Raw genomic sequence first — 134,227 nt, 5'->3', positions numbered from 1 at the left:
CCAGTGATCCGTTGGGATACTCTCCAGGTTGCATCCTGGGGTTCGTCATGCTTTGACACCTGTTTGACCGCTCCTCCTCGACCTTTGATACCTCTCCTGACTGCCCCTTTAGCGCTGCTGCTCCACTATCAGGACTACATAGATATCTTCTTGAAGGAGGAGGCTGAGCTCCTTCCGGAGCACTGACCTTTTGACGGTGCTATCAACTTGATCCTGGGTACCACGCCGCCACGAGGAGGGGTGTACCCATTGTCACTCCCAGAGAAGCGAGCCATGTCCGCATATATCCGAGAGAACCTGGACCAAGGGTTCATTAGGCCGTCCAACTCCCCGGCCGGAGCCGGGTTCTTCTTTGTAGCAAAGAAGGACGGGTCTCTGCGACCCTGTGTAAATTATCGCGGTCTGAACAATATTACACGATGCGACCGATACCCGCTACTGGATTGACTACAAGGAGCCAAGGTGTTCACGAAGTTGAACCTCCATGGGGCGTAAAACCTGGTGAGGATTTGGCCAGGCAATGAATGGAAGACTGCATTCAACACGAGGGATGACTACTACGAATACCTGGTCATGCCCTTCGGCCTCTGCAATGCTCCTGCGGTTTTCCAGAAACTCATGAACGAGGTACTAAGGGACATGCTACATACGTCCATCATCGTCTACCTGGACGATGTGCTGATATACTCGAAGGACCTGGACATGCACCGCAGAGATGTCCGCAGGGTACTGCAGAAGCTTCGGGATAATTGGCTCTTTGCCAAAATGGAGAAGTGTCAATTTGAGCAAGAGTCCTTACCCTTTCTCGGGTATATTGTGTCCTCCAAGGGTTTCCATATGGACCCTGAGAAAGTGACGGCCATCAAGGATTGGCCTAAACCTGTGGGGGTCAAGGCGCTTCAACGCTTCCTTGGCTTCAACAATTTCTACCGACAATTTCTACCTCGCTACTCCAGGATGGTGGCTCCGCTTACAGCCCTCACCAAGAAGGGGGCCGATGCTAGAAACTGGCCTGCAGAGGTGCTACTAGCATTCCAAGAGCTGAAGACAGCCTTCCTTCAGGACAGATGTCTCCATCACCCCGACCCCCAACATCAGTTCATTGTGGAAGTTGACGCCTCCGACACGGCGGTCAGAGCCGTCCTGAGTCAAATAGCCAGCAACGGCAGATCCCTGCTGTGTTCCTACTTTTCCCGGAAATTCTCACCTGCAGAAAAAAATTATGGCAAGGGAGACAAGGAACTTCTGGCCATCAAAATGGCCTTCGAGGAATGGCGCCAGTGGTTGGAGAGAGCCCAGCACCCAGTGATCGTTTATACGGATCACAAGAACCTAGAATGTCTATGCCACGCCCAGCGTCTCAACCCCCGTCAGACTCGGTGGTCCCTCTTTTTTAGCTGCTTTGACTTCCTCCTCTGCTACAGGCCAGCAGCCAAAAACATCCAGGCAGATGCCCTTTCCTGTACGGCGGAGATGGAGGACACCCCTAATCCACCACAATACATACTCGACCTGGCCGAGGTGCTCCTCATGGCATCCGATGTGGTTCCTATGGGGAAGACGGTAGTACCAGTTCGCCTCCAGAAGAAGGTACTATTTTGGGCCATGTCTCCCTGACCACAGGTCTCCCAGAGGTAGCTAGAACCCAGGAATTACTTTCTGAGTTCTACTGGTGGCCAGTTTAAGAAGGACGTCCGGCTCTATGTCAGCTCCTGCCCGACCTGTGCTCAACAGAAGACTCCTACCGGCTGCCCCTGGGGGCTTCTTCAGTCACTGCCTATCCCCACCGAGCCGTGGACCCACTTATCCATGGACTTCATTGTCAATCTGCCCTCTTCAGAAGGAAAGGCGGTGATCTGGGTTACGATTGACAGGTTCTCCAAGATGGCCCACTTTGTTCCCCTCGCTAAGTTGCCCAAGCACCTGAACTTGTGAACCTGTTTACCCACCACATCTTTCACCTTTATGGACTTCCCCGACACATCGCCTCAGATCGGGGCTCTCAATTCACAGCGAAATATTGGAGGGCGCTTTGTAAAAGGTTTGGGGTCCAGCTAGACTTCACGACCGCCTTCCACCCTCAAGCTAACGGCCAAGTGGAACGCACGAACCGGACATTGAAGGCTTTCCTCCGGTCCTTTGTGGGAGATTTGCAAAATGATTAGGTGTCCCTGCTCCCGTGGACGGAGTTCTTGTACAACCACCACAAACACTCTGCCACCGGCAGTTCTCCCTTCTATATGGTATATGGGAAACGGCTTTGACCTCCCTTGCCCTTGGTGATGGTAGTACCATCTCCAGCCATACAACTCACGGCCCAACAATTACATCATCTCTGGAGATCCACCTGGGAGAAACTTCAACGCACTGTGGTTATCGCGAAGCAGTATGCAGACCGCCTATGACTTCCAGCCCTGTCATTTCTCCCCGGGGATAAGGTGTGGCTAAGCACCAAACACCTTCGCTTGCGGCTTCCCTCAATGCGCCTGGCCCCAAGGTACATTGGTCCGTTCTCTGTCATGGAATGAGTGAGGGCAGTTTCCTACCGCCTACGCCTCCCGCCTACGCTCAGGGTACACAATGCCTTCCACGTTTCGCTGCTGAAGCCACTGGTTCTGTCCATCTTCCATAGGAAGGCCCCTGCACTGGCCATACCTGAGGCACACGTGGATACGATTTACCAAGTCAAAGAGGTACTAGATGTGCGATTCCACCTCAGACGTTGGGAGTACCTCCTCTCTTGGAAGGGTTATGGTCCGGAGGAGAATTCCTGGGAGCCAGCCTCCAACATCCTGGACAAAGCCCTCCTCCACCAGTTCCATAAGGATCATCCAGCTAAACCCAAGCCCCCGGGAAGGGGACATAGGGGGAGGGGTACAGTTACAGTCCCGGGCCGTGCCACAGGATCTCCTCTTACCTCGCGGCCAGCCCGGGCCGCTGGAAGCCTCCTTCGGCCGCCTAGGCCCAAATTACCTCCTGCCGCAGCGTTCCCTCTGCGAGGGAGACGCCGCCGATCCTCTGTCGCTGGCCCCACCCCCTAAGCGCATGCGTGCAGGGGGCTCCAGATTTAAAGGGGCAGTGCGGGAACTGAAGAACAGCCTAGTGATGACGTCAGACGCTGCAGGGTTATTTAAACCCTGCAGCTGCCTCAATGCCTTGCCTTGCAACGAGGTTCACTCTGTTAGAGTTTCTAGTTGCTGCATTTGGATCCCTGATCGTCTTCAGCTTCTGACTTCTGGCTTCCGACCCTGCTTCGTCCACTGACTCTGGCTTCAGCTCTGGCCCTGGCTTTGTCTTCGGCATCTGTCTCCCGGCTTCCGACCTTGGCTCGTCCCTGGACTCCAGCTTCAGCCCTCTCCTCTTCCACAGGTATCCTGTTCTTCACTCGCCTGGAGGTTTCGCCTAAGCCCCAGTGGCTCAGGTCCTCACGGGCTCCTCCCAGGGGGGCCACGGGCTTCCGAGGGTGAAGTCTCTTCAGACCTCCTGGGCTCAGCCGCTTCGCTGGACTACCTCTTCGGGCTTCTCTTCTGGTCCTCAGTCGCAGAGGATCGCATTTATGTCCAAGAGGCCCGGATCCTTAGGGCTCCTCCTGGGGGGACCTCGGGCTTCCAGTGGTGAAGCCTTCTCAGGACAACCTCTTCAGCGCCGCCTCCCAGCTGCGACGTCCACTCTGGACTTCCCACAGTGCAACATCATCTGTCTCAGCTGGCCCAAGAGTCCACATTCCTAACACATGTCTCCAGCACATGCAACAGGTAGCATGAAGTAGGATGGTTTACTGAGGGTGTGAAGGCCATGGAGGGGAGAAATGTAGATGGGGCAGTTGGGTGGGATTTTTTGGAGGTTTTTTGCATATCAGGACACTGTATTTAAATTTTTCCAACAATTGGTATTGCATTTTATGTTCCATTTCTTAGAAAAGGTCTTCAAAGTTTAAAATGAATTCTGCAGCATCTTGAAGAACTCCAGAAGTCTTACAAAGTCCAAAACCATTCTGAATGCTCCTATTCCTCCATAAAATAATACATTTCCACTGCAGCACAAAGTAAAATGCGATTATTGAATGGTTAACAAAATAATCATTCAGAGGGGATAGGAGACATTACTTTGCATTTAAATGCTTTTCTTTCTTTTTCATGCTATTGGTGTCACTGTCTTTTTATAGTGTATAAGCTGGAGTTTGCTGCTCCTGCTCTCACTCTTCCTGCCTTTCTCACTTTTCCTGCTTTTATACAACCTGTATCCATCATCTGCTGCTCTTGCTCTCACTCTCCTGCCTGCTCTCCTCTGCTGCTCCTACTCTTACCCTGCCAGTATCCATCTTCTGCTGCTCTTGCTTTCATTCTGCTGCCTGCTCTCTTCTGCTGCTCCTATTCTTACCCTCCTGGTATCCATCATCTGCTGCTCTTGCTCTCACTCTGCTGCCTGCTCGCCTCTGCTGCTCCTACTCTTACCCTGCCGGTATCCATCATCTGCTGCTCTTGCTCTCACTCTGCTGCCTGCTCTACTCTGCTGCTCCTACTCTTACTCTGCCAGTATCCATCTTCTGTTGCTCTTGCTCTCACTCTGCTGCCTGCTCTCCTCTGCTGCTCCTACTCTTCCCCTGCCTGTATCCACCATCTGCTGCTCTTGCTCTCACTCTGCTGCCTGCTCTCCTCTGCTGCTCTTGCTCTTGCTCTTACCCTGCCTGCCTCTCTCAAAAAAAGGTTTGGATTAGTTCTTGCAGGAGAAGTCCATTAACTGCTATTAATCAAGTTTACTTAGCTAATAGCCACTGCTATTAATTGCATCAGTAGCATGGGATCTTATTGGTGTTTGGGTACTTGCCAGGTTCTTGTGACCTGGTTTGGCCTCTGTTAGAAACAGGATGCTGGGCTTGATGGACCCTTGGTCTCACCCCTCATGGCAAATCTTATGTTATTATGTTCTCTTCTGCTGTTCCTGCTGTTACCCTGCCTGCTAGTTTCTGTTCTACCTTTTCATATTGCTTGGCCAGTTCGAGTGACCTCTGTTACTGTGACCCTGCTGCAGGTGGGAGTTCTTTGCTTTGAAGGCCACGGAACAGAACTCAGAGGAACTCCAGCAAACAGAAAAGAGAATGAATAGCTGCAGTTTGCGGACCCGGAGTATCATAACTGACATCACTTCCCAGCAGAAGGAACCTGAAGAGAAGCGATGGCCACAGCGCCTGTCATCACGTCACATCAGTCTTTATGCCTTGTCTGCTCCATCGATAAGCAGTGAATTATCACATCTTATGCTTGGCAAGACATGATGCAATCGAGGAAAGTCTAAGCCGGGAAACTGGCTCGTGAATAAGTTACCAGCAATTTAAAGCTATGAATTATAAATACCAGAAAACCAGGAAGCTACAGCAGCACTACCAGTCCCTCCGACTGTAAGCATGCATTTCCTGGGAGGCAACAAGGTTGCATTAGGCCTGCTAGTGCCTAGGGCAGAAATGAATGCATGGAGCCACACCCTTGCTCCCTTACCCAAGATCCTCTTCTGCTTTCCTTCGGTACTGTATTCTGAATCTGATCCAAAGTAACAGCCAAGCAACATATTAAATTACCTAGAAGTCCTGCGGTAGTAATGCAGGCAGAAGAATGAGAAAAGCCGTAGAAATGCGTGTGAAGATACAGGATGGAGGTAGCTGTATGATCCAACTGTAGGAAACATAAGAAGTAGGGATGTGAATCGTTTTTCAACGATTAAAATTATCGTCCGATAATGTTTATATCGTCTTAAATCGTTATAGAACACGATACAATAGAAATTCTAACGATTTATCGTTAAAAATCGTTAAATCGTGTTAGTGCGCACTAACTCGAGTTAGTGCGCACTAACTCCCCGTTAGTGCGCACTAACTCGATTTAGTGCGCACTAACTGAAAATGATACAAATAAACACTTTCCAGGTCACTGAAGGTCAGTTAGGAATGAATATGTGTTCCTATTGGCTGGCTGCCCTCTTATCTATTGATGTTACCAAGGTTACCACTGAGGTGATGGTTGGGGGGATGGGAAATGGAACTGGAAACTAACGAACACCAACAGAAAATGAAACAAAGTGTTCACACTTCCCAGGTCAGTAAAGGTCACTTAGGAATGAATATGTATGTATGTATTCCTATTGGCTGGCTGTGCTCTTATCTATTGATGTTACCAAGGCTAATACTGAGGTAATGGTTGGGGGGATGTGAAATGGAAACAGTTGGAAGCTTGACAAAAAAAGTAATGTAATGATCAGCACTCACGTGACTAGAACTTGTTTGTTTATTATTTTTGTTAGCAGGCACCTGAAATGCTAGTGCATGTTGAATTTGCCAATCACTGTGCATTTTAGAAAGGTGGTCCTGGCTGGAACTGTACACAGTTCAAATATATGTAATTGATTGTTGGTAAGTGTATTTTTTAAGTAGCCACACTGGCACAAGTATGTTTACTTATCCTCCTACTTAACTCACTAGCTCAGCTTTGTAAGAAGGGCTTCTCTGCTTGTGTGTTGTTTTTGTTTGGTGTGAGGAGAGCAGAAACATCAGATCTTTATTCAATCTACTACAGTCATCTCTTACAGTGCCCTATCCCTATTAATACCAGGAGTGTTGTGATCTTCCTGCACACAGTGCCCTAACCCTGATACCAGTCTGAGACAGCTCCCTCCCTGCATTACTAGTGAGAGGCTGGCTTCACAGACAGGGGGGAGCTGCCTGACCCTCACTCCTGACTTCCCCCATGTCCCAGCTAGTGAATGGTGTGTGGGTGAGGGGGGGGGGAGGATGGTGAAGTCTGAGACAGCTCCCTCCCTGCATTACTAGTGAGAGGCTGGCTTCACAGACAGGGGGGAGCTGCCTGACCCTCACTCCTGACTTCCCCCATGTCCCAGCTAGTGAATGGTGTGTGGGTGAGGGGGGGGGAGGATGGTGAAGTCTGAGACAGCTCCCTCCCTGCATTACTAGTGAGAGGCTGGCTTCACAGACAGGGGGGAGCTGCCTGACCTTCACTCCTCCGGGGTATTGTGATCTTCCTGCACACAGTGCCCTATCCCTGATACCAGGGGTGTTGTGATCTTCCTGCATGCAGTGCCCTATCCCTATTAATACCAGGAGTGTTGTGATCTTCCTGCATGCAGTGCCCTATCCCTATTAATACCAGGAGTGTTGTGATCTTCCTGCATGCAGTGCCCTATCCCTGATACCGGGATGTGTGCAAGAAGATCACAACACCCCCGGTATCAGGAATAGGGCACTGTGTGCAGGAAGATCACAACACCCCCAGTATCAGGAATAGGGCACTGTGTGCAGGAAGATCACAACACCCCCAGTATCAGGAATAGGGCACTGTGTGCAGGAAGATCACAACACCCCTGGTATTAGGGATAGGGCACTGTGTGCAGGAAGATCACAACACTCCTGGTATTAATAGGGATAGGGCACTGTGTGCAGGAAGATCACAATACCCCTGGTATCAGGGTTAGGGCACAAGTTCTAGTCACATTGACTGATCACATTACTTGTTTTGTCAAGCTACCAACTGTTTCCATTTCCCATCCCCCATATACTGTCAGTAGGAAACTTGGTAACATGAATAAATAAGAGGGCAGCCAATAGGAATACATATTCATTCCTAAACTGACCTTAACTGACCTGAAAAGTGTCAAATTGTATCATTTTCAGTTAGTGCGCACTAACTCCCAGTTAGTGCGCACTAACTCCCGTTAGTGCGCACTAACTCGAGTTAGTGCGCACTAATCGGAAAAAACGATTTTTAACGATTTTTTAACTAAAAAATCGTGCCTAAGACGATTTTCTTGCCCTGCCACACGATTTCTATCGTTAAGACGATATGGAAAACGATTCACATCCCTAATAAGAAGGGTAAAATCGCAGAAAATCATGCCGTTCAGAGATATTGTTTAAACCAGTGGAATCATTGCAGCTTCAGCTCTTGAAAGCTTGGGAGTAGACCAAAAGTTTGGAGGTGGGGGACAAATGTTTTAGGCAGAATTAGTGCTTTTCTTCTGTTAAGTTGTACTGCTTAGCAAGAAGCCCAAGGCATAATGCCAAGGTACAGCAACCAATCATAGCATAAAGTAGAAAAAGTAGTAGCCGAATATAAAAATATAAATAAATAAAATTTAACAGTTTATGCTTTTATGGCAAAATAACCATTTGTATGGGTATAGCTGCTGGACCCCTAGCATTAACCCTTAGACTATGGGGGGGGGGGGGGGGGGTGTTGGGGTTCTATTTTCATCCATGGCTGAGTGCGAGTTGAGCGCCCGCTCTCCTGATGCGCACCCAGGCACCTCTCCTCGGCGCACGATTTTGTATTCAAATTATTTATTATTATTATTTTATTTATTTCTTTTGTATACCGACATTCGATCGAGATATCACATCGGTTTCCAGATAACAGGTTGAATAGGGCGAGAACTGCCCTATTTTTACATTGTAACAAGATAACAATTAAATTAATTTAAACAATAAAATAAAATACCATAAGAAACATTGCAACAGTTGTATATATAAATGTGAGTATAGAGTTGTGGCATATAGCCTATTTACAAAATGTACAAATTAGGCTGTGTCCCTAGCGCCTCCTTATTAGTGGGAGTGGTAGCTGTCAGTGGGTCCGACAACCAACGCTTAATTTTACCAGCGATGGTTTTCAAACCTGCTGACAGCCAAGCTCACCATTCTGTAACGGCCTATTAGCTGGCCGGTTAGGTCTGAGCTGAACCTAGCCAGCTGAATGTCTGGCTGTAAAAACTCCCTAAATCTAGCTGGTTAAAATCTAGCTAGATAGGTGTAGGACACTCACATTTGTTCCTAAAGTTTGCTGGTTCTCTGCAAAAGGTGGCTAATCAGCTAAATAAAAATAGCCAGCTAAGAACAGTTAGCCAAGTAAAAACAGCTATCTAAATACAGCCAGCAAGTAAAAGAAACCTAGCAGGCTCTAATTAGTGTTGCTATTGGCATGCTCAACATTATTCAGCTAAACTTAGCTGGCTCGGGCTGAAAATGAGCTCTAGCTGGTTTAAAGTCCTTTCCATGCCCCAGACTAAGCTTCTGAACCCACCCATTTTATTTTTGGCTAGCTTTATCCACCTAGTGACTATAGAAAGCTAAACCTAGCCTCTCAGCCCTGATCTATCTTCAAAGGCTTTGACTTAGCTGGTCAAGTCCTTACTTAGCCGGCGAGATCCATTGAAAATGGTCCCCTAATGGGAAGGGAAATGGCTGTAAAATCAATAAGTATGCACAAGGAAAGAAGGAATGGTGGAGAGCAACTCGCTGGAAAAGGTAAGAAAGGCCCATCCAAACAACAGCCTCCAGTCATTTGGAACAAGACCTGACAACCAGAGGGACAAAGACTGCCAGAGAAGAGAAGGAGACCAATTCTGACTTTGGGGCAGTGCTGTGGATGGTGAGAAACTAGGATCATTATGACTGTATGACAGAACATTTGCCCCCCCCCCCCCCTCCCCCCCTCCTGTCTTTTGCTATCGATACTTTAAAAAGATGAGTTTCATTTATACTAAGGATATGTCACTGACTGCAATGATGGATTTAGGATTTTGGTGCCCCCCCCCCCCCAAATGTTGGACAACAGGGAGTAGACAGTCTAAGGCACAGTCCCCCCCCCCCTAGTTTCCTGTGGCAGCTCAGGGATAGATCCTGTGGCAAAATTTAAAAATTATGCAGCAAATTGGCAAACATTTCCCTCTTTTACATTACATACTAACATTTATTTTATTTTTATTGGGTGAAGAAAAGTGATCTCACATACCAGTATAGGGAGGAGATCTTTGGAATGGGAAGAGGGAAGTGTAGGGAGATATCCCATGTTCTACCACTGAAAGCACCAAATATGAATCATAATAGCCAAGAAATATGCAGATCAGTGTGCTAACATGCCATAAAACTGTCACAGCTAAGAAAAGAAACTTTGCCTAGATGAGAACTTTAAACTGAAGGATGTTTATCAAGATCTGCCTGTTTGTAAGAGTCTGTGTAAATAAAACCAAGGCAGAGAGACAATGCAGCCACTTAAGCTCATAAGCAGGAGTCACGGACTGACCAAGAGAACTCCAAAGGTCAGAAGGATCCCCACCCTTTGATGAAGGGGGGAAGTCTGAGACAGAGACACAATGCTGACTCTGGCATACAGCTTGACATATGTGGCAGGCCCCCCCCCCCCCCAAAAGAAAAATGGGGAGAGGGAAAAGATCTTCAATGCAGTAAAGATCCTCCACCCACAACATGATTATGCATGAGCTTATGCATATTTATTAGCTGGAAAGTATAAAACAGAGGGTAAATAATTTAAGGGGAGAAAAAAGAGAGCCTGAAGCAGACCAGCACCCCCTGCTATTGAGGAGGGAAAAGACTAGGTATGGCCAATAGACTGGGGAGAGGAGACCAGAGAGAGGAGGTGCCCTGCTCAGGGCAGAGACTGACACAGAGTCTGAGGTGGTGAAAGGCCGAGAGCATCCTCAAACAGCTCGGCAAGTACCAGACCCAGAAGCAAGCCTCCTTCCTGGACCACCCACCAGCTCTATGAGTTCCAAGCCCAGGAAGCAAACCTTCTCCTCTGCCCACATTCTCCAGACTTGGTCTGACCCAGCATGGCAATTTCTTATGTTCTTATGTTCTTATGGCATGTTTGTAACCACCCATGGTACATAACTTTCTTAGGAAAAATTGGTGCTTAGTTGCCAAGATGTTAGAGACAGGAATTGTTATTTTCTAAATACTAAATCCTGCCAAGTCTGATAAATAAAAGTTTATTTCTGAGAAAGTTTGTCTTTTTCCTGAACTTAGGATTGTGAAGTGGGAGGGTAACTGGAAGTGTCCTGAAACAGACAGGTCCCTGCACCCCTAAACTTACTTACAGAAGGGAGAAGGATCAAGAATGGGGTGAGGAAAAAGGGGGAGTAGTGTGAAAAGGAAAAAGGATAGAGTTGGGGAGGATGAGAGATGGAGAAGATTAGGAATCTGGGATGGGGAAGAAGAGGGTTCTTGGATTGAGGATGGGGAGGAGGGAGGAGGGAGTAGAAAGGGTTAAGGAATGGGTTCCAGGATCTGAGGAGAAGGAAGAGATAGGAAGTCCCAGGATCTGGGGGATAGAATCCAGGATCAAAGGAAGGAGGATTTGAACTGCAGTGGGTGTGGAAGAGAGGAGGGAGGTGTCCCTACCATGCTGTGGTCCTGCACCTCCTTACATCACCTTTCTAACATCCTACCCATAATAACACACACACTGGGCACCAATCCCTTTCTTCTCACACATACAAACACAATCTCCCCTCTCAAACACAGACATATGCCCTCCTGCTGATTCCCCCATCCCCCAGCCTCATTTTCAACCCTCTAACGATCTCTACCTGGCCTCTCCTAATTTATTTATTTATATTCCACTTTTCGCAGCGCTTCAAAGTGGATTACACTCAGGTACTGTAGGTATTTCCCTATCCCCAAAGGGCTTACAATCTAAGGGCCTCATTTTCTAAAGTATCGCAGGCCTGCGATACTTTAGGAAATGAGGGGTGGGGGGGCCGAAACGGGGGGCGGGCCTGCACTAGCCGGCAGTGATCGCATCGTCGCGGTGCGATCACTGCCGGTTTCGCACCCAATAGCGCCACCATAGGAGGTGTAGCTATTGGGAGCGAAATAAGACGCGAAAAGGGCCTTACCTTTTCGCTGTCCGCGGCGTCCGTGCAGAGTCGGCCCAGTGACGCCCCGACTCCTCCTCTTCCGGGGCCGACTCCGCCCCCATCCTGGTATTGCATGCGATAAGGGACTTTTCACGTGCGAAAGGTCCCTTATCACGTGCGAGCCGCTTAGAAAATGAGGCCCTAAGTTTGTACCTGAGGCAATGGAGGGTAAAGTGACTTGCCCAAGGTCACAAGGATCAACAGCGGGACTTGAACCCTGGTCTCCTGGTTCTAACCACTTCCACTCCCCAAAATGATCCCCCCTTGCTCTGTCTGCTGCAGGCTCTTCTGTTCCTTGCATGCTGCCTACAGGGAAGAGGCTGGATCAGGAAACAAAGGATTGTTCTCTGCTTTGTGAGATTCAGCACAACTGAAAGGCAGCAAATCTTCAGCCAGACTGCTGCCCCCGAGTTCTGCTGCCCAAGGCACAGACCTATAAATCTAGACCTGACCGATTATGTAGAATGAAGAGCTGTTATTTACTCCCAGTAACCTCATGTGCTCTCATAAGGATTAACCATTGTTTGAATCAGTTAGATTATGGTTGATAGCAAGTAGTGTAATGCTACGACTAATATAAGACCATAAGAAATACCATATTGGTCAAAGATACATCAAGCCCAGCATCCTGTCTCTGAGAATAGCCAGTCCAGATCACAAGTATCAGTAGGATCCCAAAGAATAGATCCAGTCCTTCTTGTTTATAACCATGGATAACTAGTGGCTTTCTCATGCTGTCTGCATGGCTAATAGTGGTTTAGTGACTTTTCCTCCAGGAACTTCTCTAAACCCTTTTTAAACCCAGCTATGCTACTCATTTCACTACATCTTCTGGCAATAGATTCCACAGTTCAATTCTGCAGTGAGTGAAAAAAAAATGTTTTCCAATTTGTTTTAAAAGTGCTACCTATTAACTTCATGTTGTGGAGGTGGACCCTTAGCCTGAGGTGGAGTTGGCATGGGTCCCCACTGTCAGGAGGTGGAGCAGAACGCGAAGCGGAGGCCGACTGGAGCTTCGCCAATACCAGCCCTCGTTCCCCGCAGGTTGAGCCCTTGCGTACCAGGGCTGGCTGGTCTTAGGCGGGCCTCCGCATGGTTGATCCCATGGAGGGTGTTTGAGGCAAGGAGCCAGGAAGCAGTGGAGACACAGGGTCCAACGAAGCTGGGCACAAGACAGGGCCTGGATCCAGAAGCCCGGACAGGCTAAAACAGGCTAAGAGTCAGGAGCATGTTAAGTCCGGGCTTGTAAGTAAGCAAGAGCCTAAGAAAAGCCAATTCCAAGTAGTCAGCTGGAGGCAGAGTCAGGTTCAAGCTGGAGTCAGGGCAGGTGGCTGGAGACAAGGTCAGTTTCAAGCTGAAGTCAGAGCAGAGACAAGGTCAGGTTCAAGCAAGGGTCCAAGCCACGGAATCCGTCCAAAGCGTAGTCAGGAACAAGTGAGGGTCAAAGCCAGGGAATCTGTCCAAATCGTGGTCAGGAACAAGTGAGGGGCAAAGCCAGGGAATCTGTCCAAAGCATAGTCAGGAAACAAGAAGATGGAACTGAAGCACAAGGCTTGGAACAAGAACACAAGACTGGTACTAGGTCAGGTACAGGAACAGGAATAGGAACACAAACGAGCAGCAACCAAGCACACGACTGGAAGCGTGGAGACCTGTTGCCAAGGCAAAGACCAAATGGCAGAGCCTGCCTTAAGTAGCAAGGCCAGGAGACGTCATCATCCGGGGCCGCAGGAAGATTTCCCGCCGCTGCCCCTTTAAAGTCAGGAAAGGTGCACGTGGGGAGACTCGACTGGGATCGGAGGAGGCTGCAGAGCTGCCGGAGAACCAGGGAGCCTAGCAGGAGTGCGAGCTGCCAAAGAGGAAGGGTCAGGTCCGAGACCTGGGCATCGGGGGTGAGTAGAGCCAGTCGCGGGCCTGCAGCAGCCAGGAAACGCAACAGTACCCCCCCCCCCTTTATGCCCCCCTCTTGGAGGTCTGGGTTTGCCCGGATGGGCTTGGTGGAACCCCTGAAGAAGCCCTTTATCCAAGATGTTACAAGCTGGTTCCCAAGAATTTTCTTCAGAGCCATACCTCTCCCAAGAGAGGAGATACTCCTAATGGAGGCCTCTCCTCCGGACGTCCAAGACTTCTTGAACTCGGTAGATTGTGTCTGTCTCCGAGATGACTTGAGAAGGTACTGGAGCCTTACGGGAACTCCAAGAGAGCACTAGAGGCTTGAGTAGCGAGACATGGAAAAAATTGTGTACTCCCAGCATAGGTGGCAGACGGAGCTTGTAGGTCACTGGGCCAATATGTCGAGTAACCGGGAAAGGCCCGATATATCTGGAAGTGAACCGTTGGGAGAGGAGCTTCAAACAAATATCGTGGGTGCTCAGCCATACTTTGTCACCAGGTTGGAATTCAGGAGCAGGTCTGCGAAGAGCGTCCAAAGATTTTTTGGCACATGCGGCCGCTTGGCATAACCGTTGGTTAGTGCGCATCCATAAGGCTTGAAGGGTGTCCGCAGTTGCCTGGGCTGCTGGAGAAGGCACTGAAAGGAAAATCGGCAAAGGAGGCCAAGGCTGTCTGCTGTACACCAGAGAAAAAGGGGAGACTCCCGTGGCTGCAGCAATGTGAGAATTATGAGAAAATTCAGCCCACAGAAGTAGTTGGGTCCAGTTGTCTTGCTGGTCGTTGGAGTCAGCACGGAGAAAGCACTTGAGGGAGCGGTTCATCTGCTTGGCTTGGCCGTTGGCATGGGGATGGTAGGCAGTGGTCAGGCTGATGGAGATTCCAAACTTTCTGCAGAGCGCCAGTAGCAGCAACAAACTGAGGCCCCCTATCTGAGGCGATGTCTGTAGGCAATCCATGGAGTTGGAAAACATGGAGAAAGAACAGACGTGCAAGTTCAAGCACTGAGGCAAGGTGGGAAGTGGCACAAAATGAGCCATCTTGGAGAACCTGTCCATGATCACCCAGATGACAGTGTTTCCTATTGACATTGTAAGGTCTACCACAAAATCGGTGGACAAATGAGTCCAGGGTTCTTCAGGGGCAGGTAGAGACTGCAGCAGGCCCCACAGTCGGCCCACCGGAGGCTTTTGTTGGGCACACGTAGGACAAGAGTCTACATAAGCACGTGTATCAGAGGACATGGTGGCCCACCAATAGTAGCGCTCTAAGAGGGACAAGGTCCGGGCACATCCAGAATGGCCAGCTACTCTAGAATAGTGTGCCCACTGTAGCACTTTTTCATGAAGCCTGTGGGGCACCACAGTTTTCCTTGCAGGTATGGTCACGGTGGCGGACAAAGAAATACTGCCAGGATCAATGATGTGGCGAGGCTCTTCTTGGGAAACTTCGGGTTCAAAGGAATGAGATAAGGCATCAGCCCGGAGATTCTTCTCAGAAGGACGGTATCGAAGGTCAAAGTTAAATCGGGTGAAGAATAACGCTCAGCGGGCCTGGCAAGCATTTAAACGCTGGGCATGCCAGAGATGCTCAAGATTCTTGTGGTCTGTGAAAATTGTAAACCGATGTTGGGCGCCCTCCAGCCAGGGGTGCCATTCCTTGAAGGCAAGTTTAATTGCAAGGAGTTCTCGATCCCCGATGCTATAATTTCACTCCGCAGGGGAGAACTTGTGGGAATAGAAGGAGCAAGGATGCAGAACCCCTTTTGGGGCAGTTTGGATCCAGGTGACACAGACAGGGTCCAGACAAGAAGGCGTCTTTTAGAGCTTGGAAGGCCGCAATCGCCTCTGGGGTCCAATTTTTTGTATCTCTATCCTTACGGGTAGGGGCTGTGAGAGGTGCAGCAACCAGAGAGTAATTGGCTATGAAGTGGCGATAATAGTTGGTAAAACCAAGGAACCGCTGGAGTGCTCGAAGGCCCGTAGGTTGGGGCCAGTCTTGGATGCCTCATAGCTTATTGGGGTCCATGAAGAAGCCATGTCGGGAAATGATCTAACCCAGGAAGGGTAAGCTCTGCTTCTCAAACAAGCACTTATCTAGCTTGGCAAATAGGTGATTCTCCCGAAGGCACTGCAGCACGTGCGGACATCCAAACGATAGGTAGCAAGATCCTTGGAAAAAATAAGGATGTCATCTAGGTAGGTGACGAACTTCACATAGAGGAGGTCCTGAAAGATTTTGTTGATCATGCGTTGGAACACCGCAGGGGCATTACAAAGGCCAAATGGCATCACAAGATATTTGTAATGTCCATTCCTGGTGTTAAATGCTGTCTTCCAGACATCTTTGGGACAGATACAAACTAAGTTGTACGTCTAGCTTGGTAAAGATGTCGCCCCTTGGAGGCTACCGAACAACTCATTAATCAAAGGCAGAGGGTACTTATCCTTGCAAGGGATGGCATTCAAGCCGCGATAGTCTATGCATGGTCGTAGTGACCCATCCTTCTTGGTAACAAAGAAGAAGCCTGCACTGGCAGGCGATGTGGAGGGACGAATAAAGCCTTTAGCCAAGTTTTCACTGATATAGTCTGACATAGCTCGGGTCTCTGGTACAGACAAAGGGTAGGTTCTGCCCCTAACGGGTGTGGTACCTGGCAATAGATCAATGGGGCAGTCAAACTCATGGTGTGTTGGAAGGATATCAGCCTTCTGTTTCGAGAACACATCCCCAAAGTCAGCATATGGCGCAGGAAGGCCTGAGACAGTAACTGCTAGCGGGATCACAGAAGGCAGTTCTACTCTCCTGAGGCAAGTGCGATGACAAGCAGAATTCCATTTGGCAAGTTATAGGGTCTCCCAATCAAAGTGGGGTGAGTGGCGCTGAAGCCATGGTAACCCTAACATTACTGGATGGATGGAGTTATCCAGGATGAAGAATTCTACCGCCGGCTCCTGAATCGATCAAAACCAAGGTGGGGAAGGAACAAGAGTTCCAAGTCAAGGTAGCCAGTAGTGTTAGCTGGGGGGCCAGAGAGGTAGCACCCAAGTACAGGACCCCTACTGAACTTAGGCCAGAGAGTTTCCCGTATGGACAGGACATGACAACAGGCAGTGTCCTGCAGCTCCGCAGTACAAGCACAGACCCGAATGCCTCCGCCTGAGACGCTCCTCGGGAGTGAGGCATCCTCGTCCCAACTGCATGGGTTCTTCAAGCTTAGAAGACGGTGGTACTCCGCTGGATGCGGGGCTTGCCTCAGGTGGAGAGCGAGAATGTTCAGCAATGGGGCACTAGGGTACCCGGGCCTCCCATGGCGCTCTTGGAGGCGATGGTCTATGCAACCGACAAGGTCGATGAGGTCCTTGAGAGAGGAGGGTAATTCGCGGGCTGCAAGTTCATCTTTGAGTTGAAGCAACAGGACATCTAGGTAAATGGCTCAGAGGCAATCCTCCTGCCAGCCCAACTCCTTAGCGAGGGTCTGGAATTCTATATATTCATTGAGTGCTCGGTGACCTTGCCGCAAATATAGATGATTCGAACTAGCCGTAGCCTCCTCCCTGGATCATCAAAGGTCTGACAAAAGGTAGTCACAAAGCGAGATAGTTCCTGAAGAAGAAAGTCCGCATGCTCCCATAAGGGAGATGCCCATGTTAACACCTTGCCCTCTAGGCATGAAAAGATGAAGGTTACCTTCGTGAGTCGTCCTGGAATACGGAAGGCTGCAGAGCAAACTGCATGTAGCATTGATTGATGAAGCCTCTGCGGAGCTTGGGATCCCCATTGAAACGGGGTGGAGCGGGCAGGGCGAGCAGAGCTCTGGCTGAGGTAGCCGGTGCCTGAGAACTGAGTGGTGCGGTCGTAGAAGCCGCAGAACCAGCATGAGATTTCAAACGAGCATTGAGGCATTCAATGGAGGTAGCCAATGCCTCCAAGAACCGCTGCTGTTCCTGGATCTTCAAGGCCAGGCCCGGAATGGCCTGGAGGGCAGATGGCTCCACCAAGTCCATGGCCTTGGCAATCTGTTGCAGAGGTGGAACCTTAGCCCGAGGTGGAGTTGGCGCTACCTGTGGGGAAGTCCCCACGGATCCCAACCATTGGGAGGAGAAGCAGAACAGGGAGGCCAACTAGAGCTTCGCCAATACCAGTCCTCATTCCCTGCAGGTTAAGCCCTTGGGTACTGGGGCTGGCTGGTCTTGGGTGGGCCTCTGTGTGATTAATCCCGAGGAGGGTGTTTGAGGCAAGAAGCCAGGAAGCAGCGGTGATACAGGGACCAACAAAGCTGGACACAAGACAAGGCCTGGATCCAGAAGCCTGGACAGGCTAAAGCAGGAACACGTTAAGTCCGAGCTTGTAAGTAGGCAAAATCCTAAGAAAGGCCAAGTCCAAGTAGTCAGTTGGTGGCAGAGTCAGGTTCAAGCTGGAGTCAGGGCAGGCGACTGGAGACAAGGTCAGGTTCAAGCAAGGGTCCAAGCCAGGGAATCCGTCCAAAGCGTGGTCAGGAACAAGCGAGGGTCAAAGCCTGGGAATCCATCCAAAGCGTAGTGAGGAAACAAGAAGCTGGAACTGAAGCACAAGGACTGGAACAGGAATACAAGACTGGAACTAGGTCACGTACAGGAACAGGAACACAAACGAGCAGCAACTAAGTGCACGACTGGAAGCGTGGACACCTGTTGCCAAAGCAAAGGCCGAATGGTGGAGCCTGCCTTAAGTAGCAAGGCCCGGAGACATCCTCATCTGGGGATGTGGGAAGGTTTCCCGCTGCGGCCCCTTTAAAGTCAGGAAAGGCGCGCGCATGCCTAAGTCAAACAGACTGGAATTAGGTGATGGCAGCGTCTCCCCTCGACGCACATGGGGAGACCCAAATGGGACCAGAGGAGGCCGCAGAGGTGCCGGAGGAACCCAGGAGCGTAGCAGGAGCACGAGCGAGTAGGCAACTGCCTCCTGCTGCCAAAGAAGAAGGACCAGATCTGGGACCTAGGCGTCGGGGATGAGTAGAGCCAGTCGCGGGCCTGCCACGACTGCAACACTTCATAGAGTTTACCTTCTTCCTAGCTCTTTGGAAAGGGTAAATAACTTCACTATTTACCCATTCCACATCACTCATGATTTTATAGACCTTTATCTTATCTCTTCTCCAAATTGAAGTGCATTAACCTGTTTAGCTTTTCCACATGGGGACTCATTCCCTTTCTTTTATCATTTTGGTCACCTTCCTCTGTACCTTTTCTAGTTTCCCTATATCTTTTATGACATGGGCAACCAGGACTGCACATAATAGTCAAGGTGGCAGTTGCACCATGGATTGATACAGAGTCATTAGAATATCTTCTGTTTTATTTTCCATTCCTTTCCTAATCATATCTAACATTCTACTTACATTCTACTAAACCTGACCTGAGTGTTAGGCATGCAGATTCTTTCACCAAACATCCCCACTTCTTCCCACCCAACCTCCACAGTAAAAGAGGGCTTGTACTATGATTATGGAGCAAGATGTCACTGCAGGCTCGGTTAGAAGTGGATTATGTGTCTTTTAAGAAATTAGTAAAGACATGGGTGTTTTTAAAAGCATTTCATGGAATGATTTGGATTGGGGAGGGGGAGGGGAAACTATTGACTGATACTGATATTGATTTGTAATTGTATGTGTGTTTGTGTAATCTTGTGGTGTGTTGTTTATGAAGTTTTAGGTAGTGTAATTTTAACTGTTTATTGGATTGTAGTTTTAATTGTTTATTTATTGTACTCCACTGGAATCACTTGTTTGGTAGAGTGGGATATAAATATAACAAGTAAATAAATCCACTCAATCCTTCTCCTTCCCCCCTGATTGTCTCAGAAAGTTGACCACCCCCCCATCCATTCCCACCTGCGTTGCTCTCCTTAGCCCTGAAGTAGCCAAAAGGCCCCCTCTTCCTGAGCCCCTCCTTTTGAATCTGTGCTTTTGATTTCAAAGGGTTCCAGTCTTCGCCAGCAGGAGGGTCACGAAAGCCCCCATCTTGACACTATGGCTTACTGCTGGCACTTTAGTATTTCAAAAGGTTGTGAAATCCCTGTTGGGAACTAAGGATTTAAGGCAATGGTCACAATAATTATTACTTTTGCAAACTATCTAGCAGAGAAAAAAAGGCAGGCAATTCTTTCACTTCATAGCTTTCATCTTTCCCCCACTTTTTTCTCCCTTCTCTCTCACCTCATGCCTGTCCTCTATTTCCTTTCATGCTTTCTCTCCCTCTCCCCCATCTCGCTCCTCCTCCTGTGATTAAAAGATAAGAAACAAAGAGGAGGACTAAATGGTCAGATTTCCCGGTGGTGGCGAGTGGCAAATAGTGGAGTGCCCCAGGGATCTGTAAGACCAGTGCTGTTTAACATATCCATAAAGTACCTGGAAAAAGGAGCGAGTGAGGAGATTACATTTACAAATTACGAAAAAATTATTCAAAGCTGTTGAAACATGAGCAGATTGTGAGGATTTACAGGTCACAGAAACAGAACATGACCACAGATAAAGAGCATAGAGCCCAGTCAGTCTGTCCATCCACTTCTCCTCCTCAACTTTCTAGTCCCTTCCTCTCTCTCAGAGATCCTCTGTGCTTGGCCCATGTTTTCTTGAATTCTGATACTGTCCTTGTCTCCACAGCCTTCACAGGGAGGCTGCTCCCTGCATCCACCATCCTTAAATTACTCCTCGATCTACCCCCTTTGGTCATCATCCCATAACCCCTCATTTCAGAGCTTCTTTTTCATTGATAGAGCTCCACCTCCTTTATTACTTGGATACATTTAAAATGTCTCCATCGTATGTCCCTTTTCCTCCAGGCTTCTGAAGTTTAGATCTTGAAGTCTGTCCATATATGCTTTATGATGAAGAGCCCTGGCACTAACCGATATGGAGACTGTGCAATGTGTCCATTAATTGCTAAGGGTAATAACATTGAATTGCCATCTGGTCATAATTTCATCCAAAGATTTTATATGTATGCGTATATGATTAAGTGTCTATGTAACCAATATTATGTTGGTAAAATGAAATACATGATTAGAATTTGTCTCACTGAACATAAAAGCTGTACACGCATGCAGGACCAAGAGGCACTATTAGTGAGCCATTTTATGCCATACTGACATTCATTTCAGTACATTAGGTGGACAATTGTTGATCAAATTAAGTCAGATTGGTATGGTGATAATAGAGAAAAGATGCTGTACCAACACGAACAAGAATGGATTCTTTGTATGTAATCCCATAGGACTTAATACAGAATTGGATTGGAACATTTTCCCTTCAGATGTCAGAACTGGACATGTACTCTAGATCATGCAAGCTTAATAATGATAACCATATGAGATATTAGTAATATTAAAATGGCACTTAGGAATAATTTAATTGGAAGAAAAAGAATGTCCAGTCAGAGAATGCAATGGTTAATATGAGTCAAAATGATTAGTTGAAATCTGTTTTTAAACCCCACCATTTGTGCTTTCAGTTTGCATTGAAAAGAAAAAAAAAAAGGAGTCATCCATGTTTAAGAGATATGAGTGGCAGTTCATGAGAGAAAATATCATGGCCCTGAAGCAGAGGCATCACACCTCCAAACTTGATTTCATGACAAGCTGTTAGCGGAAAAGATTAGGGAAGTATTTTTTTCTCTCTTTTAAGATTTTATTTGCAGATAAAAAGTTCAAGAAAAGAAGTGTATATGGGGGACCTAAGATTATAAAACAATGATGCGTGAAAGGCAAAGCAATGCCTATTGTCATTAGCTTGATGGTCCTTTTATAAAATGTAAAAGAAAATGTATAAGTACATTGAATGCTCATTTGTTGTATTTACTCTATTAACCATCCTGGCACTACACAACATTCCATACAACTAAATAGTAGCAGATTTAAATCAAAATTAAAAAAAAAAATTCAGTCTTCAAACAATTAAGCTATGGAATTTATTGCTAGAGAATGTGGTCAAGGCAAGTAATAAAGCTGAACTGAACAAAGGTTTAGACAAGTTCCTGAAGGACAGGTCCATAAACAGTTATTAGCCAGATAGACTTGGGTGTCTCCACTTCATACTTTGGGAGTAAAGAACAGGGAATGGACTTTCCCATAGGATCTGCTGGGTTCTTCCAAATGACCCGCTGGCCACTGCTGGAGGCAGAATCCTGGGCTATTGGTCAGTCTCAGCATGGCGCCTTGCGTCCATCTAGCCCAGTATCTTGTCTCCAACAACAGGAGGCAGTGAATTGTTAGAATAAAATTAATATCATACTAACATAATATTACATATGATATACAATCAAGACTTGGACAAGAAATGGACATATTGCAGCAGAAGAAATGTGGTTAGCTAGACAATGAGGAGAACTTTTTAACTGTAAGGGTGGCTGAACCTGTAAGCCAAGTACTGGTACACGCTACCTAGGGAGGTGATAGAATCTCCTTCATTGGAGAATGTTTAGAGCAGACTAGCTAAAATGTGGGCCTGAGATAAACTAGGTACAGTGGATACTTCCTGGAAGCAGGGAGATGAACTAGATGAGCTCTTGAAGCCCCCTCCAGTCCTATTTTTTTTAGAATTTTATTATTCTGTAACTACTCTAATGTGCAAGTGACAGGTATCTCTCCAAATAATGGGAGTCACAATAAGAACGTGGATATCACCATGAAATAACAATTTATTCACAGCAAACCTGGAGAAGTGATCAGACCTAGGACGGGTTAAAGGAGATATGTTTGAAAAAGACCGAGGGGCAGTTTGAAAGCAGTCTTCAAATACACTGAGGAATTTACAATAAGGACTGTGATCCGTTCTCCATTTCCACTAAGGCAAAGACAAGAAGTAATATTTTATTAGTTATTTATTTACAGTAGTTAATTAAATTTGTTTACTTGTTCTAACCTTACAGCCCAGAGCAAGTTACAAAAAAACATATAATCACCAAAAAAGAATTGTGTGCTAAAATACAATAAAACATGTGCTTAAATTGCTGCAGGGTGGAAGAAGGGGTGTTAGGTTAGACATTAGGCTGAACTTTAGAACTATATGGGTAGTTAACCACTGGAACAAGCCACTTAGCGAAGGGATCAAATCTTCAACATCTTACAAATGAAACATTCAGCAGGAGTCCTGTGTGGGCATTGCAGGTCCAAGGTCTCATTCTGAAGGAGGGACCTATGGTTTTTCAAAGGCTCATGCTCTGTTATGTCTCTGGATTATTCTTATTTTGGTTCAATAAAAGGCATCGCAGCCTTCCAGGATACTTCTTTACCAGTGGAAGGGACATGGTTAAATTCCAGCACAGGTTGCACAGTTTGCATGGAAAGAATCTACGGGCTCACAAGAAACCTGCACCCTGTTCTGCCGTAAGCATCTCTCCTTAAGGTAATTGTACCGTCCTTTGGATGCAAGCTATATATAAGCCTTTAATAATAATTGAAGACTGACTCACGACCTGTTGGCACTAGGCAAATCCTATCAGTGAATCAGGAGGCTGACAGATCTGGCAATAGTATTTTTCTCAGGCGGTATTTCCTGTTCTGAAGCTCCATCTGGACATTTGCTAATCTATACTGCCACCAAGTGGCACAAACCCTTCTGGTGGGATATTTGCTGCTGGGAAAGTCATAAGCATCCAGTGAGCTGCAATCTGTCACTACATATTTTCAGAGGAGAGGATGCTCTAGGTCACAGTGTGAGGCCCCATGGAGCAGCACCAGGAAATATTTCTTCTTGGATAGGGGCTGGATACATGGAACAGCCTCCCAGAGTGGGGTGGTGGAGAAAGAAACAGTAACAAAATAAAAACAAAACAAAACATGGGATATGTACAAAGGATTCCAGATTGTGAAAAAGTGCCAAAAATTGACTTAAGGTAAAGAAATTGGACAGACCAGATGGACTTTAAGGTACTTATCTGTCATCATGTTCAATGTTTCTATTCACGGCACAGTGAATAATACTGCATCAACTGTGCCTCTCACTTGGGTTTATCACTGTAAGAAGGAGACTCTGCTGTAGGAAAGGATAGTGAACTAATGGGTTGCAGGATCTGAGGCAACATGGTTTTACCAGAGGGGAAGGTCATGTCAAACCAATCTAATTGATTGTTTCAATTGGGTGACTAGAGAATTAGATCAAGGATGAGCACTTGATATGATTTATCTGGAATTCAGCAAATATTTTGATACAATCCCACATAGAAGGCTCATGAAAAGCTGAGGAGTGGGTCCCAGGATAGTGGAATGGATTACAAATTGGCTGACTGACAGACATCAGTGAGTAATGGTAAAAGGAACCTACTCTGAGGAGAGAAGAGTCATAAATGGAGTTCTTCAAGGATTCATTTTGGGGCCGGTTCTGTTCAATATCTTTGTGAGTGATTTTGCAGAAGGGTTAGAAGGAAAAGTCATCGGTTTGTGGATGACACTAAGATCTGAAACAGAGTGGACATGCCTGAAGAAGAAGAGAGAATGAGATGTGGTTGAAGGTTTGGCAGCTAGGATTCAATGCCATAAAGAACAGAGTTATGCATTTGGTGGTGCAAAGGAACCGTATTTGATGGGGGAGAAAGATTGATGTGCATGGACAGGGAAAAAAAAACCTCAAGGTGATAGTGTCTGATGATCTGAAGGCAGCAAAGCAATGTGGCAAGGTGGTGGTTGAGGTCAGAGGGATGCTGAGCTGCATAGAAAGGGGAATAACCAGCAGGAAAAAAGGAGATGATAATGCCCCTGTACAGGTAAGGCCTTAAGGCCTCACCTGGAGCACTCTGTTCAGTTCTGGAAGCTGTATCTTAAAAAGGATAGAGAAAGGATAGAAATGGTCCAGAGAAGGGCAACCAGAATGGTGTGGGGTCTGCATGAGATGAGACTGAAGGACCTAAATATGAATACCCGGGAGGAGAGATGTAACAGACTTTTAAATATCTGAACAGCATTAACGATGCACAAGAATCAAACCTTTTCCAATGGAAAGAAAGCTGTAGAACCCCCTAGGTCTTGTTCTGAAACTCCAAGGGGGTAGGATTCAGGAACAATATCAGGAAATATTTCTTCACAGAAAGGGTGGTGGATGCATGGAATGCCCTCCTGGAAGACGTTGTTGAAGACAAGAAGAGTAATGGAATCCAAAAGGGCATACGATAAACACAAGGACAGAAATGAAGAAATGGGGAAACCTATGTAACATTTCTGCCTGGGGCAACCTGCACGGAGCAGCAGTTACAGCCCTTAACAGAAGGCATGGGGTAACATGCATGGAGCGGCAGTTGCTACCCTAAACAACTTGTTCGGCAGACAGGGATGGATCACTTGGGTTTTCTTCTGCCGTTGTTTACTAATGTGTTTGTGGCTTTGAAGCGTAGTAGGTCTGCCATGTTCAGGCCTCAGGAGGAGAGGTCCTATAATGACTGTGCTTTGCTCTATGCAAAGAAGGGGGTCAGTGCCCCACAAGCAATAAACCAGAAATTTCTGTGCAAATATAAAGAGCCGATACCTGAAGATACTGGTGGAACATGCCTTACCTCCAGAACTCAGGACCGAGGTGCCTGGGGACTTGAATATGGAACACTACGGATAAGGTGCACAGGGAGTCTGGGCCTCATCAACACACTCTCTGCTCACGCCAGCGAGTCTCAGATGCTGAGTTCTATGTTATGTGTTGTTCCTGACAATGGCAGGGTGTTTGGGGGTGCAGGTGAGCGAGCAGAAGAAGAAAGCACCTGCATTTTTAGTGGGAGTCTGGCAGATGTTTTTGAAGACCTCTCTCCCAAAAGAAGGTTTGCCCTGCACGAGCAGTGTCCATAAACTTGTAAGATGGAGCGGGCACAAAGGCTGAATTCCATCTTCCAGACAGAGAACTATTTAGTGAGGACTAAGAAAAGAGAAACTGAAAGAGAACATTTTTCTGTCTCTTGTTTATTATGCTAAAATCAGGGATTGCATTAGCACTTACAGTGTAAAACTGGATATTTTGGTCATCCTGTTGAAGAAGCTTAGCTGCTTATTATTTTTTTTTTGCCTTCAATCACGGTATCACAGAGTGACTTTACTATAAATAATGAATAACTCACATTTTTGTAAACAATCTCACCAGTCTTCTATATCAAACATCATTAAAAAAAAAAAAAACAAAACATAAACAGCACCACATTTTCTTAAAAAACTCTTTTTTTTTTCTATTTCGAGACTTCATTCCTTCCTACTTGTCAGCATCATCTCTTGTTGGGGATTCCTGGACAGTCTTCTTCCTGGATCCTTTCTCACAGATCACACATTGAAGTGCTCTCCCTTGGCCAGGAAGGTGGACTAAGCCTTCTCACAGAGATAATCCAATGCTGCTTTTAGCCAAACCAATAATTTTACCATAAAAGCTGTGCTCATGGGCTTTGAGAGTCACTTCGGTGGCACTCCCAACCGTGCCCAGTGCAAACAGCAAGAGCCAAGGCCAGGAACGGACCCTGATCACTACAGCACTGACCCAGTCTGAAAGTTCTGTCTTTTTAAGGCTGCGGTGATCTGTTGAAACCTTCATTCTTGCAGCTCTAGCTCTGTTTCAAAGTAGCCTCCCCGATCTCTGCCAAGCCAGGTCAGACAATGCTGTGCCTAACTCCAGGCTCACTGCTCTCCGTGGGCATAATGAGAGGCGTGGCGGGGGGGCGGTTCATACGACAGCAGATGCAATGCAAGCAGTCGGCCACGTTGTGCGTGAAGAGCCGCCGGCAAGGGTGGAAGTACTGGTAGAAGAGGAGCATGAAAAAGATGGCCAGGCAGTATCCCACCAGCAGCTGCACCACCAGCAGTGGAGCACAAAAGTATTCAAACACATCTGTCTTGAAAAAGTGCCAAAAGATAATGAGGGCTGCATTCTCCAGCAGCCGCACGCAGTAGTGTATGCTCAGTCGCCCCCAGTTCTGTGCCTTGTCAATCAGGTCCCGGTCAGCCAGGTCCACCTGCACGGCTGACCAGCAGAACATGTTGATGCCAGCATAAAGGAAGGTGACCATGCACAGCACCACTATGGTGCCCACACGGCTGAAGTTTTTATCCACGTTCTCTGGTAGAGGGGCTTTGCTTCTCCAGAACTGGACCCAGGGCAGGAAGAAGAGGACCAGTAAGTTGACTAGAACGATGGGCACAATCCAAACCTTGAGGGCGCTGCAGAAGAGCACTAGCACAGTGACCCGTGTGGCAATCTCCAGGCATCGCCACAGCACAATGCAGACAAATGCCAGTGGGCGCAACTGAACCTTATAGTCGTCATACTTGATCTGGATGGCCAGGATGTTGCACACCAGGGCCCCATAAGTGACAGATGCCAGGGATATGCCCATGAGAACGGCTGTAAAGTGACACAGAGGGAAAAACATATTAAAATGTCATGCAAGGTTGCAATGGGTAAAAATACAATAAAAGATTTTCCAGCTACATTTCCATCACCAACCTGGAAGGTTTCCAGCCACTGGCAAGAGCCGCTTAATACCATAGTGACTGAAAAGAGTCATGCCACTTGCACTGGTACTGCTTGCAGCACAGAACCGCAGGCACTGGAAAGATCCAGTGCACTCTCACTGCCACCACCAGCAACCCCAGTAAAACAGCGACTGGGAGGAATGAGACTGCTGCCCATTTCACCACCAGCCCCACGATTAATGGAAGAGCTCTTGGCTTTGCCACCATTATGGCTATCAGCCCTAATACCCAGGAACAAGACTCAGTCCCAAATTTTAAACAATTCTACATTGAGAACTTCCATACATGCCCTCGTTTAGTTCCCATGACAGAAAAATCAACGCAACAGAGAAACTATGGCTAAGGTAATTTGGCATTGATATAATGGCACAGAGATGTCTCATGAGCACCCTCAAAGAAAGGCTGCAAAAAACTGTGAAAAAATGGCATTATTCATCAGCTTTACATTAAAAACATTGGATAAGCATTAAAGTGTGTGAAGATATCTTCCCTTGATTTGCTCTGCAAGAGATCTATATATCTATACATGTTTTTGTCTCTTCCCCTTTCAATAGCAATATCTCCATTGGCATCAAATCCCTCCTGGTGCTCAGCATTTAAAGTTAATCCCACAATAACAGACAGCCCGGCAGCTCAACAACAAAGGACACTGGTAGCAATCCCCTGCTGCCTAATGACAGAGAGGGAGGGAGGAGACCCGCCTCTGGGGTTGGCAGAGAACAAAATGAAAAGGATTTCACCTGTTTCTTATTCCCACTCATAGATTGTTTTAAACAACTCCTGAGAAACTTCTTATTTCCGCAGAAGACGACAGGCACGCTTTGTGGATTTCTCTCTTGATTTTGTCTCATTATGTAGAAGGAGAGCAGGACAAGCACAGCACTGGAGGTGTTGGCAAGAGTACGGCGGCTGTGCTCCACCATGATGTAGCAGAAAACCTTTGGTCCCCAGAGACAAGCACAGGTGACACGGCAGTAGTGATGCAAGGTGATTCACTGAGGAGGGAGACGATATGATGAAGCATGACTGGTGGGGCCAGGGGTGGGGGCTGTGATAAGAGTATGACTGGTGTAAGGGGGTGCAGAGTGGAAATGTGGATCATGGATGAATGATTGTGATAATGTGTGACTGGTGGGAGAGGGGCTGTGATGGAGCATGACGGGGGGGGGGGGGGGTTTACTGTGGTGAAATGTGGCTTATGGGAGAAGGGCTGTCATGGAGTTAGAGTAGTTTAAGCATTGTCTCAAAAGAGGAGCTGAAGAAGCTCTCTGCTGCTAGCTGTCTATTACAGGACTTGCTGAAGGTCACACACTGAATGACAGAGACTGGAATTTCACCAATCGTCTCCAAACTCAGCCAGGTCTGGATTTTGGGGTTAACAAAAAGATGCTTCTTAGAATATTCATTGCAGATATTCTTTTCTATTCTATTTAATTTTTAATATATTACCATTTTCCCTAACAGGGGACCTGAAGCAGTTTGCATCCAAGTACCAATAAAAAATCCTGGAAACCAGACCTTATTGAGAGCATGGGATCTGCATTCGTTTCAAACGTATTTAAAAACGCGATGAATAAGGGCAATTTGTTTCATTCGGGGGGCCCCGAGCCACGGGGCCCCCCGAATGAAACAAACCTTATTTGTTGCATTCGTTTGAAATTAATGCATCGGGAAGTTTAAGTCAAAGTAGGGGGCCGCGGCCTAGGCCCAAGAGCGACTTGGTGTCTCTTATCTGATCCGTTGGGGGTATCCAATGGCAAGGCTGGGCCTCGGGTCTCGAAGTCTAGGCTAGGCCAGAGCCTGGACCCAGGCCGATGTCGCGACCCAGCCCAGAGGCTGGGTCCCGATATCTGGGTCACAGCCTAGGCCAGAGATCTATATTATGGATGGGCTGAGCAGCAGGAGGGATTTGATACAGATGGAGATACTGATACTGAAACAGAGAGACACATAAAAATGTAGATATATAGATCTCTTGCAGATCTCCGGCAGATATACAGCAATTGTACAGTAATGCTTTACATCAAAATGGCGCTGTCTACTGGCAACCCCAGCAGACAGCGTCAGAAGAAAGAAGAGGATGACAAGGGAGAGGCAGCGAGACCTGGGCTCCGGGCCTGACCCAAGGCTGAGGCGTCGGGACCCCGGCCTCCAAGCCAGGCCCCAGGCATTAGGCCTAGGACAAGTGTTGGGACCCGGCCTTTGGGCTAGGTTGCAGTGTCGAGGCTGAATCCAGGCCTAGGCCCTGGTGTTGGGACCCAAACTCCAGGCTGGGTTGTGGCGTCAGGCTTGGGTCTGAGCTCCAGCCTAGGCTGAGGCCCAGGCGTCTGGACCTGGCCTCTTGTCCTGGGCCTTGGTTTGGCTGCAGCGTTAGCCTTGAGTAGGCCGAGAGCATGGAAGATTGCTGCAACCTAGGCCTACACAAGGCCAAGGCTTTGACTTGCACCTGGGCCTCCACTTACCATCCAGACCGGGTAAGTGGAGGCTGGGGGTATCCTGGTCCCAGTATTTTTCTGAGTGGGCGGGAGCCCCTCTTTTCGAGTTCTGGCCTTTCTTGGGGGGAGTTATTATGGTTTGATTTGTTTTTTTCTCACGAATTAAAGGAATCAAGCAATCCACGAACCAAAATTTGTGGGAAAAATATCTCCCGAAAATGAACTGAAAACAAAAATGAATATTTTTTCCCTGCACATCCCTGTTAAGAGTTTCAAGGGTCAAGTTTTGGAACTAATGCTAGTAAGCCAGAAAGATAGCCCCCACCAATCAACTCGTCTGGTGTTTTTCTCACACTCACCTCTTGTAACGGTGATGTATTTTTCCAACACACTAACATACAGCTGCAAGGTAAGCTGAGGGGTGGAGCCCAGAAAAGCCTGGATAACAGCTGTGCGTTTGAAGGCATTGCGGTGCGTAGCCAGCTTGCGGGCCGAGTGGCCAATTTCCTGCTCGATCTCCTCCTCATATCCACGCTTTAATTTCTTCTTGCGAGAGATGCTGACATATGGTTCCTCCTGCCTCCCGATCTGGAAGTACACCACCAACGCCTCAACACACCTGCAAGCACAAAATATGTACTGCTCAGCCATGTGTAATGCCTCCTCCACTGGTTACACCTTGGGCTTTATTTGTGGTTTTCTCGGTATCCTTTTTGCATAGGCCCTAATGCTTTGATGCTCTACAGTTCATGAGTGATTGTTGTGCTTTCACTGGGTTTCTTCTGGCGTTCATTGTTGCAGCAGAGCTGCTCACCCCTCCTATACACAGACCCAACTTCTCTATCCATATTGAGTCACCAATTTCTCTACATATACTAAGGTATCCTCCAGGCCTGCAATGCAAGGTCCTCCACACATCATTCGTTGCCTCCCACCACTGGAACATATTCCATGTTTCACAGCCCAAAGGTGAACCCAGAAAATTTGTCCTGAGCTGAGTGGCCTCAATGTGTCTGGCTTACAAGGCTGCTGTGAGTAAGGCTGTGCCCACATTTCCATTATAACCTCTACTTCACAGAAGTTCACTTGTGGCATTAAACTTCCATCTTGATTTTTACAAGTTTCACACACGACCAACTATGTTAAATTTATTAAATATAAGTTTACACTGTGTGCAGTGTTGTTATAGTACAGAAAGAGGTCATTCAGTGTAGATGGCATCCAAAATACTTTTTCATGAAATCAGGGCCTTATTCAACAAACAATTTTTCCATAGGCACAGAATGAGAAAAAGTTCTTTTGAAATAAAACTGTACAACTCCTAGAATGGATCTGAAAATTATTAAATTGTGTGTGACTTGGTTAACTTGAAATCTTAACTGCTGTCTAGCAATCTGGTCCAGATTTTCTATTGGTCTTATAGCTAGGTCTAACAATAAGAAGCAAATTATAAAAAATAGCTTAAAGTGGCACAGACTGTGGCTGAAATGCTAGCTGTAGGATAACCCATGTATTAAGATCAGAACATGAACTAGACCACATGTTCTTTAGATATATGTCACCCAGGGGTTACAAGAGTTATTTATTTATTTTATTTCTCCAGTGTTTCATGGTGGATTATATTCAGGTACTGTAGGTATCGTCCTATTCCCAGAGGGTTTACAATCTAACAGGCCGATATTGTAAAGTGCGCTCAGCTGAGTACACTTTTTTTTAATTAGTTTTTATTTATCAATTATATAATTATTACAAGCATCCACTTGTGTTAGAATATCCTACTGCACAAATTATGGCAACAATAATTACAGAATATTCATTAGTGAAAACATAGTATAATTCTGTACTTGTAGGCAACTTCATGGAATGCCCCCTAGTCCTTCTATTATTCGAAAGTGTAAATAACCGATTCACATCTACTCGTTCAAGACCTCTCATGATCTTAAAGACCTCTATCATATCCCCTCTCAGCCGTCTCTTCTCCAAGCTGAACAGCCCTAGCCTCTTCAGCCTTTCCTCATAGGAGAGCTGTTCCATCCCCTTTATCATTTTGGTTGCCCTTCTCTGTACCTTCTCCATCGCAACTATATCTTTTTTGAGATGCGGCGACCAGAATTGTACACAGTATTCAAGGTGCGGTCTCACCATGGAGCGATATAGAGGCATTATGACATTTTCCGTTTTATTAACCATTCCCTTCCTAATAATTCCTAACATTCTGTTTGCTTTTTTGACTGCTGCAGCACACTGAGCCGACGATTTCAATGTGTTATCCACTATGATGCCTAGATCTTTTTCCTGGGTGGTAGTCCTAATATGGAACCTAACATCGTGTAACTACAGCAAGGGTTATTTTTCCCTATATGCAACACCTTGCACTTGTCCACATTAAATTTCATCTGCCATTTGGATGCCCAATCTTCCAGTCTTGCAAGGTCCTCCTGTAATGTATCACAATCTGCTTGTGATTTAACTACTCTGAATAATTTTGTATCATCTGCAAATTTGATAACCTCACTCGTCGTATTCCTTTCCAGATCACATATATATATTGAAAAGTACGGGTCCAAGTACAGATCCCTGAGGCACGCCACTGTTTACCCTTTTCCACTGAGAAAATTGACCATTTAATCCTACTCTCTGTTTCCTATCTTTTAACCAGTTTGTAATCCACGAAAAGACATCGCCTCCTATCCCATGACTTTTTAGTTTTCTTAGAAGCCTCTCATGAGGGACTTTGTCAAACGCCTTCTGAAAATCCAAATACACTACATCTACCGGTTCACCTTTAACCACATTTTTATTAACCCCTTCAAAAAAATGAAGCAGATTTGTTAGGCAAGACTTCCCTTGGGTAAATCCATGTTGACTCTTATTCATTCAAATCCAGCTCCAATATAATGGAAACTACCACAGGTCTCTCAGTACCAGAACTGCAGCGCTGCTTACGCAATTAATAAAGTCTTAAATTCAGAGTGCTGGGTAGGAGGAGGAATAGCCTAGTGGTTAGAGCAGTGGGCTACAAACCAGAAGACCAGGGTTCAAGTCCTGTTGTTGCACTTTGTGACCTTGGGCAAGTCGCTTTACCCTCCGTTGTAAGCCCCATTGGGATAAGGAAATATCTACAATACCTGAATGTAAACCAATGTGATATCTCAGATTAAATGTTGGTATATAAAAAATAATAGTGATCTTAGTTTATGTAGCAACTCTGAGGAGAAATATTATTGTATCTGAGTCCCAAATGTCTTCACTTTTTCCTGGACAATACACAATCTGGTACCTCCTCACTCTTTCACTTGATCAGCAACCTGGTGAACTTCTTTCAGGTAGAAAATTGTCAATTGATGCTCACTTCCAGCTCTATAGCTTGTAGATCTTAGTCACATTTATATACAGTTTTCCTTCTTTGCTTGGCTAGGCTGGGTCTAAAAATCTGTGTTCCCAGCAGTTCTTTTGCTTTTAAAACTGTCACTCTTCATTGCTTTAACCTTTACTTTTCACTTTCCCTTATTCCAAATTTTTAAAACAGTCGCTTCATGCTCTCACCAAACACTTATCAGTGTCCCATACGGATCCCTCTGTGGCTGCAAACGGCAGCCTCTCCAGGAGCAAGCTCAACACATCTCTGCATCTGAGCTGTGTCCATGAGGATCTCTCTTTTTACTTTCTAGAGAGATCAATACAGCTAGCAAAGAGTCCCAGATGTAAAACCATTCATCCTCTCCCATGTTATCACTGTCCAGCTTCCCCATAGCATGGCACAGGTGCCAGCCACCTGTAGCAAATTCAGATTGCTTTCCAAAATAACGGTGCTGCCCAGAGATCCCAGGGGCTTGTCACTTTACCTCCTTAATGATAACCCTCCACTGGTTTTCTCACCTCCAAAAGACCATGAAGAAAGGCAGTAATTGATCACTGTGCTTTGTAGGGCAAAACCAGGACCATATCCCTGTTGAATCTGGAGTGCTGTCCGAGGGACTTGTCTGGACACCAAAACCTTACAAAACCACCCTGGCACAGATTAGGGGACATGTATGGAGCACCCAATTACCATTTCTGCCTAAAACAAGGAGTTTAAAATCCTTTTCCAGGAGCTACTCCATTGCAGGTTTCCATGTCTCCCCCAGCAGTCTCCACTTGCATGTCCCAAGTACTGCTGGGCCAGCCCAAAACTCCATGCATGACCCAGTGCATCCTTGGCAGTTAGGATCAAAGGGAATTTTTTTACTCAGAAGACTTTCTTAAATGACAGCAGCCTCCCTGCTCTGGAATCTTATCTTCCCTCCCTGCTGGGCTGCTAATTTACTAAACAGAAACACTGGATAGCTCTCTTACACTGACACTGGAGCTGTCCACACTAGCAGGCCGATACAGTAAGGAGCGGTAGGAAGAGGCGCGTTACGGCCGGGCGCACCTGCATTTGCAGCGTTAGGCCTGCGCAATCCATTTTACTGTATAGAGCGCTATACAGCGCCTATACAGTATCCTGGGTGCGCTGGTACCTGTCATTTCAAATGACGTTTGAAATGACAGGTACCAGGGGGGATTGCAAGTCCTCTCCCGAAGCAAGGCAACGTGAAAATTAAAACAAAAGTAAATAAAGTGTAATAAGAGTAATAAAAGTAAACTTTACTGCATGTGAATTTTCTTTGAACAGTCCTCTCTCTCTCCTCCCGAGGCGCATACTGCGGCTCCCCTGCCTCCCGGGGGCAGCCGGCGGCGAAAGCGGCAGGTGAAAGCGTAAGGGCGAAAGTGAATGAATGCATGCCCGTACGCGGCGGGCATGCATTCATTCACTCACCTTCGCTGGCGGGCGTGCATTCATCCAGCAGAGGGAGCCGGCGGCGAAAGCGGCTTCCAGCAGCCCCCGTCGGCAGTGAATGAATGCGCGCCTGTGCGTGCAATTTGGGAGCTCAAGACGTGACGTCACAACGTTTGACGTCAGCGTTCGCTAATGCACTGCCTTGAGCGCCCAAATTGCACAAACAGGCGTGCATTCATTCACCTTCGCCGGCGGGGGCAGGGGAGCCAAAGCAGCTTCCAGCAGCCCCTGCCGGCGAAGGTGAATGAATGCAATTTGGGCGCTCAAGGCAGTGCATTAGGGAACGCCGACGTCACACGTCATGATGTCATGCCTTGAGCTCCAAAATTGCACGCACAGGCGCGCATTCATTCACCTTCGCCGGCGGGGGCTGCTGAAAGCTGCTTTCGCCGCCGGCTCCCTCCGCCGGATGGATGAATGCACGCCTGCCGGCGAAGGTGAGTGAATGAATGCATGCCCGCCGGCTCTCGCCGCATACGGGCATGCATTCATTCACTTTCGCCCGTACGCTTTTGCCCGCATGCTTTTGCCCGCCCGCCCGTACGCTTTCGCCCGCTGCTTTCGCCGCCGGCTGCCCCCGGAGGCAGGGGAGCCGCAGTGCGCGCCTCGGGAGGAGGGGAGAGAGGACTGTTCAAAGAAAATACACATGCAGTAAGTTTACTTTTATTATACTTTATTTACTTTTGTTTTAATGACATGTCGAGCCGATTTTTGCCCTGCGCCTTGCTTCGGGAGGGGGGGATTTTGACCGGAGCCTGCCTATTGCTGTCACACCACACTAACGCCAGGGTAAGGGTCCCGAGGAGTGAGGGGGTCGTTTGCCCATGAAATTTTGTCTCTCTGACCTGACGCTCCACACTAACGCAGGGGTAAGGGTAGTCGGTAAGTTAGCAGGTTAAACGCGCGGCAAAACTACAGGTTAAAAAGGAGATAATCGGGGCGCACATTACTGTATGGGAGGGAACAGCTAATCGGAGCGTTTACATCTCATATACTTGCTGTGGGCGGAAAGGGTTACCGGTTGATTTAAAGAAGCGGTAAGGATGAGTTTAAAGGGGTAGTGAATCGCGGGTTGGACTTATGCGGCCAAATTGTGAGTTAGAAGCGGGTTAGAAACAGGGTAATCGCGGCCGTGCTTTACTGTATCGGCCTGTAGGAAAGTATCTTTTTCTCTGCATGTAATGTAGTAAATCCAATAAACTATATCCTCCCCTTTCCTTTGCTGTCTGAATCAGGGACTGCCTCTTTTTCTATCCCCTCTTCCCCTGTCCTTTTCTGGCTGGCTGAGTGCATGTTTGTCTCTCTTCCTCTCCTCCATTCAGCAGCTGCCACCTATACAATCCTGCATGGCATTTCCCATTCAGATTCACAGATTTACAGTGTCATTGAATGCTGCTTATGGCTGCAAGCCAGAGACCTGCCCATTTCGCTCACTCCTCCTCCTGCTCCCATTCCAGCATATCCTGCCTGAGCAGCCCTGCTGGAAGCACAGGGAGCCGCCCTCCTTTGCTGCTATTTATGCTGGTAATAAAAAGAGCATCCCTGCTTCCTTATCCTTAGATTACAGTGTGGCATCCTGAAATTGCCCCACTCCTTTTACATTAATACAGAAAGAGAGGAGAGAAACAAAGAGAGAGGTTTCCTCCCTTTTCAGCAGAGTAGGTGTCTTTGTGCCATTTCAGGCTCATTCCTCTGATAAAATCTTTTATTGCATGGACACCAGGCATGTGCTATCATTTTAAAAAGCCACATGAAAACATCAACAATATTCCAGCATTTTGTGTTGTTTCCTATTCAAAATGACAGAAAAATCTAACAGAATTTACTTTTGGGACATTATCAAGTTTTAGCACATGCAAAAACATTTCAGCATGTGTGTGATTTAGTGATTTGGCATGTGCATGCTTTAGGAGAGGAGGAGTAGCCTAGTGGTTAAAGCAGTGGGCTGTGACCCAGGAACAGGGCCAGCGCATCCCGTTAGGTTAACTAGGTGGTCGCCTAGGGTGCCAACCATTAGGGGGTGGCGAAGAACAGCCATGTGGGGCTGTGAGTAAGGCCTTGGCAGGCTGCAAGTGGCGCCCATCCTGCTTGCAGCCCACAGAAGCATAGAATCAACTGGCTGCAAGCAGTGCCCATCCTGCTCAAGGCTGAGAAAAGCAGACACTTGGTGGGCCATGAGTGGTGTCTCAGTTGATGAGGCTGGGGCTAGGACGGAGGGGGCAGGTGCAAGGCAGAAGGTTCACCTAGGGTGCCTAAAATCCTTGCACAGGCCCTGCTCAGGGAAGCCAGGGTTCAAATTCCATCACTTCTCTTTTTGACCTTGGTCAATTCACTTTACCCTCAATTGCTACAAGGAACATGCCTAAGGCCTAATTTATTAAGCATTTCCCCCATAGATGGAGAAAAAGCCTTAGTAAATCAGGCCCTTAAATTGTAAGCCCTCTGGGGTCAAGGAAATACCTCCTGTACCTGAATGCAATATGCTCTGAAGTGCAAGGAAATGGAATAAAAAATAGATTGCAAAAAAGTATGCATATTGTACAAAAGTATGTGCACTTTGAAACAAAACAAATGAACTAAATGATATACACAGAAAAAGAAAATGAGAGAGAGACAGAGAGAGACAGACCAGCTATAAGGTGCTTATAGTAGTTAGGTATTTATACCTCTATATGAGGCCCACCCAGTAACTCGAGGTGAGGTTTAGGTAGTAGTGTAGGGGTTAGGGGCCACTTTGACATTCAGAGTGAGACATAGAAACAGAACAGTGCTCTCTTGTGAAAATTTGATGTCATTTGGAGTGAGGAAAGTCACACAAAGATGAGATTTGTACAGTGTTCTCTCAACCTAGCTTGATGGACATCAAATCTTCACAAGAGTGCACTGTAGGCCAGATTGACAAACTAAAGAGTGGCAAATCACCTGGACCGGATGGTATGCATCCTAGGGTTCTGAAGGAACTCAAAAATGAAATTTCTGATCTATTAGTTAAAATTTGTAACCTATCATTAAAATCATCCATTGTACCTGAAGACTGGAGGGTGGCCAATGTAACCCCAATATTTAAAAAAGGCTCCAGGGGCGATCCAGCTAACTATAGACCAGTGAGCCTGACTTCAGTGCCGGGAAAAATAGTGGAAAGTATTCTCAAGATCAAAATCGTAGGGCATATAGAAAGACATGATTTAATGGCACACAGTCATCATGGATTTACCCAAGGGAAGTCTTGCCTAACAAATCTGCTTCATTTTTTTGAAGGGGTTAATAAACATGTGGATAAAGGTGAACCGGTAGATGTAGTGTATTTGGATTTTCAGAAGGCGTTTGACAAAGTCCCTCATGAGAGGCTTCTACGAAAACCCTTGGTCTGACCCAGCATGGCAATTTCTTATGTTCTTATACATCTCATTCTGAATGTCAAAGTGGCCCCTAACCCCTACACTAATACCTAAACCTCACCTCGAGTTACTAGGTGGGCCTTATATAGAGGTATAAATACCTAACTACTATACAGCTAGTCTCTCTCTCTCTCTCTCTCTCCATTTAAACACTATAATTCATTGCTAATACTAACGTTCACATTGTTTTTTCTGTTACACAACTGCTAAGAAAAATGTATATTTTTTGTAAACCATTATGATGGCTCTACCAAATGACGGCATATAAAACTCAAATAAATAAATAATGCCTTTCATGCAAACTGGATTGCCATGTGCTTTTCGCACAGCTGTCTCTTCCAAAAGGACTAGGCAGAAACAATGTTTTTATGAAGGTTATCCAGTTACAGCTGGGTAAACCAAGGCACAAAAAGATAAGGAGGCCACCCCACTAAGCTACAAACAGCTTTGCAAACATGTTTATGTGCCTTACAACAGCATCTAGCCTGCAGACATTTTAACGCCCACTATTTGCCATTTTAAACTGTGTAATTTTCTGTTTGCAAAGCCGGACCCAAACTCTTCCCTAAATTGCCAATGAGCTGGAATATCATGCAAATCAGCTCATTAACAATTCAGCAGCAGTAAAACTGCATGGGAACATTTTATTAAAAAAAACAAAACAAACATTTTTTGTGAAACTTAACTGGTTAATTTTTTTGGCGATGAAGTCTGGTTTTACATGAACTTTAATGCAAAAAATTTTAGCCTGTGAACTGATGTGAAGGCGTAACTTGTAAGAAAGGTATTGGGGGGGGGGGGGTTTCGGGCTGGGGGCGGGACAAGTAGGGGAAGGGAGGGGAAGGTGGAGGGGGGGAACAGGGAAAGCCAGCTGGTCTCCCCGAGGGCTCGGTGCGCGCAAGGTGCACCCCCTTGCGCGCGCCAACCCCTGATTTCATAACATGTGTGCGGCTGCACGTGCATGTTGTAAAATCGGGCGTACATTTGTGCGCGCCGGGCAGCATGCACAAATATCGGCCGCGTGCGTATGTTTTAAAATCTGCCCAGTAGTGAACTAATTCCTTTTTCCAGGGACCCAATGAAGGGGAGCACAGCTAGTCTGAGATGCACTGAATTAATCCAATGAAAAGGGATGACCTACGTTTTGTCTACTGGCCTTTTATGCCTATCTCTGTGCATGAAGCTACATCTCCTCCCTGATTTGTTAGTAATAAAACTAAACAAGCTCTGGTTTCAGTCTTATGCAATGTAAGAACAAAAGGCATAAATGCCTTTTTATTGGACCAGCTTTCCAGAGGTCAGTGCAGCATAGCCAAGTGGACTAATAGGGCAACCACACTACTTTATTAAAAATTATGTAATAAAAATATATATATTTTCAATAAAAGATATCCACAATCTCAATTCTCAAGTCACCTTTAGACTTTTTCTCTATTCAGAACCTACCCCAGTCCCTTCATTCTTAATTTCTGTCCTCTTTCTGTCTCAATATAGAGCTCAGGGCTGTTTTTTGGCAGGGCAATCGTCCAGAGCCCCAGCAAACACAAGCAGCCCCCTTGGCACAGCTGAGTGATGTTTTAGGGTGCCTGGCACTGGCTGGGCCCACTCCTTAGTTGCTGCCCCGGGCCCCAACTTGTCTAATGCCAGCTCTGATGGAGCTTTCCCTACTGCTGCATCATCTGGGCTGGCAGGACCTACCAGCATCTCTCTCTCTCTCTCCCTCTCACAGTTACACTCAAGAATCTTTTTTGGCATGACAGTTTGCACCTGCAATGCAAATTAGAGGGTTTATGGTCCCAAGTGTGCTAATCTCATCCTGACTTGTTAAATTGCAGCAAGTATCATATTTTATTGCCCTTAATGAATGCAACATGTCACTGCCAAGTGGTTTAAAGAAGAGATATTACTTAAGAGGGCAACGTTCATAGGCATTTACTCTGGTAAACTGGCTGTGTGAAACCCACCCTCCATTCCAGTTAGAAGTATCTGGTGGGTGGGGGGGAAGGGTTAGTCATATCGTGGGGAGGCGTTCCTGGGAAGGCTGTTTTGGGCGGGATCAAAAAATAACTTCTGCAGATTGCATTTTCAAATATACTCGTGTCATTTCCCATGAAAAATTTTTCTGCAGAAAAATCAGGTGCAAAGGTTTGTGTCTGGTTTGGACCCGCAGGCCGCTGTCAGAGGGAAAGGACTTGGTACTTTCGCTGTGAAAATTATCCCCAGACTTTGCACCTACTAGTGACCTACTCCCAGGACAACAGCACACCCGCCCCATCACAGCATTCACCTCCAGAGAGAGGTTACCAATCTTTCTATCCATTGAAAATGTGTTTTACTGTATCTAAACTGACAGTTTGCTTTTTTTTTTCTTTTTTTTTACAAATAAATGTTCATCTTTTTTTTTGGGGGGGGGGTCTTACTTCCATTCCTGAAGCATTGATTTTGCCCAAGATCCTTCATTCTTGGGGTTGTATTTACAGCCTCCAAGCTTCTAGGTGAGAGGGAAAGGGATGAATCCTGTTTTGAACTCCAGTGGAATAGGGGAGAGGTCCCTCTGCAAACTTCTGGCAAAGCCACAAGAAACTTTTGACTGAGCAAAGGAGGGAGGGTGTCCCCTGCCAACAATGAAAGCTCTCCTTTGACACTTCTCCGGCAGCACTTCTGGCACACGTCTGCTTCACCTAATTAGAAATCCGGGTTTGCTCGTTCTTTCATTTTTCTTCTTTTCGCACTTCTTCCTTCTAATGACACTTTTCTCTTGCCAGGCAACAGAACCCACTGTGTACACTACTCATCGCCCTTCCAAAGCTTGGCAAAAGCTTTCCAAAGCTAATGTGAAATGAAAAAGAGTAAGGCCAGGCCTGAGAATCCTTTGCATGGGAGAGCCATCAGCAACAAGTCCCAGCAGCTCCACCACTGAAACTAGAAAAACCAGTCTTGGTCCCATTTGATGTCATTGCAAGATAAAATAATGCACCAGGCTAAAGAAAGGTCAGTTATACATCAAGTTTAATCTGCCAAAATATGCCACAAAAGATCCTTTCTCAGACTCTGGATGTAGAAGGTGGGATGTGAAACAACACTACTGCCCTGTGGGTCCTCCAACCCTGGTGGGGAAGGCAGAAAACATCTACAGCTACATCAAGATAAGACAGCAGAGTCACCAAGAGAAGAGAGGTAAGCTGCCTTCCAGGAAACCTATATAGGGGTGGAATTGTACTAAAAGGATTCGCCTTCCAGGGAATCTCCTTAATTTCTAGCCACACATTCCAACAATTTCCACTGCCTTCTCCCTAACAGACCTCTTGTCCCTGTACAATGTAACGGGAGCTTGGTTCACACTCGCTCTCTTTTCTTTGAAGGGATTTTCATATGTTAGCAGGTATGTATTAGCACTAGCATTACACAGTAAGAGAGGGGTTGATTCACTCCCCACTTGGCACTTAGAAACTTTCTGGCACAAAAAAATGTATTTGCTGCTGTAGGCAAATAAAAGTAATCATGCCCTGAATTTGAGAAAAGTTATCTTGATAACATGATTAGGTTCCCTTCACAGGACTTTAGGGCCAGCCCCCCTCCCGCTTTCCGACACATATTACATAATCAGCTTCTTGACATCATTATTCCTTTTTGAACATCCCAAGTAACTCTGCTGACATCAGCAACATCTGAAATGAGGCGGAGGATGCTTACAGAGAGATGTCAGCTCAGTCTAGTGACATGCAGTCACTTGGCCTCAGTTTCTGAAACATTTGCACAGGCCGGCTCCGCGTGGAATGCAATGGGGAAATTTCAGCCTAATGAAGTAAAGCTGCACCACACTCCCCTACTGCATACATCGACTCTATCAACACAGTCTGCTACTCCATGAGCTAGTAACTGAAGACCTGGCTAGGCAGAAGCCTTAAGAGATTGAAAAGCAGCAAACTGTTTCTATACGATGTCCACAAGCTTCTGGAAGAGCTTGTGGACATTCCACATTCCCTGTTATAATGTAATTTCTTGCTTCCATTGTTAACTGGTTTTTCCCCCTAGTTCATTGTAAACCGGTACGATAAGACCTGGTCTTGAGCATCGGTATATTAAAAGAATTTATTTAAATAAATAAATAAATAAATAAATAAATAAATAAGAGACTGGGAACATGGGATCAATTCTGTCGTGGGCTGGCCGCTGTGATAGATCATGTTGTTAATGTTTCACAGCAGCATCAAATGAGCCTCAATCCCCTCCCCCACTGAATATGACCTCAATAGAAAGCAGTGTATTAAACTGAATAAACTGAAACCTGAATGTGGCCGCTCCAAAGCCACATCTGGGGCAGCCCGCCTCGTGAATGCGGTGTCCAACTAACAGCACAGCACCTAACTGAAAACCGCAGCCCCTATAAATGCCTTGATGGGGGGGTGAGATGAAATCCGCACATTCGGCGACAGCACCAGGCAATGACTCCAAAAATGTGGAAGTCAATATCTGATGCCATATGAAAGAAGAAAAACTCATGTATATCAGAAGAATTGTTTGAAAAATAAAGTAAGCAAGCAAGTTGTTTTGCTAACTGCCACCTCCACAGCAGAAAAGCAATAAGGTATCTCCATGCATAATACTATGGGGTTCCCGGGAAGCCAGGAGAATTACGATTGAGCTTTGATTCTGAATACGCAGGTCTTCACCATGACACGTGGATCTCGTGAAAGAATTAACACCTTCCAGCACCTGGCAAGATGCAGACGATATATAAGAGGCACTATATAAAAGACTGGCTTTTGGGATGCGTGACCCATGAGTCTGCACAGGGTGCCGGGACGATCCAGGGTGCCAAAATCAGGGTCAGTAGGGACAGATCCTCAGGCAGCAGTGCCAGCAGTAACAATAGGAGTACAACTTAATGCAGACCTGGCAGGTGCTCACAGGCCTTGCAGCAGCCCTACCCTTACATGTTTTTCCTTGCTAACAGGACGCCCATAGGGCAGGAGGCGAGTAGGGCTGGCGCAAGGCCTGCAGGGAGGCAGCTCTCCATCCAGCCTGGAATCGGGGCTAAGGAAGTTAGGGGAGGGGAGCTATGACTGAGTGTCTGGGAAGGAGCAATGGAAGGGAGAAATATAGGGAACTCCCCACCCGCACATACACACACAGCCACAATCTGTTTCGGAAAAAGCATTACTGTCTCTTTAAAATGTGCTTTTGCCAAGACCAGAAAGAAGCGTGACATTCTAGATAGCCTCAGTTCAACCCTCCACCCCCATGTATTTTTTATGAGGAAACTGCCAACCCGGCCTTTTTCCTGCACCCTCCCTCCTAAATCACTTACCAATTTTCTGAAACAGAGAAGTCAGATGTTCCCCAGGGCCTACCTCCACACAGTTTCATTCAGCTAGGCACAAGGATTTAGAAATGGAAAGGGTAGGAGCGATAGACAGACAGACACAGATATTCTCGACAAAGGCTGAAATTGGCAGGCTGATTTTTTTTCACAGCTGAAGGTTTTGTCCCCTTAACTCTGTCATGGCACGGCTGGTTTCAGTTTGATTCTCCTGTGTCAGAATGGCTCTCTAACATTAAGAGGCAAGATTCCCGCTTCGCTCCGCTGTAAAACCCCCCCCCTTCTCACAAATGACAATACAACTTTTCTTTGGTTATCAAAAAGGCCGCAGTTTATTTTCATCACCTAACCCGAGCCCATCAACCTTAATACAACAATCACAGGCAGACACCGCCACCCCACCCCACCCATCACGAAGTGCCCACCACCGCGCCCCAGCGGTAGAGCTAATCGAAGTCCTCCCCTCGTCTTACCCTGCCTCTTCCCAGCGTAGGTAAGCGCTCGGCTTTGAGCATCGGCCCCCCTCTTGCTCATTGGCCATGTCATGTAGCAGCCCCCAAACTACACAAGATCCCCCCACCGAATGCCCCTCTACAATACAATAATAACACTTACGAACACCACTGCGACAATGCATAGCAACATGGCAACCACATAATTCATCTGTACATTACAAAACATTGTTTGGGAGGAGGGAGGGAGGGAAAAACCGTTACCCGCCGCTGCCTCAGCCGCTGTACCGACTGAGGCGCGCGCAAACGACAGCCCAACTAGCACAGGGCAGCCGATAGCGAGGCAGCATTTCAAACTTGCTGCCTCGCCATTGGCCGCCGCCTCCCGGACCCCCTATCGCCCCCCTCCCCCTCCCTGCCTCGCGCCGCTTGCCTCCTGTTACTCTCGGCGGCACGAGACAGGCCCGCGCCACCCTAACATAGACTAGACTGCTCTGGCAAGGGACGTTCCAGATATATTCCTACTCAAGTCAGAAGTAAATAGATCTGACTTCAGGGCAGTGAATAAAATGGCACATGACTGTGGATTAACAACCCCTTGGCGGAGCGGAAGGCGTTTATAGATTTTCTGTGGCGCACCTGCCTCCTCCGTGTCCTGAATTTCATTTTATGAGCCTTGCCAAACATTTTATGAGCGCCCACATACCTCTCGGACAGCCCCTTTTAAAACAGGTGCTTTTCAACAAAAACCTGATGTTTTCAAATATTCACCCTCCAGAGCCCCAAAGCATCTGGGGAACTTGCTGGTGCAGCTGTTACTACCCTTATATAAGCCTCGATGCTTTTGATGCAACTGCAACATAGTTCTCTGCTTTGACAGGGGAGGAGGAGATTGGCAGGAAAGAAGGATTTGGAATCAGAGACAAACAACATGAGCCCTGAATATTTTACAGTCTGGGATACTGATTCGCAAGACATAAGGGGGAAAAAGCACAGGACTGCTTCTACGACCCAGTCCATAAGCAAAGCACGGCAAGCAGCACTGAATTTTCAAGAAAGCTCATCACCCAGTAAAACCCTTAACAGAAACCTGGGGGTACCCTGCACGGCACGGCAGTTATTTATTTATTTATTTAACAGTTTTATATACCGAAATTCTTGTAAGGGTTTACAAATCAGTTCGGTTTACATTGAACAGAAAACAGTGCTTCGGTAAATGAAAGCAATTACATAGAACATTAACAGAGCTTCAAATGTGAACAATTACAAAGAACTAATAATAAATATCTTATTAACCAACAAACAAGCAGAACAACATTTAACATTTGTACAGAAAACAGTGTCCCAGAGAGAGTAAATATAATACATCCGTGGTCGCAGAGGCTTAGGCTTAGGTCTTGAACTAAGAAACAGAAAACTAGGGGTTGACGCTAAGGTATTGCACCAAATTGAAATCATGGAACAGAGGGGCATATAAGGGTGTCACTGTACAATATAATAAACGGCTAGTGGGGTGAGGAATAGGTATGTGAACCGTAGTGAAGGCAACAGGAGCTAAGTAGAGGGGCAAAATCTGGACATGAAATTTTTTTGACTAAGGAGATATAAATGAATAGGAAGGGTGTAATACTGCTGGGGAACGGGAGGAATTTAATTCAGAGGATTATCTGAATGGGAAAAGGCCTGATTGAACAACCAGGTTTTGAGTCTTTTCTTAAAAGTAACCGGGCAGTGTTCTAGCCGTAGGTCTGGAGGGAGAGAATTCCAGTGTTTATTCAGTTACTACCATAAGAAGCTTGCTGGGCAGACTGGATGGACCTTTTGGTCCTTTTCTAGCGTCATTTCTATGTTGCCGTGTTAGGAGTGGCTCGAGCAGACAGGCCCAGATTTAGGGCGATGGGCAACGTAGGCAACTACCTAGGGCACCGAATTTTGAAGCACCAAATACCCAGGGCCTACTTACTTTACGACTTATGTGCTACTGCCACGTCAAAGAGGCACCAGGGTGGCATGCTGGCCACACAATCCTCCCCTGCTCTGCAATCTCCAGTGGTGAAATCCCTGCTGCGCGAGCTCCTAGCGGGGTGGGGGGGAACCCTGTGATCCTGCCTACGGGTGCTGGAATCTTAAATCCGGCCCTGGCTGAAGACGTGTGTATCCGTCAGGTACTACAGTAACACAGGGACTGACATGGGTAGCTATTTATAGAGTATCACTGCACGGATCTTCTGTCAGGCACAGAGTAATAATTAAGAGCTTTACTGCATGAGCCCTGTCCCTGCCTTCCTGAGCAGAACTTACTGTGCTGTTTGGTGGCGTTAAAAGACCCAAGGCAAAACTCCTTATCGCTGGTTATAATTACTGCTGCTATAAACTAACATTCCCATCCTTTTTTTTTTTTTAAACTGAAACCTGGAGATTAGAAGCAGTTGACTGGAGCATGGATTTTAATGAGATTTAAGCCCTGGGCAGCGACTGAATGAACAGGATCTCGTCTGACGTTCAGTGCTTCTGTTGCACGTTGACAACAACATAAAGAAACTGAATCAATTCCCTAATTTCGTTTATACAGTAAATTCACCATATAATCCATTTCAGAAAATGGATTAGCCTTATGTCATTTGAAATTTGTATAAAAGATATACAATAGTTTTGCAACCCGTGGATTCCAGTGCATTTCTGGAATAGGTTATATAGGAAGAGCACACCAGACACTGATATCTCCTCTGGGATAATGGAAAATTCAGAAGCAAAATGAAGAACTATGTTTTAGGCTCAGTGATAGCGCTGAGCACTGCCATGCACCGAGACCTGCATTCTGCTGACATTTATGCTGTTATTTTGTATATTTGTATTAGTGTCATGTTATTATGTTGATATTTTGATTTTATTGTGTTATTACTGCCATGTTGTAAGCCATCCTGGGTCGTCCTTGGAGGACCCACATATAAGTGTGAGGCTAGAACAGAATTAGATGCCGCACAGGCAGCAGGGGGGTGAGGGTGAAGGGAAAGGGCTGTCCCTGCTCAGGGGCTACACCCAGGGACCAGGTTTAGGGTCCCAGATCTAGAAATGTTGCTGCAGTGTCTGCAGGGTGAAGCGAGTTGAGAGGTGATATAAGATAGGAGGAAAAGTCCCTGGATAAGTTGCAAATGAAGGACTCGCAGTGCCAGGCTGCCAGTCCTGGTCCCGGCTGACCTGGAAAAAACTTCCAGGTTATAAAAAGAAACATGTTTTAGATGGTGGTGGGGATGGGGGCAGTGTTTCATTTCCATAATGTTTACAGTCAGAAACTCTTTAACAAAGTCCAAATTTACCAAACCAGTGCACGCATCAGTCACCAAGTCACAACCACAATAGAAAAGGAAAAACAAAACAAAACACATTTTGGTAGCATAAGTTTTTAGATGCAAATCCCCAAGAAAAAAACTATGAAAACCTGGGGAAAAAAAATGATAAAAAAAATGTACACAAAAATGACATCTGTCTGCATTCAGGAACAACTCAGTTTTTTCCCCAATACATCAATGTATCTAGAAATATAATTTTGTATGTTTTTTTTTCTTCAAATATTTATTGCCCAATTCTTAAGTCTCTCAGTAGTTTGGGGTAAAGTAGTAATACCCGTGCTTTCAGTTCTCCTTATAGTGCAGTCACATAAATGTAATCCATTTTAAACTAAATAAAGAAAGAGAAACAATGTAGAACTAGACACTTCATGTAACTTTCTCTTCCCTTTCTCTTTGCTTATTGTGGGCTGGGCCTAGTCTACACTAAGGGACATTGCAGCACCGCCAATGAGCCCAGAGAGCGGAGAGAAGGAAATAGATGCTGGGTTAAAGCAGGCCCAGATTTCAGAATGGGCAAGGTAGCCAAACACCTAGGGTGCCAAATTTGAAGGCGCTGCTGTGCCAACAAGTTACACTTTCCATGCGCCAGAAAATAAGCCAAAGGATGGGCAGGATCCGGGTGGGGCAGGCCGGCATCATGACGCACTGTCACCCAGCCCGATGCTATTCCCTGGCGCAGAAGTTCTGAAGCAGCGGTCTGGCAGCCACAGAGCCCGGGAGCCGGACCACTTGCTGTCCAGGAGGTACTCTGAGCGCAGCCTGTGCTGCCACTGTTAGGAGCGGGGGATAGAGAGGGAAGGGGCATGGATGCCGCTGGGCAGAGACGGGGAGGGGGGGGGAATGCTGGGCGGGGGAGTGAGGTGTGTGAGAGAGAGGGGGATCACATGCTGGAGGGAGCCCTGTGCCACTGCCACTGAAGTCGTAAGGAAGGAAGGCATAAATGTAGCACCTACCAAAATCTTTAACTCCGACCCTGGGTTAAAGAAGATAAAATGTGTGGTTTCTGTCTGCATGCTCAGCTTTTCTCTGTCTATATTTAGTGTGCAGTGCTATGCAGTACAGCTTTAGAACTGTTTGACCTTGACTTCTGTTAACCTCAACCTCAGATTTACTTTACATCCAGAAATCCAATAAGGGGAGGGGCAGGGGGGTGGAATGATTTATCTTCAAAGAGATTTGTTTTTCTTTGACTACTGCAGTATTGTTGCTATCATTATTTTAACTCCCAAAAGCATAAGGATAGTTTCTGGCTTGCGGGCATGAACCGGTCTCTCATTCCACCAACCCCCCTGGTGTTTGCTAGGAAAAAGAGTCCCGGCTCACACAGACTGGTATTTCCTCTCCACCGTGGCAGAGTAAACATTATGGCACAAGAGATATTTCCACACAGCCCGAGGTTTGCTTGAAATTATAGTGCAGGTCACATTTCCCAGACAGGTTTGCCCTTGTCCGAAACTGAGCTCACTTTTTCCATGCAGCCTGCCACGCCCCCCCCCCCCCCCCGCATCTCACTCTTATCCAGGCAGCAAAACAGCAGATGGGGGAATTTCGCTGGGTGCAAACTTTTCCTTGCAGCATTTTTTTGTAAAATGAAACCCCTCTCACAACCAAACCAGTTATAAGGCACCCACAGACCTAGTTATAATAAGTTAATATCCGCTCTTGGCGATGTCCCTTATTATTAGTAACACTGTACATGACAGCAGAAAAAAGACACAAACAGCCTGTCCAGTGTGCCCAGCAAGATTTCTCAGGGTTGTAACTGCTAACTCTGTGCAGGTTTCGGTTTGTAAATTCCTCTGTCAGTGCTTCATTACCATCCAAGGGAGCCTTTGTGTTTACCTCATGGCTTCTTGAATTCCGGTGCGGCTTTTTGGTTTTATTCCACCACCTGCACTGGGAAGGCACTCCAGGCATCCACCACCCTTTCCGTGAAAAAAAAAAAAAAATACTTTCCAGCATTGATCCAGAGTCTACTCCTATTGTGTCCCAGAGCTTACTTTCTGTTGAAAAAGGTTTGTCAACTGTGCTTTACTAATACCTTCTCCCACTGATTCGCTGCCTTGAGATCATCAGATACTATCACTCCCAGGTCTCTCTCCTGGTCATTGCTCGTCAGATTTATTGCTGTCATCTTGTACAGCTCCATTGGAGTTCTACACCCCAAATACAAGACTTTGCCTTTTTTTTTTTTTTTTTGCATTGAACCTAGACTGACAAGCACTCAACCACTCCTCAAGCTTTCTTAGATCACTTCTCATTTTGGCCACTCCCTCAGGTGTGTCCACTTTATGAATGATGCTAAAATCTTCAGCCAAATGACAGACCTTTCCTTCTAGCTCTGCCACAATATCACTAACAAAAATACTGAACAGAACTGGCCCCAGGACTGATCCCCGAGGCACTCCACTTAATCAACCGCTCTCTCCTCATGTAAAAGTGTTACTGGACCCGCTCGCATAACTTTGCTTGTCTCATAGTCCTTACACCAAATGTGTACGTCACGGCTCTGATTTAATGAGAGACACTGCTGACAGCATCAGTTGACTTTCGTTGGAGGGATATTTGCATCAAAGATCCACACCAAAAACAAGCTTCCAATTTGTGGCTTCTGAAATAGGCAAACAGTTCACCCTGAGAAAGATTCTTACCCTCTAGCCGGCAATGTGTCACTGCCTGCCTAGAACCTAATGACCAGATGTCCTAAACATTTTTCCCACAGACAGAAAGAATGTGAAGAACCCAGTGTTATGCCCTGGCACAGGTGCAGAAGTGCTGATGCAACACTGTCCAGCAATTACAGAGCCTGGGCGCCAGGCCTGGATTTGCAAATAAGCCTACTAGACCAGTTCCTACAGTGGCAAAGTTCCTTCCCAGTCCTCTGATCCTTTCCCTTTCACTGCTGCCTTCTACTCCTCCTCCCAAGTGAACTGCCAGTTGCACTCTTGCCTTGGACCTCTGATCCCTTACAACCCACTGCTTTCCTCCGCAGACTACACTGCTCAGTTCCAACTGTGGTGAAGTAGTCATCAAAAGGCAAAATAAGAGCAAAGACTGAGTCAGCTCATGGCCCTGTGCATACACACACACACCACAGTGACCTTGCTCTTTCGAGGTCTACATGCATGGAGCCACAGGCTGCCTCAGTCCTTAATCTCACTGCCACCTGAGTCAGAGGTCCATGGAGCGTAGCAGGTAATGGCAGCAGGGAAAGGGTCAGAGGTCCATCAGGTGGAGCGGAATCAGAACAGAGGTCCGAGAGAAGAATGGGTGGAATTAGAGTGAAGGACCAGGAGGGAGGGAAAGAAATCAGATGTGCAAGGGCTGAAGAGGTCCGTGCATGGCACCAGCATTGCCTAGAAGTGGCAGAAGCTGAAATCTGTCACTGCTTTTTTTACAATGCTAGCTGATGGCAAAGCTATAGCAGCAAAATATGTTGGATCCCACCACCAAGACAGAAATATAATATGACCAGGGACAATATGGGCCAACATCAAAACCAGGGAATTGTCCTGGTATTATCCTTTCTGTACCCTCAGGAACTTACAAAGAACTGCTAAACCATGCCATTACTGGAAATTGGCATTTCAGCATCACTACGCTTTTAACTAGGAACTGAAAAAGTGGCAGCTGGGACATGGATCTTACTCTCCCTTTTCCTCTTTCCACTATCCAAGTGGCTGCTTTAGAAGTGGATCCCATTTGATGGTTTGAAACGTGACAAAAAGCTGGATGGGAACAAAAGGGAGTTGTCAGCCATTTTTTCAGTTCCTAGTTAATTCAAAAGCAATTGTGTTTCCTTTTCAACACACAAAGCATTTTAGAAGCACACTGCCCTTACATTTCAGCATCCTCCTTATATCAAGGACTGAGCTATTTGCAGCTAATCTGGCTTCTGCCATGAGGGCAGGGCTAGTGAACTATTCTGCTGAATTAATTAAATAAAAAGACAAACATGTTTCTTGACTCCATTATTAAGCCAAGCTTTATTTTCCTTTTTCATTCCCATCAAATGCTATTTTGTGCATTTTTTTTTTTTAATAAAAATTATGCATCCAGGGCCAGTAGAGGTCAGGCACGCTCTAGCAGCAATGCATTCAATCTTGGGGAGGGAGGGAAGATGTCTGTTGCTACCATAGTGGTCGCTGCCAGCAAGAGAAGTAGTGTTGAGGGCAAATCTCAGAAGAAATGTCCCTATGGCTTTTCTGGATGGCAAGAGCACAAGCCCCAAGTTCCTTGTCATGAGCTAGATTTTTTTTTATTTATTTAAATTTTTTTTTCCAGAGCTGTGTACAACTGATAGCTCTTATTTATTTAAAAAACTGATATCCTGCTCCATCCACAGCTTTGGGTGGGCAACATCATTAACAATCACAAATTCAAAAGACAAATACTCCAGGATGAGATAAAATCAATACAGCTCATAATTTAAACATGAATGACTGCGGCCCGTAGCAGGAGCGTGGATGTGCAGGACAAAGGAAGCCCATTCCATCTTCCTGTCCTCCGTCAAAGAAGACTACCCAGGTCCTTGGTCTCCACACTTGCCCATCACTTTGGCATTAGAGTAGCTCCAGTCGTCCGACTTGGTCTTTCAGCTGCCGGTCTGCATGTGTGGGGTGGTTCAGGCATTTCAAATCTCTTTCACTGCATCCGAGTCGTCTTTCATTCCATGGCTTCAGTTGTGCCCTTAGAGGTGTCAGCAAGCCGGGAAGCCAATGTAAGACTACCTGAAAGGTGGTTGCCTGGTCCACTCGATCATTCACCCCGGAGCTTGTAACCGATCACGTCTTGAATTGCAATTTAAAGAGGGTGCCCTCTAGAGAAACGTAATGGCTGACGTCTGACGTCAGAGTCTCTAGTCTGAAAATGCCTCCAGTATCAATCTGCATCCCAGGAACATGGGAGGATCTATCGGAAGCGCTCTTCGTATACACCGAGAAGACTTTTAAAAGAAAATTAGGTCTTACCTTCGATAATTTTCGTTCCTGTAGTACCAAAGATCAGTCCAGACTCCTGGGTTATGCCTCCGCACCAGCAGGTGGAAACAGAGCAAAACTTGACTGGCTCTGCCATATATACTGGGGTGCCACCCACAGCCCGTCAGTATTACGCAATGTCAAAGCAGGACAATTCCCCCATATAAACTATGTACATGAGAACCTGACCCAGGCAAACGAGGGGAACAGATTCAAAATCAAACTTACCGAGAAAACCAAGAACAGCGGACTCTCCAAACTTACTGCAGCATAGGGCGGGCCTCTGGATTGATCCTTGGTACTACAGGAATGAAAATTATCGAAGGTAAGACCTAATTTTCTTTTCCCTGTACGTACCGGATCAGTCCAGACTCCTGAGATGTACCAGAGCTCACTTTTTGGGGTGGGAACCGGAGAGGCCCACTCTCAACACGCCTGCTCCGAAATGACTTTCCCTGGAACCCTGTACGTCCAGACAATAATGACGCGCAAACGTGTGCAACGATTTCCAAGTTGCTGCCCTACAGCTCTCTAACGGGGAGATCTGATGGCATTCCGCCCAGGAAGCCGCCTGCGAACGCGTGGAGTGCGCTTTCAGCCCCAAAGGGAGGGGTCGACCACTCAGAAGGTACGCAGAATTTATAGATCCCTTCAACCAGTGCGCAATGGTTGTCTTAGACGCCATATTGCCCTTATTGGGACCCTTCCAAAGTACAAAAAGGTGATCCGAGACTCAAAAACCATTAGTGACCTCAAGATAGCGTAAGAGAACCCTACGCACATCCAACTTCTTCAATTCCTTGGAGGGTTTATCCGAACCTGCGAGATGGACGAAAGCTGGAAGTTCCACAGACTGGTTCAGATGAAAAGTGGACACTACCTTGGGCAGGAACAGAGGGACAGTCCGGAGACTAATGCCCGACTCAGAGATCTGCAAGAAAGGTTCCCTACAGGATAGGGCCTGAAGCTCAGAGACTCTCCTAGCAGAGGTGATTGCCACCAAAAAAACGACCTTCAAAGTCAGGTCCTTCAGAGAGGCTCCCTTCAAGGGTTCGAATGGGGGCACACACAATGCCTTGAGAACCAAATTTAAGTTCCAGGAAGGACAAGGTATAGCAACCGGTGGATGCAGATGCGTTGCTCCCTTCAGGAATCGGACTAGGTCAGGGTGAGATGCCAACGGCCCCCCATCCACCGATCCATGCAGGGAACCGAGGGCCGCCACCTGTACTCGCAGGGAGCTACAAGACAGCCCCTTAACTAAGCCCTCCTGGAGAAAAGCCAAGATATCGGGAATAGCTGCCCGAGTAGGCCGGATCGCTTGAGACAACCACCAACTCAGACTAGAACGTGCTACAGCCGTCAGAGGTAAGGGAATCTGGAACTGCTCGGAAACCGAGCTCCAGCGGGACAGTAACGCCGACTGCAAGGGACGCATGTGCGCAAAAGCCCACGGAACCAATTCCAGTGTAGAGGCCATGGAACCAATCAACTGCAGGTAGTCCCAGACCGTCGGTGGCTGCATTTGCAGAAGGGCCGTCACCTGACCTCATAACTTGCGACAGCGGTCCACGGAGAGGAAAACCTTGCCTTGTCATGTGTCGAATAATGCTCCCAAAAACTCCAGTGACTGTGAGGGCTGGAGGTGACTTTTGGTCGTATTGACTACCCATCCGAGCGAGTGCAACAGTTGTAGGACTCGTCGAATCGCCTCCTGGCATGACTCCTCTGACTTTGCGCGGATCAGCCAATTGTCCAGGTACGGATGTAATAACAGTCCCTCCTGGCGCAATTGGGCCACCACCACCACCATGATCTTGGTGAAAGTTCTGAGAGCCGTTGCGAGCCCGAATGGTAATGCTTGGAACTGATAGTGTTTCCCCAGCACAAAGAATCGAAGGTACTTTTGATGCTCCTTCCGGATCCCGATGTGCAGATATGCCTCCGTGAGATCCAGCGAAGCCAGAAACTCTCCCGGTCGAACTGACGCAATCACGGATCTTAGGGTCTCCATACGGAAGCGTGGATTCCAGACACAACGATTGACATCCTTCAGATCGAGAATGGGCCAGAAAGAGCCTTCTTTCTTTGGAATGACGAAGTATATGGAGTAGTGTCCTCTTCGTTGCTCCAAGGTGGGAACTGGGACAATAGCTCCCAGCTCCGACAACTGGACCAACGTCTGATGAACCACATCCCGCTTGACTGCGTGTCCGCACGGGGAGGGAAAAAATCTCGGGTGGGGAAGGCGAACAAAATCTAAAGCGTAGCCGTCTTTTATCACTGATAGTACCCACTGGTCTGTTGTGATTGTAGTCCAAGCCTCGTAGAAGAGGGATAGCCTGCCCCCTACCTTCAGGACCGAGGGATGGACCGGCAGGCCATCATTGAGTCGACTTACCACTCGGGGCGGAAGAGGTGGAGGCAGGTCTACCGAAGCATCTTCCTCGAAAGGACTGAGACTGCTGCCTACCGCTTCCCGAACGAAAGGAGGAAGAAGAAGTAGTGGGCCGAGAGGACCGGGGTTTACGACTGCTCCGAAACCTGGAACGAGACGAAAAGGATCCTTTAGACCTCGACCTGACCTCTGGCAGCCGGTACCCTTTATTCTCGCCCAGTAGCTGAATCATGTCATCCAGTTCCTTACCAAAGAGCAGTTTGCCCTTAAAGGGAAGGGAACCCAGACGAGACTTGGAGGCCCTGTCCGCCGACCAGTTCCTTAACCACAAAAGACGTCTGGCCGAGACCATCGAATGAGCCGAAGTGCGGAGTAGGTCATGCAGAGCGTCCGCACTGTAGGCGACCACCGCCTCCAGACGCCCAGCCTGTCTGGCTTCCTCCTCAGAGAGACCCTCATTGGCTAGAAGCTGTTGGACCCACCGCAGACCAGCCCGCAAGGCGAAGTTACTGCAGATCGCCGCCCGGGCCCCCAGAACAGAGACTTCGAAAATCTTCTTCAACTGGACTTCCAACTTCCGGTCCTGAAGGTCCTTCAGCGCCGTGGTAACCGTAACTGGAATGGTCGTCCGCTTTGTCACTGCCGAAACCGCCGCGTCCACCTTCGGTACTCTCAGAACCTCTAGCACTTCCTCCAGCAAGGGATAAAGCTTATCCATGGCCTTCGTCACCTTCAGCCCCAGATCCGGAGTGTCCCACTCTCGAAAGAGCAGGTCCGTTGAGGAAAAATGAAAAGGGAAGGTTGTAGGGGGACCACTCAGGCCCAACAACACTGGATCCATGGAGCCGAGTCGAGCCTCCTCAGGAGGTGTCGCTATCCCCAACTCCTCCAAGATGGCAGGAATAAGGGGGGCCAACTCATCCCGGCAAAAAAGGCATATGACCCTCGGGTCGTCTCCCTCCGAGTTCTGGCTTTGTCACGCCGCCTCCTGCACGGGAGTGCCATCTCCCTCAGCCCCCCTCGGGGGCAGGGAGGGAGCCTCCTGACCCTCAGTGTCCTCCAAAGTGTCTGAAGGATCCTCGTCCTCCCATGATGGAAAAGCCCGCAGTGGCCGCTTAGACTTGGAGGGTCCTGCTATGTCCTTCGGGGGTGGGCGAGCCTTGGGCGCCGAGGGCGATGTCCCCTGGGGCTCAGGCGGAGGTGGGCACCTCTTAAGGGCCTTGCGGGCTTGAAAAGCCCTATGCATGGCAAGGATAAACCCTGAAGAAAACGAGGTGCAGGAGTCCTCCAAATCCGTGTCCGTATCCTGCGCCAGCCCCCTCCCTGCAGTCGCTGAGGGGGAAGGAGGTCGTACAGCTGAACGTTGCGGGGAGAGGGAGAGGGAGGGGGGGGAATCCCTGAGCCTCTCCACCGCAACAACCCCGGGTTCTGGCAGTAAAATGGCGGGGTTTCCTGCGCCCCTCTTGATGGACTTGGAGACCGGCGAGGATCGCGTACCCACCGCGATCGCCAACGACGTCTGCCTAACCAACACCCCCCCGAATTGCCCCCGACGATCCCTCGCCTCCCGGGATGCAGGCTGAGCACAGCCCATCCCGCGAGAGGCGCGCGCTCCCAGATCCGCAGGCCATGCCACGTGGCATGCCTGCTCCTTCTAACCTGAACAAAAACAGCGAAAACCCAGAGAAAACGCTCGCTGGAAGGGGGGGGGGGGGGGAATAGAGTAAAAAAAAAAAATCGCCGCTGCACCGAGCTCGGAGGATCGCTGCAAAGAATCTAAAATCTTTTTTTTTTTAACTCACCGGCGCTGTCCCCCAACGAGTGTTGGATCGGTCCGGCTGGGGTGAGTGAGCCGGTCTCCCCGTTATCACCCCGGTTGGGCTTGGATCGGTGGGATCCTCAACCCCTAGCCCCAGCGATCTGCTCGACCAGGGGGGATGGCCCTCTCAGGACCGGGCAACCCCCTGGGAGCACAGACCATTCCTCTACTAACCTGTGAGGAAGAAACAGAAAAGTAGAGCGTTTTTTTTTTTTTAAACTTAATTGAACAGAATAAGGGAGGAAAGTACACCGACTAACTATACTGAGTTTCCCTTAAAAAAAATATATAGAAGTTTTTGGCTTTTTTTTTTAAATCAGGCTGTGAGCTATGCACCCATACCACCTGCTGGAAACAGAGAAATACTGACATGCTATGGGTGGCACCACAGTATATATGGCAGAGCCAGTCAAGTTTTGCTCTGTTTCCACCTGCTGGTGCGGAGGCATAACCCAGGAGTCTGGACTGATCCGGTACGTACAGGGAAGATAAATTTCTGTTTCCCCCTGGTGCAGGGCAGACCGAAACATCAGCTGATGTCAGGGTTTGTTTATTTGTTTGGTCTGAGACATTACAGCAAACTCATGTGGTCACACCACAGAGGACAGTATTGTGAATAGCATGTTTGTGTTAATTTTGCGCAAAGCAGATTTTATTTGCATATCAAAAATTTTCTGTCTTTATTCTCTTTTTCACTTTCTCTCTGGGGTGAATGATTGAGTGGACCGGGCCAACCACCTTTCAGGTGGTCTTACACTGGCTTCCTGACACCTGTCTGGAGACAGACAGTGATACTTTTCTAAGTGCTGCGCTTCTGAATTAGTTATGTTGCTGATCCTGATGTTGCTTTAGTAGGGCTTGGATTTTGTTTTTTTCAGTTGTGCCCTGCCAGGTGTCATCCCCACAGAGATCCCAATGATTAAACCTAACTCTTTCATGGTTACTCCTGTGTGATCATACAATGGATGTCTTGGGCCTTCTGTTTTCAAGGATCTTTCCCTTTGGTTTGCTGCCTTCCTCTTGATATCAGGCAGTACAATGCCAGCTACTAAGCGCGTTGGCGTTGGCTTTAAACATCCTGTTATTCTGTGGCAGCTGGTGCATAAACAAGATCTCCTTGCTTTGCATAAGTGGATCGTTCCCATGCTGGACATTCATACTTGGCTGTGGAGTAGCATAAGACAATATTAGTGGTTCACGGAGTGGCTGAGTTGGCACCTCACTTCAAGGAGACTGAATTTTGTAGGATGTTATGGATGCTGACTTTCCCGTTTATCTTCTCTTCAGGTGTTTTGAAGGAACGTGTTCAGTTCAGTGTCACCCCCATGTAGGCGTGGTGCACCAGGCACGCCATCTGAGATAATCAGTCCATCTCAGGTGCCTTCCCTTGTGGCCAGCCTTAAAACAGTGTTTGATAAAGTCTCGCTCTGAATGTGCCAGGATGGCGCTGGTTAATTTTAAAGCTGACGAACACAGAGTACAGCAGCACTCCATATTACTCCAGTGCAACATGGCAAGGGTGGCAAAGGAGGAGGAGTAACTCAAAGGAAGCCACCTCGTCTACTGAGACTGCTGATCGAATTTTCGAAAATAATAAATGAGGAAGCACTGCTGGTGAGGACTGCTAACTGCATGCTGCCACATGACACTGCTCACTCAGCTACCAGTGCTGTAAGAAAATTAAACATAAGCAGGGTGCCTTGGCTTGTCCAACAATGACTCCGACTTCCTGTAGCAAACATGTTTCACCTGCAAGATAGCCTAGAGCAGGAAATCCCAAAATGTTGGACAAGGACCCAGGAGGGCTGGGCACAGAGGTTGCATCTGGTGCATTGCTGGAACTGGCCAGAGAAGTTTGAGTGCAGAGAGGGAGAACTTCAAAAAGAAAGTAAGAACACGCATTTTTTTAGTCCTCCGTCATCGTGCGAAGTGACAAGGGACGAGAAAAAGCCTGAGCTAAGGCAGACGAATGACATTAGCTCCTTTTGTGGGAGCAGACTTGTTGTTACTTAATGACTAGAAAATTTTTTTAGTTTTCATTTTATTTTGCCTGGGAATTTCAATGTGATGACAAAAAAAAAAATCAATGGAAAAAAATGACTTTGTTATAACTGCATAGGAAAAAGTTCAGTGGAAAATCCCTAGTAAAATAATAAAAACTTGAAAATGAAGGTCCTTACTAACCACAAAATCTTCAGTGTGGAGACAGGAAGTTCACATCCCAAGTACTGCAGCTGATAAAACAGGCTGCAGCCTCCTGATCCCTCAGATCCCCTGCCGTTTCGCTGAAAGCCAATGTGTTTGCAGCTGTAAACTCTGGCATGAGCCCCCGGGCAGCACCTGCTAGCCCGAGATTGGCACTTGGCCTTCTTGCTACCGCTCAGGCTTGCGGGCCACGTCACAGATTCCAGGCGCAGCTTGCCAGCCGGCACCCTAGGAGGCGTGGGGTGCACGCTGGGAGCTAGGAGTGGCTCTGCTGGAAAATCTGGATCCAACGAACATCAAACCGCAGAACTTCAGGTCGCTTTCACATTTAGGGACGTGCACTCCTTCTGCCCGCTTTCTCCGACATGGACGTGCCGGTCGCCCTTTACGCGCATAAAGTGATACTTAGTTAAGTATATAAAGTACGACACTTGCACGTCCAGCTGAAGTTACTGTGCGTGAAGTAACAAAACAAGCAGGGCAAAGAACATAGGAAGGACACGAATGAAAGAACCCGAATCACATTTTGCCTTTTGCCCATGCGCGCCCCTCTCTCACTTTATGCTGTACTAGATCGCAGATAATGGAGCGCAGTTATCTCAGCTGCAGTACGTGCGGAGGTCTCCATGGTTCGGCCATTGCTGATTCCGACTTTTCAGGAGGAGGATCGAAGTCCAGCGGCAAGTGACTGCTGCGGGAGGAAATGGGAGTGTGCTTTCTGTTTTCACAAGTAAGCGGAGGGAAAAAGGGGCACGTAGAAAGTTGGCCCTGTGTTCTTGTTACAAAATTACTCTTCGTCTGTTCTGCCTTGTAAATAAAAATATTAAATCATCCAGTTTAGTATAGACATGAAGGCCGACGGCCATCTCTGAAGGTGGGCATCTCGTTCTCTGTGACAGGACTCCCCCAAAGCAGGTGATTGTTTCGCTGAAACGCTGGTGGCGGTTATATTTTCCTACACCTTCTGTCATTGATATTCTAAATCTTTAACAGCATGTTTTCATCTGCCAGGTGGGCGCATTTGTGGAAGATTTGTCAAGTTTTGTTATCTGAACTGTTGGATCGATGTAGTATCTCATGAGAATTAATTTTTGACAAATCTAGTTTAGGAAAAAAAAAAAAAAAATATATATATATATATATATATATATATACATATATAAATGAATGCTTATTGTAAACCGCACTGAATCATGATCTTGAGAAGATGTGGTATATAAGATTATTAATAAAATAAATAAATGAAAATATTGAAGTAGGCGTAAGATCCTGCTTTGGTGTATACATCCCTAATGTTTTACATAGCAAGAGTTATGACACCTTATACAGTATACAAAGTGTTCACTAAATCATTGGGAGTCCTGCTCTTTGTGCTTCTATGTCCTTCATTCCAATATGAATAAGTCCCAAAATCTCCCTCAAAAATGTTCCTGAAAAATGGCCATCATATCCCGAGGTTTGATTTGGAAGTAACATGCCCTTTTGAACCAGGACTCAGAAAGAGAGAGCTGAAGAAAGAACTACCGTAAAGAGGGGACTGAACCGGAGAGACCTTCCATGTGCCAGTGCACAGCACCACCACTAGGGGCTGCTCCATCCAGGGGTTTTTCAGTACCATAGGCCCAGCACGACTTGGACTCTCAGTGTCTTCTTCTGTCTAACCAGGTGGACCGCACATAAATAAAGCGCATAGCATCCAGCAGTCAGACTTGTTTTGTAGAAATCTGGATTCTTTACAGACTGGGGAGTCTGTGAGAACTATCCAAAGATGTGGTAGTGCACTTTCCATTCCACATACCTACTCTGGGAAGAAAGCTAGATTGATAAACCCAGAAAGGAATTCTAGATTAAATAATCCTGAAGTGGAATGGTTCCGTGTCAAAGTCCATATGCAACAGGTTAAAAAATAAATGAAGTGGCACAGGGTATTACTGCTTCCTGTGCCTACTTTTGAAAAGCACAGGGGGTATGAAGTTCCATAAGAATACCTCTTTATAAGTAACACATCGACTTTTGACTACCCTTTTTTAAACCAGGTAACCAAGTAGCCAAGTCCTTACAAAAGACATTTACTAATATATAGTAAATATCGTCAAAAAAAAAACCCCACCTGCCCAGCAAGCTTTTTTTTTTTTTTTTTTAATTTTTAGGGTAATTGTTTCTTGGTTTCTATCATTTAATCCACTAGGAATCATAAGAACATAAGAAATTGCCATGCTGGGTTAGACCAAGGGTCCATCAAGCCCAGCATCCTGTTTCCAACAGAGGCCAAAAACCAGGCCACAAGAACCTGGCAATTACCCAAACACTAAGAAGATCCCATGCTACTGATGCAATTAATAGCAGTGGCTATTCCCTAAGTAAAATTGATTAATAGCCATTAATGGACTTCTCCTCCAAGAACTTATCCAAACCTTTTTTGAACCCAGCTACACTAACTGCACTAACCTCATCCTCTGGCAACAAATTCCAGAGCTTTATTGTGCATTGAGTGAAAAAGAATTTTCTCCGATTAGTCTTAAATGTGCTACTTGCTAACTTCATGGAGTGCCCCCTAGTCCTTCTATTATTCGAAAGTGAAAATAACAGAGTCACATCTACTTGTTCAAGACCTCTCATGATCTTAAAGACCTCTATCATATCCCCCCTCAGCCATCTCTTCTCCAAGCTGAACAGCCCTAACCTCTTCAGCCTTTCCTCATAGGGGAGCTGTTCCATCCCCTTTATCATTTTGGTTGCCCTTCTCTGTACCTTCTCCATCGCAACTATATCTTTTTTTGAGAATCGGCGACCAGAATTGTACACAGTATTCAAGGTGTGGTCTCACCATGGAGCGATATAGAGGCATTATGACATTTTCCGTTCTATTAACCATTCCCTTCCTCTGTGCTTGTCCCATGCCCTTTTTAATTCCATTTACAATCCTTGCCCTGATTACCTCTACTTGGAGGGCATTCCATGGATCCACCAGCATGACATTGATCCTGACTGGACCCCCTTCGGGATTCAAATTATGACTGATTTTGTACTTTGCACTATCATGTATATAGTTATAGTTATATTCCATAGCATCTACCCATTGATGCCTGTTATATGTAAGGGCTCCTCCCAAAAATTATTTATATGTTGCCTAGTTCATCATATTATATTAGGTTATCTGTTATATGTACGGGCACTGCCCAATGGTTTTTTGTTCACTGTGAACCGATACGATGTGCAAACGGATATCGGTATAAAAGAAATGTTAAATAAATAAATAAATAAATATCACCCCTGTCTTTCCTCTCCTCCACGGTATACATATTTAGGTCCTTCAGTTTCATCTCAGAACTCTTTTGGTGCAGACCCCACGCCATTTTAGTTGCTTTTCTCTGGATCGTTTCAACCCTGTCTCTCCGTTTTGAGCAGTCTAGAGTAAAAGGCCACCAAAATGGCGTGGGGTCTGCATCAAAAGTCCCGGACTTCCACTTCCTTGGTTATGGAGGTTCACTGAAGTCCTTGCCTGTAGGATACGATGAGACAGTCTTCTTCCTACTGGTGGATGTTTATCTCTAACAGGCTGATGCAATACAATGCGCTTGGCTGAGCGCATGACTTTACCAGCACTTGGACATGTGTCCAAAACTCCTCGTGCAATAAGTGGATTAGCGCATCCAAAACGTGTGTCCAAACAACTGTGAAGCTAATAGCCCGCATCACATGTAAATTCATGTTGATGAGGCTATTAGCTATTGCCTCTGATGCAAAAAAATAATGTGCACCCAACATGCATATTTTTACTCTCAAAAATTCTTCAGGAGCCCCAAAAGTTGACAGGAAAGTAGAAAATACTGTTTTTCTGTAGTTCCTCTGACTTAATATCTGGCGATATTAAGTCAAAGGAACCTAAAAAAGGAGAACAGGAAAAAAAAAAATGTCGGAGGTCAGGTTAGGAAAGCGGACGCTCAATTAATGAACCTCCATTTTCCTAACCCGTGGCTGCGCACAGGTTAGGAAAACGGACACTCGTAAAATTAAACATCTGTTTTGCTAACCCACTGACAGCCACCTCTCCTGGGCCCCCGATACCGAGGTGCTAGGGACGAAAACTTTTCCCTAGCGCCTCCTTACTACTGCAGCAGCCCACTGAAATATTACTGAAATATTAAATCAGGTGCCTGGGAGAGGTGGATCGGTGTGTGTTAAGAGAGCGGGTTGAATGTGCGCCGATATTGTGCATCGGCCTGTAAGTGTTTGACACTCCAATCTGAGAGGAAACCTGATTAGTGGCTGGCTCGACTGACATCCGAGTGATTTGACCTAGCTTTTCTAGGTTTATAGGGCTCATTTTACTGAAAGTCCTGGGCGCAACTTTAGTATCGTTCTTCAATTTCCTTTCATTTAACATGAGACCAGGTAGCAACTACACTAAGGTCGTTTTTGATAGTGCTGTATTTAACTCAATATATTCTGGCAGCGTGCAGGAAGAAGAATCAGGAAAAAGGGGGCCTGGGATCAGACTCCAGCTCGATGCTTTTTAAAGAATGCAACTTGCATTCCGAGTTTTGAAGTGTTTTGCAGGTGTGCTAGTGGTCTTGATAAGGCGACAGAGAGAGTGAGAGAGAGAAGTTAAGTGTGTGTGTGTAAAGGATGCTAGAGGGGGAAGAACTCAACTTTTACGGAAGCATTCCTCTCACCTGATGATGGGTCCCAGCTGGAGAAGATGCATTAGCAGCACAAATGGCCTGTCCCGACCCAAATCCCTGTGGATGAAGGTGAGGGTCAACTGGATGAGGACGGAAGGAAGCAGCATGAAGAGTATGGTCATGCCCATCCAAAAGCTGTCCTCCGAGCCACTGTAGCGGGCAGCTAAGATGCTGGCGGTGACGCACTCTCCGCAGAAAAGGAAGGTGGCGATCAGGATACTGATGGGCAGCCTGGTGGTGGGGCTGGGTTTCAGATGGACTGAGCCTCCATTGCCCACAGGAAGGGTAGGCTGGGCAGGCTCCCCAGCTGGGCTCTCACACAGGCTGTCCATCCTCTTGACTAGATTGTAAGCTCCATGGAGAAGGGACTGTCTGTCAAGGGTGGCTGTACAGTGCTGTGTACAGAGTGGCACTATAGAAACGATTAGCAGTTAACGGTAGTCTCCGAGCTCTGCCCAAGAGGGTTACACACACACACACACACACACACACCAGGCTTCCTGCAAAATCCACGCCAACCCGCTCCTTTCTACTGCCCGCTGGTTAGGTTTCAGGCGAAAGCAAAGGGCACTGCCATTTATTTAGGCGTCCGACACAGATCATAATATGAAAGGACTCTTCAGGCTTCATCCAAAATGATCCACAGCGCACGACAGGGGTCTGGCTGGAGAGTAAATGCAAAATGTAAATATCTCCGATCCCAACTTTAAAAAAATATATATATATCTCCTTAGCCGATCGGTTTCAAAGTCTTGCAGAAGTTGGTAATTGCAAAACTAAATTCTGAGGAGCCAAAAAAAAAAAAAAGTCTTTCGGTCGAATCAGAAGTGAAGAAAAAGCTTTCTCCGGAGAGCTGCAGAAGTGAAGCTCCGGCGGTGGGCGGGCGCGAGCGAGGCGGGAGGATCGGAGCTTCTTTTCGGCAGGCTCTCCTCAGCGGCGCGAGCGAGAGGGCGGCGCCCCCCCACCACCAACTGTCACCTCCCCGTGGCGGGGGCCGCCCGCGCGCGCGCTCCGCCACCGCAGAGAGCGAGGACAGGGATCCGCTTTAATGGGCTGCAAGTTCTTCAGCAGCAGCTTCAGCTCGGCCCCCCCCCAGAACAAAAGGAAAGTCGGGAGAGGTGATCGCAGCAGTCCCGAAACGGCTTGCAGAGAGACAAAAACTCTTTCCCCCTCCCTCGCTCTCGGTTACCGTGGGAACCCTTCTTTGGTATTAATGTAGGACTAGACAGGGCAGGCTGTCAAGCACCATCCCGGTACAGATGTCATTTGTAAAGGCTTTTTTTGTCTTTCTTTCTAATAATATCTATTCCACCGAATATTTCATCGTTCCGTATCATTAAAAAAAAGAAGAAAGAAAAAACTCAGCCTTGCGTTTCACATCCGAATAAGGGGGGTAGGGAAGTTTGGCTGCCGCAGAAAAATCTCTGTCCCTCACTTTAGCGGAGGGCGGAAGTCAAGCGAAACCTTGCGGAGCAGCAGGACTGAACCCGAGCACAAAGGCAGGCAGAGGCGCCGAGGAAGCCAGCCCGGTGTTGCTTTTCTTTCCCCCCCCCTCAGCACTGAGCCACCTGCTTCCTTGGTGTTTGCTAGGGCGGGGTCCCCGCTGACGCTCTCCGTTCTCATGCGGGCCGGGCCGAGCTGGATCGGGCTGAATTCCTCTGCTAGCGCTCGCGAACTCTCCCTGCTGCCTGCTCGCGCTGTTATTGCTGATGTGGTGGAGCAGGTGTGCCTGCCTGTCTTGTCTGACCACGGTTACAGGGCCCTAGCGCCCACCGTGTTTCGGTGGCGGATTTTTTCGTACGTGCCGACGTGAAAGTGGAAACGTAGAAAATCACAGGGGAATAAAAAAATGCCTAGCCATGTGCTCAGTCAGTGTGGCACGGGGCACCTTCTCCGGGCCTAAATCTAAACGAGTACCACATTGGACGTAACATTCATTAAATAACAAACAACAAAAAAAGGGTGTCATAGGTTTCAGTTATCATGAACATTTTTAAAATGACAACAGAAATGAGAAATAGCTTGGTGGCAGATGCACCACCTCACCCCGCTACTCCTATCTCGGCTCTGTAATGAATTTCATCACCCTTCCTGCCAGCCCAAGCCATAACAGAAGTGTATCTTGCAGCCTCCAGTATCCCACTTCCCAGCCCTTGATGCCTGATGTTTAAACCTATCCCCCTGCCCCTCATTGGCCTCTTGTGAGCAGCTCAATCAGTACTACTGCCCTACTACATCCCCAGGCCCCCCATTAAATGTAGGGGGGCCTAGGGAAGTAAGTGTCTTCTCACTTACCTCCATGATCTCAATCCCTGGGGTCTAGTATCTCCCAAGACTTCAACAGGTCTTCCACAGTGCCTCTCCACCATCTCCTCCCACCTTCCACCAGACCTGGCTTCCCACTTCTTCCTGTAAGGTGGGCAGCAGGAAGAATATGTCCCTCTTGTCCTGACTGTACCAAAGTCAAAATGACACTGTCGGCCTGATGCTGCATTATGTCCCATTTATGCATGTACTGTACATGAAAAAAGTGCCAGCTCTCTTTTGACTTTGGTGTGGCAGGATCAGGAAGACTGTGATGCTGACTGATTCACTGGCAAGGGGCTGGTATTACAGGCACGGGTGGGTGGCTAGGGAGGGAGTCACAGGTACCAAAAAAACTGATCCTGGCACTGGTGTGATGGCTCAGAAGCAGCAAATGTCTGTCATGAGATCTCTTTCTTTCCTTCTTCTGCTGTAAGACAGCAACAGATATAATTTAGACCAGTGCTTTGCATTGGACCTCAGAACACCAGTTACTGGGCCGCAGCCCCATTCCAGTCCCTGTGCTGCCGTGATTACCTCTTCTTGCACTGCTACCCCACTTCTCCTGGTCCAGATTCTCACCTTGCCTGCAATGTAAAGATAACACGTGCCGGTACATGCTCACAAGCCCTGCAATGGCCACACCTCTCACACAGGACATGCAAGTGTAGGTCAGCTTACAGTTCCTGTGTTCATATTTACATTGTTGCCATGGGCCAACGGTGACGGGAGGATTGGGAAGAAGCCAGGCCCGGATTTAGGCATAGGTAACATGGACAATTGCCTAGGATGTCAAATTTTGAAGGTGCCAAATACCCAGGCCAAAAAGGATTCCAACTGTGCAAAGGAGAATCTTGCTTCAGCAGTCCACTTCAAAGGGGCACTGCTATGGCACTCTGGGACTTTTGGAGGTGGTGGGGGGAAAGGGACTCCCCTGTTTTCCAAGGTCTCCCCCCTCCCCCACTCTCCAATCCTTCTTAAATCTGGCCATGGATGAATCTATGGGGGAAGGTGTCTGTAGAAGAGAAACCTGGGTTTACCCCTCTCCCTGGTGAACCCAGCAGCAGAGCAAAGGAGGCTAAAAAGTGAAAGGAGGTGAGAGGGTGTGCAATGGGGAAGAGATGAAGAAAGTGACAGAAGCCCAGATCTGCTCTTTGCTCTTTTAATCCAGACTAGAAGAGATCAGAAACAGACAGTTCCCCCCCCCCCATCACGTATAATGTAACTGAAACACATTTTTTAAAAATCATATTCATTTTATACTATGATTAAAATGATTTACAAGTAATTTCAGGACCCAATATTCAAAGCGCGTTCAGTGCTATTTAGCCGAATAAGCAGGACTTATGCGGCTAAGTAGCGGCCGCTGAATATGCATCTACGATCAGCGACTGCCGCTTAGTCATATAAGTCCCTTATACGGCTAAAAGTTACACACACAAAAAGTAGGCATATACTGGGCGGATTGAGGGCCGATCGGAAGCAGAGCAAATTAGCCGTATAACTCGTATGGCAAACCACCAATATTCAGAGGGATGAAGTTGCATGAGAGACAGAATCAGTCCCATATTTGTCTTTACCTCATATCTCAACCAGTAATGAGGTCGGATGATCATTTCAAGGCTCTAGCAGAACTGCAGGGACAAATAAATACCTTTCTCTTAGTAGCAATATATGCTAGATTATTTAAATATCGCACAAACCTGTTTTTTTGGCATGCTTGCATCCTTTCCGTTTTTTTTTTTTTTGTTTGTTTGTTTTAATATATTTTGATTTTCATGGTTTCTGACTGTCAGGAATAAAGGGTGTGCACCTTCTATTAAGGCCATGTCCCTTTTACTTACAAATCTCTTTCCTAGCCTGACAGTGTGCTGCCAGGCTGAGGACCTGGGCATGATTCCTAGGCCTGTACTTTGCTCCCTGGGTTGGTTAGAATTGGGGATGCCATGGCGGCAGCTTTCAGAGTCCATGGTTGGGGGGGGGGGGGGGGGAATGACAACCATTGCTTTATGGTGACACCTACTGGCTGGATTCTGGGCCCATGAGTGCATGCAGGGAGGGAGTGGTGATGCGATGTCTGGCCAAGGAATGTTACTGCAACCGCTGGGCTACAGTAAGGAGAAGGGGATATTATATAGGGGCAAAAACCGTGCAGAGTCGGAGATGAAAGCTCATGGCTCCGTAGCCCAACCTAGAGGCCAGTTCAGGTGAGCTGGAAAGCCAGTGGAGCAGGAGGAAACCTCAGAACCAATAACTGAAAGTAAAATATAGATATGCTGTATATTTCCTCCCCCAAGTCTACGCTTCGGATGCTTGTGCCATAATTCATATTCTGCAGATATTGTGATGCCTGCAGAAGGCTCTGATAAGGATCAGCAGAGTGGTGAAACAATTTGCTTAAATTGGTAAAGATGGAAAAAGCTGATTATGAAGAGCTTTCAGAAACCGTAAACAATAACTTCTTAGAAATGAAATATAAATCCAAGCAAAGCTTGTTTGTTGCCAGTGTCGGGCGGAGTACATACAATGTTATTAGGATAGCGCTGCTTTAGAATGCTTTGCCGGGCCTTTGCTGCCCCACCTTAGTTCCTGCACGCTGAGGAAGAAAAACATTGCACATCTTCTATAACTAGATCCTCAGGCAAAAATCATTTCTCTTGATGACTCAAAAAGGACTTAACAGAGCTCAGTTTTTATTTGTTTGTTATACAAAAGCCTTGACACTGTCAGAAAAAGCACATTCCTCTCTCACCTCCAACATCCCCCTAGTCATGTCAGGATGCTGCTGGCTGTTCAATTACAAAATGCCTAAAATCATAAAGATGTCATTTTGGATCAGCCTAGTCTCTCAATAGCAATACTCCATGCTGCTGTGTGGTGTGGATCACCAGGGATTCATCTCCTGGGCTGGCTCAGGCTCGGGAGACTGGGGGGGGGGGGGGGGCTGAATTTATGCATGGATTATAAGGCGTGCCTAGGGCAGCAAAGTTCTTACTCACTCTCCCAATGCCTTCATTGACCTCCAATTCTTTGCCCCTCTCCGGCCCACCACCACAGACCTCAGTGCTCCAGCTCCGACAATGGTATCAGCAGAAGGTAGTGAGCATAGGGATTCAATCAGCTCATGTTCACAGACATCACGGTTGCCCCTGTCCCCTCCAGGCTTCTCTATGGGAAAGCTGACTTAGTCCCTGGACTCAATCAATGCCTTCTGGTGCTGGAAAAGCCCTGAGGCCCTTGGCAGGGATTGGATCAGAGGTCCTCAGGGAGGGAAGGATTCAGATTGGAGATTCTTGGGACGAGCGGGAAAGAATGAAATTGGAAGCTCAAGGCAGGTGGACGGGGTGGTGGTGGTGATGGCTGCTGACAATCCCAGTCATTGTGCAATGGTGACACCCAGTGGCCAGATTTAGGCACTGCAGTTGCAGGGTCCTAGAAAGAGGCCTGGTTCATGGCCCCCCTGGCCAAGGTTAGTTGCTGCAATGATTGGGTTCTGTGAATTGGGAGAAAAAACCTGGGTAGTTACAAATGAAAACTCATGGCACCATAGTCCAATAAGAGGCTAATTCCATTTCAGCTGGCAGGAGCAGGATGAAAGTGCCAAAGCCAAAAGAAAAATGTCATTCCAGAGCCGATGAGTGCATCTGCCGGGTGCCCAGCAGAGGGAGCAGTCCATGACATGGAAAGACTTGAGCCTCGCCATGCACCTCCCTTGCCTTCTGTGGGTTTCTGAGTCAGTGGATGTGGGTTCACCTTTTTCCTTCTGATGTCTGTGAAAGCTGTGTTCTCTATATTTTTATTTGAATGTATTGAATATTAATATAGTAATGGGTGCTAGGCAGAGAAGCAGAAGGATCTCTCTCTCCTTTCCTCTCATACTATGTCTCTTCTTTTTTTTTATCATCCCTCCATTCCCAGCTCCCTTTGCAATGTGCCTTTTTTTAATATTATTTTTGGTCCAGCAGAGTTTCCTCCTGCTCCTTTATGTTTCTGGCTCAGTTGGAATCAGCTCCTGTTGGAGTTAAAACACCGTAAGCCTTTATTCACACCTAGCTGCGTGGTTTTAACTCTCTCTCCCCCCCCCCCCCCCCCCCCATCTAGCACAACCATTGCCATGGCAGTCTTTTAGCCAGTGGCCATAGACTTTGGCACATGCACTCTCAGCCTGACCATTGGGTGTCACTATTGCACAATAGCTGGGACCCCTGCCACTCCCTCTGGCACAGACCCGGGGCTGTGCATACTCCAGCATTCCCAAATCCAGCTGACCCCAGCAGTAGAACTCAAGCTCATTAATCAAATTCTGAACGCCTGCAAAGTGACACACAGCAGTGCCAATGAGCCATTGAGCTGGCCCCCAAATCTCTTTCTTTTATTCTATTTATTCTTCTTTGATCCTTTGCCCTATTTTTCTCTTAGTCATTTTTTCAAATCTCTTTTACTATTCTGATACTAAATAATCTTTCTTCTTATTTCCCTTACTAGGTCTATCTCTTCAATCACTGTTCCTCCTCACTCTTTGCCTCCCCCATTCCTTGCTGTCTTTATTCTTCTCCCCTACTCCTGTATCTGTCTGGTTTCCAAGGCTCACACTATCTCTATTTGTTTAGAGAGTCCATGGAAACAGAATCTCTGAGGTCCTAAAACACTCCTTGTTTGTGCTTAGGCCTGCAGGCCAGTATTGGTTACGTGCCAAAATTTATAAACTCGAGGGAGATTGTAAAGGTGGAAGAATAGGGAGACATCTCAGTCTGTCATTGGCAGACAGCTGGTTGAATTGACACATTTTTTAAACCTGTGAGCAGTAGCATTACCGTTAAGACTTCAGCCTTTCTTACTGTCCAGTTACTCACCTCTTACAAGCATTCTGTTCCCCATATCCAACTCACGGAGAGCTGGAGACTTCTGTGTAGAGATTTTGCATTTCAGAGTGGGGACGTTGCATTATGGGTGATGGAGACGGGAAGATTAATGGGGGAAAAGAAGACTGCAGGGACAGGATGCCTGGTAAACAAGTTTAGAAACTGGGAAGAAGGAGTTTAAATACACCAAATGATACCCAACTGTGTTCAGGGTTAGTCCGCTGCTAATTGAGGCTTCTGGCTCCATTGTGGTATGCAATGAGAATGGTACCTGCTGCTTCCTGTTCTTAGCACAGGCGGGCAAAGGAGGCCCCCCATGTTTACAGGGTGCCCTGCAGCCACAGGTATCCCCGTATAAAATGGGCCAGTCCTGGATGTGATGACGACAGTGTCCAGTATGTTTCATCAAAACCAGGCCAAGGCTTCTAAGATTTAAAAATTCTGCTCAATGGGAAACCTATAGAACTCTTGATAGGACATTGACTTGCAAATGTCACTTCAAATTATCTGCAAAGGTAAAAAAATATTGGGCCATCTCCTAGGAAAATTGGTGGGCTCAACATGGGGCTTTTGGGATGGGTGAGCTGGGCAGTCACCCAGGGCGCCATCAGGTCAGGGGCGCCATGCCTGGGAACAACTAGGAGCGATGCAGCAACATTAATGTGGCTCCTTCTGGCTCTACTTACACCTGACCCAGCTCCAGTCCAGGATCCTCCTGTCCCCTCTTATCTACCCATGCCGGAGATTCAACATGGGGGAGTGGGGGCACCATCAGTTAAAGGGGGAGAGGTGCTTTTTCCCCAGGGTGCCATTTGCCAGAAATCCAGCTCTGCACATATTCTATATTATACACAACTTGGCGATGAGTACACTCCAGTTAGGGCCATTTGAGCTCACCCTAACCTTTTCAACATAGAATTGCACAGAACTATGGAATTCTACCATCATTGGCTGTTATTGCTAACACTGAATCTCCATCCATCCTCTGGGAGATCACAGTCAAGTTAGTCTCCTATATTTGACTTGGGTTTGCTTCTCCACTTGTTGTCTACTATAGACAATACTGCCAAGTCAAGATTTCATGATGAAACGTAAATGGCAGAGGGCATGCTTATCATCAATAATATCCAGCCCTTATCTCGTCATGTACCATACCATTCATCTTCCACATGTCTATGTTTCTATTCTCCCTGCCACCTTGATAGAGGGTCCTCTGCTCTGGTCAGGGCCCGTGTGTGGCATCTGGTGGGGTCTCCAAGACAAAATAAGCCATGAGGCCTGGATCAGGCCATGGAGCACATCATTTACAATGCTGGCAGGACGACTGCACAGCCTGAGTGATCTGGACAGTATCACAGAAATGGCTCAGTAGCTAAAAATCTGTTAAAAAATAAATATAATATATGGGAAGAATCATATATTGTCAGTTTCTGCTACAATGTCCATGATTAGTATCTACAACAATTTCTTAACCATGGCCAGCTTTAAAGGTATAGCCTGCATAACTGAAATATATTTTAAATGATTCTTAAAGTAACATGACAGCTTGCACCTAAATGGACCTGTGATCAGGAAACAGCCTGCTTAGGAAATATGCCAACCGAGCACAGCACATATTGGATGGAGATATGCTACATAATGTAGGCAAAACTTTTTATTTCTGTGATGTACTTCTTGGTTGCCATAGACCTTTTCTGGTAAGAGGCAGTTCCTCTTATCATGGAAGTGAAGATGGAGCACTGGAAAAAAACTGAACAGGAAAATTCTCCAGCTGTAAAAAGACAAGAGTGTGTGGGAAGCTGATTTGTGGCAGTTAATTATCCTGACCGGTTAAGCAGGAACATAAGGGAAGGAGGACTAAGAGCATTCTCTCTCTAGGACATTTCCCCAAAAGTAAAATTACTTTAAAAGGAAATAAGGCAGTAATACTTTGTAACCCCGATCTGGCACTTGGGAGGGAAACATTCTCCCAGCCCAAGGCAGAGCAACACAGAGTTCTTAAGGTGAATAAGAATAAATGTTTCCAACTTTTAATTATCTTCCCGTTTTTTTTGTTTCACCAAGGAGGTACATTGTCTCTGCTTCCTACTCTTTACCGGATGTATTTCTCACTTGGAGAAAAAAATGCTTTAGTACACCTTGTCCCATGGAGAGTGGTTCCAGAGCTAACAGGATTATTCTGAATGCTGCAGCTGCTGGGTATTTTTCCCGTTCCTTACAGACAGCTCAGAGGGGGGCTACACAAAAGTCCTCCATGTTTTAGCATCATGAACAGGGACTGCGATAGGTAGCTAAATGCTATGCATATGGGCAGTGAGTACTACTGATCCACAGAAAAAATACCAAAGCATATCACAGCTGTCCACATACAGCAGGAAACCACGACTACCTGATGAACGGCGGCGCCAGGCTGTGAATCTTCCTCAGGCTGCAGCCCTGAAGCCATGCCTGTAGGAAGGACCTGCCTGCGCCTGTGGGACACTAGGACCTTGGAGAAGCTGAGCTATTCTGTGTAAGGCAATATCACGCTGCTGTGCTAGGCTGAGAATGAACTGGCTGCTCCCACCCCTAATATGGTCAGAGACTGATTCACCAAGGGATTTTGTATTTCCCATGCCACAGAAAGGGACTGAAAGCCTTATTGAATTTGGCCCAAAGAGGGGAAAACCAGGAGAGGTCGTATTTTAGCTGCACTGCTTGATTCTTCCCATTTATTTACTTGTGTTATTTTTTCAGGCACTTCAAAGCAGATTATATTCAGGCAGTGCAGGAATGTCCCTATCAAAGACCATGGCACTTCATGCTACAGCTACCAAATAGTCTAGGTCTTTAACTTTCCAGTAGAGACTGCTCAGCTATAATACGCTCTCTCTCTATATATATATATGTGATTTTTCCCAAGCAGCACAATTATAGTACATTAATGAGCCTGGTATATAGACACATAGGTCCTGCTGGACCTTATCTGAACTGGCTGCCCTCATGGCTTGGGCTCGCTCTTCACAGAGGTCACTGAAATACCACTTAGAAGCCCAGCCTGAGTCTGGCCAAATCCAGGAATGAGCGGAAGTCCGTGAGGAAGCTACCATCCCCCCTATCCAACCCCACACCTCAGCAGCATCCACTTTCAAAAAGTCCCAGCTTCCAGTGTGGAGTTCTGGCAACCCCGCCTCAAGCTTCTGCGGGTGGGAGGGGCATGGGTGAGGCTCAGCAAATGGGGAAGGGGAGCGGAGGCCACGTGATCTACATCACACGTGACCAGCACCTAGCTTCTGGGCATAGGAAGACAATGGATCTGTTTGTCAGTTTCAGTCACTTCTGGAGTAAAACCGGTGCTTTTTAATATATTTATAAATGATCTGGAAAGGGGCACGATGAGTGAGGAGATCAAATTTGCGGTTGACACTACATTATGCAGAGTAATTAAATCTCAAGCGGATTGTGATGAATCACAGGAGGCCCTTGCGAGACTGGAAGACTGAGCATCCAAGAGGCAGATGAAATTTAACATGGACAAGTGCAAAGTGATGCATAGAGGGAAAAATAAGCTTTGCTGTAGTTACATAACGTTAGGTTCTATCTTAGGAGTTCCCACCCAGGAAAGAGTTCTGTTAAGGAGGGTGAACCCTTGAGCCAAGACGAGATTGACACAACCCACAGGAGGGAGCCCCCTGTAGGTCCTCGAATTTGGGAGGCGGGGAAAGAGAAGACCCAACAGGATCTTCACCTATATCAGCCCTCGTTACTCGCAGGTTAAGCCCTTGGGTACCGGGGCCGGCAGGACTTAAGCGCGGGTCTCTTGACGAAGACAATCCCAGAAGGCTGAAGGCAGAAACGACGTCAATGTACCAGAGGTCAGGGCCAGCAGCAGGCAAGAAGAACCAGGAACAGTCCAGAGGTCAGAGCAGGCAGCTAGCGAGAAGAGTTGGTGCTGCTTGGGAAAAATCATATATATATATAGGACAGGTGGCAGACAAAGCAGAATCCAGGGACAAACCAGGGTCCAGAGCCAGAAGAGCAATCTGAGGGGACGAGGAGCAGGATCACAGGAATCAGGAACCATAGCAGGAACAACTGACACTCTCAGCAGATCAAGACCCCTTGCTGAGGCGAGGAGGGAATGGCAAGGCAGGGTTTTTATACCTGCCTTGCCTGACGTCATCTTCCCGGGCCGCGGGGAACTTTCCCGCCACTGGCCCTTTAAATAACAGGAAGTGGCGCATGCGCCTAGGGGGTCCACGGGAAGCGGCGGCAGGAGACGCCACAAGGGCTGAGGCAGGCCATGGCGGCAGAGGCTGTCGTTGGGGGCCGGTGAAGGACGGGGCAGGAGCGAGACTTCTGCCCTCAAGGTAAGGGGACCCAGCCGCGCAGGCCCGCAGCCAGGGCGCCTAACAAGTTCTAGGCATCATAGTGGATAACACATTGAAATCATCGGTTCAGTGTGCTGCGGCAGTCAAAAAAGCAAACAGAATGTTGGGAATTATTAGAAAGGGAATGGTGAATAAAACGGAAAATGTCATAATGCCTCTATATCGCTCCATGGTGAGACCGCACCTTGAGTACTGTGTGCAATTCTGGTCGCCGCATCTCAAAAAAGATATAGTTGCAAAGGAAAAGGTACAGAGAAGGGCGACCAAAATGATAAAGGGAGTGGAACGGCTGCCCTATGAGGAAAGACTAAAGAAGTTAGGGCTGTTCAGTTTGGAGAAGAGATGGCTGAAGGGGGATATGATAGAGGTGTTTAAAATCATGAAAGGACTTGAACAGGTTAATGTGAATCGGTTATTTACTCTCTCAGATAATAAAAGGACTAGGGGGCACTCCATGAAGTTAGCAAGTACCTCATTTATAACAAAGCAAATTATTTTTCACTCAGCACTTAGTTAAGCTCTGGAATTCATTGCCAGAGGATGTGGTTACAGCAGTTAGTGTAAATGGGTTTACAAAAGATTTGGATAAGTTCCTAGAGGAAAAATCCATAAAACTGTTATTACAGTAATTAATAAGCAAGAGCTTGTGATTTATCTAATTTTTCGGTACTTGCGATTTGGATTGGCCACTGTTGGAAACAGGATACTGGGCCTGATGGACCCTTGGCAGGACCCAGTGTGGTATATCTTATGTTCTTACGTACATAATCAGTTCACATGGCCAATGAAAGATCAGGGTCATCATTCCAGAATCTGACATCACTCCGCTTCTGTCACACTCAGAGACTGACTTTGAAGATGGAGAATTAAGGAGGATACTTAGTGATGGTTGCCAAGCAGGTGGTTTCCAATGCCAGTCCTTGTCTCCCCCAGCAAATTAACCCAACTCACACTCCCAATTTATGCAAATGTAACTCAGGAATGTTCATAGTTCAAATCCTGAAAACAAGACCTACAGGAACTGAGAAACACTAGCATCTGCCCCACATAAGGCACATTCTTCCTGGAAGGAGATCTGAGAAATGCATGGTGCTTTTGTGGGGAAGATCAAGCTAAAAGGACTGTGGGGAACTGAGCCATCATCACTGTTTCCTGTATAGCAGAATGAGAAGTACTTAACAGTTTCCTGTGCGGCAGAGGGGGAGGCAATGAGACTGCTGAACACTTGCTAGAGGCAGAGAGACTGAGACAGCAGGCTTCCTGCATGGCAGAGGGAGACATGCTGAAACGTCGCCTCCAGTGACGAGTACTGAGACAGCAGGCCTCCTGGGTGGCAGAGTGAGTGCTCCGGGAACCCTGTGTGCAAGAGGTTTTACCACAGACACACAGAATGGAAGAAGCCTTTTTGAAAACAGAGCCTTAGCAGTTAAAATATGGCTATTACTTTTTTTTTCCCCCAGCTACATTTGGCACAGCAAAAGCACATCAGTTTCCTGTGTAATTCAATAAAGTTTCAACATGTTTCCTCTATTGCTTTCCTTCCTGAGTCTGTGTTCCTCCTGTCCCCTGCAGCTCGGACAAGATTGACCCCTGACTATAGCTCGAGCAGGCATCCTTCCAGCGTTTCAGATGTGCCAGTCCCAGATACACATTCTAAGATGTGTAACTGGGACTGGCACACCTTCAGTTTGGCATTCAATTCTACCTCATCCAACACTCAGGACCATCAGGGCAAAATATTTATTTGTACAGGATAGGAATTTGGTATCTGTTTCTTTTCTTTTCTGTGTATTCTGTGATAGGAGAACCTGTGAAGCAATCACGAGAGACAGAGCTAGGGCAAACTAAGAAACAGGAGGAGGAGGAGGAGGAAGTGGAGACAAAAGACAGATGTTGATAGAGGAAAGTTGGAGAAATAGCCAGAACTGCCACATCACCTGGTTATTTTCACGCCAGTCCTGGATTTTTTCACTCTCCCTTTGGATGCGTCCAGGTACCTGGGGTGCGGATTTCAAATGGAAGAAGCAGGACTAGAAATATCACAAAGCACTAGGACCTCAGTTCAAAAAAAACCGAGGAAAGGTCAAAAGTTTCCCTGCAGAAACTGGGTTTACTCTAATAGAGTGATAGGGGGATTAAAGCCAACAGTACACACTAAAACGTGAGCAGTAAATCCTCCAAACTGAACTGAAAATAAATGACTGCAAAGTAACAAACCAACGACAGCCCCTAAGAAATACCACACTGCCCATCCCTGCATGCAGTGGAGAAAGCATTGCCAGGGACAGATTTATACCTTGCACACCCCGAGGGCAGACCTAAGAGGGAAGACCCATTTCAAAGCCATGGAAGTGATCTGGGAGAAGAGCGAGGAGTCCTCCTCCAAACATATTCCAGGATTGATGGCTGCCTCCCCTCTTGGTGTGCTGCGGCTCTCTCCTGTAGACCCACCCCCTTAAAGGCAGCAGGTGGGCATGACTTAGTCTGTCCCTTATTGCCATCGACTAACTAGGTCCTAGACCTATATTCTGTGAAAAATCAGAAGTAGGTAAAAAATGATGCCCAGGAATAAATCTCGGCGAGATACAGAAGACCACCAAGTCTGTCAGGTTCTCAGTCTGTGTGCACTCAAGCACAGTCATTTCCCGGTTCTAAGGAACAATACAAGTGTACAGATTCTCTTCATCACAAGCATTCGGCTTAGATGTAAGCTCTCCTCGAGCATGGGTTAAAACACATAGCAGTCCAATAACAGTTCCAAGTACCGTCACATCTAATCAGAGTGGAGGAGGATCCGAGTGGTTAGAGCAGAGGGGGCTACAAACCCCTAAAGCCAGGGTTGAAATCCCACTGTCACTGCTTGTGACCACGGGAAAGTCACTTCACCTTTCCTTGCCTCAGATACAAACTTAAATGGTGAGCCCCCTGGGGACAGGGGGAAAACCCTATGCTACCTGAATGTAATCCACTTTGAAGTACCTGAAAGGTGGAATATAAATTAAATAAATAATAATCCCAGGTAATTCCCTCCAGAAAACAACCAGCTCAACTCCAGTTATCATGGATCACTGTATCCTGGTCCTGCAGCCTTCTGGTTGCTGGGAACAGCCCCCTGTTCTAGCCCTGAGAACCAATCTAGTTCCTCAGGGGTGGGATTGCTAGCGCTGCCAGCAAGCTCAACATAAGGTCTCCACCTTTGTATTAGTTTACTTTTATTGGTGTACTCCAGTAGCGCAGAGAGCAGAGCACTGACTTTCTACCTGCTTTGGTCTCCAGTCCTAACAAACCCTGAGGCTAAATAACTATTCTTAAATTAGATTTACACCAGGTGTGCAGGGAGATGAACTTCTTCCATGCCACCACAGAACGGTGGGAGTGGGTGAAGGTGAGGCTCTCCAGCTTCTTCCAGAAGAGTGGACAGCATGCAAGCATGAAGACAGGGGAAGCCGAGTACCCTGCAACGCGAGCTGCAGATCTCGCCTGGACTCCAGTGCCACGTGGAATGTGGATGAGGGCCTGGAGAAAAACAAGAAGGGCCTGAAAAAAGTATTTCAAGGAGGAATCCAGAAAAATAGTCTTCAGGGCCGTAGCGCCTCCTTTTTTGGACAGGAGCGGCGGCTGTCAGCGGGTTTGACAGCCGATGCTCAATTTTGCCGGCGTCGGTTCTCAACCCGCTAACAGCCACGGGTTCGGAAAACGGACGCCGGCATAATTGAGCCGCAGGCCGATTTAACATTTTTTTTTTTTTTTAATTTTTGGGGCTTCCGACTTATTATCGCTGTGATATTACGTCGGAGGGTGTACAGGAAAGCAGTTTTTTTTTTGCTTTTCTGTACACTTCCCCGGTGCCGGCAGAAATTAACGCCAGACTTTGGGCAGGCGTTAATTTTTGAAAGTAAAATGTGCGGCTTCGCTGCACTTTTTTCTTTCTGGATCGCGCGGGAATAACTAATAGCGCCCGCAACATGCATTTGCATGTTGCGGGCGCTATTAGTTTCGGGGGGGTTGTCAGCCCGGGTTTGGCCGCGCGTTTTCGACGCGCTAGCTTTACCCCTTATTCAGTAAGGGGTAATAGCGCGTCGAAAACGCGCGGTCAAACCAGGGCTAACAGTGCGCTCCGCCAGTACAGTGCCTGTCCACCGGAGCGCACTGTACTGAATCGGGAGGTCAGGGAGAAAGGGATGGAGCAGCACTGGGTGGGCAGGCTGACATTGATCTGCACAGGCAGCAGAGCCGCTTCTACCTGTGCCACTGGCAAGGGTCAAACATGATTTTGTGCCCCGGCCTAGAGCTCTGCTCTGCTTCTTCCAGGCTCTGGGGGCACAGAAGTGATCAGTGCTTGCTCTGTCCCATTCCCTTGCAAGGGATGTGGGAGCCAGAAATGATTTATGCTGTCCGCTCTCCTCCGCTTCCTCGGGGCACTGAGGAAAGGTGACGGAATGCCATTCTGGGCCATTCCACCAGAAATTAAGCCTACGGAAAAGCGGTTAGCATTTTGTGCTAATGTAACCACTTTTCTGTATGGCTTTCTGACCACGTTTATAGAAGATCACCTCCTCTCTAGTCTGCAATGAAGATCCTCTTCTTCCCTTACACGACACTCTCTGACCTGTTCCTGAGGGGCTGCACTGGTATCTGTGGGTGAAAGGGTTAACATGCACAATCATCTCAGGGCAATCCAGCCTATAGGAAGCTGTGTTTATCCAGTCTCTGCCTGCAGACAGACCACCTGTAATTAGATTTTAGGGTGGAGAAGGGATTTGTTAAAAACTGAAATTATCCTGATTACTATAATCAACAGTGGATTTATAATGACAGCAGCAGTGCAGGAGACTACCCCTCTGGTCATAGGACTGTTTTATTCCAGTAAGAATTACTTTCTTCTCCTGCAAAGGTTAGTGAGCAGGGAACCCAAGCCTCTGTGCCATCGCTTCCATAATTGCTTCTAATCTACTCATTCAATAAGGAGGAGGATGTGTGGTAACTGGAGAGAAAGATGGAATTTCACCGTTAGAAAATACTAATATTGCTATTAATAATGGTGGTGCTATTGAAGCGTGTGGGGATGTGAAATATATGCAGTCTTTAATGAGGGGATCCAGTACTGTTAACATGTAGCTAACTGCATTAAGAGTCTGAGTTACAAAATGGAAAAAAAAAAAATCGTGGTATCTATTGTTGCGTGTCCCGGCCGCGTTGGCACCGCGGCTAGGCCTGCTCATTTCGCGCTTCCTTCGACCAGCTCCGGGCACCCCTCCCTTGCTGCCGCAGTCAGTTCACAGCATCCTCGGGCTCTCCGCTCACCATCCTCCCCGCAGGTCTCAAGGCGGAGCTCCCGTTGGGGCTCCGCGTCGTCGGCGTCCTTGGCCACGCCCCTAGGCACACGCGCGGCCGACCTGCAGCCCTTTCAAGGTTCCAAAGCAGGAAAACCCGCAGGGGCGCCTCCCGATGAAGTCACGTAGACTTGCTGTCCCCAGGACCTCACCTTGGCAATCGCGTCGACACCGTTGGTGTGCTAGTTTGCCTTTGAGTTCCAAGTGTTCTCCTGTTCAGCGTCTCCTGTTCCAGCGTCTCCGTGTGTTCCTGCATCCTTCTCAGGTAGTACCTCTTCGGACTGACCTTTGGTGCTGACCTCTGCCTACCTGACCATTCTCTTGCCTGCCACCTGGAACTGACCACTGCCTGCCTGACCATTCTCTTGCCTGCCGCCTGGAACTGACCACTGCCTGCCTGACCATTCTCTTGTCTGCCGCCTGGAACCGACCCTCGCTTGCCTTGACTACGCCCGGACTGATTCTAGTATTGACCCCTGCTTTGGCTGACTTCTCCTGGACTGATACTCTGGCTCTGACCCTTGCGCTTCACTCGGACACTCTCTTCTGGCCTACTGTGACCATTAGACCAACCGGCTTGGAAACCAACCGCGGCTTCCACTTGGCTAGACCTACAGGCGCTGCCTGTCTCGCCCGGAGAACCTTCCTGAACTGTTGCCTCCCTGAGGTCTCCAGAGCTTCCAGTTGGGGTCTAGTCCATCCACTCTGCATCAGCCGTGCACCCTTGCTCGTGGTGGGCACACCCCTCCACTACCTCTCCGGGAGACCACCAGAGGCCCACCTAAGTCCAGGCAGTCCGGGTACCCAAGGGCTCAACCTGTGGAAACCCCGGAATGTTATTGGTGAAGCTCCAGTTAGCCTCTGTCTCCTTGTGTGCTCCGTCTCCTGGTGGCAGGCGCTCTCTGGGTCCGACCAGAGGGCCGTACCAATCCTGCACCAGGCCAAGGGTCCACCTCCAGCGCAACATCTATGGAGGGGAAAAAAGCCTACTAAATCAGACTCTTATTAAGTGTCTGCCACATCCACATTTCTAGTTTCCTAATAAATTCTTCATATTTGCTTGCCAACACAACCAAATAAAAAAAAGTAACCAAATACAAGAAGCTAGACACAGAAAACTAGTAAGTTCACATGGACCCTGACTGGGGGTATTCCAAGACCCAGTGACTGCAAATACAAACCCTCCTACTCCACTACCAACTGCTCTTTCTTATTTCGGGTTTAAGAAAACCATGCCTGACATCTGAGTGCTGACGAGCAAATCCCCTAGAGTTTACAGCGGTATTGCTTCATTGAGCCTTTCACCCAAATTGCTTAAAGCAGCCACACTAGCAAAAAGTTTAAAATGTGAATTCTTTGGGAGTTTAAAACATTCTGCACTGTTCCTTCCAAGAACTTCTTATCTGAACCCCATACAGACCTACTCTGAGAGAACCGCCGTCACTGCTGAAGGATGGCCTCAGCGGTCCCGTGGTTTGTTATTTCATGATTCGGTGACTAGGAACGTCAGATTAGAATAGATCCTATTTTAACTGCATTATGGAAGAACTCAAGCACGGCGATGCAAGATCATTAGGTTGAAAGCCAGTTGCAGCCTTGGGTTCATCTCCGAGGGTGACCTCTGTTTTACCTCAGCATTACAAGTCCCAGTGTGACTTGAAAGCATGACCCCCGTTTTACAAGATCAGCAGTTTAGGCACTAAAAAGCGCATGCTCACGTTTATTCTTTTAAAAATGTAAAGCAAAACATGAGCTGTAAAATACATTAAGACAAAAGAAGGCAGCCCTAGCAATCAGACAAAGAAGAACAACAGGGCCAGGAAGCAGTTAAATTGGTACGTTGAGCAAGGGAGTTAGATCAAATCGGGGACTTTTTCCTGTGCCTGACTTTTAGTCATATGGTAAAAACTGAAATAACTCTCTGCTGTTTGCACTGCTTGATAAATGCTTGCTAGTTTATTTGTTTCTGACTCTGCTCTTGTTCTTAGAGCCTGCTGTCAAGGTCTATCTGTCCGTCCATCTGAATGCATAGTTTAGTTTAGATTTGGAAGCACATGAGCGGCAGCCGTGTAAGGCGGAGTGAAGGGACTGAAGGCCGTGTAGGAGCCTGAGTGAGAAGCAGAGGTGGCAAGGAGCCCAGGCCCTGATACCCAAAGACGTCCCAGTGGCAGCCATGAAGAGAAGATGGTGATAGTCCCCGTGTAGGTAGGGGTGAGAGGAGGAGGAGGAGGAGCAGGAAGTAGAAACAGGAGAAAGAAAAGTGGTAGGGGAGGGGAAGAGGGAGAGGAAAGAGGAAAACATGGAGAGTGGGAGGGAGAAGGAAGGGGACTGAAAAAGAGGAGAGGGGATAGAGGGTTGGAGGAGAAGGGGGGATAGGACATGGAGTGGAGATCCCGAGGGGAAAGAGAATGTGCCCCCCGCTCCCCCTCCTCACACATGCACAGCCAGCCAGTCCCCAGTATACATACACCTTCCTCACCGCTCCACACATGCACAGGCAAACACGGGTATCAATCCAGTCCATTACTCCTGGGGGAATTCTGCATCTGCTCCACAGAATTAGGCACAGGGACAGAGAAGCAGCAGCAGCAGAGGTGGAGGCCTGGGTGAGCCGGAAGAGAGGAAGGAAGAGTGTCCGTATCTGCTGGAAGTGAGAAAGGAGCAGCAGCTGGCTGAAACGAGTTGGGGGAGGGGGGGATTGGCATTGGCTCACGCAGACTGAAAGAGATGGGCCTACAGTGTCAGCCTTGGCCTGGGTGTCCCAAACAAAAGAGGGAGCAGTAGGGGGGGTCCAGTGGAGCCTGAACAATAGAAGCAGACGGTGACCTTGGGGAAAGGTAGAAAAGAGATAGAGAGTGGCAGATAGAGAGAAAGCTAGAGGGTCTTGCTGAGGTGAGGGGAGAGAACTGAGGGAGGGGGAGCTTTCTATTTGCCCCTCTCCAGGAGTCAAGAGAAAGTCGGGGGTCTTGTTGGTGTGAGGGGAGAGAACTGGGAGGGAGCAGAGAGAAAGAGAGTTGGGGAAGGGTTTAAACCTTGGGAGGGGAAGGCAGAGAAAGCTGGGGATCTTGCAGTGAGCAAAGACCGAGCTGAAGAGGGAGGTTAAGTCTGGGGTAGAAAGAGAAAGCTGAGGGTCTTGCTGGGTGAGGGGAGGGGTAAGGAAGACAGAACTGGTGGAGAAGGCAGCGAGAGTGTAACATAGTAATAACGTCAGAGAAAGAACAAATGGTCCATCCAGTCTGCCCGGCAAGCTTCTTATGGTAACAGCTACTGCGCCGTGTAGGTCACCCCCAGGTTTCTCTTAAGAGTAGTCCGTGCACTTACCTCCAATCCTTATGATAAGGGTAATAATATTTACAATCAAAAACCAAGAAACTGTCAAACCCATAAAAAATTACTGCTAGAAACATTTTTACTGGGTGAGGAGCCTTCCTAAAAATGTTGGCAATCCTGACTCACTTTGTTTTTTTCAGACTTGGCTGTAGAAGCAGTCTTGTGGTTTTTTTCCCCCTTACTTCTGCATATCAGTACCGCCAGACCGTAAACGTTGGGGCCTGTGCTGGTTGCTGTCTGAATACAATCCCCCCCCCCCTGTCAAAGCAGAGAGTGATGTTGCAATTGGGTCAAAGGTGTCAAGGTTTATTGATTTTAAGTGTTGTAATCCCCGTGCTTCTGCTAAGGGTAGTAACTGTTGCACTGAGCAGGTTCCCCCATGCACTGTTTTCTTCATGTTTGTCCTCTAGCCTTTAGGGATCTACAGTGTTTATCCCATGCCCCTTGGAGTTCTATCAAAACACGTCCATGTCACACAATGGGTTTTTTTCATGGAGAACCATCCCTTTAAATACTGTTAAGGCTTCACACAGGCCAATGCAATATTGGCTCACATAAAACGGGCGCTCGTGATTGAGTACCCGCTCTCCTAATGCATTGCGCACCCAGCCACCTCTCCTGGGTGCACGATGCACTATTTAAATGAGGGGGTCGCACTAGGGATAAATTGTGCGCCCCTAGCGTGTCCATGGCATCAGGCACCCAGGAGATGCGGCTTTAGAAAAACAGAAGCTCAATTAATGGGCGCCCCATTTCCCTAACCTGACCGCTGGCAAAACATTTTTTTTTTCATGCTGCTTCCTGTGGTTCCTCCTACTTAGTAACGGGAATGATACTAAGTAGGAGGAACCACAGAAAGGCAGTATTTTGGGCTTTTTTGTGGCTTTGTGGGGTTGTATTTTTTTTTTTAGATGGCTCGGGCGCATGGTGATTAATAGCCTCATCTTACATGCATTTATATGTGATGAGCGCTATTAGCTACACGCTGGTTTGGACACGCTAATGCCCTTATTGCATCAGGTGTTAGCCTAGCACGTCCAAAACACGCGTCCAAGAGCTCGTTAGCCTGTGTGCTAGGCTCAGTGCATGATATAGCATCGGCCTGACAGTTTGATAGCCTTAACAACAGTATTTAAAGGGATGGTTCTCTATAAAAAAAACCAAACATACATTGTGTGACATTTGCCACACTACACAGAAGTGTTTTGATAGTGCCGTATTTACCATTTCTGTGATAAAGGAAGGTGACGCTTGTTAATTTTATAGATATGTTATCAGGTATATATGAGGTGTGAATGTATTTTTGAGTTGTACATAGTTTGATTACAATGTAATTGGATAGTACAGCTTTTTCAGGTGTTTTACTGAATGTAAAAATCATAATAAACAATTATTTGTATAATGAAGGTGAGGCATTATCAAGATAAGGTTTCGGGGTATACATTATTATAACTGTGGTACATATACATAATAAAAAGTTTAATAGTTTGTTTATTTAGTACTTTTTGTTTGTCTTTCTTTAAGTCCAGTTATATGTTTTTTCACAGGCTTGTTCTGGGAGCTGTGGTAATGCAGATCATCATGATTGTTGAGTCAAAATTTCAGGGATGGGATGATCTGAGCACCTGAAAGATCATGGGAGAAGGAGTGCACAGAGCTGAAGGTTCGCCTAGGGTGCCTAATACCCTAGCACCGGCCCACCCCACCTACACCACCCCTTCATCTATCCTTTCCCCCTCCTCCACGCCCCGAGCTCCACACAGCCATGCTGGAATCTTCCAGCGGAGGAAGGGGAAACGTGCCATTGTGTCGTACTGTAAAGTGTGCTTTTTCCAACTTGTTAATTTTTGTATGGGGTAATATTTAATGGGTTTATTTGTTCTGTATTATGTACTTTCTAAATTGAATGTAATGCAATACATTTGATGTAAAGTGCTGTAATTTTAATTAAGGAATCTTATTCATCGGTTTGAGCCTAGTTTGGTTAGGCAATTCATAAAATATAAATACATACTTCTTCATAAGGTTAACTAGTGAGGCGAGCGCACCTATTTGCAGCATGAAAGGGATCTGCCTCCTGCGTGAATCGCTTACCGTCACTACGGAGAGCTGCTGCACTGCAGCCAGAGAAGAGCACACACTCAGGCCGATACAGTACAATACGTTCTGGCGAAGAGCACTGTTAACCCGCGTTTGGACGCACGTTTTCGATGCGCTAGCTTTACCCCTTATTCAGTAAGGGGTAATAGCGTGTCGAAAACGCGCATCCAACCCCCCCGAAACTAATAGCGCCCGCAACATGCAAATGCATGTTGATGGCTCTATTAGTCATTCCCACGCGATTCAGTAAGTAAAATGTGCAGCCAAGCCGCACATTTTACTTTCAGAAATTAACGCCTACCCAAAGGTAGGCGTTAATTTCTGCCGGCACCGGGAAAGTGCACAGAAAAGCTGTAAAAACAAATGACAAATGACAATTGCCTTAATATCATGGTGATATTAAGTCGGAGGTCCCAAAAGTTAAAAATAATTAAAAATAAAAAAAAATAAAAATTTAAAATCGGCTCATGGGTTGAAAACCGGACGTTCAATTTTGCCGGCGTCCAGTTTCCGAACCAATGGCTGTCAGCAGGCTCGAGAACCGACACTGGCAAAATTGAGCTGACAGCCGCTGCTCCTGTCAAAAAAGAGGCGCTAGGGACACTAGCGTGTCCCTAGCGCCTCTTTTTACCGCGGGCCCTCATTTGCATGCGGGCCGATACTAAATCGCGCGCATAGGAGAGTGGCCTGTGCGCGCGCCGGGAGAGGGGACGCTTGCCCGCTCTCCTGCGACTTTTAATGTATCGGCCCGACAGTCAGGCCGCTAAAGTTCCCAGAGCCTGAATGTAGAGAAACAAGCCCGTCCTGCATGCTGGCAGTCTCTACGCCGCTCCCATGCACGCGCCTCTTCTAGCAGTGAGCTGGGGCCGGTGGCGCACGTTTGCAGCCCCGCGTACCCGGAGAGAGAATCGCGCCCGGTAAAGGGCAAGGATGAAGCCGCTAAAACCCTGTCTCCGAACGACAAGTGGCCTGTGTGTGGAGATTAATCAGATAACTTTATTGGCACAGCAGTTTTACATGTGTTACCAAAGCAATCTACAGAATAATTAAAATAAAAAAAAGAGTAAGAAAAGAAGGGGGAAAATTACAGAATGGCACCCCTACAGCAGTTTGCCCAGGATGCAAGCTTCCTCTGCACTTTAACCTTCTGCTTTCCTGGGCACTTTTTAACTTCTTTACAAAGAAGTTATACTTCTTTGTACCAGTTATACTGTTCCATATGTTATACGGTTCCATGTAAAGCTCCGCTATCTGTTGAGCAGTTCTTCGTTTTATGTAAACCGGAGTGATTTGTAGTCCCTACTAGAACTTCGGTATATAAAAATTAAAAATAAATAAATAAATAAATAAATAAAAAGAAGAAAGTGATTCACTGAAAAGCCCCAGGCCAAGTGTGCATACAGTACACATGGAAAGGAACACAGCGTGCATCTCTGAGCTAAATGTGGGATCCGTAAAATAGGCGAGAGGTGAGTGCTTGCAATAGGCATGTGACCCAAGCCTTGTAGAGTTTCAGACTTGTGCTAATTAAGCTGTTTTTGTGTATACTACACACACAGACCACACCGAGTGTGTTCTGGCACTGTGATGGGCACGTACTGGGAGTGCCAGATGACTTTGGGTTTTGGCTCCTAAGCTTTATTATAGCTTGAAACACTGGACTAGTCGTGCTCACTAGCACAGCAGCAGGAGGGTGGTTCTCCTATGAGCTGCTCTGGATGTGACATTCCTATGGCAATTTTACAATAATACTGAAGATGCTTTATTAAAATCGTTAGGCCAGCTAGGGAGAAATAAATAGAATTCCATAGTAATACTACTAATACTAGTAAGAGACTGGGTGCGCGCAATAACCTTTATCCAAGCATGATCCCAAAACACTTTTCAGTTGGACCAATTAGAAAACAGTGTGCTGCCATCTCTGGTCTGTAGGAGGCGGTGTAGCTCAGCTTTCATGAAAGGCCGAGATGCAGTTTTACCATTATTTTCACAGAGCAGGCGCGTAGTGTGGTAACGTGACTTATTCACACAGAAAAATCGGCAGCAAAACAGGGCTAGAATTCCAAAGTACTGAAGGTCCCGAGAGTTCCTGTCACATGCTACAGGCATGTGCAGAGTGGCTGTGGCCAGCAGCTGTGTCAGTTGACACGTCTAACTAAACACAACGCATGCTCCTTTCACTGAAGGAGAGCACTCTTCTTGGGCGACGCAATGGCAAGAAAAAGGCCCCGGGCTAAAGTATCCAGAAAGATGGTGTTGGCTGGGCCCATTCCCTTTGGGTCCCCCCTCCAGTTTCACACCCACTCCTAACTCCTTTTGGTAAGCTGACCTAAATGCAGGGGTCATAGGAAAGTGAATGGAGCTGGGGGAGGGACTCCAAGGAGGTTAAAAAGCAGGGGCAGTAGGAGATGAGTGCCATCTTGCCTCTTCCTCTGCTGGAATTCCCACCCTTATGGAGGCAGTAGAGTGGTTTGAAGGCAGAAGGGTGGCCAGGAGTACTTCCCATTTACAGGCTGTGGTATAGAGTGCCCCAGCGAGATGCAAACTCTTCCTCTGCTCGGGCGGAATGCGGCAGGAGAGCTGCAAGAAGCACTCAGCGGTTTTAGCAGCATGGTCTCTTCTTCATGTCCCCCCTCCCCCTGAGGCTCCTAAGAGGAAGTGGTGAGCAGTGACCGGCGCGCAGGAAGAAGAGACCAAGCTAGGTACAAGTGCGCGCAGCATCGGCCCGAAAGAGAAGAGCAGCGCAGCCCAGAACAAAAAGAGAAGCAACGTCAGCTCCTGCGGCCAATGGGACTCCTTTCTCGAGGCCGCGAAGACTGGAAGAGGAGAAGGCTGTTACTGCCATTAGTTGTTCTTTGGTGGTGGGAGAGAGAGAGAGTGTAAATGAGTGAGTGAGCATATGCATTTGAGACCCTGTGTGTGTGTGTATGTGTGAGAGAGAGACAGTATGTATGTGAGTGATTGAGAGCCTGTATGTGTAAGTGTGTGATTGAGAGCTTTGTGTGAAAGAGAGCATGTGTGTGTAATTGAGAGCCTGTGTGTGATTGATATTCTGTGTGTGTGTGAGAGACAGCATATATGTGTGTGATTGAGAACCGGTGTGTGTAAGTGAGAGAAAGCAGGTGTATGTATGATTAAGAGCCTGTGTGTATAAGAAACAGAGAGAGATTGTGTGTGTGATTGAGAACCCATGTGAGAGAGCGAGCTTGTGTGTGACTGAGAGAAAGTTGCAGGCAACCCCTTTCCTCCTCCTAATTCACAACATCTCAGGGCACCTGGAAATCAAATGTTTCCAGGTATTTTTATCATTTTTTTAAATTATTGGGTCTTCATGTCTGCAGTTTTGAAATATTTTATTGGTGTCTGGAAATTTTTGATATGAGTTTGTAATTATCGGATATTCCATTCATTAGCTGTTTTGAAATCTGTTCTTTTTATTAGTATAGTTTTACTGCTATTTTATATTTCTTGATTTGTTTTATGAGGACTGGTGAAATTTCTCTTTTTCCTTTGTTGCACTGCATACAGAGTCTCTGGCTTGTTGCAGCTTCCAGTTCAGTTTTTGTTTACAAGTTTCTGTTTATCCTTTATGGTCACTTTATTCTTTGTTAGGTAAGGGTCTGCACATGTGACTGAGGTGAGGTTTTCTGCTGGCATGTAGTTTTTATGTAGGGCTCTATAGCAGCCTGGCTTGTTCCATTTTCCTAATAGGAGTAGTATTGGAGTTTTAAGGCCTGGTATACTATTTTCAGTGTTGCCTTTTCTTAGGTGAGGTGGTTACTGTTTGAGTGCTGGAAGTTGGTGCTGTTCTGGTATGGAGGGTTTACTATTTATGTAATTTCTGTTCAGAAAGAGTACTTATCTTTCTCTTGTGTCATTAACAATAAAAGTAATACTGGGCCTTTTTTTTTCTGCCGTGGATTATAATGAGCAGTGTGTCACACATGTGAGCGTGGTCTGTCAGGTGTGTCACAATGAGGAAAAGGTTGAGAACCACTGCTGTATGCTACTTGTTTGGCTTGTTATATTGTCAAGGTGTCGGAAAAGAGCAGAGGGGTTGAGGGAACATCCTAGCTGCTTAAGTTATAGATTTTACTTGTTACTGAACACAGGGGCTGATGCAATAAGATGCGCGTTAAAACAGGCGCTCGTATCGAGTGGCCATTTTCCTTAACATGCACACAGCCACGTTTCCTGGGCGCTTGATGCTATATTTTAATGAGCTGCTACATTAAAAAGGACGCGCTAGGGAAGAATTATGCATCCCTAGTGCTCAAATGCATCGGAAGCCCAGGAGACGTGGCTGTGTGTGCCCACAATTGCAAAGGGCGCTCAATACGAACATCCGTTTTATCCCACTTCAGGTCGATTTCGCCCAATAAACACGCACAATAGCAAGGGGCGAACCTGGCCTATTGTGCATGTATATTGTGTGTCCAGAATTTTTTTTTTTCATCAAGCCATTACATTATACCTTTATTCTTAAACACTGCAAACAGTAGGGGTTTAAGAATAAAGGTAGGGACACACAGGACAGTCTTTTTTTTTTAAATTTCTCCTAAGCCCTTAACTTGCAGATTGATTTAATGCCAGCTCCGGGGCTGGAGTTAAATTTGCCGCATTAAAACGTGTGCGTGGGGCGCCCGGTGATTTTCTGCATCGGCTGGCAATAGCCAATAGTCTCCTCTACATGGCATTTACATGGGATGAGTGCTATTGGCTATGGGTTTGTCTGGGCACGCGTTTTGGACGCGCTAATCTCCTTATTGCACAGGGTGCTAATCTAGCGCGTCCAGCCATGCGTAAACCTGTGCGTTAGGCTGAGCGCACTTTATTGCATCGGCCTGACAGCGAATCATCCAGTACAGAAGATGAAGTGTAGTAAGAACGCTTGTGTTACAGACAGCAGATAACTTTGTTGGCATGACAATTTTACGTGTTGCCAAAGTGATTTACAGAATGATTCAAATCAAAGGGTAGGAACGTGGTGCCATCTTGCTTCCTCATAATCTGTGCCACCCCAGGGAAGCCTTACTATTAATTTTCCCAAGAGCATGTGAGGCTCTTCTGAGAGTCCCATGTTGATAAAAACTGTCTTGGTTCTCACCAGTTGAAGCAGTCAAGCAAAGCTGGGAGAGCCACGTTTGATAAGAAAATGGGCAGAACATCAATGCTTTCCTCAGAGCCGGACCTGCATGGCGTGACAGTCTTACCTATTAACAAGTCATATGTCTCTTATTGAAGGGACTATGGTGCTCTTGTCAGCAAGCAGCAGGCTGTGGCAGCTCCTGGCTCCTGTCACTGTTTGTTTTAGCTGATTGCACTCTGGCTTTCACACTAGGAGATTGATGAGGTCGGTGGCACTGGTGTTCACTGTGAAACAGATGCATGGATACCAGATGGCTCTTGGGGGTCTCCAGCAACAGGCAAGTGGGCCAGCTTTTAGTAAAAGCAACAGAAATTCGCCAACTTTCCCTGCATAGGAAGGAGACTCTCTCTCTCTCTCTCTCTTTCGGCTATGAATGTACCTTCTCCTTCCAACAAGATTCCTCCAGGCCTGGGCCTCTCAGAGTCAGATCACTCTTTCTTTTCTTGCCTAAATCTTCCTTTTGGGAATTTCAATATATGTTTGTAGTTATTGCTTTTGCCTGCTAAGTTTAGTGTTACCATCTGACTCCATGTCATCTAAACAGGCTAAGCCACTTCTGTATATAGTGCAGGGGTGGGCAATTCTGATCCTTGAGGGCCACAAACAGGTCTGGATTTTAGGATAACCATAATTAATATGCATGAAATAGGTTTGCATACAATTCAGGCAGTCTCTATGCAAATCTCTCAAGCATATTTATTAGGGAGATCCTGAAAACTTGATCCGTTTGTGGCCCTTGAGAACCAGAATTGGCTACCCCTGATAGTTGCTTGAAGTTTAACTTTTCATAGAAAAATTGGACTACAAGTCTATAGATGTAATGGGATGAAAACCAGGATTTAGGCCAGGCTGTCCGGATGGCATGGAGTTAATGAGGAACTGTGGTTGAGTAGCACTGCACACCCTTGCAGAAAGTCATGTGACCCTTGAGCTGGTGCTCCAGAAGCGCTCTTGTAAAGAAGGCAACAGGATATCAACTGACTTGGTAAGATCATTTGAGAGCAACAGTAGTTGTAAAAAAGAGGCCAGTTTTTCTATTTCTGAGTGCTGATTTGAGATAACACAAGAAGCCACCTGAAATGACAGTTGCCCAATGATTAGTCCTGGGGGAATTGTGCACTACTGCGGAGCGCAGAATTTGCACAGAATTGCTCCCCTGCGCAGAATTGCCAAATTCTGCACAGAAAATGGCTGAAGAGACCCTGGCATGCCGCAAACGGAGTGTACGCTGTTCGCAGTGAAGATGGAAGGCCCCGGTGTGCTTTCGAGGCAAAGATGAAGGCCCTGGCATGCCACGAACAAAGCGCATGCCGTTTGCAGCGAAGAATGCCCCCGCATGCCTCGGGACACGCTCCACTCACGGCAAAGATGAAGGGCATTGGAGAGAGTGAATGTATGTAGAGAGCTGTGTGTGTGTGTGTGTGTGTGTGTGTGTGTGTGAGGAGGGGGGAGAGAGGAGAGGGAGGGGATGTCAGAGAGGGGAGGAGAGTGGAGGGGAGGGGATGTGAGAGAGGAGGGGGAGGATGAGAGAGAGGGAAGGGGGTGTGAGAGAGAGCAGAGGGCGTGACAGAGCAGGGGGTTGTGAGAAGGACCAAGGGTTTGCTTGAGTGTGGGTGCCAGAGAGAGGGAGCCTATATGAGGAGAGTGTGAAGAGAGATTGGGAGCTGGTGTGTATAAAAAGGGGATCGTGTTTATGTGAGGGTGCTTGCCTGTGTGAAGGTACTGTGTATGTGTAAGAGAGAAAGGGAGCTTGTGTGGGTGTGTATGCATTAGAGAATGACTCTATATGAGCGGATGTGTGTGTGCGAAAGAGTGAGGGAACCTGTATGAGGGTGTGTGTATGTGCACTAGAGAGAAGGAGCATGTGTATGTGAGAGAGAGGGAGCCTGTGTGAGGGGCAGTACTGAGAACGGGGTTAAACTCTAGGAGTGGTGATAAGAGTGGAGGGGAGAGATACTGGCAGGTGGAGGATTTGGGGCCTGAGAGGGCAAAGTGGCCAGGGGAGTAGGGAGAGAGTGTGGAAGGGACACTCTTACAGTGAATTTCTAGGGAAATTCTGCATCTTTAAGTAATAACGTTTTTCTGTATTAATTTAAAATGCAATTACTTAAAGTGTCATTTAAATTGTGTTATTTTGACCAATATAACATTTGCAGAATCTTAAGTTTTTGTGCAGAATTCCCCCAGGAGTAAAGGATGAACCATTTCTTAGTGCTACCTGTGCACCAGATGGTGGCTTGCTGGGACTGTGGCTTAGTCCTCCTAGCACTGTGGCCCACACTTCCTGCTGGCAGCCATCTTGTTCTTGTTTGGACACAAGTTATATTCCAGGCTCACAATCTGCACCTGGCCAGAGCTTGCTCATATGTTTGGTGTTCCTGTCTCCCCCTTAAGATTGCTTTGTGTGTCCAGTCCTCCTGCTGTAGTCCTACACTGCTTCCATGGGACTGTCTTGCCTCTGTGGGTGCCTTCATGTTTTTAGGTCTGGGTTCTACATTGCCTTAGAGTGTGCCTTCTGTTTCCTGTTGTTCCTGTCAAGGGGTGGATTGGCCTATCGGGGGATCGGGCATCCCCCGGTGGGCCGGTCGCTCTGGTCACGTGGTCTGCCGAGCGAGGCTGCGACAGAGCCGCGCTCGGCAGACCACGGGGTATCTTCTGGGCCGGCCTGGGCGGAAAGTCCCTGGGCCGATCTTTACCCGGAATCCGCCCCTGTTCCTGTCCACTTGAGGACTCAACCTGAGGGGGAAGGTGGCCCTCGCAGGCAGAAGATGCCCTACCCCCTCCTCCAGTTAGAACGCATAATCAGCCTTGCTCTATCTGTGCACTGCCTGCTCTTGGCTTTGTGGGGAGGTCACACCTCTGGCTAACCATGATGGCACACTTCACCAGAAGGGTCTTGCATGCAAGCCAAAACTGGTGGGACATGGAGAAACATCATTTTGGGTTTTCCTGGCTTTTTGCTTGGTTTTCTTATTAACAAAAACTCCTAAACACAGGTTAAAAGAGCAGTGCTGGCAAAAAAAAAAAAAAAAGATAATTCATTGCTTTGCAAAATAAATAAAATCATTCAGATTTTCTTTTTTATTCTGATTTTCCTCTTTAGTCATGGTTATGAATGTAAGTAAAACAGGGCAATGCTTTGCTGACTCTTATCAGAATCACTTGCAAGCATCACAGTGATACAGGTAAAGCATATATATACACACACACACACTTATACCACAGGGACAACAAAAGAGTGGACTCAAGGAGGATCTTTAGAAAATGGGTAAGAGATGCACATTTATATTCCAAAATGGTGCAAGAATACAAGAGACAAAATGTATTCCATCAAAAAAGATAGGAAACCTAAGAATAAGATCAAAAGATAACGCACTAGTTAGCTGAAATTGTGAAGACTCTTTAACTTGTGCTGCGGTTTTACTTAAATACGCTAAAGCCCCCTTGGCAAAACGCTATATAGAATGTTTGTTATGCAAGGTTACACACGAACCTTCTCAAATGACCTATGACGTCACCCCGTTAATTGCCTTTAAAGCTACAGAGTCCGAAAGAACTCCCCCAGAGCACTCTGACCCCGAAGCCCTGCCAACGGGGGACCTCTTTAGTCTCAGGAAGCCGCCGCCCATTTTATGGTGCATAAATGTGATGCGTAGGAACAAAGGTTGACAAAACTGAACGGTGCCAACAGGCTGGCGGGCTTTGTGCCAAGCGGTCTACGTCACCGTCTGCTTTATTTCCAGCTAAGCCGAGAGAAGCACTCCACAGTGAAGGACTGGGTCACGGGATGCAAGCTTGTTTTGCTTTCTGTCGCTTTATCATGTTCAGGACACAAATGAGTTCTGGCAGACTGTTTATATCCTTGAGGGATGGGTGAAAGCAAGCACTGTAGGCTGATGGTTTGTAAAGCTGGCAGTGCTCGATAATAACATTTTGCACCATAGCTATAATCTGATAAACCTGTGACGTCTGCTCTTGTGATGTTACCCTTTGGTTGTAATAATCTGTTAAGGCACTACAAACCTTTAAAGAAGAATTTTCATGCTTCTGTCTTCAAATCTATTTTTTGGCCTGTTTTTTTTTTTTGCTTTGCCACCTAATATGGATTGTGAAATTATATTAAGTTTTGATGGTAATAATGCAATTTAACCCCAAACCCCTGTCCCCCCCCCCCCCCCGAAATTTTTTTAAAAATTGTTATTAGCACTAAACAAGATCAACGCAGATTCCTCAATACAGAGATGCACTTTCTGGTCGATGCAGACCTGCATTTAAAACTGTGCATTTGTCTTAACGCCCTCGCATGGGAATCCCATGCAAGTGGGGGCATTGAGTAGTACTCCCTCATGCAGGGGCTGATGCAAAAATACCAACTTATCTGGCTATATGGCAGCAGGAAGCATCTGCCAGATAAATCAGTACTTATTCATGTATCTGGCGCGGGTCTTCCCGTTATCAGATAGACGGATAAGTCAGTACTTAACCAGCTAGGTGGCAAAGTCAGCTGCTGCCACTTACCAGCACGGGCATTTTTTTTTCCCTTTCGGATTACTTTTTCTACAGCGCTGGAAACTTATTTCGAGCAAGAAGGTGCGCTGGCTTGATGCAGTCTTTCTGCATCGGGACGTAGTACTTAATACCCTCGTTTGCATGGGATTTCTATTACTCTCCTTGAGATACGCACTTTTTCTGCACGCCAAACCCCTTCTGGCATCGGGAGTACGTTCTGCCCTCAGATAAGGCGCGGACAAATGCAGGCCAAAAGGTGCGTTGCACTTTACGCACCTTCCTGCATCGGCTTCGCAGGGAGGCGTCCTCACTTGGCTCACATTTTCCCAGCGCTGGAAATTTTACTCCAGGCCAGAGGAGGAGTAACGTTTCCAGCGCCTGTGTCAGAAGTGGCAAGAGCGAGCGGGAGGAACCTCGGGGAGCACCCGCCGCTGTTTTTTATTACTTCACTTTTTTTGCTTCCTTTCTTTAGTCTCGCAGCAGTCTTCCCCGCACCTGCCCCCACAGTGCCATACCTCTTGTCCTTGCCATCGTCGGCAATTTTTTTTTTTTTATTACCTGCTGCCGCCTCTGCTTTCTCATTCCAGCAGTTCTCTCCTTCTCCCTTCCTGGCAAAACATCAGGCCGGCCCGACCTCAGCTTTCTCTCGCCTTGTCCTCCCTCTGCTCTTAAAGGAACAGCATCAAGTTTAAAATGTGCCTTCGGCCTATGCTAAACATACGTTTTCCAGTCTGCCCTTTTTTTTTTTTTAACTCCTGTGTGAGGACTGGCTGAGCAAAATCCTCTGGCATGGAGCAGTAAGCACTCTGATTCCAGTCTTTTCTCTTGCAATTTCACTTTATTATATTCACACAGGCAGTATTGTGAAGTTTATTTTGCTATCTTCACAGTCTTCTGTACACACAGTTTCCCCAGAGAGGAACAGGAGCGCTTACTCCTGGAGACACACGGGCCTCCGTATCCCAGCTGGGCTTACACTATTATTCCCTTCTAGCTGGTGGCCCATTCTGAGCTCCTCCTGCCCAGCACAGGTTTATAACATGGTTGTTATGCAAACCACTATACGATCTAAACTCGACTATTGTAACTCCCTTCTCTTAGGCCTCCCAGCCTCCACCATTAAACCCCTTCAAAATGCCATGGCAAGAATCTTAACAAACACCAGAAAAACTGACCACATCACTCCCATACTCCAAGATCTCCACTGGCTCCCCATCACCTTCCGTTCCCAGTACAAAACACTCACCATCCTCCATAACACATACAATAACAACTCCCCCTGGCTTGAAGACATGCCACAATTCCGTCAAGCTAATCGCCCCACTAGAAACTCCCTCGCTGGCCCTCTCCAAACCCCCTCACTTAAAATTGGGCACCTTACCACCACCAGGGACAGAGCCTTCTCCATTGCGGGTCCCACCCTCTGGAATTCCCTTCCCGCCAAACTCCACTTAGAACCGTCCCTGAGCCATTTCAAAAAAGGAATCAAGACATGGCTCTTTAAACAGGCCTACCCCAACTCCTCTCAATCCTAGTCATTGTCCTCCTTGAACCACCTCAGCTCACGCTCAGCCTATCTACCTTCTCCCTGACCTCCCCTATACCATCCCAGTACCCCCCCTGCTCCCTCCCCTAGTGCCCCTCAACCTCCCCCTACCCCGCCCTCTCACCCCCCAGCAATCTCTCCCTGAAAGTACCTTTGCTCTAATGTACCCCTGTTCCCTCCACCCCCCCCCCGCTCCTTTTCCCTCCTCGCTCCCTCCCTCTTTACTCCCCCCTGCACCAGCATTTAACTGTACATACGTGCACTTGCCTCCTTCATACTGTAAATAAGTTTCACGTGCACTTAAGTTCTTAAGTGCACATGCTTCCTTAACATTGTTTATAAGTTCACCTGCATATGTAATCCTAACATGAATGCAAAAAGTTGTAACTCTGCTCGTTGACTCTCTTCACTTGTACTTTTGCTTATTATCCAGTTAGCCCCTTTTTCCTCGTTCATTGTAATTTCCTTTCTCAGTTACCTGTAAACCGACATGATGTGTCCAACGAATGCCGGTATAAAAAAGTGTTAAATAAATAAACAAACAAACTCTAGGGCCGCTCTCTCTTATACCCCTCCCCTCAGCTTGGCCCCATCAGGCCAAGCATCCTCACTCACCCTGGATTCTAACCAGGGAAGTGCTTCATATCTCGACACCCCTCATCTGCCCTTTTGCCCACCAGACTTAGGCCCAAGGTTCAAGGGTTCTGCTCACTCCCATCTACTAGGGTTTCCCTCGACAGCATTACGACCATCATCTAGTGGGCTGTTCGCGCAATGTATATCCCTAGTCCTTTAACTGAGTCTCTTGCTAGCTCCAGATTCAAATTCCACCACGACAAAGCTTTTTGGACTGGCTGGGGAATATCAAGTGCTGGATTGTTTGGTACCAGCTGTAAATATTTCCTGGCGACTGGTAATTCCTGGGTAGAGCCACTCCTTGGCTCCTCTATAGCCCTATTTGCTGGGGTCTCCACAGCACAACCTTCTGGGTTCCCCATGGTTTCCTCCTCTGTGATCTTCTCAGTGCCATTTACACAGTGCTGGGCTATCTACAGTTGGGCTCATAAGTTTACATATCCCTGAATTTGTAAGATGTTTAGCATTTTAAGAAAACATGAGTGATCCCCCCCAAAACACATCTGTTATTTTTAATGTGTTTCAAAGTAAACTATTTTATGCACCACAAAATAGCACAACCATTAAACTGGAGTTTTTGCTGTGCCTCCCGCTAGGGTTTCTGCAGTATCTCCCTCTGGATCTTCACCATGCCTTCCTCTAGGGTCACAGTGGTACCTCCCTCTGGGGTCCTGGCAGCTGTGGCTCCATCTGGCCTCCAAGCTGGGTCCACGCTAGGCCAGTCGGCGCTGCATCCCGCAGGCCAGTCTGTGCTACCTCCTGCTGGGCACTCTGGGTTGCCATTTCCTGGTATGGCTATGAAGATTCAAAATGAGCTCTTTGTTTCTTCCAACACAGTTTAGTCCTGGGGGAATTCTGTGCTACTGCAGAGCACAGAATTCTCCTCCACAGAATTTGACAGGCCCCGGCATGCTGCGAACGGAGGCCATCCTGCTCATGGCGAAGATGGAGTAGGCCCCAGTGTGCCACGAGCAGAGGCCGCCCCGCTCGCAGCGAAGGTAGAACAGGCTCCAGCAAGCCACAAACAGGCCGTCCTACTCGTGGCAAAGATGAAGCAGTCCCGGGAATGCCGCGAGTGGAGGCTGTCCTGCTCACGGAGAAGATGGAGAAGGCCCCAGTGAGAGCGAGTCTGTGTGTGTGTGTGTGTGTGTCTTTGAGATTGCGAGTCTGGAGGGTGAGAGAGCATGTGTGAGGGTGCATGGATATGTATGCCAGAGAGAGGGAACTTATTTATCTGAGAAGATTATGAAGGAGTGTGTATGTGTGTGAGAGATTGGGAGCTTGTGTGTGTGTAAAAGGGATGATGTGTATGTGAGGGTGCTTGTTTGTTTGTGAGAGAGGGAGCCTGTGTGAGGATGTGTATGTATGTGTAAGAAAGAGAGCCTGTGTGAAGGGATATGTGTATGTGTGAGAGAAAGAGGGAATCTATGTGTAAGGGGGGGGGGTGAGTGAGAAGGGTGTGTGAGGTTGTATGGACGAGAGAGAAAGGGAGCCTGTATGGGTGTGTGGTGCGAGAGAGAGGGAGCCTATATGAGGGTGAGAGTGTGTGTGTGTGCAAGAGAGAGGGAGCCGTCTGTGTGTGTGTGTGTGTGAGAAAGAGGGGGAGTTTTATGAGGGGGTGTGTGTGCATTACAGAGAGACGGAGCCTGTATGAGGGGATATGTGTGCACTAGACAGAGGGAGCATGTGTGTGTGTGTGTGTGTGTGTGTGTGTGTGTGTGTGTGAGAGAGAGAGACGGGGAGCCTGTGTGAGGGACAGTACTGAGAGAGGGGTCAAACTCTGGGAGTGGAGATAGAGTGGAAGGGGTTTAGCCTAGAGTGGAAGGGGAGAGATAGTGGCAGGTGGAGGAGTTGTGGCCTAAGAGAGCAAAGTGAAAGAAGACTGGCCAGGGGAGTAGAGAGAGAGGGTGGAAGGAATTTCTAGGGAACTTCTGCTCAAAATACTTAAAATTCTGCATCTTTAAATAATTTTTTTCTGTATTACATTTTAAATAAATTACTTACAGATTGTCATATATATTTTGTTATTTTGACCAATATAAAGTATGCAGAATTTTGCAGAATTTTAAGTTTTTGTGCGCAGAATTTAAAATTCTTTTTGTAAAGAATTCCCGCAGGATCTAGCCTTTGGCACTCCTCCTGTTCAACTACCTTCTTCGTTGTGGGCTCTTGTCATGCAGGATCTGCTTTGCCATGAGCTCCTTTGGCACTCCTCCTGTTCAACTACCTTCTTCGTTGTGGGCTCTTGTCATGCAGGATCTGCTTTGCCTTGAGCTGGGTTGTCACTTCCCAGGCTCCCTGACATGGGGTCCCACCGCAGGCCTGAGCTGCAGCCAGGTGCCTCCTTCAGCTGCTGTGCTCCCTCCGGGTTCTCCGCAGTGGCTCTCTCAGGATGATTGCCATCGCTTCGCTCTATTTCCCCTTTGCCCGGGAGTCGGTGAGGGCAGGCGGTGCTTCCTGGCCTCTCTCTCACATTCACCCAGGACTGCTGGCTCTGTCTGAGGCTCTCCTGAAGGATCCTTTATGTCTCCTGCAACTGCTTATGCCCATCTAGGAAGCTCCATATCAAGGCTTGCAGACTTCCTTCAGCCATGTGTAACAAGATGCCCGAATGGGAGGTAGGCAGACCTGCACAATACTAAACACACACACACACACACTATGATACAAGATACGAGATATATAGTAATGAAAATATAGCTTTATTTACAGCACACACACTTCATTTCCCGTGACTATAATACATACCAAATCAGCATCCTGCCACTCATCAGGTCGGGGAACCCCGGTGCGACCGAAAAACAGGAGCACACAGCTTCAACGGGAAAGATCCTGCGCCACTCGTCAGTGCACAGGTGAGGCTCCAAGTTCCCACCGGAGGACCCTGAACTTTTCTAGGGCTTTGTAAACAAGTCTGTGTGCGTAGATGAGCCAGCACCTGGGTTTGGGAGCCTTTCTGCAGGGCTGCTGGCCAGGCATTCCTCCTCCTGTTGAATCAGGTCCCAGGCACAGACAAGCTACTCTCCCCCACAACCACTTGTGTAAGCCCTGCTGATACAGCTTTTTGCTTAAAAAAACAAGTCCCCAGCTTAAAAAGTGACAGGACAGCATAATGTTTGCTCTGAGAGCATTTTTTTTTAACCCATCGTATTACACCATGCTTTCAAACTGCTGTATTCTCCGTGCTGCGCTCTCTCTCTTCAGAGGCTGAGGTTATTACTGGAGCTTAGCTCCTCTAGCAGTTTCAGTTTCTGCTGAGCCACGCCCTGCTCAAGCCCAGGTGCACAACTGGTTCCCCTCACTCTGCTACATTTTTTTCCTCTCAAAAGAAAAACAAAAGTAAAACAACAGCTGCCTCACCGGCTCTAGCTACACTTTGATACACACAGCCCTAACTGTGAGCAGAGCTTGCCTCTTTGGTCCATTGCAAAAACTTAAACTTGCTTCCCTACAGGCCCCATAGACCACGCTTTGTTTTCTAGGCAGTTTCAGGATTTTTCTTCTTCTTCTTCTTCTTCTGCACATTGCAGTCCTAGGAGTACTGCTTGGGTTCGGTGCGCTTTGTGAGCCACGCCCCATTTGCCTTCAACTGTTTCTGGTCGGCACCACAACAAACAAGCTTTTCTTCTTCCCTTCTGGAGACTTTCTCCTCGCTGTGCGCTTGCCTTTCAAACTTCTGGCAGGCTAGCAGACAAAACCTTTCTTCCTTTCTTCTGGAGGCTTTGGGCTCCAGAAGAAAATCTCCTGGACTGGAGCAGTAAACACTGACTCCAGCCTTTTCTCCTGCAATTTCACTTTATTAACTTCACAATACTGCCTAACCTTCGCAGTCCTTCTGTTCATACAACTTCCCAGAGCTTCCCAGGAGCTCCTACTCCTGGAGACACGGGGCCTAGGCCTCCCAGCTGGGCTTACACTATCATTTCCCTCTAGCCTGGTCCTGCACAGGTTTATAGGGGGACACTAGGGGCACTCTCACATCCAGTTTATTATTAGCATAATACTAGCTTACTGCATCAGGAATTAAAAAAAAAAAGTAACCTGTGCGTTAAGAATTCTGTGCGCTGATTTGCAGCGCACGGTTTCACCACATAGATTATTGCATCGGCCTGTGCACCATTCCCTGCCATATCTTAGACATGTTGGGGCAATCTTGAATAGCTTGCAGTGTCACAGGGTATGCATGCAGTCTTCTTTCTTGAATAGGTCCTGGGACAACAGGCAGGTAGTTTCTCTCTGAAAATTAGCAGTAAGTACACACATACAAATGGAACAGGTACTTTACAACTGGTATTTATGTGGGCAGCCAATCAAAGGCAAAAACAACCCATGTACCATTGAAAATATCAATGAATGCTTGCTGTTACCTGCCCCCGACCTCTATGCTGTCTTCCCCAGCCCCTCTCCCAGGAACGCCTCCTTGTAATCCAGCTAAAATTATTCCGCTTGTACTTCTAGTGGACTGAGGAGAGCAGCTTTCCACACGGCCGGTTGACCTGGATAAATGACTTTGAACATTGTCCTTCCTTCATGTTTCTGCACCTCATTAACACTGTATTATCATGCATGGTCAGGGGTCTGGACAGAATGCCTCAGGTATACACTTTCACGTAATAAAACCAGCTTAGAAGCATCCTCTGTGTCCTGTTCACCAGGTGCCCTATCCTGACTGTGGAAGGAAAGATATATACACACATCAGTCAAGCTAAGGTTGGCAGATTCAGATATCACGCGTGTAAGACCCCATGTGTTCAATATTTCTTCCTCAGCTAAGCTGTACAGACCTCACAGGTAGTGGATAGATAAAGCCACTTGGTACCGGAGGCTCTGGGGAACTGTGGTATTCATTTACAGGCTGACAAGCACTGATTTACAGGCTGTAGCCATTTACACAGTGCCGGGCTATCTACAGTAGTGCTCATAAGTTTACATATCCCTGGGGGGCGTGGTTTCACCGCGATACAAGATGGCCGCACGTGCTTAGAGCCCCGCTCCCGATCTTCTCCCAACCACAAAAAAAAAGCAGATCCAGTCCTCGTTTCACCCCCTAACTGTGGCGGTAGACATCGGGATGAGCACCGGATGGCATCCAAAGAGAAAATCAGCAAGCTTCAGCGGTTCTCTTTTGTCAAAGCCGCACAGGAGCTGCAGGAACCAGGGCCCACGGGAATCGACAACATGGCTGACAGAGCAGACAGCCCTGAGATGGAGGCACCTATTCTCTCGCCACCCCATGTCCTTGCTACCTCTGCAAAAAACACGGACCTCCCCACGAAAGCCTTATTGAGGGACTGGTTCATGGAGATTCGAGCCGAGATGAAGCAGCATAATAACGAGCTGTTACAATCGTTTGCAGAGACAAGAGAGGAAATGAGAGCCCTGGGGCAGCTCGTGGATGACATTGACACAGCGGTGGAGGGGCATGCCATGGCGATTCAGGATCTCTCCCAGTCCAGAACTGAGGTACAAAATGACATTTCTTACTTAAATGACAAAATAGAAGACCTAGAAAATCGTAGCAGGAGGTCCAATATCAGAATAAAAGGGGTTCCTGAGTCCTCTGATTACGCTGATTGCCTAGTCACTGCCCGAGAAATCTGCAAATTTATTTTGACTCAAGATTCATCATCTGGGGGATCAGTCCCTGACTCAGAGGGCTTATGTATTCAAATTGAAAGAGCACACAGGTCTCTTGGGCCTCGGCGCACTAATGGACCTCGAGACTTGATTGTCAACTTTCAAAGCTTTTCACAGAAAGAAAAAATCATGCTGATTGCCAGGTCTAAAAGACTATGGAAGTGGAAAGACCTGGAGATAGCTCTTTATCAAGATCTTGCTCCCAGCACCTTAAAGAAGAGATACGAGCTCAGGGAGGTCACTCGGCTCTCCGAAGCGCTGATATTCGCTACAGGTGGCAGTTCCCATTTGCACTAACCTTTCAACATCAGGGAATTACCCATCGACTGAGAACAGCAGATGAAGCAGTAAAGATCTTTGCTGAAGCCGGCTTGGAGCTCCATCTTTCCCAGCCCACCCCAGCCAGGAAGCCATCTCATCTGGACAATAAGTCACAGTGGTAAACAGCTGGGAGGTGCAGGCGCAGGCCCCGACCTAAAACAGCATCTGTGTCTGGTGCTCTTTCTGACCAAGGGTGACTCTGATAGACTGGGTAATCCACCTGACACTTTACTAATTACACATTTTCAGGGGGTGCTTTGACTGCACATATTTTGTACCTATTTCTGTATTTACTATGTGGCTTTTGTAATTGAGCAATGTATAGCCATAAGTTGATATGTTTGTTGATATGTATGACTGGTTGGTATGAAAGCATGGGGGGAGATGGGAGGGGGGGTGGGGTGGCTTCTTGGTTGGCAGGCATCACAACCCCAGCAGGGAATCTGTACAGGCAAATGTGCGGATTCGGACATAGGGGGTTTTATTCTCGGCTCTATATTACTTTAGTGAACCTGCAATCCCCTAGCGGTTTGGGGAGCACAGCTCGGTTGCGGGATGGAGACTTTGGTAAGCCCTACGACACATATCTATCTTTATATGCTCTGGAAGCTAGGCTAAAACTATTCCATATAATAGACCAATATGATCCGATTTCTTACTCTTAATGTGAAGGGCCTGAACACCCGTATGAAACGAGACATGCTGTTTCGAGAACTGATAAGCAGGAAAATCTCCATCGCACTCATACAAGAAACGCACATTCGCAAGAGGCACGAACATTTACTGAGATCTAAGGAGTTCCCCCAGATTTACCTTGCGGCAGCCAACAAAACTTCCAAGTATGCGGGGACAGGCATTTTAATCTCGGCTTCTATAACCTTTGATTTATTGGCTCAGAAGCAGGACCTTCAGGGGCGATATGTTTTACTCAAGCTCAAAATGGGTTCTTCCATATTCACTCTGCTCTCTATATATGCACCGCTCCAGGAGCAAGCGGCATTTTGGAGGCACATACAAACCCTGCTGAATGACGAGGTAGAAGGCTTTCTAATCATAGGCGGAGATTTTAATCTTACGCTGTGCCCGGAGAAAGACAACTCCCACTCCCCCAATCCTCTCTCGAGACAGCCTGTCCAAAAAGTGAGGTCCATTCTCCGCTCGCTTATTCAACACTGGAAATTATTGGATGTGTGGAGACACCGCTACCCGACGGCAAGAATGTATACCTTCTATTCTAATCCGCACAAATCTTATTCGCGGATTGATTTTTTTCTGCTAGATCAAGGACTGCTGCCCAGAGTGGCGGAAACAGATATCCACCCGATTACTTGGTCTGATCATGGACCGGTCACCTTGGACCTCACAGACAATACAGCAGTAGGAGGCCAGGCCTACTGGAAACTGAACACTTCCCTTCTGAAGGACGATACTTTCAAAAGCCAGCTCACTACGCATGTCCGGAAGTATTTTCAGCTCAATTCAGATCATGAGGTCCCAATTAGCACTGTCTGGGAGTGCTCGAAAGCGGTGGTCCGTGGTTTATGTATAGCAAGGGTGGTAGCTCTTAAAAAGGAACGAGAGGCTAAGGACAAAGTGTTACGGGCGGAGATCGATCGTTTGGCAAAATTGCATATGCTCAATTTATCGCCTAAGACCTATAGTAAACTCACGGAGGCATGTCACCAGCTTCTGCAGCTACATGCGGAGAGGACTTCCTTTCAGTTGGAGCGTCTCAAACAGATATACTTTGAGGGCAGTGACAGAGCGGGCAAGTTGTTAGCCCGCCAGCTGAAGGCACGAACCTTACGAAGTATGATCCCGAAGATTAGAGATTCTTCTGGTATCCTTACTACCGACCAGGAGGAGATCAGAAAGAGCTTTGTTGACTTTTATGCTCACCTGTACAGTGGGGACGAGATGATTTCCAATGATGACATTCTCTCCTACCTGGCGGATGTACAACTCCCTACTCTTTCGGTAGAACAGCAAGAATGTCTTGATTCTCCAATAACGGAGGTGGAAGTTCGAGATGCTATAAAAAACTTAAAAAATGGAAAATCTCCAGGTCTGGATGGCCTTTCTAGTGAATACTATCGTGAACTCTCGTGAACTAGCTGGCCCATTGGTTTCCCTCTTTAATTCTATTCGAGACGGTGGATCATTTCACCGGCACTCCAACACCGCTGGCATCACCATCATAGCTAAACCGGGCAGGGACCCAACTGTCTGTGGATCCTATCATCCCATTTCTCTTATCAATCAAGACTTGAAGATCCTGGCTCGTGTGCTGGCTCTGCGCCTCAATCTGTATTTACCTGGCCTTATAAGATCTGATCAAGTCGGGTTTGTCCCACAACGTATGGCGGCAGACAATGTCTGCAAGATTTTAGATCTCATATGGTGGGCAAAGAAGGAATATGTACCTGCAGTCCTCCTTGTAGATGCGGAAAAGGCTTTTGACCTTGTGCACTGGCCTTTCTTATTCCAGACGTTGAGAGCTATGAACTTTGGTGGCTTCTTCCTTCAGTGGTTATTTCAACTATACTCTTCACCGAAAGCAACGGTAAAAGTGAATGGAAAATATGGACCATGTTTTAATATTGGGGGAGGCACTATTTTATTATTTATTTATTTAAAAGTATTTATATACCGTTTTTCAAAACAAGGTTTTTTTGTCAAAACGGTTTACATTGTAAAATGAAAATAAAATAAATAGAGTTAAAAATTAAAGATGAAAATAAAATAAAATTAAAATACAATAACTCGTATATACCTCATGGTAACAAAAAATCTAATTAAATAAAAGTAAAAGTGGAGCTGGGCCGTAAAAGATGTTTTATGGAAGGGAAAAGGTAGGAAAAAATGAATGGGGAGGAGGGAAGGCGTAAGGTGGAAACATGAGTGATGTTGAGGATGTGGAAGAGATTGTTAGGTTACTGAGTGTTGATTATTTGAAGTAGTGTGTTGTGGATGGATATTAAATGCTAATTGAAATAAATATGTTTTTAGTGTCTTCTTAAATTGTTGGGTATTGGATATTGAACGAAGTAAATTGGGTATAGAGTTCCAAATGGTGGGTCCTGCTACAGAAAATGCTCTTCTTCTGGTAATATCAAGTCTGGCCTGTCGTGGAGAGGGGATGTCTAATAAGTTTTGAGTTAGTGATCTTAAATGACGGGTGGGTTTATAAATGCGGAGTAATGAGCAAAGCCATGTGGAAGATGAGTTATGTAGTAAGCTATGAATAATGGTAAGAACTTTGTATTTTATTCTATATTTTATTGGTAACCAATGTAAGGATTGAAGGATGGGTGTAATATGTTTTCGAATGGGAGTACCTGACAGAATACGAGCAGCGCTGTTTTGAACGATTTGCAAAGGATGAATTATAGAATCGGAAAGTCCTAAATAAAGAGCGTTGCAGTAGTCTAGACCAGAGAAGATTAGAGATTGTAAAATAGTTCGAAAATCCTGATAAAAGAGAAGAGGACGGAGACGTTTTAAGAGTTGTAATTTGTAGAAAGATTTTTTTGTTAACGAAGAAATATGTTGTTTCATGGATAGGTCTGAGTTTATGATGACTCCTAGGTTTGTAGCGTATTGTGTAATAGGAATAGATGTTCCGTTTATAGACCAATGTGAAGGTGGACCAATAGAAGTCTCTGAAATGGAGGTTAAATGAACTATTTCAGTCTTGGATGGATTTAGTTTTAAGCGATTATGGGACAGCCAGGAATTAATAGTGGATAAGTAAAGAGAAACCATATTTAGAGTATTAGACCAAGATGTTTTGTAGGGAACTAGGAATTGTATGTCATCTGCGTAGATTTTAAATTGTAGACCGAGTGAAGAGAGAATGTGACAAAGAGGTAGAAGATAAATATTGAACAGTATAGGTGATAGTGATGAACCTTGGGGAACACCAGATGAAATTGTGTAAGCATTAGAGGAGTGATGATTAATGTTAACTTGTTGAGGACGATCTGTAAGAAAGGATATGAACCAATTTAGAACTGTACCTGTTATACCAAATAGATTTAAGACCAGAGATGAGTATGTGATGATCAACGGTATCAAAGGCCGCTGAGATATCTAAGAAAACAGCAATATAGTCAGTGTAAGAATCAAAAGCGCGGAATAGGGTATCAAAAGAAGCTAGAAGGAGAGTTTCAGTTGAGTGACCTTTTCTGAATCCATGTTGATTAATGTGGAGAATGTTATTGTCTGATAAGAATTCAGATAGCTGACGTAAGACTGCGGATTCTATTAATTTGGCTAAAGAGGTAAGTGATGCAATGGGTCTGTAGTTATTGAGATCGGTTACTTCTTTTGTTTTGGATTTCATGATTGGTAGAATAGAGGTCTTTTTTAAGTTATTTGGAAATTGTCCTGTCTCTAAAGATTGATTGACTAAAGAACACAAAAAGGTACATGTATGTATACTGAGAGCTTTGAAAAAGGTGCCTGAACAAGGATTTTCAGGAGAGTTTGAGGGCTTTTGTTTCTTTATTATAGTTAGTATGGTGTCTTCGGTTATGGATGTAAATTCGGACCATTGGTCATTACTGTCTTTATTGATAATGGTAGGATAAGGTAGTTGAGAGAATTCTTTAGAGATATTTGTTACTTTTGTTTTGAAATGAGTGGCAATTTTATTGCAAAAGGTATCGTCATATTCGGTGAAATTGTCACTTTGAGAGGTAGTCAGTTGTTTTACGATCTTAAATAGTATGTTTGGGTTACCATTAGCTTTGGAGATTTTATTAGCATAATAGTGTTTCTTAGCTTTATCTATTTCTCTATTGTAACGGCGTAAGGCACAGTGGTAAGCATTTTTTGTTTCAATGGTTTGTTTGTGTCGCCATTTACGTTCAAGTTTTCTAAGAGATGTTTTGTATGAGTGTAAAGCTTTTGTGTACCATGGGGAATTTGATTTCTTTTTGTTATTGTTCTGGTGGATTTGTTTAAATGGGGCAATAGTATCCAGTGTAGATGAAATAATCCGGTTCCATTTTTCTACTGAGTCTTCTATAGTTTCTGAGATAGTATTAGGTAAAACGGGAGAAACTGTTTCAATAAAAGTATCTACATTGATATATTTTCTTTTGGAAAATTTTATATGTTTTTTGAATCCTTGTGTATTATGAGCTATGTTAATGGAGAATTTAATTTTGTGATGATCAGACCAGGGTATAGGAGATATTATAATTTCGTCCCTAATAGGAGTGGTAAAAATGGCTGCCCCCTGTCTCCCCTGCTTTTCGCCATTTTTTTAGAGCCATTTGCTACACGCGTTCGACATTCCACGACCATCAAAGGGATCGAACTTCAAGGTCACCAGTATACTCTTTCTCTTTTTGCAGATGACATCATGTTTACCCTAGCTGACCCCATTCATTTTCTAGTGGAAGTGCGACAGGAGATGGCAGCCTTTAGTGCCGTATCTGGGTTCAAGGTAAATCTTGAAAAATCTGAACTCCTAAATATTAATCTTCCCCCTGCGGATGTTGCCATTATCAAGGCTGCGTTTCCTTTTAAGTGGGCAAACGACGCCTTGAAGAATTTGGGAGTTTATCTTAGCTCCTCTCTGGAAGATCTCTACCGCCTCAACTACGGCTCGCTTTTTAAGGCGATTGACAGGGATCTTCTCCGTTGGTATCAAAGACCTTTCTCCTGGCTAGGAAGAATAGCTATTATAAAGATGAATATTTTACTTCGGCTTTTTTATTTATTCTCTACCTATTTACTTGGCTGACTCGTTGTTGAAAAAGTTACAGAAAAATTTTTTTGACTTCATCTGGAGGAGAAGGCCCCCTCGAGTGGCCCGTCGAATATTATATCTGTCAAAGCGGGATGGAGGCCTGGGCGTTCCAAATTTATCCTACTACTACGCAGCAGCCCAGCTGAAAGCTATCGTGGACATCCATAAGACCGCGGCCCCTAAACAGTGGGTATGTGCAGAACAAGCTATGCTAGACACGATGCCCATCAGCGCCCTGTTTTGGCAACCTCGTCGCACGTGGCGACCAATCGCTTGCATACCGTGGGTGCTCCAGACCACCCTGTCAGTTTGGCGTACTTGGAAGCCTAAACTAGTGGGCTCTTTCCTCTATTACTATCAATCCTCCTTATACTCTACGACACACTTCCCAGCAGGCTACGACTCCTCATCTTTTCACACATGGTACCAAGCTGGCATATTGACGATTGGGCATATTTATCAAGGAGGACAAATGCTATCTTTTCCACAAGTCTGTCTACAGTATGATGTCCCGTCGGCGCACTACTTGCCATACGCGCAGCTGCAGCATTTTTTACTTCATCTTATCAGACGGCAGGAGCTCAGCCCCACACGCTCACTTTTTGAGCACTTTTGCACGGGAGCAGACAAGCTCACTAAGGTCGCGTCCAAGATTTATGGTCTATTGAATACTGCCTCCCAAGCTCCCCCTACACACATTCTTCAGTGGGAAAAGGACCTGGGGGAATCTTTAACATCTAAAGAATGGGGGTCCATTTTTCACCTAGTTAGCCGATGTTCCATCTCGGCACGACTCCAGGAAAACTGTTATAAGCTGCTTTATCGGTGGCATTTAACACCACAGCGCCTGCATGCTATTTCAGCTAAATGCTCCCCCCTTTGCTGGCGAAATTGCGGGTCAGAAGGCACTTATTGGCACATATGGTGGGCCTGCCCTCACGTAGCACAGTTGTGGAAAGAGTTACAAAACTGGCTTTCTCAGCTGTTGCACATGCCTATCCTTCTGACAGCCAAGGCAGTGCTCTTAGATGGTCAACTTGCGGGGCTGGACAGAAATCAGCAGAAGTTTGGTCGTCAAATCTGGGTTGCGGCTAGACTCCTGATAGCTAAACACTGAAAGAGCGATCGTCTGCCCACGGTGGCAGAGGTCACCAGCCTCGTGCGACAACATCGGTGGCTGGACTATCTCACAGCGGTCCGTCATAAACGCCTTGGCTCCTTCTGGAAGACATGGACTTATCTTCCTGCAATATAGCTCTCTGCGATGGAACTCTGAGTAGCCAACGGGTGGGGAGGCACCTTCACATTACTAGTAAACCTTTGCTCTGGTGGATCCTTTTACTATAGTTAGTTTTCAGAGGTTTCGGTGGGTCTACACCTTATCATTTCTCATTCCAGTGTACGTCTAGCTTTATCACATTTCTTACATTTTAATAATGATTACTCCAGAACCGTGTACTCTCATTGTGTCTGTTACTGTACCCGATCCTGAGCTTATGGGAAGTTTTCTTATTGTTTTTACTGTACCATTCTCCAGGGATATAAGCAGCCGAGAACCGGGGTGGGGGGAGGGAGGGCAGTATGATGTTGGGGTATATGGAACATTGTTTTGTATCACAGTTTGCGAACTACTGTGCTAAATCCAGTTTGAAGCAGGGTTCAGCTGTATTATGTATTGCTTTATTGGATATATTTATTGTCACAGTTGGTTATTTTACATGTTCTGCAAATACTAATAAAACATTATAAAATAAAAAAAAAAAAAAAAAACTTTTGTTTAATAATGACTTAACAAGCAGAGGTGTGAATATTTCATGATGCCCAGTTTCCTCCGTTGTACAGAAATTTGTACATGGTTATGACAATGTTTGTTCTGTAAATTTCTGTGTAATCAGTGGATCATTAAACATTAAAGAGAGTTTTTCTAAAAAAAAAAAAAAAAAAGTTTACATATCCCTGGCAGAATTTGTAAGATGTTTAGCATTTTAAGAAAACATGCGTGATCAGACAAAACATGTCTGTTATTTTTAATGTGTTTCAAAGTAAACTATTTTATGCATCACAAAATAGCACAACTATTAAACTAACCATAGCAATAAAGAAAACAATAAAATGGTCCAGTTGAAAACTTTGCATACTCTTAGTTCTTAATATTGTGTTTTGCCCCCTTTTGCATCAATGACGGCTTGCAGTCTTGTGATAGTTGTGAATGAGGCCCTTTATTTTCTCATGTGGTAAAGCTGCCCATTCCTCTTGGCAAAAAGCCTCCAGATCCTGTAAAATCTTTGGTTGTTTAGCATGGACTCCATGTTTGAGTTCTCCCTAAAGTGGCTCAGTGATGTTGAGGTCAGCAGACTGCGATGACCACTCCTGAACCTTCACTTTCTTCTGCTGCAGCCACTGCAGGGTCGGCTTGGCCTTATATTTCGGATCATTCTCATGTTGGAAAGTCCATGTGCACCCCATGCTAATTCTCCTCCAGTATTTTCTGATAAGATGCTGCATTCATCCTGCCATCAATTTTGACTGAATTCCCTTTGCTGCTGACGTTCACACCCATCCCCCCAAAACAGCAGAGATTCATCTCCATGCTTCACAGTAAGGATGCTGTGCTTCTCTTTATAGTGTTTATGGTTGTGACCATAAATTCAATTTTGGTTTAATCACTCCAAATTATTTTGTTCCAGAAGTTTTGAGACTTCTGTATGTGCTGTTTGGCGCATTGTAAGCGGGCTGTTTTGTAGCATTGGTGCAGCAATGTTTTTCTCTGGCAGCTCTACCATGCAGCCCATTTTTGTTCAAGTATCTCCTTATTGTACATGCTAAAACACTCTCATCACTTTGTTTCAGAGAAGCCTGCATTTCAGTAGAAGTTGCTTGTGCGGTTTTCTTTGCATCCTGACAAATTTTCCTGGCAGTTGTGTCTGAAATCTTTCTTGGTCTATGCAACCTTGGTATTAACAGAACTCATAATTTACCACTTGATCAGAATTTGAAAGTACTGATTGGCATTTTCAAATCTTTGGATATCTTTGGATATCCTTTTCCTGATTTATAAAGTTGAACTACTTTTGCTTGCACATCATTTGACAGTTCTTTTGCTTTCCCTAGCTTCATTAACCACCAAAGTCATTGCAGCTGTTGCGATCCCAGGTCGGGCCCCGGAACCGCCACTCACAGCCGTCCCGGACCGGGACGCTCCCAACTTCGCCGGGCCTGCACAGGCCTCAGACACGGCGCTCCAGAGGAGATGCCGGCGTTCTCCCGCGGCTGGCCCCGCCCCCTAGGTGCGCGCTTGCGCTAGGGCTCCAGATTTAAAGGGGCCAGCGCAGGAGAGCTAGGGCCTGCCTCCGGATGACGTCAGACGCTGCAGGGCTATTTAAACCCTGCAGCTGGAGCCTTCCCTTGCCTTGCAACAAGGTTAGCTCCTTGGAGCAGCTAGTTGTCTTCCCTGGTTCCTGCTTCTCACTTCTTCCTGACGTCTGACTCCTGGATTCCGACCCTTGCTTCGTCCTCCGACTCCGTCTTCTGCCTCCGTTCCTGGTTCCGGTTTGTCTTCTGATCCTTGGCTCCTGACCCAGCTTGTCTCTGACCTTGACTCCTGCTTTTGACCTCAACATTGGCATTGACTTCTGACTTCTGGATCCTGACCTTGGCTCATCCCCAGACTCTGATTTCCTTTTCGTCTGCTGCAGCAAGTATCTGCTCACCGGCCACCTAGGCCTCGCCTAAGTCCCAGCAGCTCGGGTCCTCACGGGCTCCTCCCGGGGGGACCGCGGGCTTCCCAGGGTGAAGCTTCTTCGGCAGTCGCCACGTCGTCTCGAGGAACCTCTCCTCTGGTCCTTGGTCACATAGGGCCCACCTAAGTCCGAGAGGTCCGGGTTCCTACGGGCTCCTCCTGGGGGAACCTCGGACTTCCAGCGGTGAAGACATCCTCAAGACTTTCCTCAGTGCCGCCTGCCGGCCTTTCCATTCCTGAGGGCATATTCCACCCTCGCCCACAGGGTTTGGCCAGTCCAAGAGTCCACAACTGTAACAGCAGCCCTGGATGAAATGCACAAGGGTTTCTTAAGAGCTAAGACACTCATTGACTGTTTATATACAGACACTAATTACAATCAAACAAGGCACAGATGAGGATTGCTACCTTTCATTGTCAGCCCAACCTGTGTGTGTCAGCTTGAGTGTATATTATCAGCCCAAACATTCAAGGGTATGCAAACTTTTGAACAGGACCATTTTATAGTTGCGATGGAGAAGGTACAGAGAAGGGCAACCAAAATGATAAAGGAGATGGAACAGCTTCCTTATAAGGAAAGGCTGAAGAGGTTAGGGCTGTTCAGCTTGGAGAAGAGATGGCTGAGGGGGGATATGATAGAGGTCTTTAAGATCATGAGAGGTCTAGAACGGGTAGATGTGAATCGGTTATTTACACTTTCGAATAATAGAAGGACTAGGGGGCATTCCATGAAGTTAGCAAGTAGCACATTTAAGACTAATCAGAGAAAATTCTTTTTCACTCAACGCACAATAAAGCTCTGGAATTTGTTGCCAGAGGATGTGGTTAGTGCAGTTAGTGTAGCTGGGTTCAAAAAAGGTTTGGATAAGTTCTTGGAGGAGAAGTCCATTAACAGCTATTAATCAAATATACTTAGGGAATAGCCAATGCTATTAATTGCATCAGTGGCATGGGATCTTCTTAGTGTTTGGGTAATTGCCAGGTTCTTGTGGCCTGGTTTGGCCTCTGTTGGAAACAGGATGCTGGGCTTGATGGACCCTTGGTCTGACCCAGCATGGCAATTTCTTATGTTCTTATGTTCTTATTATTTCCCTTATTGCTATGCTTTGTTTAATGATTGTGCTATTCTGTGATCATAATAATTTTAATTTGAAATACATAAAAAATATCAGACATATTTTGTCTGATCACTCATGTTTTCTTAAAATGCTTACACATCTTACGAAATCTGCCAGGGGTACATAAACTTCTGAACTCAACTGTATTGTGTATACACTTACATTCTGAAGACCTTGTTTGCCACAATTACTCACAAAGGGTAGGCAGGCAGTGTGCAATGCTGAACTGCATGGCCCCTTATCCCTGGATAAGCCTTATCAAGGTAAGCCTTTTGAAACTGTTTGCTTTATAAAGCTCTATTTAGAGCTTCTTCCTTCCCCCAACCGCTTACCTCCTTGCGTCAGGACCATAGTTATTATAGCTAACTGTGGCACTTCGTGCTACTGGATATGTACACCGGGAATGGCAGTGCTGTGATCACTAGAGAACAAGTACTAATGTAAGTCACTGAGGGACAGCTGGTTATTGAGGATCACTCCAGACAAGTGCTTCCAGCTAGTGCCATAGCCAGAGATTAGTTTTTTTGGGGGGGTCAAGGTTAACATGGGAGGGCAGTTAAAATACAAGTTGTACTCATATTGATAAATAACACCTTAGAGTGTACCTGACAATTTCTAAGTATTTATTTATTTATTTATTTATTTATGAACTTTTCTATACCGATGCTCATGAAAGAACATATCGCACCGGTTTCATCATGAGTAATTCTTTAAAATATTTTAATCTGCATTCATTTATTTTATATTTATTGCAGTTTACATTACAAATACACATCATGTAAAAAGTAAACAAAGAACACGTAACAGAAACATCAGGTCAAATCACGTAATAAAACAAATATCAATGTATTCTTTTATGAATCTTCTTTCAAACAATGCAGAGAATATCATAACTACAATGAAACAGCAATAATCATAATAATTATCATAGGAACTTATGATTTGTAATAGGTGCAGAACAGAACTAGGACATGCAAAAGAAATATTCAAATTCTGGTGTCACTTCATTGACAGTAAAAAAAAAACCTCCCTCCAATGCCAAAAACTTTGTGAAGTTAGACAAATCTCTACAAAAAAAAACAATGCCTAGAACCTTGCCATACGATAGTATAACAGCAGTAATTCTCAGGACTCAAAATAGCAGTAACCTTATCTACAAAGAGGCCACAAAGGCAAACATTACACCAAGCCATAGAACACTAATACACCACCTAGTGGGCAAACAAAACAAGCTGAACTGCTACAAATCCTTACAGAGAAACTATACACTAGCCAAAATACTGCATCTGTCACACATGCGCAACACAGACAGACCCTTACCCAATACAGAATAAGGAACTATAAATTAGAAACAAACATGCAGACAAAATTGAAATGGAAAGCCAGAGAAACAAACACTGGAATACTGAATAAACAGCAAAATACAAATATATAAGAAATGCACATTCCTAAAGATGGCATATTTCAATCACAGAAAGTCAAAATAAATTTGTTTTACCTTTGTTGTCTGATCTTATTTTTCTAATCAGTTTGTCCCAGTCTGTTTGTTCCTCTTGTCTGTCTTTTCCTAATTCCTTTTTCAGGATCTTTTTTCTGTTTCTTCTTTCTCCTCTTGTCTTCTTTCCTTCCTCCTTCATAAGAACATAAGAACATAAGAAATTGCCATGCTGGGACAGACCAAGGGTCCATCAAGCCCAGCATCCTGTTTCCAACAGAGGCCAAAAACCAGGCCACAAGAACCTGGCAATTACCCAAACACTAAGAAGAACCCATGCTACTGATGCAATTAATAGCAGTGGCTATTCCCTAAGTATAATTGATTAATAGCCATTAATGGACTTCTCCTCCAAGAACTTATCCAAACCTTTTTTAAACCCAGCTACACTAACTGCACTAACTACCTTCTCTGGCAACAAATTCCAGAGCTTTATTGTGCGCTGAGTGAAAAAGAATTTTCTCCGATTAGTCTTAAATGTGTTACTTGCTAACTTCATGGAATGCCCCCTAGTCCTTCTATTATTCGAAAGTGTAAATAACCGAGTCACATCTACTCGTTCAAGACCTCTCATGATCTTAAAGACCTCTATCATATCCCCCCTCAGCCGTCTCTTCTCCAAGCTGAACAGCCCTAACCTCTTCAGCCTTTCCACACAGATTTTCTCTCACATGCACTCTTTCACATACATGCTTTCTCTCACACAGGCTCCCACTTTTGCATGATCTCTCTCACATACACACAGGCTCCCACTCCCACACACTCTCATTCAGGTTCCCACTCTCATATGCTCTCTCTCACATGCAGGCTCTAACTCCCACATACACACAGGGGCTCTTGCTCTCACTCCCGCATGCTGTCTCACACAGGTACCCTTTCCCCCTCAGATACATACAAGCTCTCATTCTTACATTCTCTCTCACATACAGGTTCACATTCCCACACAAACACAGGCTCTCACAAGCAGGCTCACACACACACACATACACGCTCTCACTCTCACCAGTAGGCTGCCATTCCCATACACACAGAGGCTCCCACTCTCATGCTGTCTCTCACCACCAGCTCCCACTTCCACACACATACACTCCTTCACACACACAGGGTCTCACTCCCATATACTCTCTCTCTTTCAAACACACATGTTCTCTCTCTCTTACACAAAGGCGCTTACACCCACATGCTCACTCTCTTTCACACACATACACAAACACACACAGCTTCTCCATTCCCACGTTCTCTCTCATACACACACATACACACACCCCCCCAGCAGGCTCCCATGCACACACACACACACACACTCCAGGCAGTCTCCCATTCACTCAAGGACACCCAAAAACACAAAACGCAGACAGTCTCCCATTCACTCACAAACACACACAATCACAAAATCTAGGCAGTCTCCCATTCACTCACAAGCACAAAAGTCAGGCAGTCTCCCTATCGGGAGCAGAAGAGGAGCTCGTTCTGCTCCTCCTCATGTGCTGGTCCCTGCTTTATTCAAAACTTTTGTGGCTATCACTTCCTCTATGCTGATCTTGTGCATCACGAGTTCAAATTAGAGTACATGCTAGCCGCAAGTTTTGAATTTCATAGGGCCGGCACATGTGGTGGAGCAGGAAAATGTGCTCTCTTCCTCCAGCTGGCTTCGTGGGCTTCCTTCTTTTCCCAGCAACAGGTGGGATGGGAGCCACTGGCGGCCTCATGGGCCTCATTCTCTTCCCGGTCACTGGTGGGACAGGGTCCATCAGTGGCATCCCGGGCCACCTCTCCTCTTTGGCCACTGCTCTGCTGGGTGTGCACACCTGCCAGTGCCGGTTCTGCCTTAGAGCCTCTATTCTCAGTCTACTGGGCAACATTAAGTTGGTGGACCTGAGCTCAAAGTGGGTGGACCATGACCCACCCAGGTCCACCTGTAGCTACGCCACTGCTTCCAGTACAGGCACCTAAAATGAAAATTAGTCCTTATGAAAGGATTGGGAGGTGGGGCACTGGCACCAATAGTGCCTAGGGGTGGCCATATCCTAAATCCGTCACTGCCTGTTCCAAAGCTTTTCAGAACACCAAAAGTTACAAGGTAAAGATGTCGTTCTCTGTCCTCCTGAATAGTTGGCTCTATTAGGACCAGGGGCTGACAGGGCTTGAACTAGAGGCAGCTCCAGGAGGTCAAGTTTCTGCCATAATAATTTACTGCAATACTGATGTCGCATTTATTCTATATTATGTTCTTGGTCTAAATTCTAATAGTAGGTAGAATTTTTATTCTCAATTGTATTTTATTATTATTTGTATTTTTATTTGGATTGTATTACTTTTTTATCATGAGCACTTATTTAATTGACGAATTAGTTTAAATGTATACTCTTTGTTTGTAATTTTAAATTGTGTGTGCTTGCTGTAAACCGCCTAGATGGCCAGACCCTGACCAATTCGCGGTATATAAAAACTTTTAAAATAAATAAAAGAAAATAAATCTATAACCACCACTTGGCATGTAAAGTCAGAGAGGCAAAGGAGAAAACTTTGGTGAACAGATCCAGGGACCACACAACCGAGGCCCAGGATTGGCTGGGACTCAGTGGAAAAGGGTTGCTGGGAGTCATGACGCTCCCGGCACCCAAAAGACTGTCCTACATTCACAATGTGCCCTGGGAAGGCTGCTGGCCCCACCCCCTTTCCTGACCAGCTACATCTGCGGGCCCTGCGGCTTTATCCACACACATTTATTTGTGAGAGGGGAGAAATTTTATCTGGCTAAGTCTCAGAGTTAGGTAAATAAATATTTTGAAAACCCATCCCTAAGCTTTTTTTTCCACAATAGATAGAGGATGCGGAAAAAAAATCTATAGTAAATCAGATGCTTGCAGACACTTTCGCTTCAGATTCATCCAGATTTACAGCTGGGATTTAAGGGAAATAAATGGATGTGAGTGAAAGTGAAGGAAGACTTTCGTTAGAAATCTGGAGCATCTTGTTCATATTAGTAAGTTTTACACAGGACCTGGAAACCATTATGGAAACTGGCTCTGAAAAATCTACTTTATCACTAACATTTTGGTTTGACCCGGACAGAAGTTGGGTCTTTAAAATTGTTGTTTTTAAAGATGATGTAACATCTCTGAGACCAAACAATAAGATTCTTTCTCTCCAGGTGTTCCACACTTGACTTAATCTACCTGTAAGAAATTTGTGAATCTCAGATGAGAGGCACAGTCCTTAATGCTGCTGCTGATGACTTCTCATTAAAATTTCCCTGCAAATGTAAAGTTAGATATAAAGATTCAGTTTATGGAGCTTTTTCTTTTTTTTCCTTTAAAATCCTTTTTTTTACTTTGTACTGTCTTGTCTGAGATGTCTAGGGAAATGAAAATGGATGAACATAATGTAACATAATGATAACAGATAAAGACCAAAAGGTACATCCAGTCTGCCCAGCAAACAGCTTATGGTTGTAACTGCCACTCAGTGCAGGTTACCCCCAAGCCTGTCTGTTAAGGGTAGTAATTGCCACTCAGTGCAAGTTACCCCCAAGCCTGTCTGTTAAGGGTAGTAACTGCCACTCAGTGCAGGTTACCTCCAAGCCTGTCTGTTAAGGGTAGAAACTGCAGCTCCATGCAAGTTACCCCCAAGCCTTCTCTTAAGGGTAGAAACTGCAGCTCCATGCAAGTTACACCCAAGCCTTCTCTTAAGGGTAGAAACTGCTGCTTCATGCAAGTTACCCCCATGCCTTATGTTAAGGGTAGTAACTGAATGTCTTGTTGGTATCTCTGGCACTTTCACTTCAATGAGTAGATATATGTAATTTGCTGGCATATTATGAAGTAGTGATGTTAATTATGCTTTATTTGTTGCCTGCCTTGTTACATAACTTTAACTTAGGACAACTGTGATGTTTGGGCTATAAATCTGTTGATGATTATGTAGCAAGTTACTGTAAATCAGGTTCATGCCCCCCACAAGCTTATCATGTGTGCGAGTCTTACAATGTGAACTGAGCTGCATCTGGATCTGAGTGATGTGTTTGGACCTGCCAAATAGGGGTTTTCAACTCTTCAGAGACTGCAAGCCGCCTCGGCCAAGGTGAAGGAATATAAAAATATGTCAAAACACCTGTGTGCTCTCCTATGAATGACAAATATTTTGCAAGAACCAGCATCCAGCACTCACAATGTTAACAAGTTAGGAAAAGGGCTGTACTATTTAGCCTGCCCAAGAAACAGCACTACATAGCCAGTAAAGGAGGAAGCCAAAGGAATGCTGTGAGACCATTTAAGGAAGAAAAGGCGCAATTTGGCTGGCTCTGTGTGTGCAGGGTGGGGAAGGCCAGAGATGGACCCAGGAAGAGATGAGTGTATCTGGTAGCCCTGTAATCAGTTTTTCTCCTGATGAGCTTATTATTGAGAGGGAGAGACAAAAGTCTGTGTTCTAAGGTAATAGAGAGACAGACAGCTGTTCTTACCTTATAGCTAAGCTACATATAAAATCTCAACAAGGGACAGAGGAGCCAGGAGCTGAGAGACTTCCTTTCCAGAGATATTCAGGCCTAAGAGCACATAGCTGGATCATCCTCCTAAGAGACTGAATTAAGTAACCTAAACTTGGCACAGAGAGTATCTTAGCAGAGGAGGGATAATGTTTATTTCCTTGCTTTTTGTCTCAAAATCTCATCTTAACTGCTTCAGCCTTTTAGCCAAAGTCAAGCATAAATCCTCACTAGCAGGTACATCCACATGAGATAGGGATGAGAAAGAAAAGCTGATGGACCATGGTCTTTCTGTAAGAGACTGAAACCAAGCTGCTTTCTGTTTAGTACCAAATACACTATTTGGGGATGTTTCCCAGAAGAAAGAGACTGTTCACACACTACAGTGCTCATCTATTTGGTTTGCCATCTAGCCAGCTCCATCATCAGGAGGGACACTTCTTAATTTCTTGATTTTTTTTTTTCACACAATTTTGTATTTGGGCAGGGTGCACCCATTACAAACAGGTGACCTTGGGTGGATCTGTTCCCCCCTCCCTTTTTTAATACTCAGGGGTAAAGACAATTTTTGAAAGCTGTGTACTTCACTGGCTCCCCCATCTTCCTCTTTTAGCGTTCCTTATATATATATTTTTTTTTACTATCCATTAGTTTGTTGGTTGCCCTGGCTAACAGGCCATACCCAGAGTTATTTTTGCATTTGCTTGATTTAAAATAAGAAAACTGCAAGTTTATGTTATAATTCACTACTGAACTTTCCCCATTTAATGATCTGATCGGATTTACTTTCTGCTTACACAGTCCTAGTAAAAGGGTTAATTACTAATTTTGGTGTGATGATTTTATCTGGTCTCTGAGAGGTGGTTTGGGAAGGGCATAGAATTGTGGTATCAGGGTGACCGGGACCCTGCCTCATCTCCCACTCAGGCTACGACCCCCCCAAATAAATCATATTAGTAAATATAATTTCTCATGCGGTACTCCCCATGCCAAGCATAGGTGTAATGGGGGGATACAATTAGATCAAAGCTCTCGGACTTGTTGTTGCCTTCATCTCTCCCCTCTATAGTGGACTTGAACAATATAATATTCATATTGCCTTTATTTCTGTCTTTAGTTTGCCTCTTTTTTTACTCTGGGTATTGATATCGTGGAGCCCTGAAAGTTATACTCCCGATATTCAGATACGTTATCCTGCAAACTCTGGTGGTGCCATAGAGCAGTCCTAAAATTATCCAGCAACTTTTTAAGATAATGAAGTGTATTCAGCAGGTCTGGCTGCATCCCTGAATATCCAGCTAAACTTTGCAAGCCGGCCAGCGGCTGAAAATCACTCCTGAATGACCTTCGCTCTGTAACTTGAGAAGATATGCAAAGCCTGCCGACTACCTGCGAGAAAGACCAAGCAGAGGAGAAATTTGAAACAGGAGTCCAATAATAGCCAAAATATTTGTCTCAGTGTAATCCACCCCCAAAAGTGTAAAGACACAAGTGTAAGCATGTTCCTCTTCCCAACCTCTGCAAAAGGCTGGTAGTCTTCATACAGGCAGATATCACTGCTTAGAGATGTCATGTCCCGTGGACGTAGTAAGTGAAATAACATTTTTTTATATAATTCCACACTGGTGCAGCTCCTCTTGTGAACAGTCAAACAGAACTTGCCAGTGTGTTCTCGGCCTATATTTCTTTTTTTCTTTTTTTTTTGTAATTCGTATTGGGATTTTGATGTAATGCAATTAATAAATATTATTAGTAATAATAGCTTGGAGCTTGAAAATGACCTACCATAACTTTACAGTCGCAGCTCTTCAGAGCCTTCAGAACCATGTGCCGGGTATATTTGGCCCAAGCAATCCATTGCAGGACTTGCGAGATGGCAAATTGAACAGTGAGACTCTTATTGTCTGTTTTGGGATGGGCAAACTGAGCTTAGGAAAGGAATCAAATAGTATTCTTCTGTTATGCTTTAAAACCATGGGCGGACTTTGAAGAGGGAGGGGGGAGGTAGTTGCCCCCGCTCCCCCCTTCCCTCCAAACATAAGGGGCAGCCCCATGAGCCGGGAGCAAGGCACCTGTTAGCACGAGGAGCTGGCAAGCGCAAATCCTTCAAAACACAGCAGCTAGAATACTAACCGGAAAAAGGAGGAGGGACCATATAACTGAAACCCTGGCGGAACCTCATTGGTTACCTATCGAACACAGAATTAAATACAAAACCCTATGTACCAAACATAAACTAATACATGATGAGAAATCGGACTGGCTCAACACAGCATTAAGAGTACACGTCCCACACAGAAACCTTTGATCTGCAAACAAAGCACTCTTAACCATTCCTTCAGTAAAAACCCAAGTGAGAGAAAGAGCATTATCACTAGCAGGCCCCATACTTTGGAATACAATGCCTCCAGAGATCAGACTGCAAAGAGATCTCAAAGCATTTAAGAAAAGTTTAAAAATATGGCTTTTCAAACAAGCATTCTATAAAGAGACAGGAGAATAGGAAATATTTAGAAACAGGCAGAAGAACACCGGCGCACAGCATCTAGGATTGTACAGTAGAGAGGTCCACGAACTCTACATCACTATAAACATAATTATAACACTATGAATAGTGAATTTTACACGTGAACAGTACCTCACAGGTACGATTGGTCATGACCTACCCCACTAAACAATTGATTGTCTTTAATGATATATTGTAACCGAACCTTTAACGGCACCTGTTAGAATGTACTATAGTACGCCCTCACCTACATTAATTTATGTGCCTACATGTAAACCGTTGCGATGGTATATGACTTAGCGACGGTATAGAAAAGATTTTAAATAAATAAACAAATAAATAAATAAAGGTGGTTGTGGCATGTATAGGCGCCCAGGGGTGGAAAGAAGGAGGAGTTGACATTGGTTGGCGTAGGCTGGGAGGAAAAGGAGGATGCCCGCCTCGCGTCAGCCAGCGCAGAGGAGGAGCAAAGCACCGCAGATTAATAGGTGGGATTGGGTGGGGAGATAGTTGATTTATTTTTGCAAGGTGGTATAGCAAGATAATTAAACTAAAGTCTTTCTCCACTTTCAGTCAAAAAGGTGTAATAAATTATTTAATAGACAACAAATATAAACACAAGCAATAATAAAAAAAAATAAAACAGAAAACCATAAGAAAAATATTCTGCAGGAGGGGAGAGAGGGAAAAAGGGGAGAGAACTGGGGTTGGGGAAGGGAAGGGAGCGTGCTGGAGTCAGGAGAAAGGGAGAGTACTGAGGTCAGGCTCGGGAAGGGGGAAAGGGAGAGTACTGGGGTAAGGCCTGGGAAGGGGGAAGAGAGCAAGTGTATGTGTGTATGTAAGAACATAAGAACATAAGAAATTGCCATACCGGGTCAGACCAAGGGTCCATCAAGTCCAGCACCCTTTCCAACAGTGGCCAATCCAGGCCATAAGAACCTGGCAAGTACCCAAAAACTAAGTCTATTCCATGTTACCATTGCTAATGGCAATGGCTATTTTCCAAGTCAACTTAATTAATAGCAGGTAATAGCAAGTGGTTAGTGCAGTTAGTATAACTGTGTTTAAAAAAGGATTGGATAAGTTCTTGGAGGAGAAGTCCATTACCTGCTATTAATTAAGTTGACTTAGAAAATAGCCACTGCTTTTACTAGCAACAATAACATGGAATAGACTTAGTTTCTGTGTAATTGCCAGGTTCTTATGGCCTGGATTGGCCACTGTTGGAAACAGGATGCTGGGCTTGATGGACCCTTGGACTGACCCAGTATGGCATGTTCTTATGTTCTTACCTTCACTCACTTGCCCTCCCCTCCCTCTGATTTCCTCACTCCTCACCCTCATCTTCTCACTCACTCTCTTGCCCTTCCCTAACCCTCATTCTGCTTTTCTCCAGTCCCTTTTCACTCTCCCATCCCCTCCATGATTGCCTTGTTCACTTCTTCCCCTTCCCCTCCCCTAGTGTGATTACCAGCAGCAGAGGGGCTGGGGAATCCAGCATGGTAAGCAGCAGCCTGGCCAGGAAGACGGTGCACCCAGCAGCAGAAGGCACTGCAGTGGGGCTGACAGGTATTCACCTCATGTCTCTTTGATTTTGGCCATTCTCCCTCAAGGCATCCTCAACTGTGCCAGGAAACTACAAAAATCAAGGCCATGTGGCTGCCCCATCACAGGGTAAGCAACTCCAGCACACTCTGCTTTGCTTCCCGTGTGGCCTCTGAGGTCAGAAACGATACGTGCCACCATCAGCTCTGCTCTATTTCTGTGGGGCAGGGGGGGGGGGGGGACCAAGGCGGATTTACAGCACTGGCTCTACTCTGCTTCCTTGGGGCCCAGAAAAAAAAGGTGGCAGAACACCATTCTGGAATGTTCCACCAGAGATTAAGCTCTGGGTATCAGACACTAAAACAGTTTGAATCAGCACACGATTAAAACGTGCGAGCCGTAGAGCCAGTCATGAAGGCCAGGGTTGAAGCTCTGACAGCTGGCACTATTGCACATAAATTTCAGACCCTTTGCTGTGCAGTTTCTGCTTCAGTATCCCCTCTGGCTCCCTGTAGAACAGGAGAGGATGGACTGAGGGAGGGGGCAGAGCACTGCTCTCTGCTTGGTTTCCTTCGGCTCACCCGCCTCCCCTCCTCTCCTCTTCCCTGCAGGCTGGCTGGAGCAGAGCACCCCCTGCTGCTCTGCCGCTTAAGCTTGAAAAGAAATGGAGGAACTGCGCTCCGCCCTGTTCCGCCCACAAATTAAGCCCTGAGCATGAGAGTGAGCAAGCGAGAGAAAGTGTGCTCTCTGCTCTCACTAATCTATGGGAGTGGTGGTGAGGGGGAGAAAGTTTGACACACCCGTAACCTACCTTTCTTACCTCTTGCCCTCCCTCAGATGAAGCAGTCAAACTAAGCCGATTGTTTAAACTAAACATTTATTTTAAATGACTTCAGGCAGAGGTGTTGGCAAAGCTAGGAGTAGAACTCACCATTACAGAGGAGGACAAACTCAGTCATAAGTTCCTTCTGCTAAAACATTGTGCATCATGCTTTGTGACCTTGTAAATCAACCAGTGCTACAGCAGTAGACGTGTCCCTGAAATCCAGATAAGCAATTTTTCATTCTCTCTACCACGCTCACTATGTCACAAATTGTGCAAGCACGTTTTTCAGCCCTCAAGTTTCTGCTCCCAGTCTCTTCCTAAATCAAGGGTCAGCGACCTTTTTTTCTTTTTTCTTAGGCCGAGCGTCGGAAAACTAGCAAAATCTTAAATAGTAACGTTGCCATGCCATGGGGATGGAAGTACCCAGCCAAAATCCAGGTTGCTTAGAGGGAAAGTGCAGCCAGCTGGGGGAGTGGCAGGCTGTGGGAGAACCAAAATCCAATCTGAGCAGGGGAGGCTGTTTCTCCGCTGAGATAAAATCCAGCCTCCGCAATGCTCCTCGGCCCAGCCTCTAGCACGCAACCCCTCACAAGTGCCCAGACCGCAGGCATTTCCAAAATCCGCAGGCCCTCCGGCCTAATCCCGTGCATCTTGTGCTAAATTATTCATGTTTACCTACTTTGTAATGTTATCTCTTCCATGAATGAATGGTTTCCACAGTACTTCTTACTGCATAAGAGCATTGCATGCATGTTTTATTCAGCTCGTCGATAAGAGGTACCACAAATGGGGCCGATGTAAAGGTCTTGCTATATGAAATATACGATGCTTTGTTTTTGCTCTTTTTCATTCCATTTTAATATCAATTTTTTGACTTGGTGGTGGGTGGGGAGATAGTGCTTCCCCTACTGCACCCAGTAAAATCATCTAATTGCTGTTCCCCTGAATGTGGTAACGTGGGCACTGGAGGAGTAATAGGAGCCATGGAACATATCTAATTGTTTAAAAGAACAGGTAACCATCTGGGCAAGAAACAACAGTAAAGTTTAAAGCATCTTAATGTGAGAATGTTTGCTTTAAGAAAGAAATAATTCACGGAAGACTAGGGGGCATTCCATGAAGTTAGCAAGTAGCACATTTAAGATTAATCGGAGAAAATTCTTTTTCACTCAGCGCACAATAAAGCTCTGGAATTTGTTGCCAAAGGATGTGGTTAGTGCAGTTAGTGTAGCTGGGTTCAAAAAAGCTTTGGATAAGTTCTTGGAGAAGTCCATTAACTGCTATTAATCAAGTTTACTTAGGGAATAGCCACTGCTATTAATTGCATCAGTAGCATGGGATCTTCTTAGTGTTTGGGTACTTGCCAGGTTCTTGTGGCCTGGTTTGGCCTCTGTTGGAAACAGGATGCTGGGCTTGATGGACCCTTGGTCTGACCCAGCATGGCAATTTCTTATGTTCTTATGAAATAATGAGCATGTGGCCTGGGTCTGATCCCCGGACCTTACCCCAGTCACATGGATGGGCAAGGTCAGGTCAGCGCATTTTGTAAAATGGTGCCAACTGGGCGAGGTGCGAAGGTGCATCGGGTGTGAGTGGGGGCCAGGACACTTCATTTTTTCCTTTCAGGAGGGAGGGTGGGGCCCAGGACCATTTTTTTAAATTGTGGGGGTCATCACTGGCACTTGGGGGTAGGGGGGTTTGTTACTGCTGCTGTCACTTTGGGGGAGTGGGAAGGGAGGGACCAAGATAGGATTGTTGTCACTTGGGGGGTGGGGGGGGCCAGGATCCAAAGACGATTTTTTTTACATGGACGGGGGAGGGGGGGGGCATCGCGACGTAGGCATTTTTTTCCCTATTTTTAAACTTTTTGGGGGTGTCAGGGGTGCCTCGATTGCCAGCCCTGGGTTGAGACAGGGGGTCAGCACTATCCCCTGCTCAACCTCCCCATTTGGCCGTGACTTTTTTGTTTTTGTTTCGCCCGCAATTCTGCCACACATCTAACGCATGTCAAAGAGGTTATTTTATCACAGCTGACCATCTTCTTGGGTCGGCCGCAATATAATATTAACATCAAATTGACCACATATGACCTTCTTTGCATGTATTTACATTATTCATGTGTTGCGTTCGTGCCTCTTCTCGCCCCTTGCTCCACCCTCTCTACCTTGGCAGTGACTCCCTTCGGCTCTGACGGACAGATGCAGCCGCGGCTTCTCCCTGCCTCTTGGTCCCAGTGTCCCCGGGCTGGCTTGACGCTACGGATCCACCATGTTCCTGATGATGTAAGGGCACACGCGCGTGCTCCAGACTTTGTACCAGCAAGGGCGTGAACCTCGGGGGCGTCCCCCCATAGTGACGTCATCCATCTTCACTTTAAAAGGTCTTTGTTTGCTAACCTCTAATGAGTTAGCAAGGAACAACAGGACTTGCTTCGGCAGTCCACGATACTTGCAACAACGATCCGAGTCAGCCAGGGCAATCCTTCTCCTCTGCTCGGCCTTTTCAAACTTACCAGGAGTACCCGCTCCACGGGAGCTCCGCTCTCTCTTCTTGATTTCAGATTGCCAAGATGGGATCTGGTACTCACTCCTTGAGGGCCTACGTCCATGAATACTCAGAAGACTCCTCATTGCCTGGAAGCGATCGCAGACTTGAACACAGTGAGTTCTATTGTACATAGGAATCGGTACTCGCTCCACGAGGGCCTACATTCCTATAGCTCTGAAGACTCCTTTCCGTCCAAGACGTTATCGCAGGTACGAAGATCAAGAGTTACATTGGCAAGATTGCAGATAGGAACCGGTACTCGCTCCACGAGGTCCATGTTCCTAGAATCCTTTACAGACTCTCTTCTACTCTAGAAGCCATTTCATATACAGCTATTGTGAGTTCTTATTACAGACAGTTTATAGGAACCAGTGCTCGCCTACGGCTCTGTTTCTGAATGTACTGAAGACTCTCTGTGGCATAGAGACCATTGCAGACATCTACTATTGTGAGTGTACCATCTTGTATCCAGTATACCCTGTCTACTCACTACTTCTAGTCTCTTTCTACAGCTCAGCAACCCAGAGATTATATTCTAGTATCAGGAGGACTTCAGCCCTGTCGGACACATCGACTCACTACTGCCACCACTGGTGGTCCAGCTTCCAGCCTAATAAAGAACTATTTGTGTTTATTTCATATTCTAGCCTAGATGGTGGTTCCTCTCAGGATCTCCTCCTGAGGGCGCTGTCATCTGCCATCGGCCCAGGGATTCACCATTTCCTCCAAGTGGTCATTCTTTACACTACTGTCACTCTGTGGGAGCCAACTACTACCGACCATTAACACTGCTTATGGAAGTATTATATATACAGCTAACTTATCTTTATACGGGACTTGCCAGCAGCCTATATATAACAGATTGCTACTCCGTGGCAGAGGCATGATAGATTGCTATCTCAGTAGCGAAGTACAATATATCTATTGTTAGCTCCTCTCCTCAGAAGAGTATCATTGATCAGACTGCCAACTCCTCTTCTTGGGGAGTTGATCCATAACAGATTGCTACCTCCTTCCCTTACAGGAGCATCTAACAGCAGTTCGCTAACAGATTACTAACTCCGCCCTCCCGGCGGGATAAGCACTACAGATAGCTAACTCCTCCCCTCTGGAGGAGCAGATCATGACAGATTGCTAACTCCTCCCCATTTCAGGAGAAAAGCAGAACAGATTGCTAACTCCTCCCCTCTGGAGGAGGAGAGCGTAACATCATGCATGCAAATTGTATGCAAAGAAGGTCATTCTGATAAGGGGAGGTATCTGGGTGGGAAGATGCAAACTATAGTGCATATTGCACGATATATGCAATATAAAGCACATTAGAGCACTAACACAGCTTGATGCATCACCCAGTTAGTTGGCTAACCTTTAAGCTGGGTAAAAAGACAGCTAAATAGCAGATGCTGACCGCAGCTGGAAATTCAAATGAAGCAATTTAGCCAACTAAGGGCTTTATTTACTAAGCTTTTTTTCCCATGGACATAGAATGGGGAAACAACTTTGATAAATGAGGCCTTGTTTGGATTTAGCAAGCCAAATAGACCTTAATATCGGGCCCAAAATTGTTTTTAGGAGCGTGCACGTGAACAATGCTTTTTTTTTTTTAACTGATATTTTCCTCTTGCTCCTTTTGGGCTTCCAGCTCAATTAGAAATGGTCTCCATCGGCCTACGGAACCATGAGCCTTCATTTTCAACTCTCTGGCGTCTTCCCCTATTTTATAATCTCCCTCCACCTAACTCAGCCATTGTAGTCATGATCCTTGGCTGGGAGTACTGGCTCTAGGTTCCTCCGGAACCTGTTATGAATGCACTCCGAGTCCAGCCAGTAGATGTCTACAATGGCAAAAACTCCCTCTCCCCTAGGGGTGGTGAATGCTGCCTTTATAGCATCCACAACCTCGACTGGCACAGGAAACAGGCAACTTAATTGGAGTAGTACATGGACTTATGGGAAATGTAGTTGTATCCTGTCTCTTAAGGAGGAAGCTAGGGTTGCCAACTCTCCAGAGCTTCTCTGGACAGTATAGAATTTAAAGGTAGTGTCTGGAAGCCAGAAGGAGGGCTAAAATGTCAGGAAATTGTACAGATTTTAACCTTGCAGTCCAGCGGAGCAGCCCACATCTAATTTAGACTGAAGGAGCTGTGGTGCTATACTAGCACTGGGAATTTGCCTTCAAACACCCCCTCTCTCTGCTGAGCAAACAGTGATCTGAGATTCCAGCACAGGCAGGGGCATCATTAGCAAGAATCTCTATTTCTTCAGTCACTGGCGGATCCCTTCCTGCCCACGGCAGAACAGTAAGAGGCCCAATGGGGCCACTGGCATCTCCCCTCCAGCCCACAGTAGAACAACAAAAGGCCCAACAGGGTCTCTGGCACCTCCCATCCCTCTTGCGGTGGAACAATAAGAGGCCCAGCATGGCTGTCGGCATCTCCCTTCCAGCCTATGCTGGACAACAAGAGGTCCAGTGGGGCTGCTGGTGTGCGGAAGAAGAAGCCTGGAATGAGAGAGAGCCTGTGAATGTGTGGGAGTGTGAGGAGCCAGTGAGTATAAGAGAGCCTGGTATGTGTGTGTGTGTGTTTGTGTGAGGGAGAGAGAGCCAGTGAATGTGAGAGTGCCTGTGTGTGAGAGAGAACCAGTGTCTGTTTGAGAGAAACAGCCTGTGTGAGAGAGCCTTTGTGTGCTTGTGAAAGAGAGTGAGGATGAAAGTGAGGGCTTATGAGTGTGTGAGAGCCTGTGAGAGAACACAGGTGTGTATATGAGAGAGAGGGACTGTGCATGAGAGCGAATATGTGTGAGTGTGTGTGTGAGAGAGAGAATGAAGATAATGATATTTCTTTTTTTCCATTCTTGCATACTATATAGAGTCTGGCTTGTTGTGGTCTCAAGTTCAGTTTTTGTCTGCATGTTTGTGTTTATACTTAATGGTCTCTTTATTCTATATTTGGTGAGGGTCTGTCTATGTCCTTCATGTGTGAGGTTTTCTGCTAGCATTTAGTTTCTGTGTTGGGATATATAGCAGCCTGGCTTGTTGTTTCCTAATAGGTGTATTGGTGTTATTGGGGCTGGAGTAATATTTACAGTGCTGTCTTTTCTTAGGTGGGGTTTTTACTGTTTGAGTGCTGGCAGTTAGTGCTGTTTTGGTATCGGAAGTTTACTATATTGTAATTTTCAGTTCAGTTTAATTATGACTTTCTGGCAGCCAAGCCTTCACCTAACACGTTACGTAGGCCTAATATCTCATATGGGTTCCAAGTGCCTTTTTGTAGGGTTTCTAGTTGGCACCCATCAGCAATGTAAATATAATATACATGTTATACATGATATTTTTACCTCAGAAGACGGTATTTTAAATGTGCTTTTCCACATACAATCTGTTATAATAACTGCATAGTTTTTAATTGTGTTTGGGGAGGACTGGGGTGTGGTCATACAAGGCTGTAAGCTTTGCCTACGTCACCTAATACCCTTGCACTGGCCCTGGGATGGCAGTGGTGGGTATAGGGGTGTGATATCAAGCAAAAAATTCAAGATGGTGGGGGAAAGTTGGTGCTGGGGATGCATGTGGGAATTTGTAAACTCATCTACCCAAAACAGAGGAATCTCAATTAGGCAGACTGGATGGACCAATTTGGGCTTTATCCACCATTGTTTGTATCGTACTATGAGACTGAGCACTGGCTCAAGGGATAAGCAACAGTAATGTGGCAAAATAGATTTAATGAGTTATTAGAAAGTTTGTGTGACCAGATAAATGACAAAAATTTGTGATTCTTCTTCAAATCAAATGCAAGTTTTCCTAATGGTGGGGGTAGCAGTTGTGAAGTAATTATAGTTTTCCTGCTGTCATTGGTATTTTTATATTTGGGATCATTTGGTAGTACCTCGCTTTGTGCACAGTTTTCTAGTAATAAGACAAGTAATAAAAGTTTAAAATAAACAGTCGTGTGGAAAGGCATAGGCGAATATTTTACTCCACGTGTCCGAGTGTTTGGAATTTTCACCGTTGAAAGTTGGCAACCCTAGAGGGAGACAAAATATGGAGGACTGCCTTCTCCCCCCCCCGGGTGCTGAGCTAAACTCACCCATCCTGGGATTAAGGCTCCTGCAGCTAATGAATAATTGAAATCCAGATTAGATTTAGCTGGGCGCTGCAGACTCAGGGAGTAGTAGAACAAAGAAGCTCAGGACAGAGGCTGGACTGGAGGAGCCACCCTGACGTGAGTGTCTCTCCACATTTCTTTCTCTTGCTCTGTTTTATAAATAATCTTCACTCTTGGATTGGGAACAGTGGATCAGAATCAGGGTTGTCGGCACTTCTGAGCAGATTAAATACGGTAATACTTTCCTGTCCAGTCTTGCACTTTCTAATGGCAGGAAGAAAAGACAGCCTAGCACCTAAAGAAATTAAGAATATGTTGCCACCAGGGTTGGAGGTTGATTATCCGGCCTTTTGCAAAAAGGGTTAAAAATCTGGCTCTACCCTTGCTAATGAAGGCAAGTAATAGTGGGAATGATGGTATGAGATGCAGGTGGCATATTTGTTACATTTGGCATATACTGGTATCCTGTTTTGTTACAAGATTGTTTTTTTATGTTTCTGGTGTTTTTATGATTGTAAATTATGTGTTATTCTATTTCTTATTGTTCTCCTCCTTGGGTGGCTTTTATTAAGGCCGGGAAGGCGGTTTATAAAAAGTATTCAATAAATAAAATTAAAATAAATAAGTTTAAGCAGTTATTTCGAGCAGTGGAAGCTAAGTATTTGGAACTAGTACCAACCCATGGGTAGGGAGAGTGGGGCAATCACCCGGAGTGCCCTGAGACGAGGGGCAGCCTCCCGGGGTGCCCTGAGATAAGGGGCACCCCAAGTGCTGCAGGTATCATCCGTTGGGCTGATCTGGGCGACTGGAAAAAATGAAATGTGGGCAGGGAGTTTGGGCCTCCACCGACTGAAAAAGACGAGCCCCAGAAGGGAAAGAAAAGTGCTGACAGGGAAGCCCAGACCCGTCCGGTAAAGACCCAGGTGAGCTGAAGTCATAAAGCAAAGTGCTAGTTGGGATCTCAGACCCTACCTTCAAAGTCCCAAAAGAGCCGTAGCGTTTCATGTTCTGCAATCTTTAGCTGCTGTTTGGAGAAGAGATGGCTGAGCAGGAATATGATAGAGGTCTTATAATATCATGAAAGAACTAAACCAAATTGGAGAAAAATCTTTTTCACTCAGTGCACATTTAAACTCTGGAATTCATTGCCAGAGGATGTGGTTAAAGCAATTGGCATAGCTGGGTTTAAAAAAGGTTTAGACAAGTTCCTGGAGGAGAAGTCCATAAACTATTATTAATCAAATTTCTTAGGGAATAGTCACTGGTTATTACTGGAATTAGTAGCATGGGATTTATTTACCGTTTGGGTACTTGCCAGGTACTTGTATCCTGGATTAGCCACTGTTGGAAACAGGATGCTGGGCATGATGGACCCTCGGTCTGAACCAGTCTAGCAATTTCTTATGTTCTTATGCCACTGACTCTACTGAAGCATTTTGCTGGCTAATGACTACACTATCTATTGTGCAGAGGTAGAAAGAAGAGAGAGCATGGGGGGGTGGGGGGGGGGGGGGTGAGTGATATGTGTGTGTGTGGGGGGGGAGTAGTTTATGGGAAAGTAAGGAAGGTGGGAAAGTAAGGAAGTAAGGAAAGTAAGGAAGGTGGGAAAGTAAGGAAGACAGTGGTCAGATGGAGAGAGAGCATAGGGGTGAGGGAAAGCGAGAGTTCATAGGAAGTGGGTGATGGATGGAGAGAGAGAGAGCATGGGGTGAATAAGGAGGGAAATCATGGGGGCAAAGTGGGAGAAGAGAGGAGCAAGAAGGGGAGAAGAGCAAGCATGGGGGTGGATGAGTGAATGGGAGGGAATGAGAGCATGCGGAGTAAGTGAGAGAAGGGCAACAAAAAATGATAAACGGGCTGAAACAGCTCCTTTATGAAGAGAGGTCAAACAGGATTGGAGAAGAGACAGCTGAGAGAGGATATGATAGAGGTTTACAAAATCATGAGGCGTGGAGCAGGTAAATATAAAATGGTTATTTACACTTTCAAATAGCTCTAGGACACACTCCATGAAACTAGCAGGTAACAAATGGATAAAAAAAAATTTTTCATTCAATTAATCTGTGGAATTTGTTGCCAGGGGACGTGATCAAGGCATCTAGCATAGTGATGTTTGAAAGCAGGTTGGACAAGTTCCTAGAGAAAAAGCCCTTAAACAATTATTAGCCAGGTGGACCTGGGGAAGCCACAGCTTTTCCCTGGGACTGAACAACTTGTGACTTGTACTGGCCATTTGGCCACTGTTGGGGACAGGATGATGTACTTGATGGACCTTTGGTCTGACCGAGCCCGGCACATCTTATATTCCTATGAGAGTATTGGGGGTAAGCTTATTTATTTATTTATTTGTTTGTTTTATATAACGTCAATCTGTAAACAATCTAGATGGTGTACAATAAATAAATACAAAATTCAAAATACATTGCAAGTTATTTAAAATAAATTTAAAAAGTGCAAAATAATTAAAAATAAGTTCATTAAAATTTAAATAAAGTAAAGAGAGAAAACCAAACTAGGAGTATTTATGCTTAAAATATAGGGGATACAGACATTGTAAAAATTAGTAAAATGGATACAAATTAAATTTAAACTAAAGTTCTGTCGTGGCTCCCAGCTGCGGCAGGCCTCAGCCGGACCCCCCACCTTCTCTGTTGCTGGTCGCCGCCGCAGTCCAGTGCGATGCACCCCACTCCGCAGCAGGCCGACCGCGGCCTCACACATGGCAGCAAATGCCGTCCTTCTCCGACCGGCAGGGCTCTCCCTAGGCACACTCACACGAGAGACTCCGCCCTTTAAAGGGGCTGCGGCGGGAAACCTCGGCCCGGCCCTGATGGATGACGTCACTCCAGAGGGGTATTTAAACCCCACAGCAGTCTCCAGCTCTTTGCCTTTGCAACAGGTCGTCTCCTCGGAGTGCTAGTTGCTGTTCCAGACATCTCTCACCTTTTAAACCTGTTCCTGGTTCTGTTCCTGCTCCAGTCCTTGAATTCCTGACAATCCAGTTCCTGTTTTCCTGCCCATGCCTCCATTCCTGTCTCTGGTCTCCTCCTCGTC

The 134,227-nt window shown here is 46.4% G+C and overlaps 1 protein-coding gene across 2 annotated transcripts; it reads right to left on the bottom strand.

Annotated features, from left to right (window-relative positions):
- Positions 1–21,538: 21,538 nt before the first annotated feature.
- Positions 21,539–95,520, bottom strand: XKRX (XK related X-linked). Of its 2 annotated transcripts, XM_029607388.1 has the most exons (5): positions 95,463–95,520; positions 65,789–65,838; positions 65,243–65,681; positions 29,876–30,135; positions 21,539–26,950 (listed from the first exon to the last, which is right to left on the bottom strand). In XM_029607388.1, the coding sequence occupies exons 3-5, from the start codon at positions 65,449–65,451 to the stop codon at positions 26,199–26,201; spliced, it is 1,221 nt and encodes a 406-aa protein (XP_029463248.1). In that variant the 5' UTR covers positions 65,452–65,681; positions 65,789–65,838; positions 95,463–95,520; the 3' UTR covers positions 21,539–26,198. The 2 variants fall into 2 exon arrangements, with proteins under 2 accessions (XP_029463248.1, XP_029463247.1); XM_029607387.1 differs by lacking the exons at positions 65,243–65,681; positions 65,789–65,838; positions 95,463–95,520 and adding an exon at positions 62,939–64,664.
- Between the last annotated feature and the right edge of the window lie 38,707 nt (positions 95,521–134,227).

Source organism: Rhinatrema bivittatum, chromosome 6, assembly GCF_901001135.1.
Source record: "Rhinatrema bivittatum chromosome 6, aRhiBiv1.1, whole genome shotgun sequence".
Taxonomy (NCBI): Eukaryota; Metazoa; Chordata; class Amphibia; order Gymnophiona; family Rhinatrematidae; genus Rhinatrema; species Rhinatrema bivittatum.
Note: the sequence above shows the minus strand (reverse complement) of the source record. Positions and strands in the feature narration are given on the sequence as shown.

What these genes read in the sequence shown, in the direction of transcription:
- XKRX (XM_029607387.1), bottom strand. Translation starts at nt 63,279, where the DNA reads ATGGACAGCCTGTGTGAGAGCCCAGCTGGGGAGCCTGCCCAGCCTACC. An exon ending in CAGCTGGGACCCATCATCAG is followed by an intron (nt 30,136 to 62,938) that starts GTGAGAGGAATG and finishes TTGTGCTTGCAG; the next exon opens with GTGTGTTGAGGCGTTGGTGG. An exon ending in ATACATCACCGTTACAAGAG is followed by an intron (nt 26,951 to 29,875) that starts GTGAGTGTGAGA and finishes GTCACTTTACAG; the next exon opens with CCGTTCTCATGGGCATATCC.